Source organism: Nothoprocta perdicaria, unplaced genomic scaffold (assembly GCF_003342845.1).
Source record: "Nothoprocta perdicaria isolate Ctin4 unplaced genomic scaffold, notPer1 scaffold_93, whole genome shotgun sequence".
Lineage (NCBI taxonomy): Eukaryota > Metazoa > Chordata > Aves > Tinamiformes > Tinamidae > Nothoprocta > Nothoprocta perdicaria.
This window is the reverse complement of record NW_020456232.1, coordinates 303,841-415,947: the sequence shown is the minus strand read 5'-3', so window position 1 is coordinate 415,947 and position 112,107 is coordinate 303,841. Positions and strand designations below refer to the sequence as shown.

The 112,107-nt window shown below is 44.7% G+C and overlaps 2 protein-coding genes and 3 long non-coding RNA genes across 7 annotated transcripts in view; 2 read left to right on the top strand and 3 right to left on the bottom strand.

The window, feature by feature from the left end:
- Positions 1 to 7,739: 7,739 nt before the first annotated feature.
- Positions 7,740 to 76,935, bottom strand: LOC112958944. 3 transcript variants are annotated; one of them, XR_003251531.1, is made up of 3 exons: positions 76,621 to 76,935; positions 75,929 to 76,147; positions 7,740 to 7,853 (listed from the first exon to the last, which is right to left on the bottom strand). It is a non-coding gene; the product is annotated as an uncharacterized LOC112958944 (long non-coding RNA). The 3 variants fall into 3 exon arrangements; XR_003251530.1 differs by lacking the exon at positions 7,740 to 7,853 and adding an exon at positions 61,701 to 61,751; XR_003251529.1 differs by lacking the exon at positions 7,740 to 7,853 and adding an exon at positions 75,103 to 75,280.
- A 2,058-nt stretch (positions 76,936 to 78,993) lies between these two features.
- Positions 78,994 to 100,271, top strand: FERMT1 (fermitin family member 1). Its single transcript, XM_026052879.1, has 15 exons — positions 78,994 to 79,051; positions 83,157 to 83,330; positions 85,219 to 85,452; positions 86,724 to 86,864; positions 87,478 to 87,697; positions 88,687 to 88,789; positions 90,322 to 90,429; positions 91,076 to 91,207; positions 91,350 to 91,399; positions 92,686 to 92,810; positions 94,140 to 94,246; positions 95,009 to 95,230; positions 96,453 to 96,577; positions 98,257 to 98,398; positions 99,665 to 100,271. The coding sequence occupies exons 2-15, from the start codon at positions 83,180 to 83,182 to the stop codon at positions 99,836 to 99,838; spliced, it is 2,034 nt and encodes a 677-aa protein (XP_025908664.1). The 5' UTR covers positions 78,994 to 79,051; positions 83,157 to 83,179; the 3' UTR covers positions 99,839 to 100,271.
- On the bottom strand, positions 82,765 to 84,789 carry LOC112958923. The gene is made up of 2 exons (XR_003251525.1): positions 84,218 to 84,789; positions 82,765 to 83,308 (listed from the first exon to the last, which is right to left on the bottom strand). It is a non-coding gene; the product is annotated as an uncharacterized LOC112958923 (long non-coding RNA).
- Positions 93,170 to 98,188, bottom strand: LOC112958924. The gene is made up of 2 exons (XR_003251526.1): positions 98,044 to 98,188; positions 93,170 to 93,305 (listed from the first exon to the last, which is right to left on the bottom strand). It is a non-coding gene; the product is annotated as an uncharacterized LOC112958924 (long non-coding RNA).
- A 4,971-nt stretch (positions 100,272 to 105,242) lies between the features above and the next one.
- The window catches only part of LRRN4 (leucine rich repeat neuronal 4), an 8,490-nt gene continuing 1,625 nt past the window's right edge, over positions 105,243 to 112,107 (top strand). The window contains exons 1-5 of the mRNA XM_026052878.1: positions 105,243 to 105,284; positions 107,262 to 107,977; positions 109,730 to 109,934; positions 110,481 to 110,618; positions 111,796 to 112,095. Of these exons, the coding sequence (XP_025908663.1) occupies positions 107,290 to 107,977; positions 109,730 to 109,934; positions 110,481 to 110,618; positions 111,796 to 112,095 (1,331 nt within the window). The 5' untranslated portion in view covers positions 105,243 to 105,284; positions 107,262 to 107,289. The remainder of the gene's footprint in view (positions 105,285 to 107,261; positions 107,978 to 109,729; positions 109,935 to 110,480; positions 110,619 to 111,795; positions 112,096 to 112,107) is intronic.

Sequence of the window (112,107 nt, the reverse complement as noted above, 5' to 3'; positions counted from 1 at the left end):
AGCACGTTTGCTCCTGCTGTGCCTTGGCGACCTGTGAACTGCTACGTATATGGGTGCATACGTCATGCACCGTGAGAGAGGGGAGAAGTGAATCCAGTGTCTGTGARTATTCCACATCTGTATCTTGATTTAATAAGCAGAACTTGAAAGGTTTTGTTGTTGTTTCCCATCTTACATTCCAATTTTTGAAGGTTTCTCACAGTTCACGATAGGTGGTACTGACCTAAGCAAATAGACTTTAAAGCAYATTGTGTCCCGAGAGCCATCTGCAAGACCAGCCCAAGGCTGCATTTGCCCTTGCAAACACTGAGGAGCGACACAAGAGAATCGAGAGATCAGCAGTGTTGAGATGTACCCTAGCCTCACACCTAAGCTGGGAACTGAATGCCCTTCAGTGGCTGGAGCACGTTACACACACGACTTCTGGCTTGGTTGCATCCAGAAGGAACCCAGGACCACTCTGCRATGTTAACCAAAGCACAGCAGTGGAGAGATTCACATCAACAGCTGAACCTGAAAGGACTCACGTGTTGGTCTCAGGGCAGCCATGGCCATGGAAGAGGCAGTTACCTGTGGGCAGTAACAACTTCACCTGCCTAATTTTAAATTGACCTTCCCTGCTTAAGCTGCCACAGTGCCCAGAGGAATCTTATCCCTTTGGGAAACCGAGCTTGCCACACCTGAAAGGCCCCTGAGGTTTCATGATTTTGTACCCTCCCTCTGTATTTGCCTACGATGGGGCTCTTCTGGATTGAAATCTTATCAGGACACAATTTAGGGCCAAAGTGTGAACTTTGCTTCACTCTGCTCTGCAGTTTCCTTCACGGGGATCCCACCAGTTACTCTCCTGCAAGCAGTACAGAAGTAACTCAGTCATCGTCAGCAAAGGCTGATGGTTGATACCCCTGGGGGAGACCAGATCTCAGACGGAGGTCTGTGTAACAGCCTCTTTGAACTTTTAAGTCATTCACACAAGAAAGCAAGTCCGACAAAGGCTGCAGAGTCTTCTGAACACATCTTCAGACAGCAAAACTGAAAGACAGACTTCCTTTCCTGTGTCATTACATACACACACACACACCCTGCCCCAGAATCTACACTTAAATTGAGTCCTTTGACACACATCAGAAAACTCTCAGGCTAGAATTTCTGAGACACAAAAATCCTTAAAGAGAGACCTAACACAGACAACCATCTCCAAATTGTTTAATTGCTTTCATCAATTGAAAATATCTTTTGATTCAAGAACAAATGCTCAGCAACAACTTGGTGAAAATAGACATAACCTTAGGGCTCAGAAGCAGAAAAACATCTATAATTTTTTTCCTTTACAGATAAACAGAGCTGCTTTTTAAGTAGCTCCCAAGCAGGACATCTAAGCATTGCTCCTGTGAAGAAAGCAGACGGTTCACATGACTACCAGTTCCTGCCTGCATGTAAAAGCTGCATGCCAGCAAATCTAATTGAAAATAATCTGTGATCTACACTTCGCATTCTTCAGGAAGGTGCTTTCATCCCATCTCTTCCCATCTCTCCTCCACCTCTCCAATCTTAGATGAATCACAAATTGAATCACTGCAGCATGGCCGTATTTGATCATGATTTATGGGGTGCTCTCTGCCTTGCCCAGTGGGCACTCTGTGCAGGAGGGAGGTATTTGGGGCAGGAGAGAACGGGCTGTCAGCACTCGGGAACTCACTGGTAACAGTCGCTGCCTCTAGTAAAACCCGACCCAAGACCAGCCCTTTAAGTGGACAGGTGTACAGAGATGTCTTACTTAGCTTGCCTAATTCTTGCACAAATTCTTACTGTGTTAAAACGGAGCACCAAGAAGAGACATTTTCCTGCTGTCAATAAATAAATGGAGAAGCTATAGGTGCTTCAGAAGACAGTTTCAAGACCAAAGCCCAGTGTGGTAAGTGCTCCACCAAACTGCTAGSAGCATAAAGACCTTCTGAGATGGATGTTCTGCCCTTGTCAGACCAGAGTAGCCACCATTGTGAGCAGTGCATTGAGCTGCATGTGAGAAGCATTAACATCATCGCCTTGTTTTTGTTTTCTGTGTTTAACTTTCCTTTATCTACATCACAAACAAAAGCATTAAGTAGCAGCATGTACAAACTTTGTTCTAAGGTAACTTATTACTACTTGTACAAGCTGATTTACGAGAGTCACGCTTAAATTGGACATGCACAACCAGCAGGAAACAGCTGTAGGAAACTGTCCCCAGATACAAGTGCATCTTATCCAAAGAGGACAGTCAACATGCTGCATTTGCTGACATTTTAAGACAGAGCGAAGCTGCTGACAGTAGATCAAGTACTCAGGAAATAAGGAACAACTTTGGCCCAACTTTGTGAGGGCTGTGTGACAACTGCAAAGCTCTTCAAAAACTTTTTAAAAAATACACTGAACAGAGAACATTATTAGGAGAAAGGAAACAAGGGGTCTGTTTTCCCTCCTTCTCCATGACTTCTCTGTGCTCAAGCTATTGCTTGAGGTACAMAGCAAATGCACCCGGGTGCTTTCAGGCAGGACAGAAGGCTGGTTTTGCACTGTCCTTAAGAGGGACCATTCATTCCTGATGCATCCTGAATGGCCTCAAGGCTGTAATACCAGAAATGAATTTGGCTACTTCTACAAAGACTCTTCACTACCTCTGTTATTTGTGAAGCACCACCAGAGGGCTCAGCACTGAACAGCAGACCAAGATAAAGRTCCCAAACTCAACTTTACACCCAGAAACAACTAATTTCAGGTGATTCCTTGGATTTTTTTTTTTTTTTTTTACACAAATTATTGCATTTTTTAAAATATGCTCCTTTTCAATGGGAAGTTACTGTTTACATGGCAGAACCACTTGCAAAAAGTTATTTCTCCTCATTATTTAGATACTCAAAACAGAGTATGAAATGGTCTTATAAATTACATATAAAGCATTAGCAGAAACACATGGGAAATGCTTCTAAGAAATACGCTTTCCATCACAACACAGAGAGCTGAGAGGCAGTAATTCTTGTGAATTACTGATAAAACTACAGTCCTCCTACTGCATGAGGTCAGTGCATATGGCCCAAGATCCTCCTTCCTGCAGCTACACGTCTGGCTGTTCTCCACCTATGCTGAACGCCTCCATCTATTCCATCACATCTATGATTTGATAAATCTTGCTTATGAATGAAATCATTTTAACTTTTCTGAGCACTGTCTGATGGATCTGACACTAATGAGACAAAAGGCAGCCCTGGGGGCTTTTGTCAGAAAGCTAATGTAAAACAAAATGCTTGTAAGGCTTTGATTGAAATACTTCCTCTCTCCCAGCACCAGGTAACGATTCCGAATGGGTTTGCTAAGTGTATATTTCACTGCCTTGAAACAGATACTGTGTCAAGCAGGATTTATGTGTAGTTTAACTCAATCATGTCTTCAAAGAAGCCTCAGCAGGTAATAAGGAAGGTTTTAAAGAACAGGGAGTATTCAAAGACTGAGTCAGGGTTAAGGAGAGCATCCTTGATCACTAAAGTGATGAAAAATGGCCAAAAATGGAAATCACTGCAACTACTTGTCCAAAGCTATTGTCTTTCATATTRGAACTGCCAGAACACGTAGTATTTCGAGACAGAAATGACAGCTTGCTCTTCTGATTCATCACCCAGTGCTGCAAAAGAGGAAGTGTTTGACTCAAAGCTTACAAATGTTTGTGCTTTACAATAGCATTTTCAGAAAGAGAGGGGGCCCAGGACTGCCCAGTGCCCGGGACAGCAGGCTGGGAAACCTGAATTCCAGGCTTGCCCGTGCCCAGAACTGCCTTGTCACTGTGGGCACACGCATCTGCTCCCGTTTCCATTTGTTTTCCTTCCCGCTGTGCATCTGCCTATTGGGAAAGAGAGATTTAAGAGTGTCTCRGGGCTTTCGTGGCGCAAGCGTCTTCGAGTGAAGATGGAAACCCCACCCTTGGCCTGAAGCCTCTTGTTGCAGAGACTTGCGCAGCACCTGGTACCGACCTCAGCAGGGACTGCAAAAACAAGGACCGTGACAACACCGGCATCACCACCCAGCACAGGCAACTACAGGAAAGCGGAGAGCGCCCCGTSAGTCCTCAGTTAAGGTCAGTGTTGAGGTCAAAGCAAATTTAAGCATAAGAACGGGGCAACCAACCCAAGAGGAAGTCCATGTAGCTCCTGATTCTGTGTCCAACAAGGAGCAGATATCTAGGGAAGAATMAAAGAGTGAGGGAATGCACGCAGTGATACTGATCCAGAACATCCTCCCAAACGCTGCTAGTTTGCCATTCAGGAGTTACCTGAGCCACAAATAATGTCTTTCCATTAAACAGCCTTCACAGACTTGTCTTCCTGGAGTGCTCACTCTCTGAAAGCAAGGCAACATAATTTCTTTTAAAGAAAGCTCTAAAAGATAATTTAGTGTGGTAATAGAATGAACTGGAGACTAGAGCAAGACCTGASATTCTTCTTATTGTACAACCTCAAGCATCAAGGGGACGCTCAAGCATCTTCAGTTGAATCTAACAATCACCGCCACAGAACTGAAGGCACCCAACCCCTCTTAGAAAGGGCACCCAAGTTCACAGGTATCAGCCCACCAGTATCACCCRTTCGCATTCACTGAGCGGGATCTGACTCCAGGGGACTTCACATAGGCTAAATAGAAGTTGGGCCCAGTTTAACAATAAGTAAATAAATAAATAAAAATCAATTTTAAAAAGCCCTTTCACTTCCTGTCCAAATAGAATTTAAGTTTTTAGAGAGCTACTCTCCTTACAGAGTAGAAATAGCAAACTTTAAGTGCTTTAAAAGATACATATATATATATATATCAGTTCACTCTCTTTTACACTGTCACTGTTAGCAGTTTCCTTTCCAGTAGCACCCTGAGATGCAAACACCTTTCTTTAAGGTGTTGTACAAGCACACTGAGCTATTGGCTTTGCCCAAAACAGCTAGTGACTCTGAGGGACACAGCAGAGAGCACCCCCTTTCCTCTAACAGTATTTGGGCAGGACCAACACATCTCATAGCAAAAAACAAAGTCGCTGACAGAAAGAGTATCTGAACTCTAGGCTGCTGTAAAAAAGCCTGAGACATCAAACCTGCTGCTGTGCAAGCTAATAGCATGCAGGAGCCACAGTAACACCCACAAGAGATCCAAAGGTGCAGATCATTCGGTGCCCTGCCTGCTTAGACCTTTAACAACCTKGTGCTAGTGGCCCTTGGCCACACTTCGATCCCTTATTTGACCATCAASTCTCCTGGTTTCAACGCTTGCTCTTAAAGAAAGACATAAGATCAGCAACCCGTGTGGTCTAAACCACGTTCAATAAGGCATTTACTTCCTCAGCATTCCAGGAGAATGAAGACAACAGCCTATCACCTTCATCCTGCTAATCATAAGCCAAGATGAAATGTTAAGCCCTGAAGTAATAAATTTCATCCAAACCGAGAGGCATCCAATTTAACGTATTCTGCCTTTAATAACAAAAGAAGTCCTCAAGGAGATAAGGGACACAGTGATCACCAACAGAAAGAGGGGAGGGAAACATTAGCCCTRGAGCTAAGCAGGAGCATCGCAACTTCACCCCATGGGACACTTGAGGAAGTCAGTTTGAATGGACATAGGGGAGTTGAACTGTARAAACTTTGGGAGAACAAACTGTTTCTGAGTTTGTGATCCCAAATGGATATTTCTTGATTTACTTCCAAAACTATATATTTAAGCTAAACAGAGCTAAAATTTGTTTTACCTCTGAAAAAGACGGTTTGCTAATGGTTCAAAGCCRGGTAACTACTTCATTGTGAATTCATATTCACAGGTAGCTCGAGCACTTGTTCTGCATTTTTATATATGGAAATAAACATTCACTTCCCAAATTTACTTTAGTTTATTTTTGTTATTAGTAATTACTATAGTAAGAAGCCACAGCTAAGTTTAAGGTCTGATTGTACCAGGATTTATACAAATACTTCCTAATTCATACACTTTAGGGTGAGAAGAAATTTTGCTTAATGCAATTTTTCTACACAGAGTCTAATAATTTAAGCCAGACTAGATTTTATTTTCAAAAAAATCATTSATTTGTTTAGGTGAAGCCTCGTCAAAAGGAGAGCCACTGCCACCCTTGGCTATTGGTTACACCTCTGCAATTCATGTTGTTAAACATAATACATCAGTACGCATTTGAATTTACGGATACTAATTCTAGATCTCAAAAGTTCTTGTTATACTTTCCTCTTAGAAATTCAAGTACTTCTAACAGTATTTCCAGCTTAAGAAGTCTCTGACCTGAGTAGCTTTAACTTTTTTCCCCTCTAATTTATTTTAGGTTCTTATCAAAACACAAAACACAGCAGGGTTTGTGCTCTAAATAGCAAGTCCTCCCTCAGCTAACCCTCCCTCACCAGCGAATTCAGGGACTAGTGCTGATTTCCACCATGTGGAACCCTAGCCCATAWAAACACAGGGATCTAGAAATGGATGGGGCTGGCACAGCATGTTTTCTTCTGCAAACCAAAGCTACTGTCACCAGAAGGTTATGAGCTTATATATACATGTGTGCATGCATATATATATATATATATAAAATAAAAACACTTATGTACTATGTGCATGCATATAACTTAAATGGATGAAGATCTAGTAACATGGGTTACTGTCGGATGCTGCTCGTTAGTGGCTATGACACAATCCAACTGGCCTTCCACTGCAATTAAAAGTGGATCAATCTTTCATTGCAGTGGAGCCACAACAAGGGTATATTTGAAGTTTTCACACTACTCCTTTCCTTAGTCATTAGGATTGAGTTCACCAACGTGGAAGCTTTCAGATCTCAGACGTTGCATGGTTCTTAGGGATAGCTGAGCTCAAGCTAATTGGGAAGTGGGTCTGAGAACGAGAGCTTGCTAAGGCAAGGTCTGGTGTGGGATGTTCACAAGTGTGAACTTGGAATTAAACCTACCGCTCTGCGGGTAAGAAGTGTTGGAAAAGCGCTGCAGATGATCTGCCTGCTTCTCCTCTCCTGTAAACACACTAGCATAAACTACATAAATCCCACGCAGAGCCCCTGGAGCTCACGATGCTCTGCAGCACTGAACTCCAGCTGGTCAAAACTMTGCAGGGTGCTGATGCCGATGGCAGCACGGGGAAGTCCTGCTCTTCACCTTAGTTTGAGGGCCCTGGACTTGAACTATTTCGTTCCTCTGACCCGGGTGAGGGCACCCATGCATTATTCCCTACTCCTCACTGTATTCAGTCTCACATGTAGACATACATATTTTCAGACCTTGATAAAGATGAGAGAATTACGAGGTGTTCCAGGTATGCATGGTCTCCAGTGGGGAAGTAGAGGGGTTTAAAACGCCAGCAGCTGTTGAACCGCAAGGTGTGCGGGCAGGATTCTGGCTCTTGAAACACACACTGCGGCAAGCAGCTAGTCCAGGTTGAGCAYTGAGCAAGCCACAGCTTTCCCACAGGAATCACACGGGCTGGGGACCCTGTCCCGAAACAACCCTCCGCTCTGCCCTATCCCCTCCCCAGCAGCAGCAGTGAACTCTGCTCAGAGAGCGGCAGAGCGGGGGCACTTTCACCCACATTTCCTCTTTTCCCAGCTCTCGGGGCTCTGTTGTGGTTGGAGTTGCTAGGGCGATTGCTCGTGTTCAGTGAGCTCATGTTATTGGGGGGGATTTTTACCCGGTGACTCACTCAGGTTTCGCTGGGTGAAAATCGCACGCAGATATTGCCATCGAGATCAGGGCCAGATTAGCGGAGAACTCTACCTTCTGCTCCCTTCTTTTCACATTCCCAGGTGAAGTCAACAGTGTGATGAGGAAGATAATAACCTGCAAAGTAAATACTGCGGGAAGAATGTAGCTATTGTGTTGCCGGTGCCATGGCAGCAGCAGCCAGATTTAATTTAACACGACTTAACTCAAGTGATTTCAATGATATTACAGGAGCCTGTTAAATGAAAATAACACTATGCACATTTGCATGTACATGTGCAAAAAAAAAAAAAAAAAAAAAAAAAAAAAAAAAAAAAGTCCCAGCAGCTGCTCCCGGGCTGACAGCAAATGGAATTATGTCTTGTTCGAATCTGTGACAAATAAAATAAATCAGCTAAGCTAGGGAGTTGTAGAAATGCAGACTCTATGGAGGGGAATGCAAAGGTTGTGGTCCAAAAGAGAGAATATTTGACTTGGCAATCAAGAAATCCATTTTTAACTCCAAACTTTACCAACGTGCTGGCAAACTACTACACCTCTGTGCCTCAATCTGTCCAGAGGGCTGAAGGGGGTAACAAGACTGAACTGCTTTGAAAATAATCAAAAGGAAATATTTGAGTTAGATTTTAATATATATTGTTTATGAGTTTTTGTTTATGGGAACTTTATGTTCTATGTCTGGGGCAGATTAGCTGCTTATCTCTTATTTCTGTAAGTCAGAATAGTTAGTTTCTCTAAGTTATTTTCTTAAGTAAAGAAATCAGTAATCTCAAAGAGTTGAGGAAGCAGAACACAGCTCCCYATTAAAATGTCATTAAGAACGTGCTTGATTAGCTAAAGCTGTGACCTTCCATAGAGAGGAAACCAAGTAAAGCACGTGCTTAGGGGACACCTGCCACTAGCAGCAGCAGGTCTTCTGCTCCCAGCGCTCGCCGGGGCGTCGGGCAGCCGCCTGCGATTCCTGCGCACGAGACCTGTAGCTGCTCAAGCCCCATTTTCTGTCTCCGTTCTAGTCACACACAGAGCAACAAGCCCCACCCTGAAGAGCTCATAGGCTAAATGAGATTGAGAGTAAAAACATTTATCCCAGTTAAATGATGAAAATTATGCCTGTGAATTTCCGAGTGTCCCTGCTGACCGACCTGTTACCTGCTGGGGCCAATTTCTACTAGATCCTACCACAGATGGGATCTAGTGGAGTTTTTAGCTAACAAACTAGGAAAAAAAGAGGCATTAGAAAAGGCAGCATAAGGCACCTAAATCACAGAACATCCTTGCTGACTTGACCTGGGCCCTGCAGGAAGGTTGTTGGCAAAGGGAGGATTTAACCCAGGCCACGGGTATCTTCCTGACCAACCTTCCTCGTGCGGTTGGGCGCCACAGCTCCCGAGGCCGCAGCAGATCCTCCTAGAATTGCTGAAGCAGCTTCTTTCCAGCTACGTTTTTCAGTATTTTTTTTTAATCACTTTGTGAGCCAAATCATAGATGAGAGCCAAAGAGCTTCTAATTACATAGTAACAGTAGCAATTGCATAACTGCCTTCCGAGATCCCTGCACCAGCTCAGCTCTGCATTCTTCAATGGAATGTCACATTTTTCCATGCTTTCAGTATCTCTTTTCACTACCACTGCAGCCAATTGCTTCTAATGTTGCAGAATGGAACGAAAAACGCTGGGATTCAGCCTCTGCAAACCCTAATAGTGTGTTTACAATAGTCTTCAGGTTCATTCTTAACCACGARGTCTACGACCTTCTCAGTAAATTACACCATACCGAAGGTTTTAGCTGCTGTTCCAACTCCCCTGTAAACATGTAAACTTGAGCCATCTGTGCGTTTTTAATATTTCCTGCAAAGCCTATCACTGCCCCAATCTGCTGCTTCAATTGGCGGCACAAGAAGTCATTGTGTGCTAATTTCTCCCAAGGGCACTGGATGCACTTTATTAAATAGGGTAGGGTTTTTTTTTCTTCCTCATTAAGGTCTTTCCACAACAACAAAGCTATATTTTGGAAGGCCAGGCCAGMAGCCATTGTGCTGTTTAGCATGGAAAAGGCAGAAAAAAAGACACGTATCTTTTGCTAAAGAAAAATACGGAAGGAAAGTAAGATTTTAAAACATTATAAGCTTTTCTTTCAGGGTGCCTGCTAGGAAAGCATCTTAAAGGCAGTACAGGGAATGATGGGGAGAATTAGGCCAGACACTCCAGTGACAGACACAGGACCAGATTGTTCCAAGGGTATCAGAAATGGGCTGGGTCACATACACAGCCCACACTTCAAATTGCCGTCGACTGGTCGTGTTAGGAGCATGCAAGAGGGAACACAAATGCACAACTGGATCAGAGCAGCAGTCCCTCTAGTTCAGTATCCTGTTTCTGGGAATCATGCACCGCATGTTCTGCAGGGAAGTAAGGAAACCTGCTGCAGAAGCACGAGGGTTCAGGCCTTCCTAAAACTTTCCTTTTATCTCCTAGTCCACTGTCCTGACCTTTAATAGGGCTGATCTGATTGATGCCTCTTGTCGAGTGTTAAACCTGCTAAAATATTGCTCTCACTGTAGAAGTTGTTTCTAAAGATGAAACCAGGTGCTGATTATGAAAAAGAAAAAACATATTTTGTAGTCTTGAACTATATTTAAAGAATACAATGTCAGAATTAGTAGCTCTAAAAAACTCATACTATAAACACATATGGGAAAGTCTTTGTTGAAGATTGCTACATGAATTCATTTAAAAAAAATCTTTGTATTTGAAATACACAGGATACTTTATTTACTTCAGTGATTCGACCTATAGTCATGGCARAATAGCTCAGTAATACACGTGTTTTTTCCTTTGGATTTGGATTTAAGCTGGCTCCTAGAGTTTCAGGCCAGAAGGGACAACCGCAGTCCTGCAGTCCGACCAGCTGCTTCGTACCACAGGACTGTTTTTCAACCTTTTCCTTTTTTTTTTCTCTCCAAAAGGTATCTTTCTTTTCCTTAAAAAACTATTATTCCCACCTCGCTTGGGCACTGACTGCCAGGGACTTCACCACACCTCGTCTCACAAAACTATGCAAGAAAAGGAGGTTGAAGCAGGTGTTCACACACTGAGGTGCTGCTAGTCAAGCACCCATAAATTCAACCCAACCCGGTGGTCAGCACACATCAGGCACAACAAGTGACCCAAATCCACACGCCTGGRAGCTGCTGCCACCAAAAGCCACCGCTGAGAGGACAAGGAGGGAAGAGGCTGCGAGCAGCAGCGCTGAGGCCGCCCGGCCCAGCGGCAACCGCGCGGTGCCGACCCTGTGCCCATGGCCCCAGGGGGAGCGGGGAGGGCACGCACTTTGGGTTGGGCACTTCTTTCTCAAGCGGCTTTTAGTTGTGATCCCGAGCTAGAAGAAAGCGCTCCTTGTTTGATAAGGAGGGACGATAACCTGCAGCGAAGCCAAKGAAAGGGATTAAGCCGAGAGCGAGGGCTGAGCGGCGGGCTCTTGCCGACGCGGGCTGCAATTAGCCTAAAAGCCGTCCCGCTGCATTAAGGCCGGTTAMCCTCGTTTCCAGCCCCAGTGAAACAGAGCCCAGATGACAGGATAGGCAAACAAGGACTTTTTCACTTTTCACAAGTGCTTTCATCCTGCATTGCCAATATCATTAGCCTCTACAGAAAGTGGAAAAGCAGAGTGCTCCAAGTAGGTGGTCTCCATGTATTCATTACATCCAGGCGCGCGAGGCCGGAGAATGCATTTGCTAAGCACAGCAACACGGCTCGCACTTCATTTCTTCAGTTCATTTTCATTTTCACCTAATAAAAATCAATATTCAGCCCAGAGTGATGACCCGCAGATGCGAGGTTAGAGCCCCGGGATGCCAACRCTTCCGACGGCCGCGGAGCTCCGGCCGCTCGGAGCTCGCCGAGCTCCCCAGAGAAGGGGGCCGGTCCCACCAAGGCAGCCCGCTGTTATCCCGTGCACCTGGCCAGACCATGGAGAGCCACATCTGGCTCTTGTCATCAGCAGGGGTCAAAATGCATTGCAAGGAAAAGACAGGATGGYGACTCCCTTTTTACACACAGGGGAATGGCCTCAAAGAGAGACAACAGGGCTCAGCTGGAGCCCCCGGCTGGGTGGCAGAGCTGGGACCAGCAGGCCCGTGTCCGAAGCGCCGCTCTCGCGCCCTCGCACCCCGAGGCCCCCGTCTGAAAACCCAGCAAAAACCAAGAAGGGGCCGATTTGCTCCTTGGCCTTCCGTTTCTGTCCTAACCATAGCATAAACAGAGCAGACCGCAGGCTGAGGCATCGGAAGCCTGTTTATGGGCAGTGTGAGCCACTGCTCTGTTATTTCCCTGATAAATAAAGCTCGCAGACCATTCCTGGAACTATTATCTCTCCGTGAATGCTACTGTGGAGCATCTGCTGACAAGCTGCAAAATTAAAAACCGTAACCTTTTCTCCTACATTCCCTATGGAAACCARCTACTATTTTGTAATCATTCCCTCACTCTTCAGCCACTGTAGAGAACTTATCTTCAACGAGCAGCTATCCTGGGTGATCACGCTGATAGAAACGAGCTTTCTTTTTGCCTGCCTGGCTATACAACCAAAGGTAATACAGAAGGCAAGCTGCAGATTTTAGCTTTCAGTATCCAGTGAAAGGAAAATCTTTCTTCAGACTGATCTGCTCTTCCCGAGATTTAATTTCAGCTTCATTTGCCTGACCCATAGCCAGCCTTCCTCAGTCRGTACAGTCCCCGTGGACGCAGGGCACCTTGCAGAGCAAACACAACCACGCACACCTCGGCGGGGCTATTCAGCAAGAGGTTTTCTCTGGAATTCACAATTCCGGAACGAATCAGCAAACCACTATGCATTAGCTGTATGGGTAGGTGATAACACCAACAGGAGAAACTTCACATCAGGGCTTGTGCACATCTGCTGGAAAACACACAGGGTCGCCCAAACTGCTTRTAGCACTGCAGCACGTGCCCTCGTCCTGGGTATGAGATGACACAAGCAAAGGAGGGGGGTATTGGAGCCTCGTCAGCAGCCTCTGCTCCGCTGCTGCTGAAGACCTGCCCACAAAGGTGGATTTCTGGAGGCGTCCAAGTATTAAATTGCAGCTATCKGAAGAAAATGAGGGAAGCCAACATCCACGGAAAGCTCTGGGCAGCCTAATTCACTGAACTGAGGGTTAAATTCAAGATTCAGGCACTGCTGGCACTCTCAAAGCCACTGCTCAGCTTCTGCCCAGTGTTTTGCCTGCGCTAAGCCCGGCAAAGTCCCTGCAGCACTCGTGCTGCTGCAGCTGGGCCCGGAGCTGCCCACGTTTCACCCTCCTGACGGGCAGGACAAACACGCCAGAAACTTAAACCATCCTGATAGCCCTGGGCAGACTGTTTGCTTGAATTTTCTCAGTGTAAATAGAACCAGCAAAAGCATCTCAAGGACTACCCTAGTGAGGTGGCCAAAAGAAACAATATCTTTTAACCCAGATCATTCCAGAAATTCCTTTTTCCTTGGCGTACAAGTGGAACCGGGTCACAAATGTCCTATTTGCTGGAGCGCTCCTACTGCTCCAGGCAGGGCTATGTTCTTCCATATTAATCAACAGTCATCTTGCCCTGGGCAAAGGTTGCTGGCTGCAATGTGTGAGAACCAGAAAAAAAAACAGCTGAAAAGCTTAAAATAAAGTGGTGGGACYTGTAAGGAGTTGTTTCATTCAAGCAGATCTGTCTGTGAGAAAGAAAGTTTTTGAAATGTTGATTTTTCTAGCTCTTAAAACAAATTGAACTGTGAAAATTTGCAGGAGCTGCATTGTTTTTATAGCCAAGCATGTAAAAACCTCTGAAATTACATCACCACCATTGAACTTTAACCTGGGTATTGGTCAGATGAGAAAGGTCACTAAATCCAACGCTGACCCTGCCTAGAACTCTGATTGAAAACTATTTTGTTAACTTTGACTTTCTCTTTCCAAAGTGCAATAACAAATCACAGCTTAACCCCTGGAGTTGGTTTGGTTTCGCACATCCATCACGGGCAGCTGTAGGGCTCAGGCCAACGGGTCCCCACCAGCAGAGCACGTTCTGACTGCAAGAGCAGAGACACACGACCAGGTCTGCCCCAGCAGAGCAGGCAACACCAGGCAGGTATCACCAGGCTGCCCTGGGACTGGCTGCGATCAAATCTGCTTCCTGGCAATAAGCAAATTCTGACGCTTGTAAAGAGGCCCTGGGCTGTTGCGAAAAGCTCATTAGAAGGAGGAGAGAAGCAGGCCCAGTCAGCGAGCTTGATTTTCCTTGGCAGCTCTCCCTGAGATAGAGTAATGAGTGTGTAACAACACAGGGACACATCATTCAGGTTGGCCTGGCGTGACAGGAAAGGGAGACCGTTACGCACGGGGGGCAAGTGTCCACCTCGCTGTGCATGAGTAGACGTGTTTAAAGCATGTGGTATTTAGAAACACTCTGTCCCTGGAAAGCTGCTGCTGCTCCTCAGTCCTGCCAGTGAAGGCTAAAGACGTTAGGAGGAGTACACTTGATTTTCCAAGTTAACAAATAGCTGCACGGCTGGGTCTTGGCATCATACAAAGATGAGCAGGGGACTGGAATATCTGTCCTATGAGGAAAGGTTGAGAGAGCTGGACCTGTTCACCCTAAGGAAGAGAAGGCTGAGAGGGGATGYTATCAATGTGCATAAACACTTTAAGGGAGCGTGTCAAGAGGGGGGAGCCAGACCATTTTTGGTGGTTGCCAGTGACTGGGCAAGGCACAACCACCACCACAAACTGAAGAATAGGAAGTTTTGCCTGAATCTGAGGAAAAGCTTCTGGACCATGAGGGTGACAGAGCACGGGAACAAGTTCCCCAAAGAGGCTGAGGAGTCTCCTTCTCTGGAGAAAACTCAAAACTCCCCGGGACACAATTCTGTGCAATGTGCTCCAAGCAGCCCTGCTGGTGCAGAAGCCTTGCGCTAGATGATCTCCACAGGCCCCTTCCAACCTTAATCCTTCCATGCTTTTGATTGGCAAAGCCATTAACATTTGCTGCTCTTCGGCTTGGGCCACATGCAACAGCAACAGGAAAGTGCSGAGTGTCCTGTCAAGATGATCTTTAGTCACATTTCCCAAGAACAGACCACAAAGCTGCAGTATCAGCTCTTTGAACAATGCCTTTGAGCAGCTCCCAGCACGACGGCCAGAGATAAGCCGGCCCTGTGAGCAGCCGTTGGGCACCTCTCGTTGCTGCTCCACCATTCAGTACTGTCTCTTTTCCTTCATGCTCCTGCTTGCTGTGTGGTACCATTATGCCCTTTYATGCTTCAKTTCCCTACTTCTTCATCAAACTTTTGTTTTCCTCCCATTAAATAAATGGAATATCTCATACAATGTAGGCTTTKATCACTAATTTGGCTCTCACATCATCATTATTATTGTTAATACATTCTATTTTGTTTTGCCACCAAGTTAAAGGTCAAAACTTCAATATAAAACCAACATTTGCACAGTACCTGAGATATCAATTTTCCCTTCACTCTAAATTGGGAATAAACAGATTATGGTGCTATCATGTGAAAAAATATCTTTCAGAAAGGTAAATTAGGTGAAAGAGCCAGTGGAGGGTGCTACAATAACAGTGTACATGACTAAAATACCATAATGTGCTTCAGAGCTATTTACTACACATACAAGTCTTGAACACAAATGAATCAACATGAGAAGTTGCTATTAAATGGCCATCAAACGTCAAGAAGTCAGATGTAACTCATACCAACCGGAGAAATCGGATCTTCCTTTAACTTTTGACAATTCATGAATTGTGGGCACGACAAAGCGGATATTTCAATAGCATTTTAAGGGGCAGGGATGATAATAATAATAATAATAATAATAATAATAATAATAATAATAATAATAATAATAATAATAATGACTTTCCATACACAGCTTTCTGCCTATTTACCCTGAAGCAAAGAGGCAAGGGGGATATATCCAAGATGCTACTAAAAGATGATCCCAAGGCTCAGCGGATGCTTGCAAATCTACTCTAGTTTTTTGCTTTCTTTCCATCTCTCATGGAGATGCTTCTGCAGGTGCTTGGACTGCTCCTCAAGGAGCAACTCTTCAGTGCTCAAGTCCTCTTCCTCTCCCTCTGCACAGGGAGGCACTACACTGTCAAGCCTTCCTGCCACTTAGGCAGGGGGCAAGGGAAAGGAGGGCCTCCCCCTTCAAGGACAGGGGGCTGAGCAAACAGGAGCCATGGGAAAGAGACACTATCTCCACGGGCARGAGACACTATCCCAGCAGCAGCGTTAGCAGGAACGGGGACAACGGTGACAGCTTAAGCAAACCCATTCGTTTCCTGGTATAGAGTAGTAGGCAAATAGCAAATACTAGGACAGACCTATTTCCAAAGCCTGACCTAACGCAGGCACACCTGGCACATGGTGGGCCTTCCTGCACTGTGCTAGCTGGGTACCGCAGAACAAGGGGACGTGCTAGAGTCCCAAATCACGGTGTCTYACTCGGTGCCTCAATCAGGGTCTTAAGCAAGATTACAAAGCGAGGGCTTAGCACAAGGGCCTAGCACGGACGCYGATAGCAGCTGCCAGCAGCAGGGATTAGAGGGAGCTCTAGTAGGCAGCAAGCACAGGTGGCAAGGCAGTTACAGAGCACACGCATAAAAACCTGGCAAATTAACCCAAAACCTCACACATTTTTGGCCTACCCAAGTATTCATTCATCACYGATTCAGAGTCTCGCTGCTCACAGGGAGCACCACCTTTTACCTTTTAATAGAGACTGGAACATAGAGTAGAAGTCGCTACTGATGTTGCTGTGGCTTGTGTCCAAAATGACATAAATTTTCAGTCCCATATAGAACTGCTAAATTAATATGCATATGTAAAATATCTTCCTAGTTAAAGAATCTGATCTCAGGTCTTCTTTTGGGGAAAGGGAAAAAAAAGCACCCAATCTGTTGTTTGAATTGGGATTACCCCTAAATAGGAACAAGTGTCTGATTGTCCAGTGAGAGACTGTAAATCTTCTCCCTCATTTTTCACTGTGAATCCCCACCAGCGAGTGCCTTAGCACTGGGATTGCCAACCATCTATTTCTGCAGCGCCCGACAGGACTGAGGCGGGAAGGCATCCCTGTTACAAACACGGCACTTAAATGCGGACACCAGGATCATCATTAACACGTGGGTCGGAACTGACCTCTACGTTCCAAAGACACAGGACTAACAGGCCGGCTACTGCCCAGGGAAGAAAGTGAGAACTTCAAACTCTTCTTAATGAAGTTAAAACACCTTCTAAAAGGAAGGTCGGGAGGGGAAAAAAAAAGAAAACCCAAAACCCTTCAGAGAATGTGGCCTTTCACTAATATAAACAGTTTCAAAGAAGGCTTGTGGCACAGAAGCAATGACTGGAAAATCTGTGTAAGAACCGTTGTCATAGTGGATTTCCCATAGGGATTATTTTAATCTAAGGAAGCCATTAAAGACATTGGTTTGACCAGARGATCTCAGGCCTTTTTTTTTTTCTTTTTCTTTTTTTCCCTCCCCTCCTTCTCCCTCCCCTCCAAACACATACATCAAACTCTATGGGGCTGTCACCTTATCTGCAGTGCTCGCTGAAAATCTGTGGCAGCATTAAAAAGAAAACATTTGACAGCCTTGTGAACTGCTAGGAGTTATCAGTATTAAGGCGTTAATAATGCCATAATCTGAGGCTGATAATTATTCCCCCCACTGCTAATGCAATTTAGCTGCTTAGCACATGGCAGCCGTGATGCTTACCAGATTCACGGGAAAGGGCCAGCAGGAAATTGGCCAAAGAAAAATGATGATTTAAAAAAACCTCAAAGCCAAAATTTGCCTATGACAGAAGCAAAGCAAAGGAAGTGTGAAAGTTTTAACGGGCTCGATTGTGCGGAGGCAGGAGCAACACGAGCCTTGGGGAAACTCTATCCAAGTGTTTGCTCTGCGCATCCCGTGTCTCTCCACGGCCCACAGTTGCACATTCTTCATTTACGAGCATCTTTAAAAATCACTTAATTTTTAGCACCATAAAATTTTAGACCGTGCAATAAGTTTCTCCTCAGACAGCGCACAAGGTGGCTAGTGTAGGAATACATTCCCATCATAGATTTTGCTGATAAGTTTTCTAGCTCCCCTTAAAACTGATCCAAAAATAGAAAAAAAAAGGGTTTAAACAAACGCCAGGAAACTTTCCATTGACTTCAGTGGACACGGGACAAATTTGGAAGAGAYGCATTAACATCCATTCTGCACAAAGGTAGCCAGAATCGAAGCCGCCGGCCTATTTAGCTGGTTTCTAACAAGCCAAGCGCGGTTGACCCTGGCCACCTGCCAAGGGAGGGGAAGGCAGAGGGATCTCACGCAGCCCACGGCTCCTTCAGCTCTTGGGCTGGGAGCTGCAACTGCAGGGGTGCCCAGGCCACGCACCTTGAAATGCATTCAGGCCCTTCAAATGCTTTTGTTCTCCATATAATATAAATGAATATAGTACAAATGTTGCCATGAAATCCAGATCAAAAAAAAAAAAAACAAAAGCGCAAATGAATCACACAGTTGCAGTAATAGTCAGATCACGTATTCTGATTAAATAATAATCACTAACATGTTATATTTAACAAGGAAAACAACTGGAAAATCCCAATTTTTTTTTTAAAATGCAGGGGGTATTTCTCAGGACTGCTAAATCTCAAAGGCTTCTTCCATTCATTGCAAAAGCTGCTGGAGGAATCAGTGCCCACCGTGGCTTTGACAGCAGCATCACTAAGTGAAACATTTTTAACGCTAGCAGCCTTCACCCGGGCATCATTGACAGACRTGGTGCTCTGTAGCCAGGTTCCTGCTGGCAGTGGTGGAAATTCAGCTCCTCTAAGAGCTTTCACCAGAAGACTTTGAACTGAAAGAGCACTTGCCACCAAAGAACAGTGAGACATAGTGCAAGGCCAAGTGATAAAGTTACATAGGCACTTCGGCTTTTTTGTTGGGGTTTTTTTTGGGTTTTTTTTTTTGGGCAACATGTTAAAAGACTCTTCAGATTCCACTAAAAGCCATGGAAAGTCCAGAGGAGCCACTGACGCAGCTGAAGCCTTCCCTGGTTCTGGTATTGGTCGCATCTAAGGCTTTTAACGAACAACAAGTTCATCTGAAGCCACTTAAGATATCAAGAAACTAAAAACAGAGTTTAACAGCACGGATATAATGCTATAAGACAGGCAGAGATCGCAACGCTTCCCCACACGGAGACCCATTTCTAAGAGTTTTGGATTTATTTACCCCTCACATTTAAGGACAAGGTTTCAGAGCTCCGAGCGAGGTGCAGATGTGACCAGCGTTACTCGGGGCTCTGTCAGGAGCACAGAAGCCAGCTGAGGGGTCTCGACCTGAGCTCTGTGCAGCACAAGGACCCACGCAGGCACCGCGGCTGAGGAGCCCGTCCCCACGCGCTGGATCCCTCGCCAGACACCTCCAACACGGCCCCACAACCTGGRCCCCGGGGTGCCTTTTGGGAGCTACGGGGCTACTGAGAGAACCACTCGGTGCCTGGTCCAATTTTGGGCAAAAAATCCAAGGTCAAAATATCTCCATGCCCCAAAAAGGAAAGAAGGGCTCCTTCTTGCTTAGCTCTATTAAAATTGCCTTTCACTTGCCAGAGTAGCAGGCATGTAGGTACCTTGGTCTTACTGTCATTCTAAGATATAATTACCTAAATATCAATGTCGCTTTAAAATGAGTCTAAATCATTAAATACTTAGGAGAAATTCATCCTTTCTCTTTCAGGTTACTGCGACACAGTCATCACAACTCTTACAGCTCCAGAAACYAGAATATTCTCCAAGCAGAGATTATGCTCCAGGGCCACAAAGCCCATGTAAAGCTTCTAGCTCCAGAGGCTTTCCAAGGTCCATGAAACACAAGGAGGAGAGCATTGTATCGTGACTGAAAATCCTCAGAACAAAAACAAAAAGAAAAAWGAAAAAAGAAAAACCAAGAGAACAAGCACAACCACCTTAGGGTTAGCAGCAAGCACGGAAAATTTCAGAGCAAGAAAAGCTTCAGTAAGTTATTAGTAAAAGTTATTAGCCAAGCATGGGGATTAGAACTCGGTCTTAAAAACTGCATTTGCTCTTGCAACTGCTCCAATAATTTTTACACAGGGGCTCCACAGCAAATGAATTTTCCTAAGGCACCAAACTCAGCAACACCGTGGCTTGCATATTGCCACCTTATCCCCATCCAACCCAGCAGTGTTTTGGCACAAGGCACAAACCACCGACTCTTATATGGGCTGCTGTGCATTGGATTTAGCTCTTTGTTCTCCCTCCCAGGCATGTGTGAAATAAACAATGTAGCTCTGAGGGAGTTTACAGAAGCTTTTCTAATGTAYATTATCTGTTTTGCAGCATGACTGCAGTGAAAGAGCCCTGGTACAGCCCAGGGCCASGCTATGTCGTGGCACTGCTGCTTGGAGGAAGACCTCAATTCAAGAACAGAGCAGCAGTAATAGAGCCCCAACACATGCATGCATACACACATATGTACACATATACATACACACAGGCCACAGGTCTCAGTGAGGAGGATCTCCACTGGCTTTGCTTGCTGGGAAGCTGTGGTCCAGCACGGGCACCATCCAGGAGCCATCTGCACCCAKGTGCTGAGGAAGGTGCAACGAGTGCTCCACGAGTTTGCCTGTCAGCACAGGGGCTTAGAAGCAGTATGTACAGGGATCTGGGWTTAGTTCCTTACCGGTCAAACTAAGAAATATTTACCCTATGTCCAAGAGGTCTGTGGGGGTAATAAATATATCAACAATCACAAGCTTGCGTGAATCCTCATGTAGGCGGACACCAACCCGGCGACAGTGGAACTGCAGCTGCCTARAGGGAAAAGCGCTGCCCAGTCCCTGTCACTCCGATACTGGGTTTATGTACTACAACATGAGCGCTTATAGATCTTCCAAAGCGAAGAGATTTTTCTCCTAATGTCATTACCAATGATTACAAAAAGGACTTCATATAGTCTTATAGMCTGTCAAAAATGGTGAACATCTTCTGCAGGAAATCAACATTTGGAGTGATTTTGGTGTCAAACTTCACTGGCCTGACCCTATTACTGAAGGGAAGCAACTATAGGTTCCTAAGTCCCTCTGAATTCAGAGAGCCTCACCTATAACATCACTATCACCAAAAATACACTCATAAATAAAGCTCTGGCCAGTAATATATGCTTCTATCCATGGACATTACTCAATGGTAATGTTTAGTTATTTTCTTTTTCTGTCCATTTTCCTCTTGTTACAAGACTGCAAATCCTGCTTGAAAAATCCATTTTTACAAGTGAAAAAATCTCCAAAGACTTATAAGCTGATGTGAAAGATCGACTTAATTGAGCAGTATATTTTTGATTTACTAAAGAARCCCAAATCCTTTGATTAAACTGATGCATAGATTTTGGAGAGATTAGCAAATCTCAAATACATTAAATTCCCAGGGCAATAAAATAATTCTGACTGTATTGACAGCATGCAGAAATGAAAAACAATGTGATATGCAGTTACTGCTGCACTGTGGTCAATTACTGTGAGCTCTGATCAGTTCCTTGGGCTGTCCATTAAATTCAAGATTTGGCATAGAACAGATATGACATTAACTTTACTGTAGTCATTATGTGTATGTTACAGTAAAACTTACTGTAAGAAATGGTCATAAAGCTATGGACATTAGTAAAAGAAATCTGTTGTGCTAGGCACTGTACCAACACTAAAAGCAAATTCTCTTTATTAAAAAAAGGCATCAAAATACATCAGAAGTCATGAATGAGCTAGAGGCGACTAACGCAAAGCTGCAGGACACGCTGCTCGCACCGGATTTCCCAGGTGTCGGTCTAGTCCTTCCCACCCGTGCTGCGGGGGCCCCGCCGCTGCAGTTTGCTGCACAACGTGTTTGCCTCTCTCCACGTGTCCCTGACGGGCTGGTGGGGCCGGCACCRGGAAGGGGAATCAGCCTCGGGAGCTGCTCCCTCCTGCGACTCCTCCCTGCGAGGGGCATCGCCTGTATGGCCAAGTGTGGAAGTCCCAGTTGGCCTCACCCAGCAGGTGAGCCAGCCAGGGCAAAAACCATAGACTGAAGCTTTCTGTAGTCCTAAACCCTTTCTGTTCCTCCATCAATGCCAGGGAAAGTCCTCACGTTGAGAYGGAGGTCCTCATTCCACAGTACATGTATCGTTCTCGGGCCTGGCTGCAGTTCTGTAGAGTTTCTTCTCTCTACAGTTTTTGGAGTCTGTTATCACAGAACCATGAATTCATAGAATATCTTAGGTCAGACGACAGTCCAGACTGCCTCTCAAATTAGACTCAACTTCAAAGTCATAGGAGGTTGCTCAGAACCAGGAATAGGAATCCCTTTAGTGAAATCCCCAAAGCCCTTCCTTTATTTGGACCAAAGCGTGGTCCAGAACAGCAGTTTCAGGTAAAAGTTAAGTGGATGGAAGGGCAAAGAAGGCCCATGAACACTGCAGGGTGACAGTCACCCTGACTGACAGGGTGACAGAAAGTAACAGCCCCTGTGAAGAGCCCAGGCTGTGCTGGCTACTTCACCAGAGGATGAAGCTCCTGTGTGCTTGAAGCAATCCAGCCCTGGCTGTGAGGTTCCGGCTCTCACACCTGCCCAGGTGACTCGGAGCCGGCACCGCAGCGTCTCACCGACACAAACAGCAGCGCTTTGGTTGCGCGTAGGAGCCCTGGGAGGATAAGTGTAGTAACGAGTATGAGGTTCCTCAGACCCCGCTGTAATGAAAGCCATACAAGTACCTGAGACAGATGCTTTCCAAGAGCCAGGTAGCATTTACATCTATAATCACTCCCCAAAAATACCCAATAAGCCAGTCCAGGGTTATTTAAAGATATATTTTCCCATTTAGAGACATCCATGACTGTCTTCTCCACTGGTACAACATTTAGGAAGATAAGGTGACACTAGGAGCAAAAACTCATTCCCCAAGGTTATCAGCTTATTGGGTCACCATCAGAGGCAAGACAGTACCTGCAAGTTATGAATTGCCTAATAATGTTGGCAATCTCAGCATCATCCCTGAAGTAAAATGCATCTCCTCCAGTCATACCTCAATGGCTACAGGTCAGCTTCCCCAAGAGGACATCAACACACCTGGCTCTGTATACCAGCTCCAGTTCCATCAAACTAAGTCATCATTTACTTTTTCCATGTGCACACCATCATGACAGCCCAAAGAAAAGTAAATCAGCCCTGCTCTTTGGGTATATATGCAAGACAAAATATTCAGCATATCCAGCATGCTATGTTGGAAAAAAAGACGATTCCAAAGAGAACTTTCAAAGAGAAACTTGAAGGTGACAGCTAGAATTTTGGTGAATGCACTGAAGAGCATCTCAGAAGTTTTTCGGCAATTCTCAGCTTTTTCGCTGGTATTCTGTGCACCTTGGCAAGCAATAAAAGTGTCAGAAACCAACTGCAATACATTGGCCTGGCAAAAAAAAAGCCTGGCCTTGCAGCAACGGGAACCATTTCAGGTGTCCTGAAATGACACCTGAATGGGAAGGGACAGACCCAGAGCAGCTGCTACACGTGCTTCACCACCGACTCGTGGGCACCACGTCTCCAAAAACAGGTAGGGACAGTTTTAGAAGAGGGCTGGAGCACAGACCAGCTAGCACAGTTCCTTAAGCATCCTAAACCAAACATAGAGCCGTACTTACTATAAAGAGGTGGAGGAGGAACGTTACATGACACAAAACCTCCCCCAGGACACTGCCAGATAGCTGTACTCCTAACCAGATACCAGACATATTACTTTGAAAGGTGGTCTTGTTCAGAGAGTAAAGCACTGGCCCACCTCTCCTACAGCTTCTGTGAGACCTTGGGACTTCCAGCTCTTTCCTCCTCCTGCACTCTGGTCACTTGGTTTCTTCAATTAGAAGCTGACTCTTATTAGTCATATACATACAGTATAGCACAACGAATCCATATTACCAGTAAGGGCCTGTATAATCCACTGGAATGTAAATAGCAACCAGCATTTCTCCCTGGACCTCTGCAGGTTAAACAGGAACTCATCCAGCCCTCCCACCAAAGCACAAGAAATTGCAGTAAGGGATTGATTCTGGTTTGTCTTTGAACTTCCCATAGCCTCATCATAGCCTTCAAATACCTTATTTATTTATTTTTAATCTTTTCACCAAAACCCAAGTTGAAATACAGGGGTAAGGAGTATTAAAGAAAAACAAATGAATAGGCTAAAAATATTCTTGCYAAACATGCAGAAAAATAAATAGGTGGAAAATAAGTCCAGCTCTCCTGAGGCCAGAGAAAGGCAGCATATACCGACGGGTCACAGGGATAGCTGCAGTAATTACATTTTACATTGCTTTAGGTTTCATTTATGCTGTCAAAACTGTTTTGTCACACTGGCTTTTTTTTTTTAATGCATTTCAGATTTTGCTAATCTCTGGAAAATCTATATATTGGTCTAATCAGAGGAACAGGGGGGCTCCTTGCTGTATCAAAAATACACTGCTCCATTAAGCCAATCTTTCATGCTGGCTTTTAAGTCTTTGGAGAGTTCCAATTTGTCAAAGGAAGGTTTTTTCCTTCCTATCCATATATAGTTGTTAGCCTTTTCCAAMAATGAATCTTAAAATAATGAGAAAAAGGGCACAATCTAAAAGTGATAAGAATTAAAAAGGCTGCATCTACCAAAACTTAATATATGCAAGTATCCAAAATTTGCACAAAGAACAAATARTAATACAAATACTGTCTTCTTGGGCAAAAAGCTCCTGGTTTTCGCTTTTACACTGAGCCAAARACTACTTACCTTCTTTTTTAGGTTCTTTCTCACCTGCATTATCACCCATCACAGGCCTACAGGAAGTATCCAACCCCAATTAGCCGACGAGGGCCACTTCATGCCCACTTCCTACGGCTCCAAAATCACCTTCATGCTTTTTTGCAGAGTGCTTTGCAAGCATGGAGCAGATTCGCTGTAGACAAGACCCCTCCATTCTAGCATCATCTTTCGAGTCCCTCCCTTCAAGCTCTCTTTTGCTCCAGTGACTCTGACCAGGCAATTCRTGGTCCCAAGCTGCAGGAAGGGGCCCTTGGCAGCCCTTTAGGGAGGGGACAGACGTGGGTTTGGCAAACAGAAGATTGAGAGATGGCCACAGTCCTCATCTACCACTGTCTCTCCTAAACAGGATGATCTCCACAGTGGTCTTACTCGCACAARCATTTCTTAAGCCACTTCAGTCAAAAGGGACTAGGTTAGTTAAGACTGATTAAATTAAACTGGCTCATAGTGACTGAAATGCATTGGGGATTACTCCCATGAGCAGCTCTCACTGGCGTAAGAACAGTTACTCTAGCAGAGGAAGAGACTTGCAGTGATTTTTCTTGCCACTTTTTTTCCCCCATGACTTGCCCTCTTCTGAGGAAGAGCCAAAAGCAGGTCCTATCACTACAGACATTATCTGAAAGGGTTAGCATCATTCCGCTACTCAAGGAGGTGCCAAGGACTAAAAGTCAGTAGGCAGACAAGTGGAAACTGGAAGGGGACAGAGACAAAAGAGTAAGGGAATAATTTTCCATGAGTGATTGATAACAATAATTTTCCATAAGGGACTGGTATCAATAACTGAGACATATAAAAGTTTACACTGTGGATTTTTTAAAATAAAATATTCCCCCATGTTTTTTTTAAGCACGATTCTACACAGCAACTCGAGGCATCACTTTACAATCCTCATTTCTGAGGCCAGTTACCTTTTGCTCCTAGCACAGCACGTGTGTCTGTCACCTGCACCTTGTAACAGAAGYGGCCCAGAATCTCTCTGGACTCTCCTGGTACGTATTTGTAAAGCACAAGCAGAAACAGAGGCCTCGTTTAGGACTATCTAATTAAGAACAGAGAGTAAGAGAATGATGATACCTTACCACATACAGTGCTCCTCACCAGTGGATCAGAGATCCACAGACATCAAAGTTAGCACCGTTTTTACCCACCCAAAGCCCAGGAGCCCACAGGGCCGTTSTGAGAGGAACCCAGCGCCGCTAAAGTCGGTGCAGGAAGAAAGGACTGCTGCTCATCCGCGCCCTGCAGTGGCCCTGGGAGCACAGCTGGGGAAATTGTTCTAAGCGCTAAAATATTCAAAGGACATGGTGATTAATAAAAGCTAAGACCGCAACTTTTCCTCGTATTTCAGAAAGCATCTCTTCCCAGAATCCTGTGAAGTCTTGCAGTTATCATGCACAGAACTTTCCTGGGTAAAATATTCTAGTAACATATTTAATACAGTGAAGTATTTAATATATATTTAATATACACTGTTAGAGAAACAACCCACACACCTCTGTCCCCCACACCGGCACACTCGGGCACAAACTGTCTGCTGGTTGACCCCGAGCTCACCTCTCGGGGATATTTTAACACAACCAAAAGCCAAACGAGAAACCACCACAGAGATGCCCAGCATAGATCCTTAGCTGGTATGAAACAGATACCTCTCCAGAGAGAAAATTAATCTTTAGAGTATTCTTAATTGGGGAAGGCAGGGTGAGGGAATAAATACTGTAAAGAAGTGCAAGCCAGCCCGGAACCCAGCTCTGCACCCCCAGCCCTGCACCTGGAAACGCTAGTCCCAACCTCTCCCAAGCAGGATTTCAACCAGCAAAATGCTTCAGAAATCACCACCAGAATGATTAAAATCCAGCAAAATCAGCGGAAAATCCCCCCCCCCCCTTTTTTTTAAATCAGTTCTAGCTCTTGAAATACAAACAGCAGAAAACTGAAGCATGCTGCAGCTCAAAGGCCAGGCAACATCACAGAGCAGTAACAAGAATGGAAAACTCACAACCACAATAAATTGAATATTAGCCTCTTAGTCCCTTCTTGCTAAGGCAAATCCATTGCAAGCAAGATGATTAAAGGCCACCTGGTGGATTTGCAGGGCTTTGTGCTGATTTGACACTATTCAGTCATGATGGGCAGCCTTTTGACATGATTCAGTCGACTGCCCCTGGCATTTGACACACACCTAAGGGGTCTAAGTGGTTACTGCTATTAGCAAAGTCTTGAAAAAAGACACTTGTCACATTAGGGCAGCTGTCTCAACTCCATCCTGTGAAATGTCACCAGTACCCCCAGGCTTCTCATTTCTTATCAGCCTCTCAGATATACGTAGCTATTGTCTTAAAGCAGTATGAAACAGAGAGCAGTAGCGCAAGACAAAGCAAGAGAGAGGGAGAAAGAAAAGGTGCGAGTCCTTTACTGTCCCATCACAAAAACTGAGTTATGATTATTTCAAAATGAGAGCTTTTTTTGCAGCACACCCGTATAAGCAACTTATAACCTGCAAGGACTTCTCTCCTGCAGCAAAGCTCCTGCTCAGTCTCCTCATAAACAGGTAGCCAAAGACCTCAGCACTTTCTGAAACACAGTGAGAGGAGAAAGGAAACGTGCAAGTGGTAAGAAATACAGAAAAGGGAGACACAGATGAAACTCTTTTATAATAGCTTGGGTAAGTTAATGCTTGACACTTAAAATTTATGTGARCATTAAGAGGATTGATCAGTGAGGTTCTTGCTGACATTGGTGCTATTCCAGAAGTAATATTTTCACAAAGGTGAGCTATTTTGAGGCATCTCTCCAAGGTATAAAACACAAACATTTTTTGATCTGACACTTCATTACGTGCAAGCCTCGCTTCTGTTCTCTTTTGAACACACACAATATATTCTTACTGCAGCCAGTGTCATTAAAACTCTGCCCCCTTAGCAGAGCTTCTCCTTGTCTTCCCTAACACAATCACTCGCTAAGAGCTTTAATAAATGGGTCTCGCTTTTCCTCCCTTAAAGATGCTGCATCTTCCCCAGGGAYTTCAAGGGGCAAAGCCAGACGGCTGAAAGCGCCGTCCTGCCAGCAGCAGCCCCTGCAGCCTGGCTACACGGCCCCCTGGCAGCTTGCCCCACTCGCATGTGCCACGTGCTCTAGGTGTGCCTGCTGGAGCAGGAGGGTTGGACTAGATGATCTCTAGAGGTCCCTTCCAACCTTGAATATTCTGTGATTCTGTGATGGTGCTTTACTCTGGCAGCACCAAGCACAGCTTTGCTGTGACAATTTATCAGTACTGCTGTTTAAGGCACTCCAAATACACATGATTTCTCCTGATTTGTGAGTTCCACAAGCAGGGAGAGAAAAAAAAAARGRAAAAAAAAAAAGAATGGGGTTAACCCCAGCTTTCCTGACTCCGCTTTGCTGACAGAGTATAAGAGGACATAACTTGTCTAAAACACCCCAAACCCAGAATGCAGCTTTGCCCTGGTGCGAATCTGTGCAGCTCCCTGGCTTCAGGAGCGTGACACTGRTTTATAGCAACTGAGCACCTAAGCTACTAAACTCATTTAATAGGCAACCACAAAAAAAACACACTGCATGCAATTGCCTCAATCTATAACAAAACCTGGGTGCTCAAGATTGCCTGGTGATACCACAGATAGATACATTCAGACAAACTAATTAAAAAAAACAAAAGCTACTGAAGCTTTAGAGAGCTTCACATATCCTTCATTACCAACAATACTCTGAATGGCCTATGGCCCACACATGCATCTCTATCATAATCATATACTCAACCCTCCTTTTCTTCAAAGGGTATCATAATTATTTACTAATTGTCTTTAAGCTCTTGTATCACAGAGCATATTTAGGCTACTACAAATTATAGGAAATTATATTTGAGGTCACTGTGAGATTACAGTTGAGGCTGCTTYGGCGTTGCCTGGGCAGGCTCTGCTTAGCCATGACAGGCTGGCATTGYGAGACAACAGGGCAATAAGATCACACACCTTCTTCCCTACAGGACTGTTGCACCCGGTATAAGCAAAGGGAAGCCTCATTTCTTTCCCCTTCACCCCCAGACAAGCCACAACTAAGCCCTTACTTTACAAGAGGCTCTACATGGATGGCAGAAGGCGGCCAGCATCCCYGCTGTGTCTTTGGCTGAACCCCCAAGTTGGCCGCTGCCCCACCGCAGGGCTCCCAGCACCACGGGGTGCTGAGCTGCTCAAAGCTCTGCACACAGTCCTGCTCCTCAGGAGCACGGAGCAGGCACCCAGCTCCTTGCAAAACATCACCACGCAGCCCAAAATAGCTCCATACAGGAGCAGGCCTCACTTGGAACGCACTCACACAATTTTCCAGAGGATAATGGAGTGGAGCTTCATGAGACAAGAAAATTACCCGTTGCAAAGAGAGCGCTTTATTTCTGTGAATAAAACTTTTCAGGTGCACAGAGCTGCCTGKGCAGATACACACGTTCACATGTGCACACATACAGGAGAAGAGGAAGATTTCCATACCCCGACAGCAGCTTTTGGAGCGCTCCATTGTGCTCCCACGTTGCTAAAGCTGATGATGTGCCAGGAGGGCTGGCTCATCAGATGGGCACAAGCTCTCTCTGTTCTTCCCTATGAAGGTGGCAGATAAAAGACAAGGCATTCAAGTAGCTGACAGGGCAACCTGTAAGTGCCTGTCCTGAGCAATCTACTTGTCAGCTTTGCTGGCTAAGAGAGGAGACGTGTGCCACGGCTGTCAGCTTTGTGTCATCTTTCCTCTCTGCCTTTCATCGTCCTGCATCCCATGAATAGAGGTTTTATTTGACTTTCTTTTTTTGGCCCAGCTCACAGGAGGAGCTCATTCCTTTGTCCCGCTGCCCTCGTGAGCATGTGGGTCTGGCCAGTGCCAACAACGTCACCSTGGGGCACAGGGAAGGCCAGGGGCAGCCATCGGCCTTCCCCACACACCCTGTGCCTGGAGCTGTAAACCCCCCCACTCACCACACGAGAGCCAATGCAGAGGCTGCCACACGTGAAGCGGGGTGCAAGGGGGGACAGGGCCCTCCTTCCCTTCAGGGGACCATGTCCCCGAGCAAGGAGAAACCTCAAGGCTTTTCTTATTTACCAGTGACATCACTTACCCCACAGATGAGACCAGATTCAGGAAATCTCTACGCGTGGGGCAAGCTCCATGCCTCCTCCTTGCAGAAGGCATCCAAGCTAGGCACAGACTTACATAAAATACAACAAACACTGAAACCTCCAGCTTCTTATGAAGGACAGACGGCAAATTCCTTGACACTTTTCCCATCCACCGTAATTATCCAGCAAAGCTGTAGGAACAGAACRGTGCTTACGAAATCACCCCGTTTAGGCAGCAGACAAGTCAACCTAAAGCAATACTTATGTCTTCATATAAAGAACAATGCTCTGAGTGCCTTAGAAATGCCTGTCCTGCAGAGCTGGAGGGATTTGTTCATGCAAAAGATTTTGCAAATTAAATAAAGAAAGCTTAATTAAAAGTTCTCTATGAGATAACTTCAATTATTTTTTTTTATAGAGGAAAAGACAAAATCCACTATATAATTCTGAGAAAGTCAAGCTTATCCTATAACTGCTTACAGTGTTGAGACTCTGAAACTTCGCTCTGATTTTTAAGACAACCTACAAAAGACTAAAGATGTAAGCAGAGCTAGAGATCAGCAAGGGCATGTGTCTAATTTGGTCAAACAGTAAACTATGATTAAGGAGGAGGGGAAGGAACAGCCCCACACTGGAAGTCTGATGCAGGGAGCCTGGCACACAGGGAAAAACAAGACATCAGCAACTGGAACTGCAACTCCTGTAAAAGGCTTTGGCATCATAAGCAGATGTATTTTATTGTCAAACAGATGCTAATGAAGTGCTTCAATTTAGAAATGTCCACAATATTCCACTTTGATCAAGAATATTTCATCATTCCTGGATCAAAGTTTTTCTTTTCCTGAATTTTTTATTCCCTCCTTTTATACCTCTGAATTATTATAGTTTTATATATAAACTTGGACTCTTCATTCCAATTCAGAAGAAAAAAGATGAACTGTGAAACTGGCCCTGCTTTGAGCAAGAAGGTGGACCAGACGACATCGAAAAGGCCCTCTCCACCCTATGGGATCCCTTCATTCTGCAAAGGCAAAGGTGAAAGCAGACACCAAAACTTCACCTGAACAAAAAATGCATTTTCTGCTCAGTTCTCCTGCTGGCTTCTKGGGGGCAGTAGGTAAAATTACACTGAGCTCTCCTTTTTATATATCCACAGGCTGGCTGACATTRGCTTAGATGTCTGAGATGTGAATCAAGGAAGGCCGAAGGGGCTCAGACTTCACGTGGGGACAAACTACAAAAACAGAAAGAGCCAGGACAATAGAGGCAGAAAAAGCTTTTACGCTACCCYTTGCAAAGGCGAGTGTTCAGGTGGCAACAGCTCTCAGCTTTCAAGAGCTGGCTGTCAGAGAGGCAAGTTCCTGCACGCTGGGCTTTGGGCTTTCATTCAGGCATCCATTAGAGAGATGAATTTCCAGATAACTAACCCGACGTGTGCTGGGTTCACACTGGTCACCCTGCTCGKGGGTCCCATCCGTTGTTCTGCTCGTGGCCGCTTTGCCCCCGCGCCCGGCGCCGCTGGCACAAACCTGCCGCTCCACGTGGGGACTTCTCCCCGCTGGGCATCACGGTGGGGACCTCCTGAGCGCAGCTCTAACCGTCACTGCCATCGCTGTTGGTGCAGAGCCCCCCTTGGAGCCTCCTCACCGCCAACTCGGTGATTTCTACAGTGTTATTTGTCAAGATTTCCATTGCAGCGTTTCAGGTAAAACCAGCAGGTGCCCACCGAGCCACTTCCAGCAGTTACACAGCTTATARGCAATGCTGCCAGTGACACCTCCAGATTCCGGTATTATTTAGGCAGACTAGGTTTTCGATCTAAATCTTCAGTGGCTTAGATAGTTAGATAGCTTGTAAAAGGCAACATAATCTGTAGACTGTGTAAATCAAGTTTTTCTTCAGTTTACACACAAATTTTAACAGTTCAAAAATCTCAAAACTTTCTGGCATCCTGTTTTTGTACAGGGCCAGACTTTAAAGATACTTCTGATGAGCTCAAGGGAGTTATGATTATTGACATATTTATACCTGCTGAGAGCGCAGKACTTGAGATGTGATGCTTTCCTTCTGCTTCCCAACCTCACTGTTAACCAAAAGAAAAAAAAAAAGACAGAAAGAAAAAAGAAAAGAGACAACGGTTATTTGAGATCTGAAATGTTACTTTCAGATCAACAAATAGGAGAATTTCCAAATATGGAAAGGAAGTCAGGCATCTTTAGGTTGAAAAACGCTAGGAAGCAGAAAGAAGGTGAGAAGATAACAGAATTTTGCCTATCTCAGATATCATAAGGAATCCCACCTGCAAAGCTTACRCTGGTTGGTGACTCCATAAGCTTCTCCAGTCAGAAATGAGGCACAGAGTGTCTAACCAGCACATCCCAAACACCCTTGGTCACCAAAACGTCCTTACCGATCTGGCTTTCACAGATTCCTCCAGTGTTCAAGAGAGAGCCTGTTACAGGACAAGTAAAGCAGCTCTACCCTACTAACATTTTTTAAAATTCCAGAATTTTAAGGAGGAAAAGTGTTTGTGGAGAAACCAATGTTTTTAAAAATAACTTTATGGCAGTCCTGCAGCAAGGATCATCCTGGCTCTAGCTGGAAGGAATATTGAGTTAAAGTATGTGCTTAGGTTGGGCTTTGAACATATAAACTATTGCTTTGCRTAAGATAAACTACTGCTTTTATTTAGTAAAGATGGTACAGCATAAAGAGAAATTGAACCTTTGAAATACTGTGTAATTGATTTTCATAGATTACAGCTGTTTAAAAAAGTGAACAGGTAAGGCCATAGTGGTGCCATGGCTGGTAAATGTAAAATATCCTCAAAAGACAGTATAAGTCATCATTATACCATCATTACTAAATTCATCATTATTGTTTGGCAAGAAAACAAACAAATGGAGCAGTTTTATCASAGCGGTTGCATTCGATCACAAGCACAACAATCTCATTTAAACCAGCACCATAATTAGAAGGTAACTGCTCTTTAATCAGACATCAAGCAGGCCAAGTCACCCTGGCTGTTCTTAGCAAACTCCCTCGCTGTCAGTCTGGAGCAGCTCCCTAGGAGCCTTCACCGAGGTGGTGACACCTCGGAGACGTCCTGCGCTCCCTTCCAAACTGCTCCTCTGCAGCTATAGGGGACATGCAGAGCGGCACGCGGTCCCACTTGGCTCCCCCTCTCCCTTCCCTAACCCTMCAGCCCAGATGGCCGGACTCGGAGACAAGCTGCAGCACCCTATGGAGCTGAGGGAAACAGAGGCCAGGAAGGTAAAGGGAGCCCAGGCTCTTCCCATGGGGTGCTGGCCCCCAAGGACCTGGTGTGGAAGTTTCTGCTTCCCAGCTTCCCTCCAACACGCAGCACGATCCCAGCACAGGTCATTTTTCATGGCACACAACATGTAAAGATTTACCAAGGCCCCAGCACTTCCTCCCTTGCCTCTTGCAAAATAGAAAGCTCGTAGGCAACGAAGCTTTTGGCCGAGGCAGCGGTTGTTCCTCATCTCCTGTTCTTGAGATCCATACACCCTCCGCCTGGAAGCCCTTTCCTTAATTTTCATAAGGCTGATTAGAAAACCAGAAGCCACCGTAGGTGCCAGGACTAACTCCAGTCAATTGTTCCACACAAAGGGATGGTTTATGTGGAATTCTTTGTACTGCGCATCAAATAGCCTGGTAATAATCGTATCTTTTTCTCTGAGGAGCCTCAAAGCAAAGTATTTCAAAGGCAGGAAGAAGTGAATACCTGAAGCTCTCTAATTACAGAGCCTGAAATATGCATTGCAGAGTATTAAAATGAATGATATAGATGAATTATCAGAGAAGAGAGCGGGGCTCATAGACCATATTCAGTATCCTGATCCTGAATGTTTGTTTTGCATTCTTGGAGTCTTTTAAGATGACAGGTTCTGATCAACTGCTTCCCTCAGAGGTTGGCAGCTTTCCTGCTCTAGCGTTTAATTTCTGTTTGATGTTCACAACTTTGTGTCAATGTACAACCTACTGTTAAGATATATAGCAGCGATTAAAACAATTCATCCATCTGGTTATAATTAAAGACCTAGTTAAATGTAATGACAACTTCATCTAGCAAAACCAGCTCTCATCTTTAAAAAGGGCTGCACACACTCAAAAATAATGCTGTAAATGGGTGACAGACTATTRCAACGCGGCCATTAAATTCAAGGGGATTAATTAAACTTGTTTCATAAAAAGAAGTCTTAATGACATTTACTGGCAAGACAAATAAGGCAGAAATTGCAAGGACCTGCAGCTGCTCCCTACCGTAGTCGCTGCCTGCAGGAGGCCTCAGCAGAGCCCGGAGGACACTCAGATCCAGGCAGAAGGGGGTTGTGAAGCCACAGCCCCATTGGGGTGGGCCCGAGCACCAGGCAAGGGAGCAGGACGGCTAAAGCCCCAAGTGCCAACCCGACCCTGAACTCAAAGGCAAACTTCAGGTAAGTCAAGTTGGCACCGACTGATATCCAAAARAGAAACCTAACCACAGGGAGACTGAAAACTTGCATCTATGTTGAGCATCACAAATACTCATCCTCTTGACTGAAAAATAAGCATTAGAAAAGCAGGCCAGAACCATGGAGCTAGGTGACAATTAATCCATCTGACTACCTGGAGCAAGGTTATTCCCAGCAAGCCGGGGAGCTGCTGTTGCCCTTTACGGCTCAGCTGATTGCTGGCAATAGGAAAGATGTTCCATAGGCACCGAGTGTTGCCTGCGGTGGCAGAAATAGCTCCGAGGACATCAGGCACCTTCTTGAATGCTGGAAAAGGGACTTCTGTAGTCCTGAGTAAGGGCAGGATCACATTCAGAAGCCAAATGACGCAAATAACTGATTTGGAAACATTTCTAAMATTTAAAGGGGAGCTTTGGTTTAGATCTATCCAACTCAAATGCCATTAAAAATTCCAGCAAGCCAGAAAACTTAGTTTGGGACCAAACTAAGCATTAAACTTGACCTTAAGAGATTATCTTACTTCAATTTCAAAGTGTTTTAAAAAGATAATTTTGAAACAGAAAAACCCTTCAAACTGCCACTTTTTGAAATGTGCTTGATATGCAGGTGGGAGGTTGTTTCCCCCCCCCCCCTCCCCCCCCGGTTTTTGTTTTTTTGCTTTTTTGTTTTTAAAGAAGAATGAATTAGCAAAACACAAATTTGTGAAACAATATTGCTGAAATTGCAATTTTGGCTGAAACACCCTGTTTCCACTAAAGASTTTCATTCAAATCAAGACAATCATCACAAAAAGCTTCTTGTAAAACAGAGATAGAACTTTTTCAATTAAATGCATGGCTATATAAAAAAAATACAGTTTTCACAAGAGATGGAAGGCAGCCAAAGAATTTAATCCAAATCTTAGYGTGTCCACTTAGTGTGTCCAAAGACACTTGTCTTTATGATACTATAAACAGGTGTATGCGACAACATCCCCTCTAATCCCCACATTTAATTTCCAGGTGGAAAGCAACATGTGGAAAATTTCACTGCCGTTTCAAGATTTTTCTTCTTTTCACCCCACCTGCAAAATCTATGCAGATAAAGTGCAGCTTCCAGCCCATGTCCTCTTTGACCTTCTGCCCTTCAATTCATTATCTTATTCATTGGTCTGCATTATTTAAATGATAACTAACGCACAGCAAAAATAGTGATCGTCTACACAGTAAAAACAAGCTGCTGATTCCATTCTTAAATTGCTTTAAAATATCTTGCCACTTAACAGTTTTATTTTAGCACAAGACTCCTATGAATGTCAGGCTTTTTCTTCACTTTTTCCACTTTATTTTCCCCCTCTTCAACCAGAGGACTATGACTGGCCTCTCCTACTTTTTCACTCTTTAATATACATCAAAGTTTTCCTACATCCAGGCATCTTTTGTGGTTGACTCATAGAACCTTAYGAGATAAARTTGGCAAACYTCAATTCCTTTCCCATTCAGATTTAYCCTTCGGGTCACATACTGCATTTAYCCACCTCTATTTCTCTGTCTAGAGATCTAGAGGTCTAGATGCAGGAGCAGTGAAACAAARGCARCCRTTAACATTTCCAGCTGGCCAAGCGAAAACCCTAAGAGCAGGAAATCTCAGGAGAAGACCGAGTCAGGAGATGTCCCTCCTGCTCGACAGCCAGTGCAGCTCGTGGTGACCTTTCTGCGTGAACTGAAAACATCTGGCTGCTTGTCAAAGCTGACTGGTCGACCCTATTGCTGAAGGAAATCCATCATAACAGTTAGCCAAAGCAATATCAAAGGCATGAGATAAGTAATCTTGTTTTGGGAATAGCCTTTTCCGCACTGCATGCTCCACAGGCCATGTAATCTTATGCACATACCCTATCTCCTGTTCTACCCCTAACATGCTATCGTGAGACTCACTACCCTGAACACACACAGCCTCCATATCCCCTTCAGGACRCTTCTTCATGGGCTAAAATTGATCTGAACTCTCAAAATACTACACGAGACACCAACTAAGGGATCAGGAGGGGACAAGAGCCTTCAATAAGTAAAGGTATTTTCTCCTCTTCCATCCACCCTACTCTCCCTTCTCTCTGCATTATAGCTGCGGCCTCCACAATTCACGAGTAACTCCCACTATTGGATGCAAGCAAGAATACCAAACTCAAGCTCCTCAACATCTCTGCATCAGTCTTCACAGACTGTTCTAAGCACAACCAGTGCCAGCAGCACATGCTGCTTTCTAACCTGTAAACCACTTTCCCCAGCCCCCTGCCAGGGACAGAGCGCCTGGATCTAGAGTGGTTCAGTAGTTCAGACAGCTTCATTGGAAGGAACATCCACGGAGAGAGGCCGGGGCAGAAGGGGCACACTAGGGAGAAGAGGCAGAGTATGTGGTCATACCTGTCTGAATTTCCTTACTTTGGGAGCACGTTACTAGCAACGATGCTGTAACTAGAGGCCACTCTTCTGTGGTGAGGCCCAGCCTCAGCACCCATGGGTGCCAGCCCTCTGAGAACAGACACAGTCACTGCCCGTGTTACTCTGAGGCCAGAGCAGCTTCTGGGCTCTGACCYGTCCCTCGTGGGGATTCACTTCCCTGTACAGAGAACTGTGGTGGGGGGCACCAAGCCCCTTACTCTGGGCCAAGCTCTCCCCAAAGACTGATGCCCCTGCAAACTACACATCATTAGAAAATGATTTCAGGGCAACAGTGTTGCCTTTACCTTTGTTTTTAGCATAGTTCAAGAAGCGATCTCRTTTTCAGTGTGGAGCTTTGGAGGAAATGACATTTTTCCTACAACTGTGCCCCAGGATTCTGAGTCTCACAGCAAGTCTCACGTCGTCCTGCGCTGGTAGGCTGCTTACAGGACGCCAACCCTCTGCTCCCCTACACTTCTTGTTGCTTATGACAGAGCAGCAAAGAGAGGCAAACAGACAGATAAACCAGTGCGATAGAGCTGAATGAGGGGAACGACTCCACGGGAAAGAGTCAGCTGCCACGAAACACTCCCCACTGTGCAGAACAGCCTCCCTTCTGCAGTATGAGACCCCTGCACTCCAAAGGCTCCAGAAGCCCACTCAGCAGCAAGCACAAATGCTCTAGGASCCTGACTCTCCTCAGACTCCCAAGGTGCAGCTGTTTTCTATTTAACTCACTATTGAAACCAGACTGCTTGAATTTGTCATTTTTACTCCAGACAAAAGGCTCTACTTGGGGGTGGGATCTAGTCCACCTTCAGCCACTGCAGAATTGACCACCCAGCAGAGGAACCGGGGTAACCTGCAGCAGAAAACAGGAGCCCCAGCTGCGAAGCAGGGCCCATGTCCTAAGCGTCAGCTACAGCACCCTGTCTCGCCTGCACACAGGGACCCACACCACGGCCCTTCTGCTGTTCTTCCCATCCCTGAGTCCAGCACCACTCTGAAGATGAGATACTGTCTAAATTACCTTAGGTAGTCCTAGATTACTGTCTGGGGCATCCAAAGATAATTTATTGGCTGATTTTAGTTGCATCCAATTGCCACCAGTCAGTAGGATCTAACAAATCTGAAAGGAGCAGGTATTTCAGAAGCCTCCCTTATGGGCAGCCTCAAAATAATTAAGAAAGGGGTTATCCTCAGGAGGCAGGAGACAGCGCCAGGACAGCAGTGTGTGCCATGAGCCTGAATGCTACAGAAGATGCTCACCCCCCAGCAGAGCTCRATGCCTCCCGCACCTCCCGCTGTGCCCCCACGCAGGGCTCTCACAGCCCCAGCACCCTGGGAARAGGGGCTGCAGCTTCTGGGAGCTTCCCCTGCCATCGGTTCTCAGAGTGACAGCGGCGCAGAGGGAGCCGCTGTCTGAGGTGATCCACCAACACCTGGAGCCGACCCCGCCGCCAAAGGGAACTCAGCTCTGCTTTCCCTCAACACTCCTGCCCTTTCACAATCCCTGTCTCCATCTTCACAGGACCTTCTCATCAAAACCCCCTTGGCACAGGCTACAGTGGCTTCCACAGCTGTGGGATGGAGCGCACAGCGCAGGGGCCACGTGAGCTCTCCGGCCATCGCAGGCATCTGGCCAGGGTTTCTCGGACGGCTTTACAGAGCGGTGGACACTGTCCAGAGCTCCCTGCTCAGTGTCCCCGACAAGATGGCCATCAAAGACGAGGCTGGGGTCACTCACCCAGAGCCATTAGCACTCCGGAGTGATTGATTAGCATCATGGGTGGTCCCAATCAAGAGCCCATAATGAGCTGCGTTCATTAATCCTGTTTATATGTTTGCATGGTCCGGTCTTGTATTTCACTGCATAAAATTGCCTCATAGCAAGATGTGCACACTGTGCTACCTGGCCAGGATACAAGGGCCGCACAAGGGATTAAGGACCTGCAGATAATTCRCATCTGAAGGGAGTCAGGTATTTCTAAGCATCAAAGTGGCTCCACAGGGTCATCTACACAACTCCTCCAAGCAGCACCACATCCCAGCCTCTTTCCCCACAGCTCTTTAGGGAAGTTTTGCCATACTTATTCATTCCCGAATTTTCCTTAAACTTTTGAAATCACTTTTCTGAGCAGGGGTGTAAGCAGCACCACATACACGCCAGGCTTCAGTTCCTGCTCAGAGCAGTACATGGTTTGGTTCTACGGTTTAGCCCAATAACCTTCTGTTCCAAGTGTCCCCCCTCCACCCAAACAGTCGATTACCCTGTTTTCTTTAAGCCATTCCCCTCCGATAACTCTCCACACAGAGCCCTATTGGCAAATAACTTGATTCCGTGCCCCTGAACGCCCTCCACTCTCTGCTGAGCTCCACACGTGAAGTCTGCCTCCTCACACAGGCATTAAAGCCATACTTTCCTGCCTCCCCTCCCCAAAAATGCCCTCAAGGAATTGTAAAAATAAAGGGTGAAATCCTGGCTCCACTGAAGCCAATGGGAATGTTGCCATGGACTTTAACAAGGCCAGGACTGACCTCAGCATGCAGAGTTCCAGCACAAGGCTCCGTGCTTTACATAAAAGGATGGAGAGTTTTCAGCTTCACTGTTGGAAATAATCCATAAGTCCTCAAAGAGGACACCTCTGATTTATTTTACCTTGTCAGAAGACATTTAGATCGATAACCTCACTGATCAGAGCCAAAGAAACCTGCCAGATGCCTCCGATCTCTTGCAAAACACAGTCAATGTGAAGCAGGTATCTCCCAAGTAGAAACCCCATTATCTGAGAAGACAACTAGRGCAGAAGCTGCACCCGCCTTGGACAGCTCCAGGATTTAGCTAATTGTATGGCTGCCTATCCAAAAGTTGTCCCAACTCTTCCCAGAATAAATTTAATACTCAATGTTAAAAACGAGGGTATTTTTAAGAGGGTATTAGCTGGTTAAAAATAGGTCTGAATAATAAATGCCTGTAACTGTTCCCAGACCCCCTTTTGTAAAAGGGTTTTTTGCATTTCATGTGGGGAAAAAATATACATACCAGTGGAAGGTGGCCTCTCAACTGCAAAGGAACACCAAGTATGGGCATGGGGACCAGTAAATAATTGTTTAAGCAACTCAAAAACTTTATAATTATGTCCTGAAACCTTAAATAAACCTGGTAAATGTGACCCTGGCTGCACAGTGCATTTAAACACACCTTGGTTTTTCTTTTGTAAATCCCTTAAAGACCAGTTTCAAAGGCTCTCTTTCCATGCCATGCCGCAACATATGTTGGGCTGATGCTCTATGCCACAATGTCCTCCTGGAAGCAGCTGGCTATGGGAGGTAAATGCCATGTTCATATCCCTATTTCACATCCATAAACCAGAAAAAGGATTTCTTTATTTCTTCAAAGGAAAGACCACCCCCAAGCTAGAAGATGCCTGGAGAATGTCCCAGGGGTGTGAAGAAAAAGCTCTTTCCAACAAAGGCCCCACAAACAGCTGGGCCTGGTAGTGAGAGGACAAAATTAATCTAGCTCCTGTTAATGCTACATATAACGATAGAGAGAGATAGGATCAGGCCAAAGCATCCCTTAAAATCTTAATAAGGAAGGAAAGGACACAAAGTTGTAGAGAAAAATAAATGCTGATTCAAAAGGGGAAAAAGAGAGAGACAGAGAGGGTGCGCGACAGAGCAAGAAGAGTTTGAGTCCGCTCCCCAGGCCGCCCAGTGGGACAACGAAGGAGAACAGCAGGACCAGTCTTCTGGGGAGCACTTGCCGCTGCAATTCAGTAGACCCCCAGGGACAGGTTTTGGGGATGGAGCTACCTGCGTCTTTGGGTATGCGGCGCCAGGAACAACAAAAGCAGCTCTTCAGAACACCCAGGTGGCCAGTGACCAACAACCAGCTGCTGCCTTCAAGTCTGCCTTCTCAACAGCTAGATACTTAAAGCTGAACTTAGCCTTGGCGTTCAAGAAAGACCAAAGAGGGCCGAGCAAAAGCAGCAGTTTCAGCAGGTTCATGCTAAGTCACAGGCTTGTGCCATGCCTTTGGGAAAAATCATCTGCTGGGCCTGCTTACTTCTTCCAAGTTAGAGCTGGCACTACTTCATTTGCTTTCAAGACATGGAACAACAAACTGAAAACCACACCACTAAAATAGATGCATCTATTTAAATAATAAATAGCTAGGATGTACCAAAAGCCCTGTTCCCCCAAACCCACAGCAGGTGCTTATGAACACATAGATACCAGTGTGGCTGATCACAACTCAAGAGCTCTGTGCCCCCACCAGGCTGCTCTAGGCCCCAGTGATCTCCCTTTACTTGGCAAGAGATGTACAAGGCCCCAGCCTAGAGCTCCCCTATAGCAGCTCAGAGTAAGTGTTATGAGCTGGGACAACCTAGTGCTCCATTTATTGACAAGCAAATGAGGAGAAAAGCAAAATAAGTTCATATACAGTCATTCTTTAAATACAGAGGAAAGACAGAGAGCACTACTAAAACTCAAAATACTTCAATAAAACCTCTCAACTGCAACATTATGGCACAGTTCAATGAATGAATCCATCTGAGAACTCACCATTCACCAACCCAACTCAACTCACCAACTGAATTTGGAGYTCATAGGGCTGCTTTAACTCAAGGAATCGCAGAAGACACAGAGCAGGAGGTTTTTAAATTCATACCAAGTTCTTTGCTTTCTCAACTGCTATAAACACCGGTCATAGCTGATACAGGTAGGTTGCAGTCAAAAAACCAAATTCATCTCAGGAAGGTTCAGGTCTCAAGATAACTTGTTTCCTTTTTCTTTGATCCCCTCCTTTTCCCTCAACCCCCTGCAGCTCTCTCCTCCAGCAKTCAGCACCTCCAACAGGGAGGAGACAGACCCTCAATTTCCAAACTCAAAAAGAAAAACCACAGCAAAGGCTGCCAGGAGAAATCAGTTCTTAGTCAAGGAAATTTCCATTTTACTCTAAAAACATCAGGCTGAAGTTGAAAGGAACCTAATTCGTTAGAGAGACGACTAAAGGAAATTGCTTTGCTGTTTGCACCCATACTAACACTTCAATACTAATCAGCAAGTCTATTTTTGAAACAAGTCTTTTGGTCATCCTCACCAGCTATGCTTTGGTTTGTGTCTCAAAGCAAACTCAGGGCACATGAAGCGACTTCGYTCTAATAAAACCGAACCAGAAGTACTCCAAGATGATGCTTAACTTGCTCTCCAGCTATTAAAGGACATTAAGTCCGTGGACCAAGATTATGCTTGAGGTGAAAGCCTCGGGCCACCTGCAGTGTGGAGACCTGTTCCTCAGCACTATTTCTGTCCACAGCTTTGCTCCTTCTGTGGGGCATCATGTAATACAGACATCACCTTCAAGACTATGGGCGCATAGTGGCTAATACTTTGGGGTCTTTAACTAGCTCTGCTCATTTGCAGGAGTGTCAACATGACCAACTTAAACCCTGGAAATCTAAAAGACATGAAAGCTTCATTATTTTAATAGACAGTCATTTATCTCCCATCCATAAAACAGTAGGGAGGCATTTGCTTCTGACACCTCAGAGATGCAAGAAAACAAAGCATAATACAGAAGGTATCATCTGTACAGCTTTTTAAAAAGCTGTTCCTCCAGCTTATGCTGTTGTTCATCAAGACAAAGGAACTTCCACAGAGCACAAATGAGAAGCCTGTTGGGTTCCAAGAATTCACAGAACCTAGAAAGACTGCAGCACTTCAACTAACAAATGCAGAAGAAAGCAACTCTGCTTAACAGAGAGAGACGTAAAAGGCTAAGAAAAAATTCTCCCTAGTTAAATATTGGTCTGAAATATGTTGGGAATTCAGTAGTAGACAAATTTTAGATGATGGACGAGAAGGAGAAATTTTAAAGCAATTTTTATGCCAAAAATGGAAATATGTCAATTTTAAGTATTTACATAACATTGTGCTATAAAAATTAAACATTAATGTAAAATGCTTAAAGCTTTAAAAGCTCATGTTTTTTAAAAAAAATCACAAGCTACTCTTTTGACTTTATTTTTTTGAAATCCTATTTCATGTCACTCTCATTGACCATGCTATTTCTTGTTTATTTTTTCTTTTTCAGCTTTTCCTTAACCATTCTACAAGTTTTCTAGACTTTCTCTTGACTTCTGAAACCTTTGAATGTCCTCATTCAATTGCTTTCAATAGCGATAAAGGAGAAAATGGAAAACTCAAATACCAACATTTCAGACTAGCACTTCTAGTTTCCACAAATGAGCAGAGGTGGTGTTTTCAGTCTGGTAGATAGAGATCTTTCCTCAAAGCAATGTTTTGAGCAAGAACTGTAAGAAAGTCACAATAACAGCCTTTAATTTTGCCTTGTCTAGCTTTAGTTGAGAAGAAATCACTTGGTACAATAGCTACAAGTGTTCGTGAAACTGCACTAGTGCGAGACACTTTGGGACTTTTGGAGGGGAAAAACTGCCCGTTTCTTTCTACATTTTGATAACACATCACTGGAGAAATATTTAAACTGAACTACTAAGAATTTAGAGAAGAAAGCTATAAGAGGACACTGACCTCTTATGAAAATGCAGAAGTAAAACATAAGGATCGTGTTTATTCTGTATGAGTTTCCTGTCGACACTGTTTATTATCGAGCAATAAACACACTTGGACTGTAGAGATATATCTTTAAAAGAGGTATTAAGAATCAAACAGGTTCTGTAAATCCTCTGAGTGGTATTAACATTCAGATTTAAACAGTGTTCCACACATAACACGCATTCGATCATTTAACAGGTCCACGTCCAAAATATTTCTGTCTGCAGATGTACAGTTAGTATCCGATTCTTCCACTTAGCCTAGCCAAAATGCTGAGATTTCGCCTTATTTCAGCTAAACATATCCCAAGTTATTTTTGTGTGTGTCTCTTGGGTCTCCTTTTCACTGCAGCAAATTTCTGTTGTGGTGATGGGCTGCAAATGTTTCTTTCTTCCATTTCCCCTCATTCATCCTGCTTCGTGGCATTATCTGATAAAAACGCTGTGGACACCCTCACTCCCTCACGGAAAAGATAAACAGGGACATCAAGGGAATGCATCACCACAGCTCTGTCCCAGCGCTGCYATTACAAGTGGTTCGAGTCCCCCCYGCAGTGATTTAGAGCACCAAGGTGGTGACGCTGGTGCACGCAGGRCCAGATAACTTTGCTTCCTCAGCACAGAACTGGCTGTGGAAATCCTCATCCATTGGCCTTAGCACATGGTCACCTACTAGATCCACCAGAGCCTGGACTGCTGGATCATGGAGAACACCAGGAAATGCTCTAAGGACCATTTCTCCAGATTCTTCATGCTGGTTGTTTAGGGCCACTCAAAAATAAAAAGAGCTCAGTTTTCTTGTCAAAAAGCAAATTAGGAGGCAAATACATTTCAGAGTCAAAATGCTACATTATGTCCACAGCTGACAGCTTTCTTTCCAATTATTTGGAGTCTTTATCTTTATTATTATTATTAACACTTTAGACTTTAGTGTTCTTTTAAGTTTAATCTAATTTTGGAAGCCCATTTCAAAAGCCTAAACATCTCATGTAGAAAATGCTGAAGTGACAGCTTTCACTTTACTCATTTTTTCCAGGACAGGAAAAGTTGGGCCAAAATTGTTTGCCAAGTTTGACAAGGTTGACTGCAAACAGTTTCAGCTGAACTGTGTCTGATTTTTCAGCAAATAAACCAGAGGAGTGACTATTTGCTTTGCCTATCTGTAAGAATAATACCGGTAATTTCAGCATTAGCCCTTTGTCAATAGCTGATAAAATAGAGTATGAGGCGGCACGGCAGACGCAGCCCTGCTCTGCAGGGGCTTTGGCCATATGGGGCTAGTGTTAACGAGGTCCAACTCTTATTAACCACTCTGTGGGGCTCTGCTCGTGCCCTCGTGGTGCCAGCCAGGCCACCTTTGCCAGGCCCCACACCAACTTACATCGGTCGGGGCCCTGGCTCCAGGCCCTGGCTATCTGCTCCAGCACCCAGATACTGCAGAAGTGGCCTCTTCAGACCAGTCACATATGTAGGAATAGTATCTAGCAAGTGTGTGTATACAGCCAACCTTCTCCCACTCCTCAGAAAGTCAATGTTCAGAGCAAACCCCTCCTCTGGCTTGTCAACACGTGCTGCCTCACCGCTCGCCGCTTTCCAGATTCCAGGCCTGACTGAAGGTGATGGGAATTGAACTTTGGTTCTCCAGAGCACCTGGCTTTGTTATCTCCAAGGACTCAGGAAGATTGCAGGCACTATCACTCCATGCCATGTCCTGACACTTGACTCACAAAGTGGCACTGGTGTTGGCTCACCTCCAGGCTGCAGATAGCAACTGTCAGCAGCGAGGTGAAAACGAACGGGAACAGAACAGAAGCAGATGCTGCTACTTCTATTAGGAAAGCAGAGCGTCCAGCATTGTCCAGGAGCCTTTTCTCTTCTCTTTCTGACCATGACCCTCTCCATAAAGGCTCATCCTCTTCCAGCATTTTAGGAGTGTGCTGCAGCTACCTTTCATCAGCCCATTCACATCAGAGTCATCCCACAAACTCAAAAGAGCTGTGAGAAATCCCAAAACCCAGAGGAAGAACCTCTGTCTGGGAGAAACAGCATCCCCTAACTTCTGAGGCATCATTTATAGTAACAAGACAAAAGCCATGGATGCTTAACTTGGGCACAACAACATTATTCCCTTTGGAATAGCTCAGAAACTCCTCATGATATTTTGGCGTTTCTTTACCAGCCAAGAATGCAGAACTGCACTTCCTCCATTTCGACCCACCCACCCACCAGGAGGGTTAGTCTTTTAACAAAATCCCAGGGACACGATGCTCAGCACACAGTCCCCCATCTCCGACACGCATCCCACTCCACTGCATCTCGAGGACAAGGTTATTAGCAGCCATTCTGAGACTCCTTCTCTCCCCTTCCCGGGCAGGGTAACACACAGCTCCTGGGCTGAATAGCCTTTCAGGGATGGAAGGAGGTTTGGTTCATACAGACTTTCTTTAGTTCATTATCTCTGACCCGGTTAGTAGCCRCAGCAAAATCAATACTAAATAAAAACAGATGGATTTTGTAACGAGTCTCAAATTGGATCCCAGCAACAGGGCAGAGGTCAGACACGTTGTATGTTTTGGTGAAAGCAAGTTCCACCTTTTCCCATGCAATCTCTCTCTTTTCAAACACAAATAGAGTTATTAGGAACAAAATTAATTCTGTATTCACTATCCAGAAAGCGGAGAGCGAAAGTCTATAACCTGAGATAATATAACAACTCATGATTGATAATTAGATTTGTTTTGAGTACTCTTGAGCCAGAAGCCATAACCTAACGATAAGAGCATGACATCTCTCTGAAAACAGATACCACCCTAGCCTCATCTTCTCCCCATTGTTGATACTTGCCTGTGTTATGTGCACAAGGCAGATGTAGGAATGCCCTAGGAACGAGGGAGATACTGCTTTCAGGGAGAGACCAGATAACAGTGAAGAAAGCTTTAGAGAAACTTCACTGCTTCTAAAGCATTCAGAACTGTAGAGGTATTTAGTGTTTGCTCTTTTATCAGTGCAGCTGCAAGTGATAATTCAGCCTCCAAGTGGTCTGCGCTTTTGTTCCATCTGAATTGAAAAATGCCCAACAAAAATCCATGCTTTGTATCAGGATTATGTGCTTGAAAAGAACAGAACAAATTGCATTTAGAATGATCAAAATGACTCATTTTCCCCATCAAGTTGCTAGCAGACACTGTCGGTTATTTATGCATCCAAGTTTTCCCACTACCAATCCTCCTGCCTGCTGTGAGCACAGGGACACGTCCTTATCGGGCACCTCCAGGACAGATTTACCCAAAGAGGAGCTACCTTTGCYGTTATCCTCGCCACCCGGGCAGGAGCTGGGCAGCCACCAGGGAGCCCAAGCAGCTTTATCGCTTCAATAGCCAAAACCAGAATGCTTTTGTACACTGACATCTACACCAGACTATTTGCCACTGCCATTTCTCCCATCCAAAAAAAAAAGTCTCCATTCTGCAGAAGTTAAATTCCACGATGCATCCAAGAACTTCGCTCCACCAAAAATCAAGCCTTCACCCTAGTTTGAGTTAAACCTCACCTTGCTTGAATACCATCACCGCACACACAGACAAGAGTTCCCCCACTGAAGAGATCTAGGTGGACCACGTAAGCTTGGGCCTCTATTTTGTTGTGTGATGATCTGAATGCACTATTCACCCTCATGAAACAGCACGGCAGCRTTAGGGAGTTGCATTTAGACAAGTATTAGAGCCTATGAAGAAACTTTGCAGGAAAAACAGACATACCACATGCCTACTGGTTGCTCCCCATTTCCCAATCAGCRTTTTCCCCCAACAGAAATGTTGATTTAAACTGTTCCTGCTAGCGTGAGTGCAGGACAAGATTATGTGATTCTTGGAGCCGCCACATCAGGTCACGAATGATGCAGCAATGAAAAGAAAATTCCGTGTTCATTGCACAGCTCAAAGGTTGAGAGATTGTGAAACCACTCGCCGCGTCGTGCCGGGCTCTGCCTCGGTGCACGCACAGAGACACATCTGCACAAGAGCCCAGCACAGCAGATGGAGGAAACTTTTGATCATCATCTCACACTCGCCTCTCAACATAAACTATTGAGCRCTCAACCCTTGTGAAATTCTGATTGTGAAAGTGAGTTCTGAAAAATATTTACATCCCTGCTTCAACATGCAGGCACCTTAAAAAAAGGCACCTGTTCATAAGAAACTCATGTCCTTTTCTATTATCCTTTGCTACATATCTGTGTCCTACATCATAAATTACAAAAAACCTCCTGGAAATTATGCTGGGACATGATGAAACATGACCCCCGTAGGCTGGCAAGCTTTACCTCTCCTAACCTCAGAGAGAAGAATCAGAAGAGCCTAGGGGATAATCTCTTCATAACCTCAGGTTTTGCATCTGCTTAGTGACCACAGGAGGAAAAACAGAACTTTCTGAACCTGATTTTCAGAAGCCCTGTGTATCTGCAATTTCCACTGATGCTAAAGGTATCCATCAGGTGTAAAAATCATAATAAAGGGTCACCACATCGAAAGAGCTACCATACTTAGMTTATCCATACGGCTTTGCTTTGAAATGCCAAGGTCTTTTGGGAGGACAACATCAACTTTGATTTCCTAGGTTTTCAGTGCTTGGTTTAGGGATAATCCCTTACAGGGCTTTTTGTTCACTGCTACTCCTTTGCCCAGGGAATATACGTTTCTTTTCATATAAGAGTTTCTAAAAAAGCCAAAAGGCTTTAGTTTCAGCTTGGCCTTTAGAGATGGGGAAAAGCTTTGATGGAGAGAGAGTGTATTTTTTTAAAGGGGAGCATTATAAAGCACTGAATATGTTTCCTGGCTTAACTGACCCCAGACTCTAACCTTAGCTAAGCTAGTAATTGAGAAAGTAAACTAATTAGCATCTAAGTCCAGAGCTTGCCCAACTTCAGATCCAATATTATCACACTGCATCTTCCTTTCCAATCTCTCAAAATTGTGCTCAGTGAATCAAAGAGGTTCCCAGCCTGTATCATCTGCTACCTCTGGGCATGGCAGCAATCAGGCCAATATATCTCTGGGCAGCTGTTTTGGAAAAGCCACTGTCCTCACTTTATGACAAAAGTCAAGAAATAACTCTTGCAAGAAGCTCCTCAAACCCCTATTTTAAATCATTTAAGTCGCAAGTCCAGGGAAGGAAGCGCCTTTGTGATAGCACAGCTGTAGATTAAAAAGATTCCCAGGGCCTCCTAGCTATTCTGACTCTTGCTCTTTAGAATTATATGAATATAGGCTTAGAGACCACCCAAACACTCTTTTTTTTGGAGGGTGGGGGGGAAGGGAGGAAGGCTTACGGAGAAGAGAGAAAGGGAATGTGAAAGAGCAAACAACCCGCATGCCGGACAACTGTAATTTTACAGTAACAAAGATCTAACAGCAGCACTGACCTGTGCCAGCAGCTGTATTTACATTCCAGYTGGAAAGGGAAAACAGGCTAAAGGGAATGGTACAAACACCCTATGTAGTGGCCTTTAGGAAGGTACTAGCTCTCACTTGTAAAATCCCGTTGAGGGAATTTAAGTTGCCTTCAAAAGCTCACCAGGGTGTAGCTGATTTTTTGCCTCTTGCGTAGCAAATCTGTGGCTGGTTCTGTACCTGTATCCCCAGCCTCTATCAAGAGAGGTTAACATAGTGCAACTGGTTTGTTACTGCTTTTTGTTTGCGTGTTTTCCCCCCCTCTAGTGACAAATCCCATTAGGGTTAGGGGTCTAGACCTCAACAGGCACTTTTGTGCCACGAGGCCCTAACCAGAATCCCTCCTGGGGGACACAACGTCTTTGCATTTCTGCTATCCGTCATCTTACTTGTAACCTGGTTGCTGTTAAAGGCAACACCGTTAAAGCAAAGATCTGCATTAAGTCTTCTTTCCCCACTGCTAGAACAAGTCCCACCCTACTGTCGTGACTTCTGACAACGTGACAAACACCAAGAAATACAACAACTTCAGTCYTAGAAGGCAACCAAAGTGGCACCTGACATACGAGGCAATGTTTGACTGAACTACTATTAGCTGTCATCAGAACTGTATTGTGCGAGACCAGCAGGAGAAAACACGGCCAGTAGGAATGACCAAATTTCTATGGAAAACAGAGAAATGACTCGATTTCTAATTTCAATCCTAGACCTAATTTACGAGATCATGCSGCCCCAAAGGACAGACAAGCTACAAGGGTCCTTGCAGACTTTCCTGCAGGTGACTCTCTAAGCCAGCCCCCAGGAAACCAGGGCTTTAAGAAGAACTGGATCAGGAGGTGCAGCACCCACATGCCATAAGCTGTGKTCCTTCCATTCAACCTGCTGTGGCCACCCCTGCTTCCACACCAGCCTCCCAGGTAGCACATGGGTACCTCAATATGGAATTCCATCCTTCCCTCCTTCCAAYAGGGCCTCGTGTGGGCAAGCACTGGCAGTTCTGGGGAGCTTGTTTTCACCTGTGACAAAACATCCTAGATGTAGATCATAGCTTCTTATTTTATTAAAAATCATCATCATGRCCAATGCCCTARAAGAAACAGGATGACAGTAAGTTAWATCTCTAGCCTGCATGGCAAGTTTATGAAAAGGAAAATAAAAGCTCAAAAGCCCTGCTTAATTCTAAAAAGCTAAATAATCTAGCTGCTTTTCTTAGTGGAGAGAAGGAAGGCAGAAATGTTTTAAGCACCACAAATGAGCACCTTAGTGAAGCTAACCTCCCTGATACTCGGGAATTGGAGCTCCCAGCTCTCCATTGACAATATAGTAAGTACATAAACCTGAATTTGGCCTGAGGCCTGGGTGTGAATCCAGTCCATCCTTTTAAGCTGAAAGCACTCAAGTGGTACTGGGTCTCTTCCACACTGAAGCACATTATATAACTCTTTGACAACTTTTTTTGGGTTTTTTTAGTTGATTCAGGTTTCTTAAACTTATCTATTAATAAACATCATAAAATGGAACATAGTCAAATGCGAAGAAAAAACCCCCACACATTACTCTGTTTGTTGTGCTCCAGCTTTTCTGAGCTGCTCCCATCTTTATTTATTGTTCTTCTTTCACACCATAAGTTCTTGGATAGCAAAGATAAACAGTCCCTGTCTTCAGAAAGAAAAGCTGGCAAGGAAGTCAAATTAAAAATGCCAGTCACATTTGCAGCAAGACAATCAGCTAGAATAAGAGTAATCGCCTCCGTTATTTATACGGGGACTTCCCTTCTGTTATCAAGTATCCCAAAGCCCTGTTAGGCCAGCGCACACATGAGCTGCTATCCTGAGCATATGGAGAACATACCTGATCAGGATCCTCAGGTGCTGAAGCTTTAAACACATGCACATGTTTCACCAATTCCTTTATTAGCAGCTGCTTTTAATCACCTGCCAAAAGCAGGTGCTTAGGAACTCCCTTGGGTAACAGAGGAGCTAAGTGCTTCCTGAGACAGGGTGCGAGAGTCAGGATGTCAGAGGTGCTTGGCACAGGTTGGTGGGGAAGGGACAAAGCAMGGACAAAGTTCAGTGTCAGAGAGAGATTAAATACGTACTCATTGCGTGCAAGATTCCAGTAGGCAAATCACACTAGCTGTTGATTTAAAAAACAAGGCACTCGGACAGAAACTTTTCAGCAAAATCCTCAGGAACTACTCCAGTTTGCAGGACTCAATGACTAAAACCTAGTGCTAAAGCTCAAACTCCTCATAGGGCAAAACTGCTTTTCAGACAGCACTTTATTTGTTTTCATGGCCCACAAAAATGATTCCTCTTCGCTGTTTTGTGAGGTTCTTACTGCTTCTGGCTAAGGTGCTTAAGGCCAGTTTCATAAAACTAGGTATCTACCACGCTTTAATACGTACAATTTAAACAGTTAAATTCCACTCATCTCTTTTCCTCTTCCATGTCATTCACCCTGAAGAACATGCGGAATTTCCCCACACATTCACCAGTATACAAGCCCATTACATAGATACCTGAACAGGACCAATTCTCATCAAATCTTGCACTTCAAGTGAAATAAAACAGGTAGGTGAAAAATAGCAATAATGGTGCATGAGCTCAAAGGCCAAAATCTGGTTTCACAAACCCTGCCAGCAGAAGCTCCTGAACCAGCAGATCTGGATTCACACGCCCTCACTGCCTTCCAGGCTCCCCTGGCATACGGGAAGGGCCGGCCGCGCAGAAGGGAGCGCGAGCACCGAGCCGACACCGGAGCCGTCCAGACAAGGCAGGCAGCCCCCAGCAAGGCTCCTTCCATCGTCCCAAGCCACACAAACAGCGACCACGGTCTGCAAGCCCAGGGAAAAGCCTGGGTGAGATGGGGAGCAGGAAAACCAGTGGATTCTGTCACTGATGTAGGTAACTGCCTCTCCTTGCTGCCAGAAACAACCATTTCAGGGACTCCGTTCTGCGATACTGGGAATTCCTGCAAAACTCCTATTTCTGACGTCCTGCTCTTATGTGAAATATCCACAGTGTTTGCAAAGAAGTGATTATGAATGACTAACCAGTCATGTATATATTTCAGGAAAACTTGGAAACAATCCTGTTATTTTTGGAAGCACGTCCCCTTGTTCAGGGTAAGCTGGCAAGGAAGAACTACTGTGGAAAGTTACCTGAACACCAGAGAGGCTGGAGTGCCACCTACTGCTGGCCTCAGGATTTGAGCTTCTGATTTCCACACACCCGTGACCAAGAACACAAGAATTGTCACCGGGAACTAGACCTAAGCCCAACAGGATCCCACACCAGACTCCTCACAGCAAAGTTACTGCTGCTGTAAGCATCCGAGCCAACGCTGACTGTGAGCTTTGCGTCCCAAAGCATTTGGTACGCAGGCCCTTCAAAAGCTATTGTTAATTTTGGTTATCATCTTGTTGAAAATTCCCATTACACAGAACGCTACTAAAGCTGTTTACACTCCTAATATGTCCTCAGCTTCACCATGTACCAGCAGCAAAGAGCCACAGGGTTAAGTCGCCCTTTGTAGAAAGTGTCAGTCTAAAAAAAGCACAGCTGCATTTTTTGTTTAATCTATAAATTTAACCCTAAGTCCTATTGTTTCTACACTACAAGAGATGGARAATTTTTAAATCTTCAGTTTGCTGGTCGGTCATAGCATAAACTTTCAGCAGGTTCACACTTTCTCAGTCACTTGCACAGAATAAAGCACACCCCTTTTTGTGTTCAGTTAACTACCCAGTCAAATAGACAACCATTCCCTCGAAGCACAAATTCACAGAACACAGATGGTTGCACAAAGACGACAGGTAAGTTGATAAGGACCAGGAAGCAAAATAAGCATAAATACAGGAGAAAGGTTGTTGTCCTCTCGGGATTACCACGAGTATCAGAGAATCATAACTGGTTTTTGCTACACGSTATAACTTATTGTCAAAGATCAGCATAGAAAATATCCACTTGTTCTTAAACGTGGCCTGGATTCTACAGTCAAGCGTCTACAACACAGGTGTTTATGTCTGCTATKCTTCATGTTTGATTTGGAATCCATTAATTTAGCCCTTCATTTTCCATTAAGGAATCAATATAACAAGTATTCCATTAAACAGTTGAAAACATGGGTGTCCAGAGCTATTCACAACTAAGCAACTTAGTTGCTCAAAGTTCAAACAGGAGATTTTCCTTCCTCTGCCAGAGATGAAGCTAAAGGTTGGATGAGAAGAGCACCCGAGCTCCCTTCCCATGTGAACCGCTCTATGATTTAAACACTTATATTTCTGAGGAGGACTCTCAGTTTGCCCTAAGGATGCCTCCTTAGGGGGGAGCTTACTAAACTGCAGTTTCCATTTGCAAAGGTGAAAAACTGCAGTCACATCAGTAGCACTGAAGTTCTTAAGCCCCTGGGGGAAAGGCAGGGCCTAAGGTCCTGTATGAGCCTCCAACGTAAAACCTATTGACAAAGCTTGGGGATGCTCATCTCACCACAGTGCAGTCATCTGAACACCACATGAATTATGTTTATTGCCAACACATCAGACAAGGCCCCAACAGCCATAATATGCCATTTGCAGATATTTAAATCCACTTGGGGTTTTAATAACTAGTGAGTTTCTATATATTATCTATGCTGGATTGTGTTGCATCTGTACCCTCTAAAAATCAACCTGAATCACTCTGGTGCCTAACACAAGCTTCTCTCTACATACACTAAGGGAATTTCAATCCATGACCAATAGGGAATGTTCCATTTGCATTGGAGAAAATCTTCAGGCATCTTTTATTCAATACTGAATACTGCCACACTACCTCAAGTGACATTTTGGTGGAATATAGTGATATTAAAAATATACTCTAATTCATATTCTGCCTTCCAACCCATCCTGCCAATTCAGTTTTATATATATACCTTGTCTTCCTCAGTTTTTACTTTTTTATTTTTAAAGTGAGCCTATTTCAGAAATGTCAAGCTTTTAATAGCATCCTAATGCAACACAGCTTAGGAAAGAAAGAGTATCATATCCATACACAGAGAAGATTTAGGGCAAAAGACCCGAACTACACATAACGGGAAGACAGGGCAAAGGAATTATCAGGAACATTCTCCAACAAGTGTGATGGGAAACTCCTGATTAGAATGTCTAACTGAACATGTTTTCCCCATATGGTATTGATTCAGCAAAACCACTCTGCCCAGAGAAAATAATAGACTTACTTTTACTGCAGAAAAGTTTTGAAGAATGAGTTTCACAGTATTCAAAGAGAGCTTGTAGTTTCCTATTTCTAAAATAATTTGTGTTTAAAACATAAATTCATATTAAGATGTTACATAAACATTTTGAAGTAGCTTAAATGTTTTGCTTGACATAGGCTGATTATTTTTACTTTTTTTGATATTTTCCATTATTTTGACCGATTTGAGAAGATTCATTCTCTAACAGATTCTAGAAAACAAGTTCTCTAACTTAGATCAAGAGAAGGCTCCACTGCTAGAGAAGTTCTGCAAAGTGTAAAACCCAGTTGTTCTTGGGATTAAGGAAGTACGCAATCCCTGAAAAGAGAGCTCCTGAAATTCTTCATTTTTTCCTTCATTCTTTCTGCACGGGTTGACAGAGACCAAGTTCTATTCAATAAGCTCATGTCTGAATGATTAAGCTGTAGCAAAGTTAAACAAAAATGAAAAACTACAGACAGGATGCTACACATTCTAAAGTAGCATGACTGTTTGTCCATTTAAGACTTTGCCATTTGATTTCTTAGTTCATATAGGAGAGGTGTTTTAAAAGAACAGATTCAGACTGAACAGTCACCAACTAAAGTGTCACTGTACAAGGAGAATGTGCCGCCTTCAGTGACTGAACTTGYACAAACAGATACCACAGATTCAAGAGCTGCTTTTACCTCTGTGTCAGTCAGATATAATGGAACAACTGTTTGCCAGTTCTGAGCAGCACTGAAWTAAAGAATTTGAAATGGATGTGATCAAATCCAGACTCAAATTATTTGCAGTTATAGAAGAGATCRAATCCATACTTGAACTCCTATGTTGGGTTCCATTCCTATGATTTTGCATTCCAGAACGACCCACTTTAATAGCTATAYTTCTGCAATAGAACACTTGATACTCCCTACCCCCAGAAATGTCCTATTGCTATACAGGCAGAGGATCTTATCCTGGATCCACTTAAGAAATTAGCAGAATATATTAATTACTTCCCCAAGAACAAAGTTTGGCCACCTATATTTAGTGTCCATGTCTAACTAACTAGAACCAAGTCTGCAGCAGGGAGGCAACAGAGTGCAGAAGTCAGCAAGTGACACTTAAAAGCACAGCCTCAATTTGCAGTGCTCAGCAAACAGCCATGGTTTCCGTGGTGGTTACAAGGAATTTGCCTTTGAATCTGCATTAAATAGCCAAATTTTCTACATCCTGTTTGATGCAGCTTGGAAAACATCTGTTTTGATTAACTTGAAATCAGTGCAGCACATTAACATCTCAGAGGAAATTAGGTTCATTTCATATGGATTTTAAGGCTGTRTTCCCCTTGCTCTGAATCTAAAGCCTTTTCTCATGTCACTAGAAGTTCAGCTTCTGCAGTGCTTAGCAATGGTAGAAAGGGTACACTGAGCACTGAGCAAGATAAGCTGAGCYTACGCCTTGATTTGCTTCACTGCATGTTGGGTAGTAATTCAAGGGATACATCAGATCACATTGCATGACCATAGATTTAAAACTAGATCCAGAAGGGGATTCTAAATGGGATTCCAAGTGGTGTAATCTCCCATCCTGGTTTCTCTCACCTATAGATATAAAATCTTACATATCCTACATAGCCACAAAATGGTAGGAGCCTTCACAAAATGGTCAGATGGATTTCAGGTGCTCAAGGAAAGGTGCAACACAAGACACTTCTCAGAAGAAAAGGAAGCAAACAAAAAATGTTGCCTTCACCCTTCTAAGCAAGTGTCACTCCGATRAGTGATGAAACCAGGCAAGTTTCATGTGCTTTTTAAAAACGCTTTTCTTAATTCTAGCTCCACATCACCTAACCAACCTGCTTCCAGAAATCTCACCACACACAAGATGTTGAGAAAGTTGGAGGGAGTTGGTACAAGCTGTTGAGAAAAGCTGCAACAACCAGACTAGAATTACAGCAGGCCCCGAGAAACCCAAACTTATTCTCCGCATCTTAAGTCAAAGTTCCAAYGGCCAGAGACCAACATACACACTGCTCTTTTTCTCCTGCAAGAAATAACAACTAGTAGAGTTCTTGAAGAAAAAATGATTTTCTTGGGGGTTAAAAAAGGGACAATTCATCTGTATTAACAACAATGAGACTTTCTTAGATCCAGGACAAGATTTCTGGCCTGGAAGATGGGATGCCAAGTTACCATGCACTTTTGAGAGGACTTTTAAGCTCATCTTTTCACAGAAGATTATACGTTGCAAATACCTGAGATCATTGCAGAATGTACTCAAGCAAATCAACCTTTTAGCTTCCTCTCTGCCTCAGTCTCCCCACGCTTAAATAAAAGGCAAGGTCTTTCCTCATGGAAGTCATGTAAAGACAGAAGCATTAAAGATCTTCATGTGCTCAGCCATAACAAGGATGGGGAACAAATACATCCAGCACCCTAAAGATAGGTCTTTAAATTAGAATGCGTCTCAGCAAGGCTGTTAAAAGACACTGCTGGCCACTGGCCAGCACCGGTGTCTTGAGTGAAGGTAGAAGCTTGTCCAGTCTGAAGAGGTTCRGCTTATGTCTGTGCTCTGTCCTATAAAGATGTGAAGGATGGGCAAATTGATGGCAGTTTTATGCTTATTTTGAAGTCCAAAATATACATCAGCTACTCAAGGCAGTTATATTCCACCAGCAAATGAAGAAAAATGAGCAAGCAGATCTTCCTGCATTAGGGCTTGGAGATCTGTTCTGCATGAGGCCTGCAGGATCAGAGGTGAGATAAAGCAGCTCTGGGCTGATCTTACACTCTTTTACTTAAGTTCAAGCCAATCTGTGTTTTCTTTATAGAGAAGTTTCCAGGAAATTTATAAATACCTGCATGAGAAAAACTACATGAAAGAAAAGCCTCCTGTTCTTTTTAAAGTATTGTCTTAGAAGACAAAGATTAGAAACCTCTTGGTGCAGCAGACTGGAGGCAATTAGGCCGCAATGCTCAGCAYGCATGTCCTCCTCCAGGCAATCGCTGCTGCTAGGACATAATGTGAGCCACGCTGAGCAGTTCTGCCTGGCCTCACTGCTGCCCAGCTACCAGGGACTCTACCTGAATTACACCAGACAGAAATGTGCCTTTTGTTTGTCATTAGGGAAGCAGCACAACAAAATGCTTCCTGCTGCTGGTAAATGGAGGAGGCTGCAATTTCAGCTCAGTCATCTGTGCTCACATCAAGCAACCCACCAAGGCTGGGGCATTCTGGCACCCAGTGTAACCACCACCCCTGCCCCCAGCAGCAGCAGAGCCTTTTTCTCTAAATAGGCCAAGACAATTCCAGGTTTTGCCTTCTCAGGCTATTGGTAGCACACGGTCTAAACAGGACAGGGCTTCTGTGGTGCTTTTCCTGATCATTGATAACATCTAAAAAGCTTATACATTCAAGGTCTTTGCTGCTTCAGTTTTAAGGAAGGTTAATTGAGAGCAGATACTTAAAGCTGAACTTAATAATAGAGTAAGCACACAGTCCAGGGTAAAGTTAAAAGTCTGTAATAATATTTAGAGTAGTCAGTCATACACAGCAACTGCAGAGAATACTAGAAACTAAGCGAAGGACAAAGACATTTCTGACCTGATTCTGATTTCTCATGTAGAGGAAAATCCAGGAGACTAGAGAAGAACAAGCCATTTTGCTGTTTTTAAGACAGAAGAAAATTCGGGAACATACAGCTTAATCTATACAACTGATCATAAACCCTACTGCACAAATAAGATGGTAAGAAATATATTGCATACACATAACAAGTGACAGTTTCTCCTCTTACAGAAATGACCCACAGCATATGAAGAGATGAGGGAGGCAAGCAAGGCTTTGAGCAGAGTTTGCAACACTGCTTTCCTAAGAAAACATGGCTGTTGTGAACAGAAGAACAGGGCACTTCAGGGTTTCGTGGGTTTTGTTACTGCGAAGAACATGGTATTTTTTTGTTCAGCAAACAAAAGAATGAGACTGTGGGAAAGGGAATGGGTGACATTTTGTAGGACACCAAAAATGGCAGGTGGAAGCTCGTAATGGTGAAGTCAATGATTTGTTCTTGTGCCTCATAGATAGAGCAAGGGGCTAAAGCATTGGAAAAAAAGTTAAGAAGTCCAAAAGATTTGCTTAATTTCTAAGAGTTAAGCAACAGCTACTTAGAGCAATTGTGAAGTCACTTGTCACAGATTTCCAGACCATCTGACAGGGCAGCTTAGGCTAAGGGGAGCTGCTCCCTGGTGTAGCTTGCAGCCGCTAATACCTCCCTTCTGCCTCCAGCACCATCCTCTTGCTCTTCCTCGATCCTGACCTCCCAATTACTTCATCTTTGCTTTGCAATCCCCTCCCTCATTCCAGCAAGCACATAGGGAAAAAATGGATTATCCTGTATCCCTTCCAGGTACATGTGTCCATGTTTCTAATATAAACAGGCATATTTTCAGAATACTGTAGAAGATATTTTTAAGAATATTTTCGAGAAGACAATACTTGCAACTCGGAGATCCTCAGAATTTCCGGTTAGGATAGAATGAAAAGAATCACATAAAATTCAGTACTAGASCTTGGAATAAACAAGGAAGATTTTTGCATATTCTGAAACACACTGAAAATTCAAATAAAAGCCACATAAGGCATATTGACACCAGAAATTTACAACTCAGAAGCACATTATCCCATTGAAGCAAATCCAGCATCATTTAAGAGCTATTAATTATCATTCTGAGTGACAGAGCCCTGGAACAGGCTGCCCAGAGAGGTTGTGGAGTCTCCTTCTCTGGAGATCTTCAAAACCTGCTTGGATGCAGCCTGTGCCATGTGCTCTAGGTGACCCTGTGTGTGCAGGGGGGGTTGGACTAGATGACCTCTGAGGTCCCTTCCAACCTTGGGCATTCTGTGATTCTGGTTGCTTTGTATGGTCTTTCTGCTATGATCTCATCTTATTTTAAAAGAAAACAGGCTGTGCACATTTCAGATGTGTGGGCAATTGACTGCTAATGACTCCATCTGACACCAGTTCAAGACTCCTGACACGCTCCAGACTGAATAGCTGTACAGTGATCCTTTTCTAACCCTGAATTCTTACCTCGCCTGGCAAAACCACACGAAGGGACAAGAGCTTAGCCTAAAATCCCAGATCAATGCCACTCTGCTGCCAACAGTTCTACTTCATGGCCCCAAAGCCTCTTGTCCCCCTGGCTATAACGAAAACAGGATCCCTGTTGTAGTTGAACCCTCTCTGGGCACAGAGCAGGGACTGAAGTGCTCGCCCTAGGCAAAGGGCATGAAGTCCAGGAAAGTTTCCCACTGACTTCACTGAGCTCAGGCTCTGAAGAGTTCTGCCTCTAAAGAGTAGTGAATCAAGTTAGAAATAATGTCACCTCTAAGAACAATATTCAGCATTTATTCAATCAGTGGCTACGGTGACCTCTAATACTAACACCAGACACTTGCTTCCATCAAGCTCCTCCATTTTCATAAAATGTGGATGACTTAAAAACGCAGGCATTCCAGCTGAAATTTTCCAAGCTGGGCATCTGACGTAAGGCACATTTTGATTTATACTGAATTATTTTGTATAGATCACCCTTTCGAGACTACCTAACAACAGAAAATGTCTAAACCCCACAGAATGCCATAGTTTTTCAAAGACAGAAATAATATCTCCATTACAGAGCTTCCAAGTCCTTCATCGGCATTTTGAGGGCACATGGAAGGCTCGAGATAGAATTCATAGGGACAGCAACGGCTTCCTGCACTGTCCTGCTCCCCAGCTTTTTCCAGTTGGGAGAAAAGATTCTGTGCCACCATAGAAACAACCTTTAATCCCATAATTAAAGTCCATATCATAATAACACATATACATGAGCAAACAAAATTGAGACTGTACCTCTGCCTGGGACATTGCTTGCCTCTGAGCGCTTAGCTGCACAGTTCACTGCTGCTTTACTCTCAGCTCTTTCCATGGGATCTATTTTACAATGAATGTACGAATGGCATGTGTAACAAGAGATATCGATTGCATTTTATTATTCATCTTTTTCCATATATTGACATTTGAGATGTAACCAGGGACTTTGCACAGAATATGTCTGGCAGGAGTGGTGTGTACTGATTAATGCCCTTCCAGTGCTGATATGAAACACATGGGTTACATTAGCAAAGCAATGTATGAAATGATACATTGGAAATTACTTACCTACTCCATGAACATGACTTACCAGAGGCAGGAATGTTCTAGTGCTTACCTCTCACACACACGTGAATTATACCTCTGCTTTCTGCCAGTATTATCTACTGCCACTATTATAGCAAACCCCCAAAATGAGTGAAGTAAATGGCTTTGATGGTGCAGTGACAAAATTCTGTATTCAGGCAGCTGGTAAATTAAAACAGAGCGGTATTACTCCTGGTCACTTTGATGATTTGAAATTATTTCTTCAAATTTAGGTCATGACTGAGAAAAGAATCCCTATAAAGAGTCCTTAGACATATGCTTAGCTCCTATTAAAATCAGCATCCCACTGAGATTGTTAGTTAAGCATATGCCTAAATTCTTCCCTCAGCCTGGCAAGTAGTAAATACTTGCCAAAATATTATTTTCTTTATTGATACAGTGTTAACTCCAAAATGTTGTGGACACGTAAGTATTAACCACTTTTGGGGTTTTTTTTTTTTTTTTTTTTGCTGCATCTCTTGGCCTTTTTAAAATTCTAGTCTGGCCAGAGCACCATCTTATCATTAAGTCAACATATTAAATTTCTCTGACAGTAAAATCTATCTATAGGCATACAGTAACAACAAGTTAACCTCAATCTGACATGAATGAAAACAGTTCCTAAGTGGTTATAGTTCCTAAAACAGAATCTATATGCAATAAATATAATTATTTCACTGAAATTGTTAGCACATGTTTTCCTTTTGCAACAGACATGTTCGCTGTACCATCTTTGTTGTATCGCTATGTTCTTTAGTAGCTCATTCTGCGCCTTTATCCTTGATTTAAATTTATTGTGACACATTCTTAAACAATAGCAGGAAACCTCACTTATGACTTTAATTATAAAATGGTGTTATAAAATTATATCCACATTTTACTTTTGGCAGTTGGCAATCCCCATTTAACATAAATAACCCTTCTTGGCCTCAGCAGTTCTCTTTGGTTGATTTCAATGCTTACTGTATGTAATTGATATAAAAACACAAGGTTTAGGAAGCAGTTATTGGAACTTGTTAAAAGAAGTAGTCAAGTTCATAAATGGATTCATTTTGCTATGTTACATGCCAAGAGAATTAATAATGTACGTTTGGGAATAAGGGAGAAATTCTGGCTTTTTAAAGAAAGACTGATGYAACTGCAGTGCTCTACTCCTAATGTTAATTGTTTGGCTCTCMAATCGACGGTTTGTTTCTCTTCCCCCACAGCTGCTTCCAATAATCTTCTAAAAACTGACACATACACATGCCCRTACCTATATTATACACAGACATACATTTTTAAGTATATATATCCACTAATACCAAACAAATCAGTTGTCCCAAAGAACAACAACAAACATAGTAGCCTGGCTGTATAAGTGAAAGGACAAGCACACCAGAAAGGGTTGTCCTCAGAAGAATGAGTTTAGCAACTGGGACTTAAGCTACTCTGAAGACATTTCCCAAAAAGGAATTCACAAGCAGTTCACACAGAGGGGCTGATTTCAGCTGAAGACCCCTGAAGTCACCCCAAGTCATCCCTATCTTCGTTCTGCCGGGTACAGGAACATGCAGGAGTTACCTGTCTGCAACTCCACAGCAGCAGCTAAGCAGCACCTCGCACGCACAGCGCCCTACAGACACACGGGCAGTTACCTGCACACAAGCCAGAGGCGGGCCGTTACTTGAAGAACCAGAGGCTAACATCAAAACACAACACCCCCTTAACACATCAGGTGTTAACACATCTTAACCATGGGCAAACATCTCTAACATAGTAAATATCACAGAATAAATCAACCCCAATTTTAATGCTTCTCTATTACTGAACTGTAATAACCATTTTAACCTCTCAAAACTCATCACTAGCCATCTGACTGCTGAGTTTAGCTAGGCCTTTCCTCAGGAGAACTGCACCAGATCAACCCTGCTATTTGTGAAACACGAGAGGTCCCAAAGCCACCAGCTCCCACCTTAAACCAGGCAGAGGAGCTAAYGCTTTGGTTTTGGTAGCCTAGACTGCCCTCTTGCTACTTGTGGCATTGTGTAGGCTGTGCTAGCATCGAGACAAACATAAAAAACCCACCAGGTTAAAATCCACGTTGCTTCTTCCTGCCTGCCAGAGCCAGCAGTTTAGCCCAGGAGGCCACACAAACTCACATGCCTTTCCTCCTGCCCCAGATGTTACCGAGTTGCTGAATAAATAGGCAGTTGACTGTACCCTGCGTGGAAGAAATTACTTTGGAGGACGCCAGGACTCATGAGACTTCCACATTTCCTAACATAAACTTTGATTTTGCTATTTTTATTGAGAAGGGGCAATGGGATAGAGCTTCCTCCTCATGCTTCCTGTTACTATATGCAATATTAATACTTATAATTAGGGGTGGTCATATTTTGTGGAGTCTGAGGTTTTGCAAACTTCTTGAACCTTTGGTGGGGGAGGAGGGAGAGGGAAGGGAAGTTAGAGATGCAGTTCATCACATATTTCCTTATAAGCCAGAGACTTTTTAAGGAGATTAGTTTTTTTTCCTTTTAGCCACCATATTTCCATGCCTGAAGACCTATCTCCAAGGCTTGAATGGGATACAACKTTGATACCAAATCCTCAGCTGCTGCAAATTGTCAGAGCACCCCAGGCATCACAGCTACTGGTCTGTGCTGATGATGAGCCCGTGTGTGGCTGCCTCCACTCTCAGTCTAGGAAGAGAAAATTAATCCTCCTGCAGGGAGCAGCTTCTTCCAAAAAAAATCAAAGACTGGCATTAGCAGCATTTAGGAGGCATCAAGCCAAGACACCACAAAAATGAAACTAGTACAATCAGAACAACCTTGGTTTCTCCTGACTTAACCAACAACCAAAATCAAAACCCAAACCCACATCCCAAGTTAATACACACACAGTGCAAATGAAGGTGACAGAGCAAGGCTGTCACACGCACCCCAGCCCCACTGGGAAGGTGGAAGAACTTCCCAAGCATCCAACAGGCACCCACGCTGCTCTGGGACATGCCAGGGACACAAGGACACAGTCAGGGCTTTGCAGTGGCAGCACTGATGTCAGGACACACTGGTTCAAGTACTCACCAGAAACAAAGTAAGGGAGAATTAGGAGACATTAGAAGTGCTAGGGGAGAAGCAGGGCAAAGAATATATTTCTTGGCTCACTATCAAAGAGCTGAGTTCTCCCTCTTGGTCCAACACMGTATCAGAAGCCAAAAAACATTTCAACTGAAATCACCTTAGAACTCTCCCAACCTCCCATCTTAACTTTATAACAGTAGACTATCAAATTGTTCTGCAGTAGTGAATGCTGGAAATATTTTTCAAGTATTTGCTCTACCCATATTATCTTTAAGAAATAAAATGGAAGCGAGTTTTAAAAAAAGCTGTCTCCATTTTTGTTCTCAGAATGGTTGATTTTATTGGTTGTTTTTGCAGAGGGAAAGGTAAAAGGCAGGATGTTGATTTTGAAAACAAGTCATTTCTGCTTTGCAGAAAGCATTAGGAGCAGTGACGTCCCAGTGCCGAGGCTCCCTCCTGGTTGCCTCAGGGAGGATGCTCGCTGGCAGTGAGGTTGCCCTGCAGGCCCAGTTCTGGGGAGGTGCTGGAGTGAAGATAGGCTCTCTCACCTTCACTTCTGTACATGTAATTAAAGATTGTTTTGTGTATATGCTGGGGCTCATTTCTATCAGTTAAAAAATCTTTTATTAAAATACTGATTTTATTATTTTCCCTGGGTAACTCCACACCTGGCATCAGTGAAGGGCTGAACAAGTATTTTTTCTGAATTTATGCCAGCATTACCCACTGCTGCCATCAAGAGGCATCCTCAGACAAGATGCACAAGCATCCACCTTCCTTAAAGCCATCAGTTTTATATTACTCCTTAACCTCAGCCTCCACTGATGCCCATGCTAGCTGCTTACGTGGCCCCTTAGTAAAGCAGAGGGGAAATAAGTCTGACTCAACTCTGGCTAAGGCCGTATCGTTGTTTTGTTGCATCCTCCCTTCCCACCTACCGTTGGGTCATTTTCCATCTGACACCTGTTATAAACATCCCTGAGCAGCCTTCATGAGCTGCCTGCAGAGCAGGCGCTGTGTCRTGGCCTCCCTCCACAGCCACAGGAGGATGAGCAACACCACGGGTTATCAACAGAAGTGCCCRAGCGAAGGAGACGTGGCCACCCCATCTCTGCGTGTGGCCACGTCCACAGCGGAGCTGCACTCACCTCTCCCAAAGCTGCTCGTGCCACCACACGAACCGATGGCTCCCCATTGCCTCAGCACAGCCCTTCCTGCACGCTGCTCCTGACAAGCAACAGCTCTGCAGATGTAGCAGCCATACCCACTGCCCAGCACTTGCCTCGGCAAACGGCCTCGCAGTCTTCAGCCCAGACCCACAGCTTCGGAGCAACCCACATCTAACTCCCTAGCTGAACACTGCCCTCAACTTGCATCTCCACTATCATGCCAAGGAAGCATCTAGGATGTATTTGTAGCATAGAAGGATGGACAAGGGAGCAATGCTTATTTTGACTTTGAAAGCATATCCCAAGACTTGCAGACCAGAGATAGATCCTGCCCGGGCTCTCATAGATAAATGCTCTTTATTTGTGCACTGAATAGCACGCAGAAGTGACAAAGGGAGAGGTACTTAGAAAGCCTTCAAAGAGTTTTCCCAAGTGTCTTGAAAAGACCCTTTTAAATAACACCATGGAGGATTCTGATGTTTTCCTGACAGAACAAAGAGCACTCAGCTTGCAGACCCTGCATAACAACTCCATTGCACATCATTCAAGCATCTCAGTTCTCACACTTTTTCCACAAAAACACACTGTTCTGTGTGGCAACTTGTCCAGGTGCCTCAAACCTCTGCAGAGCATCAGGCTACTGATCCACACCAAACAAAACCATTAGGAGAAATTTTTTGAACAATAATGTCCCCTGCTGGCAGGAGCGAGACCCAACTTGTGATGCTGAATTGCAGCAGGTTCCCCGAGGCTCAGGGGATACTAACATGAACACTGCTCATGTCCTGACCTGAACAGGACATCAAAAAGAAAGAACAGCACCATGAACAAGTGCTATTTGAAGAAAGTAGTTTGGCTCATCTCAGATGAGGACAGAGTACGTTTGATGTATTAATTTTAGTAACAGGAGACAAATCTGAATGGGATTCCGGAACAGTCTCTGTGACTTAATACCCAACAAACAATGYAGCAACAGGGAACTCAGATTTCACTTCTCTCAGCTGCCCCACTTGTCCTCTGTGTGTCTAAAGGCAAATCGGGTTTCCTCAATATACCTGGAGTGCCAAAGCAGTGACCAGCTCACTTGTCTGACTGATCTCACCACAAGGAGCTGAGGTCACCCTTCCAAGGGTACATAAGCGACACAGGGGCCCAGGACCCACTCCACAGGCTACACACACACACACTGAAGGCTAGATTTTCAGAGTATTCGGCACAGTAGAGGCACACCAGCCCCTTTCCAACCTGGGTGCTCCCAGAAACTCCTAGTGCTCCTCCTTACAAACGAGGAAACAGAAAGCTAACGTGCTGGGTTCCAGCACATCCCCAAATCCCAGATAGCAGAACTTCTGAGTACGTCAAAACTTCTCCAAGTACCTGTGCCAGTTCTGAGGATGAGCTCAGGTTTTAGCTATGCTGAAACCTGAAATTTTCAGGTGCTTCTGAAAATGCAAAAAAAAAAAATAGCAACCAAAGGGACAAATCCTTGTTTCCACCCTAGGGAGGCAGCTGCTCGCTGTTCCTGCTGTATCTCAGAGCCATCATATATGCCTCAAAGTCCATGGGCAACCATTGTCATTAAACCCAAGGATTGCTACTGCTCTAGTTAGTTCTAGGATCTAGCCATAATCGTACAGGAACATGACAAAATTCCTTTCCCAGCCTAGGAGCCGGACAATCCTGCTGAAACTCAGAGAGGTAAACAAGGACATATTGAACATATTTAGAAGGGATGAACAAACTTTTAAGTTCGGATTCTCTTTATCAGATCCCTTGGGATTCCAAGTTTCTCTGCTCTTTCCAGCTATGTGAACAGCTAATATGAAGGCCTTCCGATAAGCTTGGTTTCCCTCGTGTCCTTGAAGYACTGCAGCTACAACAGCATTGCTGCAAAGAAAGGTCTGATTTTCTTCAGCAGCCAATGGAAGAACTCAGTGGAAGAAACTTYTAACACCTGCAAAATGACCATACTTTTGCTTAGGAAAGCAGGAGCCAGGCTCAGGGTGAGAGGATTGTGAATCAGCTCAAACTGGCTCAAAACTAGCAGATTTCAATTGTCACAATGACTGTGTTTTGGCAAGGAACTGAGAACTGTAAAGTCATATGAGACAAGGTGACCAAAATAAGGGCAAGTTTCATGGAGGTGGGGGAGCAGAACTATGTTATTGTTCCCTTAGCTTAGTCACCAATTCTATTTATATGCTTTAAGGGACTGGAAATACTTTTATCTTCGCTCTGGGTCCAAAGAGAGTTTTCCAGTTTCTATATAAAGAAGTCATTTTGGACAGATCAAAACAATAAAGGCACAGAGCTCCTGCATGACAGATGCCAGGATGTTAGTAACCATAAATGGTTTTCAAATATGGCCCCAGCGCCATCCCCCACAGTAGCCCTTTCAAGTGGGAATTACAAATTGCTTACCCGGAGAGGAAATTTCAAACAGGCCACTTATCAAAAAGTGCCAAATAAACCTGTCATTGGGACAGAAGTTACAAACCATTCCTAAATTCTGCAGACATTTCCTGAGCCTGTGAACTCTGATCTTGGCTTCTAATAAACATGACATCAGCTCCCCAGTACTGCAGACACAAGACACATGACCCACCACTATGTTATCACTTCCTCTACAGTTTCTTCTAGGGTCTATTCTGAGGCACAACATCAATGGAAGACTTTCCACTTATTTCAGAATTGGTTTTGGATCGGGTCCTTAGAGCGAGGTCAGAACAAGCACAGCATGGTATCTGAATGYGAGCTACAAATATTATTGCAAGTATCCACTTAAAAGCAGGGCTGAATCTGAGGCGTTTGAGGAGTTTTCCAGGTATTGAATTAGTAAGTGGGTTAAGACAAAGCTCCTCTTGCTTTCAAAGACTTATTAACTGCTACCTTCTCATCCTAGAGATGTAAAATAGCCTTTAAAAACTCTGATTAAATATGTATATGCTGGAAAGCTACTAAGTAACATCTTAAAACATGTTAAGGATCATTCTGATATAGAGTTGAGCAAAGAAGAACCTCATGAGGTTCAACAAGGACAAGCGCAGGGTCCTGCACCTGGGGAGAAATAACCCCAGGCATCAGTACAGATTAGGAGTTGATCTGCTGGAAAACAGCTCCATGGAGAGGAATTTGGGAGTCCTGGTTGACACCAAGTCAACCATGAGTGAGCAGTGTGCCCTCGTGGCCAAGAAGGCCAATGGGATCCTGGCCTGCATCAGGAGGAGTGTTGCCAGCAGGTCAAGGGAGGGGATTCTGCCCCTCTCCTCAGCTCTGGTGAGGCCGCACCYRGAGTATTGGGGGCAGTTCTGGGCTCCCCAAGACAAGAGGGATGTGAAAATTCTAGAGAGGGTCCAGCTGATGATTAAGGGACTGGAGCCTCTATTTTATGAGGAAAGACTAAGTGAGCTGGGCCTGTTTAGCCTGGAGAAGACTGAATCTTGATCAGATCAGATCTTGATCAGATCTTGATCAGATCAGACTGATCTGATCAATGTGTATAAGTACCTGAGGGGAGAACACAGGGAGGATCAAACTCTTCTCAGCAGTGGCCAGTCATAGGGATATTGGGTACAAATTGAAACACAAAGTTCGCTCTCCATGTGAGGAAAAATTTCTTAACACAGAGCATGACAGAGCCCCGGAACAGGCTGCCCAGAACAGTTGTGGAGCCTCCTTCTCTGGAGATCTTCAAAACTCACCAGGATGTGACCCTGTGCCACATGCTCTAGGTGTTCCTGCTGGAGCAGGAAGGTTGGACTAGATGATCTCTAGAGGTCCCTTCCAACCTTAACCATTCTGTGAATATGCTAGACCACTTCAGATACTGGAATGAGACTCACTTTATCCTTCCCTAATTTTCCCTGGAAGTTAAGGAGAGCTTCATGGTTTGTCTTTTCCTTGCAGTTATTTCCTCTGCAGATGAGCTTGTTTTTGAAATTTACAGTGGAAAAAAACTTTTAAATGTTCATGTTTTACTTTGGGCTGGGAACATGATCAAGACACCCAACCAGTACACCAGGTAAGAGATAAGCATAATAAGCATAGAAGTAGATCTCTTGGGAAGGTAACTTAAACACAGTATTTTCAAGAGATACTATTTGTAAAGACTGTGGAACATCTGCCTAAAAATGGAGCCCCTATTCCAGACTAAAGAGTTATTTACTGGAGATTTGAATATTCCTAAAACAGTCCTATATCAGATATGGGTCAGAGCTGACAGGTACATAATACACAGTTGCTGAAAAATTCTTATTAAAAAACTTAAAACACATGACTTGTTGGAAAGATCTCCCACCCATGTGAATCCACAGAGGYGGGAAAGTGAGCAGAGACAAAACTAAAAAGCTCTTCAAAATGCTCAGAGTGCTCCTACCCATCTTTCACCTGCTCATTCTTGTCTTCCAATGTTGATCAGTTCAGACTCTGCAGTCTCTAAAACAGTAAAGCCCCAGGGGTCTGTACAAGTCGGAAAGGGAAGCTAGGTGCTCCGTGACAAACAGCAGCCGTTGGCATCTCCAGCCAAGCCTGGAGCAGCTGCGCACCAAGCTGCCAGCCCTGGCACAGCAACGACACAGCAGCCACTTGCCTATCGACTGCTGCCACCGGAGCAGGCGGGTCCCGAAGATCTGCAAAGCTCAAGGGTGCTCCACAGGCTGCTGGGGAAGGGGAAGCTCCTCCTCGCTGCTGCAACACACAGGAAACGCTGCAATGCTGTTGGGTGGTGTTAACACCAAGGGCTTTTCTTGAGAAAGGAAAAGAAACACACAGCAAGAACAAGATCCCTGCATACAATGATGATCAAAAGCCATGTGCGTGCTAAGTGAGGATTGAGCTGTGTAGTTTTACAGCTGTAAACAAGCAGGGATCTCTGCAGACTTAAAAGGGACTGGTCACCACCAGCTTCATCAGGCCACAGTATTTAGGCAGGAACACAGAGGGCAAGTGACAAAAGAGGAGCTGCCAGGGAGGGGACAGCAGAGGGAGTGGGAGCTACCTGAAGTCAAGGGTTACTCAGGGCAAACCATACTCTTGCCAAGGGAGCTTTAATGACCAGGAAAAACTCAGTGCTTTGGTTATAGTGACTCACGGAGCAGGGCAGCACCTCCTACCAACGTGCCATGGCATTCGTATCCAGCAGGAAGTGTGTCAGCTCCTGAGTCACACAGCTCCCGAGGACCGGCTGTTGCCAAGCTAAACATTGACCATGCCCAGCCCTGCTCGGTGCTGGCATCCCTGCGGCCCAAGGTTAAGCTCATCTCCCCAGAGCTTCCTAAAATAAAAACCTTTCTGCTTATAAACAAAACACCCTTTCCAAGCCTGGGCTACCAGCAGCAAACATTTCCCTGCACAGACACTTCACCTTCTAGCACCAAGGGCCTGCACTGCAACCTGCCCAAGCAACGGGGAGCTGCCTGCTGTTGCAGAGCAAACTTGAGTACAGGAGGGGACTCGGGTTTCTACACTACTGACCTACATTTGCAGAGCCCTGGAGGCAGCTTTGCCCAGCCTGCRAAGAGGAAAGACTGTAAAGGCAGCTATATTCAGCTGTTATGCAATAGCAAGCACAGCTGTGCTGAGCAAAACCGGCCAACAACGGGCGGAGGAAACAAAAGCTACCGAGTTCCACGTAGGAAAAACTAATGTGTTCCAACTAACAAAGAAGGGCCTTTTAATTAACTTGTTCCCATTGAGTGCAGAGATAATTAAATTACATAGAAAGCTACATTAGCGTAATCAGTTTATACAAACTCACATACAGAGACAAAAGATTTTTCTAGATTCATCTATAAAAAGCAGCTTCATTTAAACTGCATTCACTCCATCTTTGTTAAGTGCACTCCTGTGTTCTTTTCTTCCAGAGAAAAGAGGATTCTAACATCAAGCCAGTTTAATCAAACCCTTGAAAGGCTACCACAACTTTTGATCCAATTCTTCAGGAATTTTGTATTTTTAAGGCTATTCCTTTTATTTATGCAATTACACAGGAATCCYACCTTTCAGGTCAGTGAAGTGCATCTCCCATGCTTACAGCTGCACAGAAGAGACTGAAAGCAGAATTTGAATGCATGRAAATTGCTCAGAACAAATAAAACAAATAACTTTTTTTTAATTGGTACTTTGAGTATAGCTAGTTTGGTAAAGCTAAATAAAATGGTTTGAAAGTAAATATATATGTTAGAAGGAGCTTCTCTGCATTGATTCGTGGAGAGTCTGCACTGCTTTAGTTAAAGAAATCTCTAGCCAAAACTAGAGCTCAAGTTTTAGAGTGAGTCTAAACTCAGGACTCCAGAGTCCTCAATGCTTCACTAAGAGTCACACATGATCTGCTCCACAAAAGCTCCAAGAGTTCACATAAGGCCAAAGCACAAAGCAAATGAATACCCTCTTTGGAGCATCATATCCTTGAGATTAAGCATCTATTTAAGCACTTTGCAGAACTGATACAAAATATTTAGTCATACCCTTGGGGTTGGGTGCCCCTCATAGCAAGAGGAATTCAACCTAGGAAGGAGGACTCTACCTCAGTGCGCTCTTAGAGCAGCCACAGATCACTCATGGACACCTTCTCAGTACGGATGAGAAATTGCAGCAGGAAGGAAGCCATTCCCATCTAGAGCAATGGAATTGCTCCGGGTAACTAGAATAGCATCTGCAAACTTGCAGCACCTCACATAAAGATAGGCTATCAACTAAGCAAACCTGTGCCCTTAGTAAAATCCACACAAAAATGGAGAGGAAGTAGAACTGCCCTCCCCACTGTATCCTGTGCCCTCAGCTTTCATCCCTCTTGTTCTGCTGTGATCTGGATAGCAGAGCTSGTTCTGAACCTTGATACCCTCACTGCAACCTAAGGCTTCCTACACRGACCCCTTCTATGTGAGCAACAAGTTCCATGTTTTGGCTTAAGAAATGCATATTGAATAAAGCTCCAAAGGGAGTTAAGTCAGGGTAAAGTTATATAAACATAAAAAAACTGCAGTTGAGGCTGTGTGAATTGAGGCTTCCAGTATTCGCTACTTCAAGAAAAAAATATAATCATAGAGAATATATATGCACAACTAAACTTTTTTGATTAAATGTTATTTCAAAGCCAGACCATTTCACCCCAAATACCATCCTTATGCACACAGATGAACAAACAACAGAAAAAGCAAATGCAGGCCTATAGGGTTCTGAAGAACAAGGAAGGGGTTGCTTCGGGGTTTTACTTCTTTTTTTGCTTTACATGTTGCTCATTTCCTCCGGAAGAGGGCTTGCACTTTTTTTACTAACATGCACCAGCCAGAATGCAGTCAGCTCCTGAGTGCTGTGCCAGCAGACCTAGCATGGCAGGAGCCTTCGGCTCTCCCTGAGGCTAAGCTCCAATGACCTGGAGGGAGCAGAGTGCTCTGCTTTCCTCTGGGAGGGCAGCTGAGATCCCACAGGGCATCTCACATCTGTCAGAGCGTGGATGAGCAGGAACCTCAGAGGAAAAGCAAGCTCTCCACAGCATCCTAAATAGCAAGCGTGCCACCTGCCCAAAGCACCCAGCAAGGAGCCCGGACAAAGGGGGCTCACCCACGCCCCCCATACACCCCAAGCAGCTGGGGGCCCGGCGCACGGTGCTGCAGACAGGAAGAGCGCTCGGAGGCCCCTCGCCCAGGCAGAGCCGTGCCCAGGGCGGCAGCTCCCTGCGCCTTCGCAGCCCCCGTTCCTAAGGCTGCAGTGGCGCCTGCTGGTCGCAGCCCAGGGAAGCAGGCGGCGCTCCTGCCCGCGGCACAGGGCCGGGGCACCGCAGCTGGAGTCCGATTTTCAGTCATTCCCCCTCCTTTCAACAACAGGGCGCACACACCACAGCCAGATCCTCTCTCAGTCTCAGCCCCGTCTCCTCTCCACGGGGCTGACCACAGCCTATTCTTGCACAGACAGTGTCAGCCTCTGCTCCCAGCAGCTCTGCTCACATTAGCAACAACCACCAGCTCAGTTTAGAAATGAGAGCCTGACAATGCGAAAGCTTCCTGGGTTTTCTCTAAAAGAGGAAGAAATTCTAAGTCAAAAGGAGACAAGTTCAATGGGTGCAGAAAACAGCCTGTCTGTTATAGGACCTTTTCCCTGGCACGGCAGTGACATCTACTTCCCTTGGCTGTAAGTGACTGACACTGAACAACACAGGGTAGGAACGTATCTGTCCATGCATCAGTCCCGAGCTAGCTGACACGTCTATACATGACAGTACTAAACAGCCACAGCCAGCCTGGCTCCTAGCAGCAGTCCCGCAAAGCCAGGGCAGCTTTGTGGCTGCTCTAGCTAGGCTGCTGAGAGGGCAGCAAGGAAGAGCTGCACATTCAGATAAGGGAACTTAGTCTGTCAAGCCAGAACTGCTCTCCTCAGGAGCTAGTCATTCAGGAAAGTTGCACAATCTACTTTGGGACCAGTGCTTCTAAAAAAAGGTCTGTTGATGCATTACCACATAGACAGACACAGCCTTCTACTTCATGCCAAGATGGAGAGTGCAAGGAAGTCTTCAAACATASGGCAAATCCAGTCTATAGGACACAGCCATACAGTCCCTCAGAGACTGTATCACGGCTGCCCTACTCCCCCCAGGATGCTGGCCCAGAGGCCAGGAGCTCCATTAGTCAGCACTGCCTTCCCCAAGCCCTCCAGGACCTCAGTAGCCCAACTATGCCCCGAGCCAGCACTTGGCTCCCATCAGCATGACCAAGAGCCTCCAAGCCAGAAGGCAGGAAACACCTGTGCAGCTCTGGCTCTGCCTCTTGGGTCTCAGAAAACCCCATCTACCACTGAACCCCTTTGCAACATCCATGCATCCTTATTTATGTGCACATGGAAGAAACACAACTAGTATCCAAGAGGTCCCTGGAGCAAAAGACTCTTTRGTCTGTCTGCACAAACATATGCTGAAGAGTGTAAGACTATCTTGTAGACAATAAYTTCTACGTACACATTCAGGCATAACAACTTCAAAATCATAACTCTAACTGCCACCTGCCTCCTGAGGTACTATGTTAGCCACTCAGGTAAGCATTCACAGAAAACATGTTCAAAACTGGACAGCGTGCACTTGACACCATCTCCTTGTACCCTTGACTTCACAAAAGCAGGGAGAAAAGGTCATAGTGAGAATTTCTGGAAGTCCTACCSCAACACCTAGGACACCTAACAACTGGGCCAGGAATTTTCTAAACCCTCAGAGCAGTCCAATCCACAATCTTTGCTCTGTGTTGCAATCACTGAGCTGAAACAAGGCAAAAAGCTGAATGGTTGGTTCAGTGAATTAGTTCCTTCTCAGTCATGGAAAAAAAAGAAAAAGTCCATCTGCAACTAAGGCTTTGTAGAGCTCCACTGCTTCCACTAAAAGCAAAGTGACACAGGCCTGAGTCATTAAATCAGCTGTCTGGGGATAAAAAAAGACATTTTGCTGTGGTCCATTTCAGGCATTGTTGTCCTTGGTCTGTTCCTTGGAAGAAGTCCCCTCTCACTCATCCCTCACTGTTACTCATATTGAGGGGGATTTTGATAATGCCTTTACATGACTCAAAACTTCGTGCTAGACACATCAGTGTTTCTCACACTCTACTTTCCAATCATGAAATAGTCCAAGGCAAAGGGTCAGCTCTCAAAATCCTTCAGAAACACCTGTGCCTGGAGAGGAGCTCCACTCCCTGCAAGCTTGATTCATGATGGGTCACCGCTCTCTGCTCTGCTCCTAGGGAAGCCCACATCAACCTCGGGCCTACTTTCAATCCTGGAACGAAAGCTCCSCTAAACAAAAAACTAACAAAAAGGACAGAAAGATTTATTCATTGATCCATTTAATCAGAGTAACAGCTGTAGACTAACTACAGAAATTAGATTTGGAGTGAACTTCTCCAGAGCTTCAGATATTTAGATCATGGCTATTAGACTCATCAATTGGGAATACAGTCAAGAGGCACTGACAGATTGAGAACTACCTCTTGCCTTGACTTCTCATTTATTTTAGGGCAAAATTCCCACCATCCTCTATGTGGTAACGTTTGCTCATGGAGAAGGAGATAGCATTAGTCCTGCAGGACCATTGTAGCAAGACCTTGYCTTCAAAGCACATAAAGTTCACATAAAGTCAATGAGAAAGACACTTTCTCTCCTGCATGTCACTCTCCTACCATAGGCACAAGCTGTGCTCCTGCAACACCTTCACTCCACCTCTCTCTCAAGTGGATCAACAACATAAACAGCAGCAGCCAACTGGGATCTCTCATGCTTCCAGCACCATGGGGTTTCTGCTGACATGCAAACATCCCAGGAATGAGCCAGAGTAGTTAGTGTGGCCTACACTGCAGACTTGCAAAAATCACAGTAAAAAACAGACCCTCCTATAGCTAATAGAAGCTCTGCCACTAACTTCCATTGTACCAGAATTTAATTAAGGAGTTAATCAGTTTACAATCATTACTCACTGCCTGGCAAGAGATCCTTCATTATGTGCACACAAAGGCTGCCACCACGTACAATCCCCACCTGAAGCTTCATATAACAACAGAAAATACCATCAAGAAACACCCAGAAAGAATACAACTGAGCGCAAAGTTTCTTTGAGGCAGCACATTGCCCCAACCTTCCACTTACCCCATACCACCAAATTTGTTGCTGTTTGTAGGCACTCAAATGGAGAATGAGAGGAGAAGACATAAGGCAAAAGGAGAAAGAACAGAAGGTTGGAAGCCAGACRCACCTATGAACTGAAAGGACCCCAACAGTATTGGTAATTTACTGCTGAATGAATTTTATTCCTATAGTTAAGGCAAGATCATAATGGATATATACAGGCCTCTGGGTATTTTCAACAGTGTTAAATGAAGACTGGACTGCACGTTTTCTGAGGCATTCCTGGTTAGGCAGCCTGAGACATAAGGAGACTCCATCAAGATGACTGCTCCTTTGTACCTTGTGTTCATGGGAACATAATCACAGGAAAGAACACAATAGATCAAGTTTTAGGTGCTCACTTGGTAACAATGTCAGTTTAAAACATTAGCCTAAAAAGTGTAGAGAAGCTGTAAAAATTAGCAGAAATATATATATTCTGTCTTAATCAAGTCACATACCCATGCTCTCAAAATATGAAATTTTAAGAGACACTTTGCTATAGGTCTTTAGTGGACCCTATAGGAAAAGGGCTCAAAGTGTAAATTGATCAGAATCTTTGCTAACTCCAAGCATGAGTTCATCCAGTACCAATATCAAGTAAGGTTCATTCTYGACTACAGGAAATTTCCAGTATATAACCCAATTATAAAGGTACAAATGGAGCTTTCTTGCCATTTTCCACAGGAGGTCTAGCAGAGAACAGCTATTGCTCAATTCCAGTTTTCACCACTCGCCAGAGAGAACTACAAGTTACCAAATCTGACTTCATCCACCCGCCCGCCATGCGCAGACCAAAAACGAGCACGCTGCCTCCAAAGGCAGCCTTAACTTCTCAGCCTACCAGAAGTAAACCATTACTCCTAGTGCACAGTGGGTTTTATTCCATGCACTTACTGATACCTATGCCTCAAAACAGGAGTTTACAGTAGACTCAAAGAAACTTACCCAGACTTCTTCGCTTGCTGGTTTTCTAACAGGCTTTTTCTCCTTCATCCAGCCCTCCAGGCACAGCAAATGCATTTCCCTCTCCAAGGAGTCTAACACATAGGTTATAAAGTGTTTTCTCCAGGGCTGTTAAGAAGATGTGTTCCACAGCCCTCCAAGTACAACAGGACAAAAGTACACTCTGCATTCTCTTCCTTCAGGTTGGTCATCCACAGAAAACTGGAAAAAAAAAAAAAAGTTTGTGCTTAGAAGGGATCAAGAATTAGAGATATGTTTATTAATAGTCCTGGTCTGGTAACCACCTTTGTTTATACCTATTTTCTCCTGATCATCTTCTTGCTTGATTAAAGCAAGGGCCTGTAGCCTTGCCCAAAGATAAGAAGTTTTATTTATTTAAACAATTTAACATGAGCTTTTTTTCTTCCTCTATCTCTCTTAGTTGAGCCGCAGCAGACTCAGCTGTTTCCAAATTTCCCCCAACCACTACATCATGCCCATGCTCAGGCTGCAAGAGAACCAGCAAAGTCTTTGTAGCCTGGCCCTAGTCATGCATGTAAGGCCAAGCAAACTCATATAACTAGGAAGAGGTCCCAGGGCTACCTCTGTGGATTTTTTTTACTTTTCCCAACACTTAAAAGCACCTCAGAGCCAAATTTCATATTGCCTATTCCTCTGCAAAAGTGCTTGCTTACCATGTACCATATGAAGAGCCAACAGCCAGCCAAATACTCAATCAAGAGATCATCAGGAATCGGCAGAACAGGGCTGCTCTATAAGTAGGAGCAAGCCAGGGCCAGAAGGTGACCCCAACAGACACAACACCCTCACCAAGCAGAGGGCAGGCCCAGAGGGTCTAAACAGCATGAGCAGCACAGGGCACTGATAAAAGGGTCCACAAGTAGCTCCAGTCACAGCAAGGAGATGAACCAGGTCCAGGAAATACAGCCAGACAACAGGGCCAAAGACAGACTTAGCAATGAGACAGCACAAAATCCCACCAGGAGAAGAGCAGACCTGAAAACCCAAGCCTGAGCTCAACTAGAATTCCTGGGCTTATGGGTAGGGGCTCACAGGTGCAGCTGCTTAAGGCAATTAAGGCCTRTGAGTAACCTCAGGTGATACAGAGCCCTGAAAGGTATGAGCTCTCAGACTGCTGAGTTAAAGATGCCTGTGCAGTCTTGATGCCTGTGTACAGGTGAAGACAATCTCAAAAGCCTGGTGTAGCCAGAGCAGCTTTCTGGCTAAAGCTAGCAGAGAAATAAAGGGTGCCAACATCTAATAATTTTTTTGTGTGGTTCAGTTACTTCACACTTGCTTTRTTTTAACAAGAGTAACTGTTCCTCATACGCTTCCAAATATATATCCTTATACTGTTTTTCTCTATTTCCTCTATACCATTTTTTTTCACTGCGTCTTATCAAGTCACTACATTCACCAAGGAGGTCAAAACCTTAAGTCAAGACAAGCTAAASATGGAAATGGCCTCGTATGTGTCCACTTCCAGTCAACTGAATCTACTTTTAATCCATGTGTCTTAACATACTAACATATATATACTAACATATATATAACATATTAATATATTAACATATTAACATACTAACATACTCCTACATGACAAGTACCCATTTCTGGCCTTTAGTATACTGTGTACATTCAGAGATTAATTCACTTTCTCTCTGGGAACCACCCTAGATCAATCCAAAACTCCTCAGGGATTGCATATGAAAAGCAGCATTCCCTTGAACACCCGAGATGGCTTGACAGGCTTGGAGTAGGGTTGTTCTTGTTGAACACAGATAGAGTCCCACTGACAGTGGTGGCCAGCGATAARACTAGAGGAAATGGCCACAAACTGAAGCACCAAAAAAGTTCCACAGGAACTCARAAGTTCCACAGGAACTTAAGAAAAAATTTCTTGACAGTGAGSGTGACAAGAGCCCTGGAACAGGCTGCCCAGAGAGGTTGTGGAGTCTCCTTCTCTGGAGATCTTCAAAACCCACTTGGATGCAGCCTGTGCCAYGTGCTCTGGGTGACGCTGCGTGTGCAGGGGGGTTGGACTAGGTGACATCTGGAGGTCCCTTCCAACCTTAAGCATTCTATGATTCTGTGATTTTGTGACAAGCCATTCCCACCACAACAAGCCTGTGTTGGCTCGTGGGGCTGTTTCACAATTACTCCTATCAGTTGCACACCCAGCAGCCAGTGTTAGACAGAAGGCTGTAAAGGGCAAAAAGCCTTCAGCCGTGCCCACTGCACGCTGCCTTTTATCTGCACAGCTACATTTTTAAACAGTAACTGGTTTTAAGGTAGCTGTTTTTTTAAGTTACCCTAAATTTAAGTGTTTCTCTTTCAAGTCATGTTTACCATGCCTTTTCCCCAGCTCTCGCTTCCTGAGGGGGAGATGTGGCAGTATTTCACACAGACATTTGCCATTTGTCGTTCCTGAGGGTGGCTATCAGCCCCACCTCGTCCGCTTTCACCCGTGGTCCGACTGCTGCCACCAGAAAGGGCTTTTCGTCATGGCTCCTTTTCCACAGCCTGCCTTAGCCCACAGATAGCCCGGCACCTGGAGCACACCCTGCTCAGCTAGTGGCCTTGGCAGCACCTCGGTGCCGAGAAGCTGGAGCAACAGAACACAAACCAGCCTGTGGGGCCTGGTTACAGCCTTGGGTGTATGGCTGTAGTCCGTGCTTTTGGGGGCAGTATGTTGGGTCTTTGCAAGGGGCTGAGGCGGGTGTTTGTTTTCCCTGCTGCTCTCAGCACTGCAGCAATCTCCCCTTTGCGAGGCCCGCAGCCGCCCTCAGGCACGGAAAGCTCCTGCTCTCCTTCAAGGGGCGAGGGACAGCGCTTCGTGAGGGGGGCAGTTTGCTAACGTCCGCGTCGCCGCTAACGGCCACTCCCCAACGGCCACTCCCAACGGCCGCGCCGCCGCTAACGGCTGCTTCCGCCCACACCTGTCGCTCGTGGGTGGCCGCCAGGCGGAGCCGGCGCGGGCCCCGGCCGGGAAGGGGCGGGAGCGCCGCTCCCTGCAGCCGCGCCGTGCCGCCGCGCCGCCGCTCGGCTGCAGGCGAGGGGAGCAGCGGCGGCCCGGCACGCGCTGCCGCAGGACGCCGCGAGCGGGTGAGCGAGCGAGCGAGGGCGGCGGGACGGGGCCGAGCTGCCCCTCCGTGCGGGGCCGTGCGGGGAGGAACGCGGCACTGCCCCCTTTTCCCGTTCCTTTCATTTATGAGCTCCTTTGGTCGCCGTGGCTCGAGCCGCTCGCTCGGGGCCGCGCTCGGGGCCCCTCGTGGCGGCGGCCGCAGTGTGAGCGCGGCGCTCCCTCACGCGAGGCCGCAGCCGGGACCCTCGCGGCAGGGCCGGGGTCAAGGCGGTGGTTAGGGATAGGGATAGGGATAGGGCTGCGCAGCTCCCAGCACCTCGTAGGGAGGTGCCAGGGAGGTGCTAGAGGCCTCGCAAATATTCAGAGCGAACAGTATTGTGCTTTGCTTCCCTTTCCTCCCCCCAGCTTACCTCAAAGCGGATCTTGTCTTGCTCTAGTACAAATAATAATGTCCTCTTTTATTTCCACAAGTGAGAAGTCTAGAGCTGTGAGGGCTACAGCTTGCACAGAGTGAACAGCACGGACACGCACCATGGAGCCTGGCTGTTAAAACGTGGCTTTTCTGTATCCGCCTTGGGCAAGGTGCTCGGTGCAAGGAAGCCGGCCTAGGGCGCGTTTCTGCCCCTCTGCTGTGTGCGGAGGCCGCGCAGCCCCGCGCCCGCCCGTGCAGATCCGGGCCTGGCGCGAAGGTCTGCAGACACGGAGCCCTGGTTTGGAGTTTAAACYGACAGCAACTTGCTGCTTTTTCCACACTGGGGTCTGTCTGTGCTGYGCTCTACAATGTATTTACTAGCGTTTCTGTTTTCTTATCTTCAAACTGAAACTTTTGGTTTGAAAAGGAAGTGGGGGAAGAGAGCAGCTTTAGCGGCTGCTGGAGTGCCAGAATTAGCTGCTCACGGGCTATGGTTTTCCAAGGCCTGTAAACTGCAATGTGAATGAAAGAAATGGTTTCACCCACCCCTTGGGCTGTTCATTTTTACCCGTGTCAGCACATGCATTTGTATGCAGAAGTGCATTAAGAAATTTAAAAAAAAAATCAGGTCCAAAATGCTTTCATTGGCACAAGGGGGCGGATGAGAGAGACTGTTTCCGCTCGGTAACAATATGGACTTACAGCAAACAGTAAAYGCGTGGCTGTTGTGTCAGGTTCTGTGCTCCTGAAGTGAAATCCCACAGCTCCCATGCTTAGGCCAACTGATTTTTGGTGCTGTTATTGATGCTTAGGGCATGACTGAAGCCAAGACTTCTTTTCTATTGCTGTGAATAAAACACAACAACAACAACAATTAATCTCCACATGTCCTCCTGCCCCGAGGCCTCGCCCACACAGGTGACCCGCCCYGCAGCCGAGTCTCCTCCTGCTGCTGCGGAACAGCCCCTAACCCCTGGGAAAAGGTGTCTCGGAGCCTGTGAATCCACATGGTGCCGAGCTGCCCAAATTCAACATCCCAGCTCTACCCCAGAGGCAGTAGAGCCATAGTGTTTTCTAGTGTCCAACAGTAGTGTCAGCCAAAGCTTTGGCTTTGTTCACCAAGGCAAAGCAAGCTTCTTACATAAGCAGAAACCCTTGTTGGTTGAGTAGCTATTTGGTGAAAAGGCGTAAGCTCCCACATTGGCCAACATAGTTAACAGTAGCACTTGTTCCTCACTGTATGTTAGTCTCTTGTAATCATTAAGTTTCAATTTTCAGAATTAGAGCTCTGCATAAGTCAAAATTATTTTAGTAGTTAGGGCACACTGAGCACTACTCTAGCACTCCTTAGTAAGGTGATTTTCCTTAAAAGGATGGTTTTGAGCTCTGTTTCATTTATGTCRTCCTTCATTTCTTTGGGACCATTCATATCTTTGGCAGACACATTTCTATTGTAGTCACCTCTGGAGCCACTTTTCCTTGTTGTAGTATTTGTGATTACCAGCACACTTCTATTAGCCCTTTGATACCAAATTTTACATCAGTAGAGTAGACATCAGGTTTGACCTAGGACCAGAGGAGTTCAAGGAACCAGGTCTAGAACATCAGTATTCTGGGAACAGATCTTAGGAAGAACTTCACCGGAATGGTTAGCTGGTTGTCATTTATGTTGTACTCCAAGATACAAATCATAGAATCACAGAATGCTTAAGGTTGGRAGGGACCTCCAGATGTCACCTAGTCCAACCAGCCCCCCTGCACACACAGGATCACCCAGAGCACGTGGCACAGGGCTGCATCCAAGCGGGTTTTGAAGATCTCCAAAGAAGGAGACTCCACAACCTCTCTGGGCAGCCTGTTCCAGGGCTCTGTCACCCTCACTGTTAAGAAATTTTTTCTTGAGTTCCTGTGGAACTTCCGATGCTTCAGTTTGTAGCCATTTCCTTTAGTCCCATCATGTGATATATAGTTTTCTGAACACAACCAAATAAGAAAGGTCTTACTGTAGAAATTCTTAACCCTTAAGATATTAAGAAACATAAATGACATTGGAAAGTCTGGAGAAGATTTGGCTAACGCAGGCTCACTCCTTTGTTGAAAGGGCCTCTTTGTTCCTCTGGATGAGAATCTCAGAATGAACCTTTGAACTGGGCTCCGCCTGCAGTTTTGGCACCAATAAMCTCTTTTTATTATCAATAACAAAGCTTCAATATTATCAGCTGGCTAAACAGGTGTATTTAAATTTTCATCCTGTTTCTAGGCATGCTAGAGTTCAGTTAACCTTTAGCTTAACTTTTGGTCTAGTCTTTTTTCTGTCGTCAGTCCTAGGAAGGTCATTCCTTCTCTTACTCCCATCTGTGACTATGACCCTTGATTCTTTTTGTGCTAAGTTTTAGGCTAATGGTTTTAACCTACTAAATACTTTTTAAAAAAGAGTTACATAAGTCTGATAAAATTATTAATGTCCCCATAAGCTTTCTTTGCAAACACACTTTATATATATATATATATATATATATATATATTTGAAGCAGTCTATACTTGTACTTGACTTACTTTAACTTGACTTGACTCACTGTCATTTGGGCTCCTCGATGCTGCTGAAATTCTGCAGCAAGTTGAGACCATGTGCTTCACTGCCTGACTTTCAGCTGTAAAACTTAATTTCTTAGGGTGCTGTTTAATGTGACAGCCGAAGGAACCAGATCTCTTTTCTCACTGAGTAAATAACACAGCTCCTTACCGCAGCATTACTCACCTTGTTGAAGCTCCTTCTTCAGTAATTAGTAGGAATCTGCAGATGAGAACCAGAGCTTCTGCTTTGAGCATCTTCCGTAGTTTGGCTTGGCATCATTATTGCTTACCTGGCCAGCAGGAACCTGCTGGGATTTCGGACAAGTTCCCCTACAGGGCCGGGACACACACGTACATCTCTGCACACACAGAGGGCAACTGCAGGAACTGCAGGAATCGGGTGTCCCAAACCTTTTCATGTCTCCAGGAGCCTTTTGGACCAGAAGCAGTGCGCTGCAAAGGGGCTCGTGCCGTCCTTCTAMTGCAGAGTTCCCTGGATCACATCTTTTTTTCCCCACATCCCAACTCCCTGCAGGCAGGTGGTCCCTCCTCCACTTTTTTTTTCATCTCTGTTCTTACCTCCTTCTCCCCAAACTCTCCTTTGAATTGACAGAGAGCCATTAAAGTTTTGTTCCTCCTCAGATCCACCCAAAAGGATAAACTACTCCACTTTTGGTCCTTTGGCACCACCAAGCTGGCAGAATTCATTTGTCTTTGCTGCAACTGTAAATTTTTATTCACAAGAAAAATTACAGCAATATATGTACAATTCAGTGAAGCTACTCTGTTCCCTGGACAGTGAACTGCAGGCTTTATGTTGTCCCAATGCCAGATCAGCACTGAAGAGTGGGGAAACTTGGGCTATCTCTACCCAACAAGACAACTGGAGAAAGAAAAAAAACTCCAAAACATTCAGAATAATAACAAAACAAACAAACAAAAAAACCCCCACACATTCCTATCTTGCAAGAGTAATTACAGAAGTAGAGTCTAGTACAGAGGTAACAAGATACCTCATCTGTCATTTCAGCCAAGGCCACTGTGAAGTCTTGGCAGCCAGGAAGTGTTTGGGGACTTTGGTGAGATAAATTTATTTCAAGGATGAAAAGATTTTTTTTTTTTTTTTTCGTCTTCTGCAGAGCTTATCCAGACATTACCAGAAATGACTTCCTCAAGTGAATACGGGTCCAATTCTTGGGAACTGATGGTGATAGTCGATCATCAGCATGAAGAGGTGCAAAAGGAATTTACGCTACAGGTCTCAGGAGATCTTCATGTTGGAGGAGTGATGCTGAAATTAGTAGAACGAATTAGTGAGTAAAGACCTGTCTAATTTACACACGCTCATTAAAATAACACATGCAGCTTTTCCTCTAAAAATAAAGGCCCKTGCCCATTTTGAATGGCTGTGCCTCACATATTTCCAGGAGTAGGTGTACAACCAGCACGTAGGTGCTGCAGACCCAACCTGGCATGGACAGAACCTTTGTCTATGACCAAAGCACCTCTGCTATCGCAATGTAAACAAAACTCTACCTCCTTTTGTTCTCCAGTTAGAAAATTATCATAGCTGGATTAAACTAATTATTCCAACTCCCTTTCCAGCTTCATGCCTAGCTAGTTTGAGAAGTAAAAGAAATGTATCCATCTATAGCAGTTATGTAGAGAAAGTATTAATTGTTACATGGTCATTTCAGAAGCTATTGGTTACTGTGCTACTATTAGCATTCTGGCAAAAATCAGAGCCACATTAAGCATAGTTAATCCAGTATCGAGCCATCCAGTAGTGCACAGCCACTCASAGCACAGACTGGCTGCAGGAGGTTCCTAGAAGCAGTAGTTTTTTTCTAACTCAAAACAAATGGAGTTGTCTGCCAAAATAAACATCTGTATTCTGACACTGCAGAATCACAGATATATTTAAGATGGCATGGGATKTGATTATTAAATCAATGCCACTGGGTTTTCACATGCTACTTATTTTCACAGCTATCATTCTCTTTCCTGAAGTTGTTAAATCTAGAAATCTTCGGTCACCAGCTTCACATAGAAAGGGACACCTTTAGGTCAGACTGTTAGGTCATACTCTTCAAGTATGAACACCATGACAAYGTTTATATCTAAAGAAATACCAGATTTGGGGCAGGAAAGAATATTTAATGCAGAAACCATTTTACACGGTCAAATGTAAAAGACCTACCTGTTAGACCTTCTCTTTTCTTTTTCCTGTATTTTTTTCTCCTCTTGTTTTATTCCAGCAGTCATCATAACCTGTGGTACAGTTACTATCTCCTCTAGTCACCTTGCTCTGCACGATKTGTTGAAGCTTGTGTGCTCTGCCTGCCACCAAATATGGAAGATCAGTGTCTGCCGTGAAGTAAATCCAACAGTGCTAGAGAAAGTCTGGTAGAGGCAGCTGTGCTCTTCCCACAGGCTGCAGCCTTGCGGTTTGTTAGTTCCTTTTCCCAAAATGATTGGTGAGATAGTGGCTGCAGAGCAAAAGTCCTATCAGTTTGACAGTTACTGGATTATTACGCCTCAGTTATTGAAGCAGGTGAAAGGACAGGGAAAAATAAAACTCAAAGACAATAAAGTCTATTGTTTTCTCTCCACCTGCTTTCTTTTTGTTCAATACCATCATAGATSCTATTGGTCTTCCTGTTGTTCAAACAGGATTAGGCAGTGCTTCATTCCCCACAAATGAATAAAAATCCAGGATATTTAAGAGTTCATTTAATAATAATTTAGACTTTAACCATAAAAGAGAACTATGTCTGTCAACACAACTCCTTGCAACTTAATCTTTCTTAAATGTTGACTTCAGACAAACAAGAAAAAAAAAGAACTGTAAGAAAACACTTCAGCAAAACAGTCTCAAGAATTCTTAATTCAGCAATTAATTTTAGTGCTCTTACTGCCAAATAAAAGGTTTTGTTTTGTCTTTTTTTACGTGTGTGACAGAAAAAGAAAAAGGCAAAAAGAGCCACACAACATTTTTGAAAGGCTCCGAGTCAATGGAAGGGCACTTTCAGTTCTTGCTTGYTCTGACCAGATTGTTCTCCTGCACAGACTATTAAAAGACTTTTTTACTGTACTGTACTATCTTTCCTATTCTGTTTCCCTCCTCAGTTTCCAAGCCAAATTTTTGAGTATGTTTGCTCTATAGCTTACTAACAATTTTTTTTTAAAACATTTTGCTAGAAATACCACAGGATTGGTCAGATTATGCTCTTTGGTGGGAACAGAAAAAATGTTGGCTTCTGAAAACCCACTGGTCACTGGATAAATGTGGGGTGCAGGCAGATGCTAAGCTGTTCTTCACTACTCAGCACAAAATGCTGCGGCTTCGCTTGCCAAACATGAAGACTGTGAGACTGAAAGTCAGCTTCTCTTCTGTAGTATTCAAGGCTGTCAGTGACATCTGCAAAATTCTCAGTAAGTAAAATTAAATCTCTTCCTGAAGTTAAATTGGAGCATTTCGTTAAGTGTCTTTGTCTGAGGTAAAGTTCTTACTCCCACAAAACCATTTAACTMAAGGGGGAACTTGATTGAGTTGATCTGAGATCAAAGGACAGCCTTTATTTTCAGTATGAGGGTTGTATCAGTGCCCCTCAGGTGGTGCAATGGCCTTCATGCAAACAGTGCTYAGAAACGTGTCCCCATCAGTTGCAGTGCTCATTGTCCAAGTACCAACGATGGCTTTGCAGGCAAAGAGCTGACTCGCCTCCTTCACCAGCTTCTAGCACAGGCAATTCCATAGGGGTCCTCAGTTGAAGTATCGCTAGCACTAYATCAGTAACATCATATTCAACTTGGTCTGCTGCTTTACTGCAGAAGGAATGCGCTCGCATGTCCAAGACGCTTCCAAACATTTTCRGTCAGCAGCACATGCAAGTGAACCCCAAGCGTGTTTTGTAGTGAGGAGCCCACACATCTCTGCTAGCCCCAGCATGAGGCACCTCCATGCAAAGATTASGTTTTGAAATTAGCTAGACTTGTGTGCCTGGGACCAATATGACTAAGTTGAGCCTGCAAATAATCTTCAGAATCCTTTAATTTTAGAGTACAGTTAATCCAACTTTTAATTTAGATCTTCCAAGCTTAACCTATTAACACAGTCAACTTCAGAAGCTGAATTTGCCTCCTCAAGACGTTTACCACAACGCACCTTTCAACTCCATCTTCTAGTAATGGATTGCAAAAGGGATAGTACATCTTTATTACACTTAGCAGCTACGACGGAATGATGTGATAATTATTCAACTGAAATTTGGTTGAATTAAGTATTTTTGCCTGCATTTTTCTTCCAGTTTGAATAGAATGAGTACAGGAACTCTGTACTTGCCATGTCAAAAATGTCTTTGCTTACTGCAGGATTACCAGTATCATTCAGAAACAAATTAGCAGGTGTGCAGCTGATAGTACAGGTCTAAAACAGCAGTGTATTAGCGAATAGTATATCAGCAAGACAGCACATTATGGGCAAAAAGTAAAAATTCATAACTGAAAAAGAAAAGGCATGCACTTAAAATACGATAGTTCTGTGTCTGTTCTTACTAGCCATTGTTTTTAAATAGCTAGTCCTCCCTACCTGCTAAAATAAAATTCAGATAGCAATGAATAGCCAGCAAAACTGATCTTTTTGGCCATGAACTTCTGAGTTGCAAAAATTTTCTCTTACTTCAACTCCCGAATTGCAATTTTAGATATCAGGCGGTCAGAAGAACTCTCTTTGTTGAGGCAATCAGAAGATACACTTAAAAAGAAAAAGAAAAAAGACAAGAATAGCAAAGACTCAGAAGATGTTTTAAACCTGTGCAACTCTCCAGTAACTTCTGGATCAACAGGTAATGAAAAATTCATGTCATCCAGTTCTTCCGATTGATGGTCAAAAGGAGGAAGAAATTCTTTGATCCACATTTAAAACAGGGGAGCGTTCTCCATACACAGTCTAGTGTAGAATAGAGGTCAGAGAGACACAGTGGACCTGAAATTAACAGTTCCCCAAAGTTACTGAAATCACAGTATTTCCACTATTCTCTAATTTCCAGTATTCTCTCAGGGGGGTAATGTTTTCCTTTCTATTGGTATATGMAAGGGCACACCAGAAAACAGAACAGATTACTGTGTGTGGCCACACACACAGTATTTGCTTCTGGTCTTTGAAAGTATGAGTCTACTTTTAAACTATTGAACAATTCTGGCAACCTGAAACGAGAAGCCAAAATACAGAATTGGAAATTAAGTCTCCCTCTTTCCTCTCCCAATCTGGGATATCTGACAGAATAAGGAAAAGCTCTTCAGTCTCTAAGGGTGCTTCATATTTCCAAGGGCAAGGCCTACTGCAAACAGTAGAGACAAGAGAGTGTCTTGAAAGGGAAGGGTCTTTTAGGCTGGGATGTGGCAGACTACCTAAGTCTGAAGGTCATGTGCTTTGGAATAACGCATTCCTGTTTTAAGTTGCAGCAAGTCCAGGTTTATATAGTAAAACCATGACACCTACTTATGATCCTGTCAGTGGGACACCGGCTTCTTCCACAATGACTTGGTTCAGCGACAGTCCCCTGACTGAGCAGAACTGCAGCGTCCTGGCCTTCAGTCATCCCAGCTGTTCTCCAGAAACATTAGCAGAGATGTATCAGCCTCGGACTTTAGCTGACAAAGCCAAACTTAACGCAGGGTAAGGAGGCCTCTCTGGTATCTCTCTGAGTTGGCTTAACTGGGGTGCCATTAATCTAGCTTTTTGACAAGTGCAGAACAGAATTTGAAGACAAAAGCCCCATATTATCCTATATTGCTACTTCAAAACATACTTTGATCTAGGTTTCATCTCAGAAATTTGAGACTCTCTCTGATTCTTTTCTTTTAAGCAACATTCTTGATGAGACAACTTTGTCAATAACATTGTGCAGATTCTGGATTAAATTCCTTTGTTAGATGAAGGCAAATCCACTGAAGTGAGTAGCAGCTCAMAGTCATTTTGGACAAAGTCAGCAAATTCAGAAAGGTTTTAATGGGCAGTGGAACTACACATWTGGATAAAGGCAGGAAGCCCTAAAACAATACAAACAGGTAACTTCTTTAATTAGGCACAAACATTGCCTGTTGTACCTCCCAGAAGAATATAAAGCACTAGGGGTTAATGGTGCAATTTTTGGAGAGTATTCTCTCTTTAGCATTAAAACACAGATTGCCATTTTTTCAGATCTTTGGAGCATTTAACAGTAATTCAACATTCTAATTGGGTTTAACTGGGTAACAAAAGTAGCCAGAATTATAAAACAGCAAACTCTGAAATAAAAAAAGCAGTAATTCTAAAGATACAGGAGCATTTTTATCTTGGCTTAAGTCAATTTCCCGTTTCTGGAGGTCAAGAAGAAAGAATCTTTTGGTAGGTTGTCCCATAACATGTTTCTGCTGTTTCTGGCATCTGCTCCTGAAAGAGTCTTCTCTTCAGGAAGAGTGAACACTTTTGGCTAGTGTTGAATACCATTTAAGGTATGGTGTTCATGCACCAAATGTTCAASTTTTTTGAATTGTATGAATTTTACYCGGACTTGCAGGAATTAGAGCTGTTCATTCTCACTTTTGTTTCCCATTATATTGGAGTTCTGTAGGTGTGATAGTTTTTCCTGTACAAATGAATTTTTGGGTTGTTTTCTTCTGCAGTTGGCTAGATTCATCTCGATCACTAATGGAGCAAGGCATTTTGGAGGATGATCAACTTCTTTTACGCTTTAAATATTACACTTTCTTTGACTTGAATCCAAAAGTAAGAGCTTTGTTTTTATTGTTATTGTTTGCCTCCTTTCATCTTACACAAGGATCTGAATCTTGGCTAGGATTTTGTTACGGGCTATTTGGAGATCAAATTCAACTTGTTCCCTTCAGCTAAGTCTGTGCTCTTCCCCTCTGGATAGTGAATCACCATCTTCACCTGAAATAAGTTCCTAGGTATAAAGACGAGATCTAATGAGCATCAGAAAGAGTGGCCAGATTTCCTGGGGAACTGGTTTACTCTCTTTTTCAACAAGTAAAAAATAAGAGGAAATCTTAACTTGTAGTATCCAAAAGGGTGCAAAGAAATACATCCTRTTTTTGAGAACAGACTTCAAAAGGCACTTACATTCCACTGCCCTTCTGTGAGATTTGGTTTTTCTTGGGAGCCTTGGGAGATAGTTAGGCACCTAAATCAAATCTCTTCCRAAACAACAATATAACTGAATGATTTGAGTGATTGAATATCTTTGGAAAGCTCAGCTCAAATGCTTAGGGCTCTTTTGAAAACAAGACTTAAGCTTCAAAAAACGGTTAAACGCTTATCTGAAGTTGCCTCTCTCTTATCCTTGCTTCCACTAACTCAGTTACTGTAGTTTTGTTAAGCTAGCATTCCTACTGCTTGAGTGMCATTTTTAGTGAAAGTAAAGCCTGATCGTTGAGCAGCATAAATCAGTAAGAGTTCTGATGTGAATTTTATGTTGACCATTTTTATCAGCTGAGGATTTAGCATTATTACTGTCTATATCTTAGTTATTTCATTTTGATTATCTCAGATAACAAGAATGGCAATCGTGCAGGTGGCARGTTTTGGATGAAATGCCATCTCTACTGAAAATCTAACAGGTGCCTCAACTTCGGCAATCCAAACGATTTCATTCATTGTCCCAGACAGTAAAGAAGCCATAGGATGACATGACCCAAGGCTACTTCATAGCTCACCAGTATAGGAGAGAGGTCACACTGCCAGGTTCAGCCTCCATCACCTACCTTGCACCAGCTCTGGGGCTTGAATATCCCCATGAGTCATTTCAGCTTATTAACCAAGCATGTATCTGCCCCTGGAGGTGGACAGGAATGAGYAGCGAGTTAAATCAGTTCACGGCAGGACCTGACTAATACCGAACTAGGSCAAGGATAGGGCCAAAACCAAAAAGACAAGAGCAAGAGAAGGGAAAAGGAAAGAAGATTTCTGTTCACTGGTGGCAGCAAGTTGGGAAATCTCTTCAGCTATGTTACATTATTTTAACTCTAAGCTAGTCTAAGAACTGCTACCACAAAAAGGGATGTTCTGACTTCCTCCTGCTTCAACCAAGGGCCCCTGAACAGTTTTCTTTTGTATCAGCAAGTGGCTGTGACCCTGTGCACAGTCACGTGAGAAAGATGAGAACATTACAGCAGGGCAAAGGTGGGAGGGAGGAAGGAAATGACTTCTACGGCTTCAGACCAATGTTAGATCAGCTGCAGCCAGCCATGAGGACACATTTTTTTGGTCTTAAATGACAGCATTTCTCTTTTCTGCTACAGTATGATGCTGTGCGAATAAACCAGATATACGAACAAGCCCGCTGGGCCATCCTTCTGGAAGAAATTGACTGCACAGAGGAAGAGATGCTAATCTTTGCTGCACTGCAGGCATGTACTTGATCCAAGTTGCAAAACCTGTTTTCTGAAGAGGCAAGCACAGSCTGGGACAGGACAATTATAGAAAGAGCTTAAGCTGACAGCTCTGTTTAGGTTGGAGACTTACTTTTATGAGTGTGTGAAACATGCACTTTGTGGAACTATTCACTAACACTGTCTAAAGCAAGTTGTACACAGAGTATAATTTTGACATAAGTCTGTTTTGAAGAGACTGCTCTGACATGATGCTCACCATACCAAGTACCACCATCTCATGTGTTCTTCCTGAAAGTCCAATATATAAATATGTGTGTTGGTAACAGGGGGGGAACAAGAAAGGTAAGGGAGAGAAGAGAGGAAGGAAACTTCGGCGTAGTAAGAAGCTAGAACACTGCAGAATACATGTAAATTTAACATGAGAACTAGTGCATTAATCCTGCAGTAGAGCAAACTACCTCAGCAGGACCTAGAAGCTGACTGTGGGTAACGAGACATAAATAAGGTTTTGCTGCAGGACTTTACACAGTTGTGTACACAGACCTCAAAAATGAAGGGTTTTATTGTCAAAGACTGTGATTATACGTTGCTAATTGATATTTTAATCATATTTGAAGTGAATTTGCCCTTCAAAAAGCTGATCTTTATTGTTTTTTTTCAGTACCATGTAAGCAAATTATCATTGTCATCAGAGGCACAAAATTTTACCTGTGAATCAGAAGCAGATGAAGTAGAAGCGGCACTTTCTAATCTGGAAGTGACACTGCAAGGTGGAAAAGCAACTAATATTTTGGTATGTCATTTTAGAACCCCAAATTGCTTTCACTGCATCACATGCATTGACTCTGATGAACCTACTTAGTTTCTATTTCTTACCAGATTTAACAGACATTTATGGAATGCATTGTACTAAACTTATTTCTGATTATCCATAGGAGGACATCACAGACATCCCGAAACTTGCTGATAATCTCAGGCTACTTAGGTGAGTTATTAAAAGTAAAAATGAAACATACAAAACAAAACACTACCTCTATAAGAAACCCCTTTAGTTCTGCATTGTCATACAGTGGTAGATCTGGAGGTTTTACATGAGCAAAGATACCCCTTAGCCCAATACCACCCTCCTCACCCCTTCCCTGAACTGCTCCTGGGCCAGATCTCAGCAACCCTTTCTAGCTCCTGGGGCACTAGGGCCTAATGTACTTATACTAGATAAACAAATAGGCTCTTTATTATTTCCCAGGGCTCACTCAGCATCTCTAAAGAAAAGATTCTACAATTTTAATTTCAAATTTTAGTTTTTTGCCGAAGACAATAAAAAAAATCAGCTCTCCCAGAAAATTATTTCTGAAAACAACCTTGTTGGATTTTTTTCCCCACACAAGACAAAAGAAGCAAGCAAATTACCCCCTTTCTAGCCAAACATGAGTTGGATTTTTTTGAAGTATCATTATGGCAAATGAGATCAATAATACTCACCTAAACAAGTAAACTGAGAAAAGCACACTTTTCTGATCCTATTATGAAATCCTGATTTAAGGATTATTTAATATGACTGCACAGATCTCAACATTACAGAGTCTTAAATCACAAAACAGTCTTCAGGTTTTAGAAAGACACAGATTTTTATTGCACAGTTATCAGTTTCATTCTGATAAGAAATTGATTTGTAGTCAGGAACTGAAAATTGCACTTGAAAATTGTTAACTCATTTCTGATAAAGAAATCACATTTGGCTTTATATTACAAAGGTGGATTAAGATGAAAGGAAATATAAGCCTTTAAAGTTCTGACAGTTACTTGCTCCTAATAATGGATGCTTTTTTTCCCCAGCAGCATAGGAATTTGCTTTTAAAAGTATGCAGCAGTTATTTTTCATCATTAGAAGTTTCTTGTATATCGGGTAAATCCTCTACTAARCCAAACACACTGGAGAAAAAGATTAACAGTAAAACATTTCCTTGAAAGGAACAGGAGTATATTGTTACTAAAAGTATGTAATTATAAACCTAAAGGCAAAGTTCTGTGTGTTGTGCTGCTGGTTGTATTCATAGAACGAATGTTTATTCACTTGCTGTACCACAGTAGCACGCTAAGATTACTTTCAGATAGGTAACAATATTAGGGAGAATTGCATGCCACGTGTACAGGAATTGATGCCACGTGAGCATGACCTCAAAGGAACTGGAAATCTCTAGCAATATCTGTGAATGACTTAGTGACAAGTATGTTTCAATATAAATATATGCAYTTCATTTGTCCTTTTAGGCCCAAGAAGCTGGCTCTGAAATCCTTCAAGCAATATTGGTTTGTTTTTAAAGACACGTCAATATCTTATTTTAAAAACCAGGAATCTGGGCAGGGAGAACCTATTGAGAAACTAAACCTAAAAGGTAGGAACTTTCTTTTTCTCTACTTGTTCTGTTACATTCATGATTTGAGTAAATCAAGAAGTCCCTGTGAGACTTAGGATGAAAAAAAGCAGTAGCATTTACTCCTGAAACTTCTTCTGCTACCGTTAAGCAGGCAGACCTTGTCTGCAGAAGAGGCCAAACCCAAAAGATTGAATACCTTACTCAAACCAAGAATATCTGGACCTGACTTGTAAAATGCTGTATACCACTGAATTCCCTTAAAGATGAATCAGATAGAGAATATGATCTACRTGTGACACTTGCATTTTCACGTTATTTCTAATCTGTGTTTTACGGCAATACTCACCTCTGACTGGCAACATCCCATTGGTGGCAGAGGATTATGAATAATGTCACAGACAGTAGGTTACACCTATATACTGCTGCACAGGGACAGCTCCGAGTCTGCTCTCTAGACCTTCTTTGCTTCACACATGGGGAATTTCATAGCTGCACTCCAGCTTCAGGGTGCTTCTGCAAGAGAAACCCTGAGTGTACACACGGCAGATGCCAGCACTACATGTAGCCTCCATTTACATCTACTCCCGCAGGAACATCATATGTTCAGCATCAGGCAACCAGTGATGCCCAGGATTCATCCTAGAAGAAACTTTTGAAATAGAAAGAAGATTGGCCCCTGTGAACAAATGGCTCTGCCTACCAATCTGCACATCCTCAGTAGGCCAGATGAATGCATGGTAAAACTAGCCAAGGTGACTGGAACGTGACCAAGTAGCCCCCAGCTTTGGTGTCACTCTGTGCAAAGGGGCATCATTGGCATTTGTGACTCSAACTGAAGCCAGAAAGCCTCTAACAGCACCACACATTGAAATACCAGGTCTCCAGAGTTCTCTGGGATCCCTGAACTGGCCAGCGCTGTGTAGATGACATTCCATTTTCAGTACTAACTTTCTTCTGAGAATARAGTCCAGACTTTCAAGTAGAAAAAAAATCCAGAAGGACCAATCTCATCACCTCCTGTCCATTTCAACCACTAAGCATTTCCCAAGATTAAGCAGAGGATTTGAGAGCATTTGCATCCCTCACCCCTTTGTATTCCACTCTGAATGACATGTTCTTCCAGCTCAGAGCATTCCTCTCAAAGCATTCATCACCCCAGCAGGCTAGCTCAGGCAGTGTTCTAGGAGAAAAAAAGCGCTTAGTTTAGGCCCAGTCTTTGAAAGTCTTGGCCCTCGAGCTCAAAGCAAAACAATCAATAATTACCGTTCCTTATCATTATACTACTACTTAAAATTAGTGACATTATAATTAAATAAATCCTTTTCTTTGTGATTCTCCATAATCTAGGATGTGAAGTTGTACCAGACGTAAATGTTGCAGGGAAGAAGTTTGGAATCAAATTACTAATTCCCGTTGCTGATGGCATGAATGAAGTATATTTAAGATGTGATAACGTGAGTAATAAGACAGAATGGAAAGTCTGTGTTCCACATTTATTAATAGATTGTCTAGGAAATCCATTATCCTACTGTTCTAGAAATTGTTCAYAAAAATAAGGGTGCCCCAAAGACTTTATAATCTACATATCTAGTAGAATATAAGCAACATGTGGTAAACTAACAAATACTTAATGGATAAGGGGGTAAAGCAGCAATAATTCAAAGTTAATCAGTTCCCAAATAGAGCTGTTGAAAGAAATAAAAAAATTAGGGGAGAGGGTGGGAATCAACAAAATATTTTAAATTCTTTTTCAGAGGGTTGAGATTTGYTTATTGTTCTCTTTGTTTCTCTTAAGTGGAACTTTCCCTTGAGACAAAGGTAGTATAATAGGGACCTTAAATWTGTTTCAAGATTTTTACATCAATCCCAGTTCTGCAATTAGTTCAAAGACAGTCCCACCATAACGTTTCTTTGGCAATTTATAACTAAGCATCTGATTTTTATGAACATGAAAGCATTTTCAAGGCAAGTGTCTTCAAAACTCTAAAACCTAACTATTCCACAAAGCTAATCCTGTACATGGAACTTGCCCCATCAGGGGAGAGTAAGTAAGGATTTGGGTGGATGCTATATTACCTATGCATCCACCCATACTAAGCAGAACAACCCCAAAATTGTTTTATCTCAGTGTGCGAGATGTTTGAACAGTAATCATCTTCATAAATGGTTCCTTCTAAAACACCAAACATTTATATCAAGAAATGTATTTGTTGCAGGAGAATCAGTATGCCCAGTGGATGGCCGCTTGCATCTTAGCTTCAAAGGGCAAAACAATGGCTGATAGCTCTTACCATCCCGAGGTCCACAAGATCCTTTCCTTTTTGAAGCTGAAGAACTGGACTGTGTCCTCTCAGGCTGTCTCCGAGCCAGAAGGCATRGACATGAAACCAGAATGCTTCGTCTCACTACGTTATATAAAAAAATACAAGCCCAAGCAGGTAACCTCAGTCAGCGTACGGCTGTTACGGTCGGGGAAGGGTGATTCCAGAGACCAGGCAGATGATGGAGTAGGGACAAGGCAGCATTTGGAAACCACACAAGGATTCCCGCAATCATCTTGCAATACACCTGCCCATTCGATATTTAGCAGGGGGCCTTTTCTTTAAACTGAACAGTGCCCGGTCTTTCTGTGCTTGTCCAAGTGCTCCTCCTACATTCATACTAAGTCACTGCTGCAGACTCACAGGCTGCTTTCCAGGTAGATAAATGCTGCAGCAGATAACGTAGTTATTTAGCAACGGGCACCTCCGTTACCATGAGCAGGTTTGTGTCTAGCTAGCGCACGGTGCCTCGAGCTTGTAAGACGTGTGAATGAGTAACGACGGGCCCGCGAGCTTCCTCCCCCTGCACACGCAAACGTGCCCTGCCCACCCAGAGGCTGCCGAAAGTCCATCCCCCTGGTGCTCCAACTGCTCCTCACAGCGTATTTAACATTCCAGCAGGGTTGTTCACCAGGGGCACAGCCGGTCAGCTGCAACAGACAGACACAACCCAGAACAAGCACAGAAGAGGCCGCTGCRTCAGGAGGCAAATACAAGATTAGAACCAAACCCATGTCAGTTAAAAAAAAGACGTGGCCTGGAGCAACATRGATTCTGCATGTGAACAAACTGTTGCTCCAGGACAGCTGAGATCGGAGCACTCCTAGCACTGAACGTGCCATTAGGAAGTTCTGCTACTGCTTTGGCCAGCTGAATGGAGGGCCAGATTTGACTGGTACCCCTAGCCAGTCTGCAGCAGTTGGGCATGGCAGCATCCAGGAAACCCCATGCATGGGCATGGCAAGGGAAGCTTTGCCTGAGGACACCACCTCCAGTTTGGGGCCTAGTGGCACTGATGCAGCCAGAGGCAGGGAATGGCTGGAGAATCCTCATTTCCCAGCATGCACAGGGCCTGTGGGCAGCAAACAGGGCAAGATCAGTTTACAATATCCTGGAGCAGGACCCAGTGCAGCTCAAAATCAGGTACCGGAACCTTCCTGCTGCAGTCTCCCTGTTAGCTCAGGATCTGTCCCCACGTGATCTCCAGAAATGTTCGCTTGAACAGTGAGCACTAAGTATCTGAACATGGCATCAGAGTAATACTGTTTGACTTAGTGAAAGCAAGAATTGTTTTAGTCTCCAGTCCACTGAAATCTTTCTCTCTTTCTGTATTTCCCAGTTGGCCGCTCGTATTATGGAAGCTCACCAAAACGTAGCCCAGATGTCCCTTGTGGAGGCCAAGCTGCGTTTCATTCAAACATGGCAGTCCCTCCCCGAGTTTGGCTTATCCTACTACGTTGTAAGGTAATGACACTGTTACAGCAACATCCAGCTGCCATAGCGTGTTCATGGTCAGTGATTTTCAGGAAGTTCCTTGAATCCCAGTTCTGGGAACATACTCCTACTATTTCCCAAAGACTGTTATTTCTAATAACTTGCATGATGCTGTTTTTTCCACAGAAGTAGCACTCAGTAGCTCCATTCCTGAAGCAAGACCATCTGTTGTGCCTGAATTCATACAGGCCTTTTGGGTTTTGACTGAAGTAACATATTGGTAGAATTAAATCCTTATTGACATAAACTCACCAAAATGTAGGATGCAAATCCTGTGGATGTTCTCAGGTTTACAGTGCAGTCCACTCCAATTCTTGCTTATTGGAATTAGAGTCAACGCTTCAAGCTGAGCATATTTGTTTTGGAATTTCATTAAGAAATAAAAGAGCTAAGCAGCAAGCACAATCCCTCAGTTAGGCTAATCTGGAAGACTAGTCTGCTTTGTTTGTAACAGCTTCCCCCATCGCTACCTAGAATACAGCACAATTCTACAGGGTGTCCAGCCCACAGTGACAAAACRTCCAAAAACTCGACAGGTTCTGATAGGAGCCCCAGGTGTGGCTGTTCCTTAACTTGTGCTCAACTTCTCTTTAGGGGCAACTTGGAAATCAGTGGCTGCCTCTGTGGTGTAAATTGAAGCAGCTGGGAACCAGTCTGTGGTGATAGGGCGCAGGGCAGCCCCGTTCGTACCGTCGAACTCTCCCCCAAAGCCAGCAGCTTCGTGCAAGCCAGCAGCTCGCCTTGGGCTCCGCGTGTCCCCGCTCCTGAGCTGTACCAGGAGTCAGTTGGGAGAGCACAGCTCACTTGGGGCCAGAACTGCACCCAGGATTATTTTAGCAATTTAACAGAACAGGCAATTCTGTTCAATGCCCAGGAACGTTCCCTGGCATGATTTAATTTACTAACAGATACAGCTATTTTGTCCCATCTGTCAGCAGCAGTTCAGAAAAAAAATCTTAACTGCAGTGCTGTGATTGTTGTAGCATGTGCAAAACACGTTGCAGTGAATTTTACAAACATGGGCAGAATGTCAGGGGAGTTCACAGATTGCCATCCAGGTCACATTCTCTCCCTTTGGCCAGCTTCACTTAAGGACAGAAGGTTCAAAACTGGGATCAAAATAATAAATATTATCAGCAGTAACCAGATGAGATTTTTTTATAGCTTTCCACTTGAAGGTAGAGGAAGGTAGATTCATTTTGAGAGATCTTTTGCTAAGTACTTCCGACTCAGAAAGTTCTGTCCACAAAAAGGTCTGATACTTTGGTATTTATTTTTCACCTCTATATAATCAAATCTTTGCATTAGCACAAAATATTCCCACTTTGACAGAAATAGGTTTTTCAACAGAAAACAATGACTTGCAGTGATTTCAGCTAGATCTACCTGCTGCTTTTTTGTATGATCTGCCATAGTTTACCAGGCTGTATTCTTACCTTTAAATGCATATTGTCCTGAAGAAAGATCCAAGCTCTCCTCAACCCCAGGCTGTTGTTACTGGGTGACAAGGAAGCATCTTCATATTACTTTGACTACCTCAGTCTTCTGCATTTTTGCGTTTGCATAGAAGAGCAGGTGAAGTGTTTCTGTAGAAAAAAAAAACACTGCGAACTTAATATTTTCAGAGGCTTTGGGATCATTTTTTTCAGGTTTAAAGGAAGCAAGAAGGATGACCTGCTCGGAGTGTCCTATAACAGGCTCATACGGATAGATGCCGCCACRGGAGACCCTATCACAACATGGAGGTTCTCCAACATGAAGCAGTGGAATGTGAACTGGGAAATACGCCAGGTAACACTGCAGTGGCTCTCTGCACTCAGCCATTACATCTGAGACACTGCAGGATGCTTTCATAGAATGTTCCTAAGCCTCAGAGTGAAAGGATTGGGAATGTGTTATGACATATTATTAAATAATCTKCTGGCTAATTTTGTTTTAATGGAATTTATAGTCAAAGTTCAAAAACTAAAAGATCTCCAATTTAAAATGTATCTATCAGGTTTATTTTTAATAACTTTCCCCTGATTTTCATGGGATGAAATACACAGACTTGAAGGTAAATTCCACTCCAGTGTACATTTCCTGCTCCATTAGTAAAAATTGCATTTTGTTTTCTGCACAGCCTAACCTGTGTATCATCCTCTAAACTGTAATGGTGCTAGCACGGGTGAGGCTACAGGAGCCCGGCTTGCCATGTAAATGCCAGCAGAGACTACAAGGCTGTGGTGCAAGTTCCTCTATTTCAATTTGAGATCCTAAGAGAAGAGCTCCAAAGTGTGATTTATATCCTGGTGCTGCTGGTCTTGGATAAGTTTACGCAGTGAAGCTAAGTGTCGCTCAGTCTGAGTWTGAAAGTTTGAAGCTGCTTTTGCAAGTCTAGTCACCTAGTGTGACCTGACATAAATTCAAGCAGCCTGGAGATTGTTCCTTATACAATTCGTACATCCATCTCCAGGAGGCAGGAGAGAGCAGATAAAACCCATAGTGTCCTCAAACTCGTATTGCTCTGTGCGTGCAATGTGTTGGTAAAGCTCTTGTTTTTGTATTAAATCGGTGTCCAAAAAGGCAGAATCCACAAGTATCAGCTAGCCCCTGATTGCTGGATTTTAGAACTGACAATAATAAAATTTAAAACTAAGCCCCAAAAGCAGATTTAATGTCAGTGCACAACAAGGAATGGTATTAAACACTATTGGGTAAGTGTACAAGGAATCACGAGTGCCATTCTTGTTTTCAGTGTGTTTACAAGGACTCCATAGATACCACTAGGAAAAAAATGGTAAAAAGCTTTGTCTTGCGAGCTTCCAAAACAAGCAGCAAGATGTTGGCCATATGGGGGCCCTGCCACAGCAGGAAGTRGAGAACCAACCAGCCAAAGACTCCCAGCATACTACAGACCCCCAGATCTTTACAGCTCTTGTGTTAGCAGAACTAGTCCTGGCTTCTTGCAGTAGTTATGGTCTAGCTGCTCTCCCACTCTTTTTCTCAGATTCCTGTCAGGTAAGAAGATTTTTCATTTATCTCTGTTACTGATTTGGCCATGTGTATTTTCTTTAGGTYGCCATTGAGTTTGATCAGAACGTGTCTATTGCTTTCACATGCCGGAGTGCAGACTGCAAAATTATCCATGAGTATATTGGGGGCTACATCTTCCTGTCAACCCGCTCCAAAGACCAAAACGAAGCACTGGATGAAGATCTGTTCCATAAATTAACTGGAGGTCAGGAATGAGGGGAAACGAGCCCTTCCTCTTTCCCCCAGCTAAAAGGATCAGAGATTAAACAAGACTGATGGTTAATTGCTGGCTAGTAAATATACTGTATGCTRCAGTCCTGCAACATGACTGAACTAGCACCAGCTTGTTTGTTAAGTATTGAAGCCAAGGTCACTGGATGGAGTATGGCAATTCCATCATCAAAACTGGGGCAATTTGACTCCTTTTATTTTCCTTTTGTACAGCTACAACTTTTCAAAAGAAAAGTAGCAGCCTCCGGCAATTCCGAGGCTGGCATTTTTAATAGTAACAATTTGCTTTTGTATCTAGAACGCGGAACCTAAGGACATACAGATTTTGTCCTCTGTTACAGCCCTGCAAATCGCATCAGCTAACATGTCTCAGGATGAAGCAGAACTAAAGCTAAATAAATACTTTTTTTTAAAGCTATRTTACTTGTCTAACATTTGTGCTGGGAACAGAAAACAATTCATCAGTGCTCCAAAGTCCTGCAGAGAGAGCTTTCAAATCCCAGGTAGTGATTACATGATCATTCAGACCTGTAACACACCTTCAACAGGCTGCCAGGCATGTAGAGGGAAACATCATTCTTCACAAAACCAGTGGAAATGTTCATCTCTTAAAGTACTATGTTAACTTCCAGCCCTAGAGGAATATTTGCTATATTAAATTATTTGCTTATTAGAGTTCTAAGACTCTGTAGTTGGACAGAATCACAGAGTGGTTGAGGTTAGAAGGGACCTCTAGAGATCATCCAGACCAACACCCCCACACTCCAGCAGGGACACCTGTAGCACGTATAGCCCTTCCTCCTATTTTCTGTCCTTGTTACTCTGTTTTGCTGTCATCTAAATCTAACTCGTTAATAAATTGAATTGAGCGGCTATACCTGTAGAAATGCCGTTTGTCACGTTTGCAACACGGAATGCAAAGCAGTAACTCTGGAACACTGTGCCTGCAGAGCCAGATTTGTAGCAGGGAGCTGTGTCTGAGGGGCCACTCACACCCGCCAAGCTGAGTGTGCTTCGGTTCTGCCTCATAATGTGCAGCCAWCAGGAAAGCACAGGAGGGAACAAAGTTGGGCGGGTTTGTTACAGTCCTGGATAAACCAGAACAGATTCCACATATATAGGCAAATAAACAGGGCAGGTGTTGTCACATTGCCAAGAGACGCTGTAGGTATCACTGCATAATTCCTAGATGTCATTTGGATCCTTCTGTCACACCCTCTGCTTTTACTGCAGTACCTGGCAGTAAACTCTGGATCACTCTCAACCTATGCCCATTTAAATAAACTGTAGTTTCGTATTTTACAAAGAGAAAAAGAAGAGCAGCTATAAGCTGCTTGCTGACCCACTATACTTCCCTCCTCAACACTTTTTACAGTCCAAACAATCTGAATACAGGGGTGCAGATATGTGGGAACTGTGAATGTCTGTCTCGCTGACACAGTGTGCGGCTCCTTTTGGTGCTAAGCAAACACCTCCTTGCAGAGGTGGGCAGGGGTTCCTGAGAAAGCACAAAAACACCCTGACTTCCTGGCCCTCCTTCCACCTCATCCTAATGCGTCACCGCCTTTCAAGTCTAGGTTCCCTGCTGCTATGGAAGGAGGAGCTCTGCCAACTCTTTCACAGAGCATTGACTCTGACCATCTTACCATTGATGGAACGATCCCTTATCACTCTTCTTGGTGCACTTCTCTTTACATCATGAAATATTTTCCTCTGTGCTCCTCTCACCTTGCAAGGCTTTCGAGATAGGGAGCACTACGGAAGGGCATCTCTTTATCCACCCACCTCTGATGCTGTGTGAGGTCCCGCTTTCATCCCAAGGAAAATGATGCAGCAGTGAAAGGAACTGAGAGGTGCTACTTGGAAGACGTCAGACTTTCTGGGCTAGGGTCAGGACAATGTCAYCCTGCACAGCCAGACCCAGCAATTCAAGGGCACTGGGCACATGTCCCCAGCTTTACTACCCTTGGGGGCAGTGGCCTAAGTTCAGTTTCTCATACAGCCCCTGCCGACGCTGGAGGAGGAAGGCACCAGCCAGGGTGCTGCTGCTCCCCGCAGCTCCAGGCTGCTGCAGCATCTGCTGGGTGCAGTTGGCAGCTCCCACYGCAGGGAGGCCTGTCCCAGCCTGCTGGGCCTGGCACTCGTGGCAGCCCCACTCCAGCACTCAGCCATCTATCATCCCCACCACAGCACCCAGCACATCCTGGCCAGGCTCCAGGCCTTCCCCTATCCCTGCACAGGCCACCACACCCTCCTGTATTCCTGTAACTACCCCATTAAATGTGGTTTTTACTTGCTCGTACTACCTGAGTGAGGAATAAGGGGAAAGATGACAGGCTCAGTGGTCTTCAGGAAGTCTGATATTACCTGCACAGGGCCAGATGAGGGACAGACACTTTAAAGAGCAAGAGAACGCAGGGTATCTGCCCTTAAACAAAACAGTGGCTTCAAAGGGGAGAGGCATTTTCCAAGTGCAGAGACAGAATCCTAGACGGAAACGCAGTGCAGATGAAAACAAAAATCTTCATGATACTGGTATCTTAGCACCATATTTTGTGTGTTGCTCTTAATTAAAGCAAAATCAAGTCAGGGTAAAACATTCTGAGTGTCAGAGGGCTGCTGCCTGCTCCTACTCCCAACCAATTCCATGGGGTTTCGCTGCCTGCTCCCAGTGCATTGTGGCAGCAGGCGCACGCGCGCGCACACGCACGTACACTGTCGCCGCCTGAAACCCCAGGCTAAATAATCCTGTTCTTGCATTCTCTCCTTGCCTCCTTGTTCACTGCAGGGAAATGTCTTGCTTSTACTTGCTCTGGGGAGTGACCTGTGAACCTTTTTTTCCTTTCATTCGCTTTAAAGCTGTTCTCCAGCTTTTTCAGGATGTTTTCTCTCTTAGCCATGACTAGACATGGATCACAGCCAACAAGAAACACTCATCTCTCAAACTTTACAGCCTGGTACCATGCTCACCCTCTACTCTCCCCGTGTTTCTGTTATCTTGGTGTCATGAAGGAATGCAGGGCTCATCCCTAGCATTCCAGCTCCTGCGGCAGGAGGGGTTTTGTGCAGCGCTGAACCAGCTCTGGGAAGGAGGCATCTGGTTTAGCTCTTGTGCTAAATACACCACCCGTGCAGAAAAAGGCTGACAAAATCACCTGCCCTTTACTAAATCTTCCCACAGGCTGACACTGAAACCCTTAGAGAAGTAGAAGCAGCAGAATAATAATGTGAACAAACACAGCGACACGAGACCGGGCCAGGCACTGCACAAGGGGACTGTCTCCTGCTCCTACCCGAGCCTGATGTGACTGCAACAAGCTCGGTGGGAGGCAGCTGGTGCTGCTTGGGGAAGCCTTCACCAGCAGCCCTGTGAATCTGGTGTGGAAGAGGCACCAGCCTGACCCTGGTACTATTTCAACTGTCAGGGCTTGCAGCTAGACAAAGAGCCATACTGCAACCCAGCAAAAGTTCAAGCCTGCCTCAAAATGAGGAAAAAAAGGAGGAAATAAATACAACAGAGACTCATTTTTCAAAAGCSCTCTACTTCTAAAAAGATGTTCTCTCTTTCCTTCAGAATAGAGCTCCTCTGGGAAAAGTCACTTCCCTCTTCGCTGAAATGGATGGGCCAAGTGCTGACTGAYGGCAGCTTTCCTGGTCCTCACATGGCTTGGGAGAACCTCACAAGGAACGCGAGGCACACGCGAGAGCAAGGCAGAGCACGGCATCAAGTCTCATGCAGCAGATTTTTAAGATTAGAGACCATAAACAACCAGTCTACTTTCTCATTTAAAAAAATCACTGCATGAAAATACCGAGCAAACAGCAGCAAACACAACACAGGTACTTCATAGCCCGAGGCAGAGTGAGCTCTCCTCCCCAGAAGGGATCTGCAGGCCTTCAAAGGCCACAGGAAGGCAGGGTTTCCACCAGTGTGCCCTGGGCTACACTTTCCTTCCTTCCGCGCTTGCGGAAGTTCTTCCAAGTTCTTAACGTGCTCAGCTTTGCCCAGTGAACGCGGCCCTGAGAGTGCAGCTCTGGGAAGCCTCCCGTCGGGCCGCCCGCGCGCCGCTCCACCAGTGCGCATCTGCAGGATGAGGCCCTCAGCGAGGGCACCCTTTGTCTCGCCGCGAGCCGTTCCACAAGGGAACAGCTTGTACGGCCCGGCCAGCCTCGGGGGGAGCCGCCACGGCTCCACAGAGTCCTGCTAAAGGACTGTATCTTGTTCTGTGGGTGTTCTGGTGTTTTTCAAGGCTCCTTCCCCAAACAGATAGCGAATGACACGGTCAGTAGATAAGGTCAGCGTACATCTAGTCTCAAGGTTTTTAGGAAAGCAGGACTTTTATCTGCACTTTATCACCCCACTATACAGGTCTGTTTTGCCTTCCTGACATAGATGTGTTTTGTCCTCCTGATAAATTAAAAAAAAAGCATCAAATAATGTTCTCCCTGGAATCTCTAATAATTCATTGCCTTAACTGCACATCCCTGCTATGGCTTCCCCCTTGGGATAGACCTTTCCCCTCCCGGGCTCTCCTCACAGCTTTTGACCTGTGTGTTCATTGCTCGCATTGCAGTAACGCCCGGAGACCGAGCTGCGGCACGTCCCTCGGTGTGAGGCATTTTCCCTTGTCACTCTCACTGAGCCAGCTGCAGGTGTGAGAAGGAACAGGAAGGGAAAGGTCCCAAATGGCTCCGAAGGGCAGATGCAGAGCCGAGAATCCATCTCACACAGGCACTCCCGGGTGAGCGGGAGTCCCTTGGGTGCCCTGGGACATGCGATCAGCCAAGAAAAGCCCTGTGTGTGGGGGTGCCAGTGAGAGCTTTGCTTCTGCCGCTTCCCGAGAGCCTCCTTGGAGGGACGGGTCTGCTAAGAGCCCCTGGCCCGGGTGAGCATTCCCGGGACAGAGACTGTTAGAGAAATGCAAACACTTGAAGACAACCTTTTATTGGCGTCTAGAGAGTTATCAAAGCCCATGTCAGCAGAGAGAGCCTTAGCTCTGCATCCTCGTGACCTGTCAGTGAAGAAACACAATAATTCCACAATCTCCCCTTCCTCCCCCCTCRCCCAAGGAAGACGTGAGAGTTGGGATGAGAGACGCTGACCCTTCCCTTTACCCCTCACCTCGGCCGTGGAGGAAGGATCAGTCCTGCCTGGGGAGCGAGCACTGGGAAGCAGGAGCCCTCCCACCTCCTCGCTTYGGGAGCACAGAAAGCTGCCTGGAGCCCCCCTCGGGCAGGGGGAAGCTGCGTGCGGGGGAGCGGGCCTGGAACAAACCTCGCCTCCGCTTGTGGGCAGAGCCGCGAGCAGGGAGAGCCGGGAACCGAGCAGAGACACTTCACGTTCCTTGGCTGAGTCACCGAGGTGCATAAAGCCAGGGGCAGGCGCTCGGAGCCACAGAGGGCAGGCACGAGGCACCGCCGCTGCGGGCAGGTACGTGCAAGCGGATGCGGGTTCGAGCAGGGGGCTAAGACTGAGTCTAAGCTGAGCTGCCGGCAGCCGCACGCCTTCCCGCCGCTCACTGCCACGTGCGCTGGATGCTGGAAGGGGCTCTGCAGCGGGGAGACGTGGGGCTGCCCCGCTCCTGTGCGGCTCCATCCCATGGAAAGGTCACGGGCCACCAAAAGAGGCCATTCTGCCTCAGACCKTGGGTGGGAGCTGCAGGGAATGGTCTAGGCAACACCTGGCACCAGGCAGGCAAAAGCAGGTAGTTAGGAGCATCATAGAGAGCCAGGTACGGTGAGGAACAAGTCTGAGACCCTTGTGCAGCATGAAGTTTCAATTACCCCCCGACTCGGATACACATTTTTGGATGAGAAATGAGCATTATAATGCCTTAACAGCAGGAAAGAGAGCTCAGCAGGGAAAGCACTAGCTTTGAGCTTAGCACACCTGCAATAATTCCCTCCTCTGACATAGATTATCTGCACAAATCCTGCCCTGGACAAATCATTTAGTGTATTTATTATTATTATTATTATTATTTTAGTTAACAGGTCTTCAGGCTTTTTAAAAAATCCCAGAGGAATTCACATAGGTTTCTCTCTGGAGTCTTTGGGATTTTTCAAAAACAGTTATTTATATCTTTAGTAACTCAAATATTTTTAAAACTTAGCTATAAGTTTCCTCATGCTTTTGAAGCCATTTAATACAAATCTAATAATATAATATAAAAACTGTCTCTCTTTTTGTCTCTCCTAGAGAAGGTAGGGGATAAATGTCCTCCTTGGCCAGCACTAGGGGAATTGACACAGGTGGAAAATAACAACTAAGGCTCCTTACCCACCTCACAGAGGAGCCTGGACAAGCACTTTGGGGGCAGCAACGTTGCACAGACAGAGCTGGGGCGGGAGAAGGAAGGAGCACAGAGGGATTCTGTAGCACTAACCTGCTCTTGGTACCAGACCTTTGGCCCTAATCCGGGAGCGCGCTCTCCACTGACCACTTGGATCAATAGGTATCCTAAATACCTTGTTTCCCTGGAATTCGCATGCCTATCACGCCTGAGGCTGTCRCCTGCAGCAGAGCCCATGACTCAGGAGGGGATGGGGGCTCGGAGGGGCGCAGGGGCTGCACCAGGCGGGCAGCGACTCGGCCGCACACCCTGCCAGCCGCTCACTGCGGTGCCCGCCAGCCCCGCCATGCAGGGCTGCCCCGGCAGGGCCACACACGCCGGGGCTTGCACTGGGCTTCTGCCAGCGGGAGGAAGGGAAGCCCTTCCTAACACAGGAAAAGCGTTCTCTCTTACCTGCCCGCCCCACTGCAATCCAGCCAAAATTTGAGCTGCTGCATCCTTTACTTTCATGTTTGATAACGTTCCCCTGCCTCTAAATCCACACATTTGCATTGCACAGGCAGCCTTATGGAAAAAAAATCCTTGCCCTGAGCACAYCTGACTCGCCCTCCCCATTGGACAGGTCATCTCAGGGACACAGACAAACTGGATACTGTGCAGCAGGACAGCCATGCAGAGAGCAAATTCACAATCAGTTATAAACACAAAACCCAATAGTGCTAAAGTATCATTATCCCCCCGCCCCAGTTTGCCTAGTACCCCATGCAGTACAGGGGTGGCACAGACAGTGGGACAAAGAGCTCCCCTCCGGTGCCGCTGCTCCTWGGCAGGGCTGCTCTAGGTGCCACACTGGTGCCTGCAGATTTGTGAYATAATCTGGTCACTTTCTGGACCAAAACTTACACATACACTTAAAATAAGATCGCCCCAAAGGGCATATGTTTACTTAGGCTTAATTACAGAAGAGATGTTAATTATCACTTCCACTGTCTGGATGCACCAGGAAAGCACTTATAAATGTTTTACTTTTAAATAGCTTGTAGCTGCCTGGGGATTTAATTTGACTCTTAATGCTGATGTTTTCTTTTTCCCTTCCTGAAACAACAACCAAACAGATCTCGCAGGTTAACTGAGAGCAGCAGGATGTTCCTCCTCTTGCTCATCCTCTCTCTGCTGGTGGRGACCGTAGTGCCAGGCCCAGTGAGCCGAGCAGAGACTGCAGCATCCAGGGACGTCACCACTGTTTTCCAGCTGGCTCAGGAAGACTCCTGGCAGGACGTTAACCTCACTGGCATGTCCTGCGAGGATCGGAAGAACAGCAGCTGGATCACACTGCAGCTGACAAGCAGCAGCCTGGCAGCCTTCCCCGCCTGCCTACCAGAGCTCCTGGAGACCTTGGATTTCAGCMACAATCTCTTAGCAGAACTGAACGGCACGGAGATCGCAAGCCTGCCACAGCTGCGCACCCTCTTGCTGAAGCAGAACCATCTCCAAGCAGTGAGATGGGGGTCTGAAGCCCTCAGCAGTCTCCATTCCCTGGACTTAAGCTTTAATAAGCTGTCAGCTGTGCCGTCCTGCCACAGCTCCTCCCTGCCTAACCTGAGATGGTTGTCCCTGGCTGGAAATCCACTGATGGAAATTCAACCACTGGCTTTTTCCTGTTTCCCTCGGCTGCAATTCCTGAACCTCTCTGCAACTCTTCTTGGGCAGGATGACAGCAAAGGAATTARGGAGTCTGCTTTTGCCATCAGCACCTCTCCCCAAGAGGCCGGGACCAGGCCTGAAAACATCATCAATGTGCTTGATCTGAGCGGGACCTTTCTTGAGAAAAGTAAGTCTGCAGCTTTCCCTGTGCAAGCCCGGCCCTGCTTAGGCTGGGGGGCGGGCAGAGGCCTTGCCGGGACGAAGGCTCTAACCCAGGCTGAGCCCTGGGACACCTGCTGTGCTCTCAGCTAGTGCTCCCTGCCCCACAGACAGGCACCAGTTGGGACAGGGGCAGCCTCTGCTGCTGCTTCTGCTCCAAGCGCTCAACGCTCTCCAGCAAGTCATGCAACAGCGGGGAGAAGCCCTCACACWGGAAGGGCAGAGGGCCAGCAGCACCCAAGCAGGGCCGCACATTCACCCCATCATTGCCCCCACCTCCATCCTCAGTCTACTGGCTGCTGCTGTCCAGTTGACAGCCTTGAGACTAGTTTTTGGGAAGCCCTCGAGGGAATTAATGGCTCTGTTCAGGAACACTGCTGAAATCCTTCTTTTTCCATCCCCACAGGTACACCCTGCTTTAGGTAGCAAAATGGGGCAGGGAGGTTTTTTTTTCCTTAAGCGCAACAGGCCAAAGACTTCCACACAGCAACATCACCCATCCCAGCCCTGCCCTGGGCCATGTAAGGCACAAATCTCCTGCTCATTTCTCTCCACTGTGGGCCTCTGTTTATAACTTGGGATGCTAAGGCAGAGAGATGCCAAATTTCTTGCCTACTGCTCTGGGCCTCGGGCAGAACCAACACTYGCTGCCCGTTCGCCCACCTCCCGCACTGCCATCTCAGCCAGGGGAAAATCCTTCCTGGACACCTTACCTGAAAGGCCACCTCATCTGTTTCTCTGCCACATTTCTTGCCAGTTTTATTCATAAACAGCAGGTTTCAAAGGACCCAGAGGGTTTCATTGATGGTTAATTCTTGGCATTGGCACAAGAACCATCAGGCTGGGTCAGAGCAGAGATCCCCCTGCTGCAGGGTCCTTTTTGCAAGAGCACCTAGCAGTGGCGCTTCAGGGAGAAGGTACAAGACAGAAAAAACACAGATTTTTCCCACATGCATGTTCCTTCATTCCAGTAACTAACAGCTTACGGACTTCCGACCTAGAGGTTTCACCTCTGCTCTCATAACAGAGATACTGCAATTGTTTCCCATGAATTTGTCTAATCCATCTTGTGACAGTGAGTTTCACAACTTAGTCATGGCATGAAAAGGTGCTATTGTATAAGGCCTGTTCTTCGTGGTTTCATGTCCCTCACCCTCTTCTTCCTGTTTTAGGAGAAATAGGAAACTATCTGTCTTTCTCACACCATTGAGAACTTTGCAGTCCTCTCTAATCTCGCCTCATCCATCTTTTCAGAGTGGAGAAATCCTCATTCACTTAATCTTAAGTTCTAGGAAAGATGTTCCTTATCTATAACTAGTTTTATTGATCTCTCTATCTTTCCCTCCTTTCTTCTGCCTTCTCTAAGTTGGCATGACCAGGCCTGCAGGTAATATAACAAGACTGTGATTCCCCAGGGATATATGCTSCCATATTGTTATTGTACATTTTGCTCTATTTCTTTACCACAGAGAATAGCTACTGGAGAGCACAGATATTTTACATCTCTATAAATTTAAAACTTTATCTGACAGATCCCATAAGTTACTAATAAATTCAGCATATGATGCAAGAAGGGGGCTCCATTTTTGCGTGTGCTACTTTGCAGTATCTTGGTAATATTTGTCAGTGGACCGATACAGTTCAGTCTACTTATTTCTAGGCAGAAATCCACAGCAGTGGCCTGTTTATGGAACAGTTAAAAACCTCTTTTTTTCTTCAGTTGAACCAGAATGGGCCAGAGACTTGCTCAACCTCAGATCACTTCACCTGACAAAGATGTCACGATTAAGGAGCCTCGATACTGATTTTATCAAGTCCATGAGTCATCTCAGAGAGCTGAACTGTCAGGACTCCCACTCACTGGGGTTCGTGAAGACAGAGATATTCGAAAACACTCCTCATCTAAAGCATCTCTCATTCCAGAAGTGAGTTCTTCTCTTTTTTTGCTCACCCCCGTGAAAAGCTGCCATTGCAGCTCTCAGAACAATGCTGCCTGAGCGCAGGCAAGTGAGATCCTCCTATTTTAGTCATTTGACTTTAGCAGCTAATGAGCAAATCAATTAACTAAGGAGAGTGAGTGGCATAGAGAAGGTCAAGCCATTGGAAGCAGGGGGAGAGAGAAGCTAGAGGAAAGGTGCGAGGGACACGGCATGGTGGGACTGAATGCATGGTGCCCAGGAGGAGCCCTCTCTCACAGGACCCCTTTCCCCTTGCAGCTGCTGTCCCTAGAGGGGTTCTCCACTTACAAACCACGTCCTTGTCACACTTTACCATATAGCAGCCATGCTGGGCAGATTGATGAGATATGCAGGAATTAAGCTGGACTTAAAACACAGCACAGTGATGTTGCTAACCTGCTATTGCCAAAGGGAACATTGCACTGTGTCATACATGTACAGGGATACTAAGCACACTCCAGGCCCCGGAAGTCAGGCCAGCACTGACCAATTATTGTATTTGCCATTTTGCAGCTGCAACCTGACTTCCTTCAGTTCTTGGAATATCAATTCATCAGACAGCATCATCATCAACCTACATGGAAATCCGCTGTCATGCGACTGTGGGCTCTCCTGGCTGCTCTCCAAGCGCGAGGAAGTTGTGCTGCAAAAGTAAGTGATTTCAAGGAGATGTAAGTAATGTTGAAGGCGATGCAAGATGTTAGCCACAACTTACTGCTGCAAGTTATTTGAGGACAAACAATCACTGCCAGATTGTTCAGATTTTTCACTTGGTCTCCCCTTCCACAAAAGGCAGAAATGCAAAATAGAGAACCCTTCAGGGACAAAGCATGGCTAAATTATACCCAAAATGGACAAATATCATGGGCATATGTGGAACATTCAGAAGTGTTATTGGCTATGGATTCTACCTGAAGTGAAAACAGTCCATTTTCTCTCCCTTTCAGTTCATATTTCTCTATTAGGTGAAGATAAAACACCAGCTTGCTGGGTGGCCTAGGTGGCCAGCATGGGAGCAGGAACTGTAACACCGTGAGCACTTTAGCATTTAAAGTTATTTCTTCCTTGCTGTTTCTCATTCCCAAAGCCTAGATCAGTACAAGCAGCCAACAAATCCCCTTGGAAAGAGTACCATTTCTTGCCATTTCTTTTTCTTTGCTTTCCAGTATTTCTGCAAATAATTGCAAGCATGTAGTTAAAATAAATACTTTGCTTGTATACGATCCTCCCTCTTTTTGAAAGGTCACCAGAAAGACACAATATATACACTGGAAAGAACAGGGAAGCAGATTGTTGAAATTAGGTTGTCTCATCAGAATGGGTTTAACATTTAAATTCTCTGGAAAACATGCCAAGCCTGAGTGAATAACAAACTTCTCAGTTATTTAAAAGCACGTTTAGTATTAGCACAGCTCCAAGGATTGAACTAGCAGGGCTTAAGGATCCAGGGGACTTTGTTACATTCCTCTCTATGCAGTCCCCTCCTAATGTAGCATTAGAATCTGATTCTATAAGACAAGTTGCCTTAATCCCCAGTGCTCTTACTAAAGTTAACAGCCCTTGTCCCAAAGGATGCCTCATCTCAGGCAATGATATTCTTGCAGCTTACAAAAACAGAGTCAGCCAGCTAGGATCACAGTGCTGTGGACGGTCATCTGTCAAGCATAGGACYGTTCTGAATACCAACTAGTTTCAGTCCAGGTTTCATGTTTCCTTTAACATAAAGGCTACTTTTGGGCAGGAAGTTCCCAGTGCCATTGCAAGCAGCCCTGGAGGAGCTGGAAAGGCTCTTTTAGGACCTGTTTGTTCTAACTCGTCCCCTCTGCAGGGCATCGGACACTTTCTGCAACACATCCCAAGAAGACTGGGGCAGACCCTCAACATCTTTTTCCTTGTTGGAGCTCCATGATAAATGTCAATCTGAAAGAAACATCACACTGTCAGATGCAAATACACTCCCTCCCGAAGACATTGCCTTCAGTGCTACCAGTTACAATGCCACTGCTGTAGCATCAGCAACAGACTCTGCTCCCRCTGCTGTGGCAGCATCAACAACAGACTCTGCTCCCACTGCCATGGCAGCATCTACAACAGACTCTGCTCCCGCTGCTGTGGTGGCATCAACAACTGACTCTGCTCC